Here is a 144,179-nt window from a genome sequence, read left to right on the forward strand (position 1 = left end):
CCGTGTGCTTTCTTTTCTAGAAAGTTTTCGCCTGCCGAGCGTAATTATGATGTCGGCAATCGGGAGTTATTGGCTATGAAGTGGGCATTTGAGGAGTGGCAACATTGGCTTGAGGGAGCCAAACATCGCGTGGTGGTCTTGACTGATCACAAGAATCTGACTTACCTCGAGTCCGCCAAGCGGTTGAACCCTAGACAGGCTCGATGGTCACTGTTTTTCTCCCGTTTCAATTTTGTGGTCTCATACCTTCCGGGATCTAAGAATGTGAAGGCTGATGCCCTTTCTAGGAGTTTTTTGCCTGATTCTCCGGGAGTCCCTGAGCCGGCTGGTATTCTTAAAGAGGGGGTGATTCTGTCTGCCATCTCCCCTGATTTGCGGCGGGTGCTGCAGGAGTTTCAGGCTGATAGACCTGACCGCTGCCCAGTGGAGAAACTGTTTGTCCCTGATAGATGGATGAGCAGGGTTATTTCTGAGGTTCATTGTTCAGTGTTGGCTGGTCATCCTGGCATTTTTGGTACTAGAGATTTGGTTGCCAGGTCCTTTTGGTGGCCTTCCTTGTCACGGGATGTGTGTTCTTTTGTGCAGTCCTGTGGGACTTGTGCTCGGGCCAAACCTTGCTGTTCTCGTGCCAGTGGGTTGCTTTTGCCTTTGCCTGTCCCGAAGAGGCCCTGGACACATATTTCCATGGATTTTATTTCTGATCTTCCTGTCTCTCAAAGGATGTCTGTCATCTGGGTGGTTTGTGATTGATTTTCTAAGATGGTCCATTTGGTACCCTTGCCTAAATTGCCTTCCTCCTCTGATTTGGTTCCATTATTTTTTCAGCATGTGGTTCGTTTGCATGGCATTCCGGAGAACATTGTGTCGGACAGAGGTTCCCAATTTGTTTCTAGGTTTTGGCGGTCCTTTTGTGCTAAGATGGGCATTGATTTGTCTTTTTCTTCAGCGTTCCATTCTCAGACAAATGGCCAAACCGAACGAACCAATCAGACCTTGGAAACCTATCTGAGATGCTTTGTTTCTGCTGATCAGGATGATTGGGTGACCTTCTTGCCATTGGCCGATTTCGCCCTTAATAATCGGGCTAGTTCTGCTACTTTGGTTTCGCCTTTTTTTTGTAATTCTGGTTTTCATCCTCGTTTTTCTTCAGGGCAGGTTGAGCCTTCTGACTGTCCTGGTGTGGATTCTGTGGTGGACAGGTTGCAACAAATTTGGACTCACGTGGTGGACAATTTGACGTTGTCTCAGGAGAAGGCGCAACGTTTTGCTAATCGCCGTCGCTGTGTTGGTCCCCGACTTCGTGTTGGGGATTTGGTTTGGTTGTCTTCTCATTATGTTCCTATGAAGGTTTCTTCTCCTAAGTTCAAGCCTCGTTTCATTGGTCCTTATAAGATTTCTGAAATTATCAATCCTGTGTCGTTTCGTTTGGCCCTTCCAGCTTCTTTTGCCATCCATAATGTGTTCCATAGGTCGTTGTTGCGGAGATATGTGGCACCTATGGTTCCTTCCGTTGATCCTCCTGCTCCAGTGTTGGTTGAGGGGGAGTTGGAGTATGTGGTGGAGAAGATTTTAGATTCTCGTATTTCAAGACGGAAGCTTCAGTACCTGGTTAAATGGAAGGGCTATGGTCAGGAGGATAATTCCTGGGTTGTTGCCTCCGATGTCCATACTGCCGATTTGGTTCATGCCTTTCATTTGGCTCGTCCTGATCGGCCTGGGGGCTCTGGTGAGGGTTCGGTGACCCCTCCTCAAGGGGGAGTACTGTTGTGAATTCTGTTCTCGGGCTCCCTCCTGTGGTCGTGAATGGTACTTTGGGGGGTTCTGTTCTTGGACACCCTCTGGTGGCTTTGAGTGGAACTGCTGATCTTTGTGGTTGGCTTTCTCAGCTGCCCTCGTTTATTGCTGCTGCTGGCTTCCCTATTTAACTCTGCCCAGGTCGTTAGTCCATGCCAGCTGTCAATGTCTCAGTACTGGTTCAGATCTCTCTTGGAATTCTCAGATGACCTGACTACTCCAGCAGAAGCTAAGTCCTTGCTAGTCATTTGCTGTTCATTGGTTTTTTGAATATATTTTTCAGTACATGCTATGTTTCAGTCCAGCCTGCTATTATGATATTTCCTTGCTGGCTGGAAGCTCTGGGGGTGCAGAGCTGCACCTCCACACCATGAGTCAGTGTGGAGGTCTTTTTGCACACTCTGCGTGGTTTTTGTAGTTTTTTATACTGACCGCATAGTTCCCTTTCCTATCCTCTCTCTTTCTAGAGAAGATTCGGCCTCCTTTGCTAAAATCTGTTTCATTTCTGTGTTTGTCACTTCCCTCTTAACTCACAGTTAATATTTGTGGGGGGCTACCTTTACTTTGGGGAATTTCTCTGAGGCAAGGTAGGCTGCTATTTCTATCTTTAGGGGTAGTTAGCTCTTAGGCTGTGAAGAGGCGTCTAGGGAGAGTAAGGTACGCTCCACGGCTATTTCTAGTGTGTGTGATAGGATTAGGGATTGCGGTCAGTAGAGTTACCACTTCCTCAGAGCTTGTCCCAGGTTTTCTGTTTTAACCATCAGGTCACTTCGGGTGCTCCTAACCACCAGGTCATAACAGATGTGAGAATGTCAACGCATACTGCAAAAACTCTCGCCCGTGGAATGGTGAGCACAAAGAGAGGGGGAATGTAAGAAAAAGACCCGGATCAGGCAAACCTACTCTGTGAGGGATCAAGAACTGTCAGAACTCTCACCCAGGTTGCTCAGGGGAAAGCATAAGGCCCTGGACCGACCTTTGCACTCTGGAATAGGGGGCGTGGCTAAGATAAAAGAGCTGCAGCATGCGGGAAATCAGTCAGTCTAAGCGGGAATGTGCAGCGCTCAGGAGGGCAGTGTCAGGGTTCCTACTGTAGAGCATCCAGACAGAGCAGGCCCAAGCCAGAAGGGTCTGGGAGCCACAACCAGAGACTGCCAACAAAGATGCATCCAGTCCCCACTGACATCGCTGACTGTGAGTGACAAGTCACGCAGTCAGGACATAGACACGAGAATCTGGGTCACCCACCGTGAGTGGTTTCCCATTATACCTGCTTTTCATCGTACCTTGTCTCTGGATTCTGACAAGGAAAAAGACTCAGTTCTGCCCTGCTCGTCATTTCTCATCCTGCCGATCATCCACCAGAACACGAGGAGTCACCGCCACCACCTGAATCCAGGAAGCCATCTTCTCCAGGACTACACCGGACCCCATATGCTCCATGGCCTTGGCGCCAACGCTCACATCCCAAAAAACGCATTCTGATGTCGTTGGGCTGATAAGTTTGCTATTCTTGAGCTTCCTACCCTATTCACTACCCCTGTTTTCCCTGATTTCCAAACCCCCTGTTGAACTATACTGTTTTCCCCATTTTCTCCCTGCGAGGAGTATACCTGTTAAAGTAAACCCCACCTTAACCCTTGCTCTGCCTTTGACCCGTTACAACATCTTGCAACCTGCTCACATGATCAGGTGATGTCACAAATGTGTTGGTGGAGGAGGCTGAACAGCATTTGAAATCTCTATTTGTGGTGGTGTCAAGTTCTACATGCTAGCATTTTGGGAATTGCCACATTGCTGGACGGCGAATCTTACGCAGTGTGCATGCTCTGCAAGAGGAAAATAAATTATGAAAACACAAACTCAAATAGAATAGGAACTTTGGCTATACAACGAGCTTTATAAATCATTAGGTGTAAAACATGTTGACTTCAGACCTCTCTCAGTTTCTAATTTTCCTATATAGTCTTGTAAACGAAAACAGTTATAGTTTCCTATGTGGCACAGATGTGTCTATTCCTGCATCACATAATATTGCATAAAAAACAAACTGTTTCAACACCAATGTAACCTGAATCTGGCTTTAATATTTATAGCTAGTGATAATAGATATCTTAAGTCAGAAACATACCTCTAAACATGCCATTGAAACAATGAGCTAACACCAACTTGTCATCATTGATAGCAACTTCCTTTCTACAGTGATGTAAGAAATGACTCCAGTTAAACATAGTTATTGTAGTTATTAAAGTTTTTCTGGTAAACAAAAATTCTGGCATCTAAATGTAATGATTTACTGTAATTCTCCTTTTTCCTACCTATGATATAAAATGGCATTAGTAAATTAAAATGCAATAAGCATTGAAATAATCATAATCTAATGTTTATGGAAAGTTAAACTTAAAGTTACTTCTAATAGGTGATAATGTTCTTTTGTCATTTACAGTAGTCATGAATACAACTTTTCTCATTAGTCTACAATGTATTACTTGTTAGTGGAAATGTTACTGCCATGGTTATGTCCATCGCTCTTCTGTGTGCCTATTTGATTAGAACTCAAGGGAAATATAGTCCTACATCAAGGCAGGAAAGTCTTCAAATTAAAAAATTGCATATCCTATACATCAGGTCAAATTATATGTGTGCAGACAGAATACATATAGTGCGCAAAATTTGACTTGTCACTTTATGTGGCAATAACTCTTGAAGGCTTCAACATATCCCAGTGATTTTGAGAATATTTTTTTTTCGTGACACATTGTACTTTATGTTAGTGGTAAATTTAGGTCAATATGTTTTGTGTTTATTTCTAAAAATATCAGAAATTGACAATTTTTTTTTTAAATTAAATTTTTAATGATTATCTTTTTAACCCAGTCATACCACACAAAATAGTTAATAAATTATTATTATTATTATTATTATTATTATTATTATTATTATTATTATTATTTATATAGCACCTTTAATTCCATGGTGCTGCACATGAGAAAGGGGTTAGGGACAGGGTTATAGCTATCATTTACAGTAAACAAATTTACAATGACAGACTGGTACAGAGGGGATAGGACCCTGTCCATGCGGACTTACATTCTATGGGTGAATAACATTTACATTATGTCTGTTTTACAGCACCATCTGTAAAATGCTCTTTTATTTTGTTAGTGTGTTAGAGGGCTTAAAATTGTAGCAGCAATTTTTAATTTTTTTCAAGGACAGTTACAAATCTTATTATTTTAGGGACATGTTCAGATTTCAAGTGACTTTGAGGGATATATATATATATATATATATATATATATATATATATATATGAAAAAAAATGAAACTGACACCATTTAAAAAAACGGTACCCATCAACATATCCAGAACTGCTGTCAATTATTTTATTAACCCTTCAGGTGCTCTTCAGGAATTAATGCAAAGTGGCATGCCAGGAATGAAAACGTTTATTTTTTCCACCTAAACGTTGCCAACTTCCGAACAAACCACTATAGCCGCAAACTCTACGACCGTTATTTGGCACTGAATTGCCATGGCAAACATCAGAACCACAAAATTATGATCTCAGGGAGCCAATGGGGTTAAAAACGGAGCCACCACACTAAGGGGTAAAACGACCATGTTCGGTGCCAACAAGGATCATAGCTGAAGCAGCAGGGTGTGAGCTGTAGTGTACCAGTCAGGGGAGGCTATTCTTTTAAATCTCAGGGCAGTAAAAGAGCCTTTTGGAGGTCATTTAAATTTACCCAGCTATATTTGTGGCTGATATGTTCTGCTTCTATAAGGTAGATTCAGTCACAAGTTGTTTTTTTTACGCCAAAAAAGTCACAAACGGGTTCGCTGAAAGCTAGCTGGAACTGTTATACGAAAATAGATTTTGGGGGGTTATTTGTTTCCACACTGTAACAAGTTCTTGGTAAGCATTTTTTCAGACATTTTATATAGATTTCTTTGTAAAAAACAGTGACACCAAAAAACCCTGTGAAGTTTATGTCAACGCAGATATTTTGCAAGATCGTTTGCTATGTTTGCTAAAAACATATAGAGGGACAAGACTACAAAAAAATAAAAAGGAGACATAAAGAGATACACATAAAGAAATATAAACCCATCTCAATTTTTATATAGAAGACATTGCTCTTCTGTACTTGTTTGGTCAGAGCACTCAATGTTCAGGTTTAGTGCCCTGATCATTATCCTGGGGAAGCAGCTACAACATGAGAATTTGCTTTTCCCAGGAGGGCATCTGGCCGCCGAGTGGGCATCTTAGCACTGCTGTCTGGAGCAAGCAAATGCCTTCTTCCACAGTTTCTGTTCTTCTCAGTGCAAGGCACAAGAGATGAAAGCAGCTGAAATAATATGGCTAATGGTGCTACGATTGAAAAAGGAGTAATGGATTTATCAACAAAAAAATGTAAGCATCTTTTAGCTACATGCATTGAAAAAACACTAAAGATTCACATCTAAGGGGAAGGGTAATTATGCTTTCCTCAAATCGCCTATAAAATGCCATCGTTTATTTTTTGGTATAAAAGCAAAATAAATAATATAATAAATCTTAGAGAAAAGAAATCAAAGTGAGTCAATCTATGTGAACTTTATGATCCATTCAGTAATGTTTCACTTGTTATTTGTAGCCTCTATTATTAAACAAAAAGCATTTTACTATGGCAAATTTATCAAAGTGGATTAAATGGGGATATTAAACTGGAGCAGGTCAAAGAGACTGCAGAAAAACACTTAATTTAGCCATCAAATTATTTGCCGAAATGCAAAGGTTCCTATAAATCTTTACGCTAGATGGATGATTTCAGAACATGATGCACATGCAGGAAAAAGAGAATACTTATACAATGATTTTTATCATCTTAATAACTAGACCTACATGAGCTTTAGCAAACAAACATATTTTTTATTATTTTGTTATTAATGCAGTCCAAAAGACTTACCTCTTTTTACATTTCCTTGTAATCTGTTTTTTGTGTGATGCATCAGCACAAAATAGTCTCAGTTGGTGAAGTGAAGTGAGAAAAATATAGGCATAAATTAAATTTATGGGATAAAATAACTAATAATTGGCATGCGCATTTGTATTTACCCCTTTTGCCATGAAGCCCATAAAGATTTCTGGTGCAAGCAATTACCTTCATAAATCCCATGCTTAGTGAAAGGAAGTCCAATTGTGTGCAATCTAAGTGTCACATGGTCTGTCAGTATACAGAGGCTGCAACACCATTAAGGAAGAGGCACCACTAATCAAACAACACTGAGAAGACCAAGAAGATCTCCAAACAAGTAACAGACAAAGTTATTAAGAAGTACGTCAGGGTTGGGTTATAAAAAATATCTCAATCTCTGATGATCGCCCAGAGCAATCACATCCCTTATCATCAAATGGAAAAAACATGGTGCCACAACAAACCTGCTAAGAGAGTACCGCCCACCAAAGCTCTCATCCCGGGCAAGGAGGGCATTAATCAGAGAGGCAGTACAGAAACTAAAGGTAATCCTGAATTAGCTGCAGAGTTCCCTAACTGAGACTGGAGTATCTGCTCATACGAACAGAATAAGCCATACACTCCATAGATGAGGACAGAAAGTCATAGTTCCTTATGGGTAACGGGATTTTTTGGAACCCATGACAGCAAGAAAAATAATTAAATGATAGTCCAAAATTAGTATTAATAGAAAACTTAAGCAAAAACTAATTTTTACAATATCTTGTTTTCAAAACTAGGATTAACAAACCAACACAACCCCTAAAAAAACCCTTTCTATATAAGACTGGGTTTACGAACTGGCCTGTATGTTCATGGGCAAAAGAGGTGGGATACCCAACTAGAATCTAATACCTACACGTCCCTAGGGTACCCCCTGCCTGTCTGCGGAGGTTGGCACCCTCTTGGACACAAAGTGGCACCCCCGCTCCTCGACGGCTGTCCCTAGATGCCCTACGGGTCCCTAATAAGTGGATAATGTGGACACAACACACTTGCCCACACCTAGGGCCCAACCTTGTGCGAACAAATCAATGCCAAATGATATTTCACCAGTTTAGGAGTTTAGGACCTTCGATGACGTTGCGGCTTGTGATTGGTCGCGTGACCGCTCATGTGACCGCTTACGCGACCAATCACAAGCCGCGACGTCATTGCAGGTCCTAAACTCCTCATTCTTAGGAACGGAGGCTGCCGGTTACATCGGTAAGGTCCAGGGGCCGCTGGAGGAGTGAGTATATCCATATTTTTTATTTTAATTCTTTATTTTTTACATGAATATGGATCCCAGGGCCTGAAGGAGAGTCTCCTCTCCTCCAGACCCTGGGAACCATACGCTGGGAACTTCCGATTCCGATTTCCGATATCACAAGAATATCGGAACTCGGTATCGGAATTCCGATACAGCAAATATCGGCCGATACCCGATACTTGTGGTATCGGAATGCTCAACACTATTGGTGACTAGGGTTGAGCGAAACGGGTCGTTCATTTTCATAAGTCGCCGACTTTTGGCAAAGTCGGCGTCTCATGAAACCCGATCCGATCCCAGTGTGGGTCGGCCACGTGGAACGCGAACTTGGCGCCAAAGTCGCGTTTCGAATGACGCCTTCCCCGCCATTTTTTTGAGCCAATTAATTGTGGGCAGCGTGATGACATAGGTTCCGGCTCCTGCGGCATCATAGTGCTATGTTACGTTTTCGGACGTAGTAATTTCCGGAGTCAAAAAATAACATATGCCTTGCACGGAGGAGAGAGAGAGAGAGAGAGAGAGAGAGAGAGAGAGAGAGAGAGAATAAAAAAAATTATTTCATTGACATACATTGGGTTTCGTGTTCCGGGTCCGGAACCCGACTTTACAGTAGAATCGGCCGATTCCATACGATCCGACATCCGAGAAGGTCGGGTTTCACAAAACCCACCTCGATCCTAAAAAAGCTAAGGTCGCTCAATTCTATTGGTGACTATGCCTTCATATACTGTATATATGAGTGAATTACTTTTCTGGCGGTGATGCCATCATTTATCTATATTGACAGATTATTTTACTTCTGGCGATGATGCCTATGTATTTATGGTGGTGATGCCATCACTTACATATGATTTCTGAATATGGGAATTATGGCTCTATTCTGGCGATGATGCCTATATGATTCTGGCAGTGATGCCAATGTTTTATGGGGCCTAAGCATCTCAGTTTTTGGTATTTTCACCACTATCAAGGTTTATGCCATCATGTGCATGCAACTACTGGAACATCATAATAATGGCTCTTTTCTGGCGATGATGCCCATATGATTCTGGCGGTGATGCCGATACTTGTTCTGATGATCAAACGTCTTAGGTTTGGTAATTTTACAAGGATGAGTGTATGTTTTCTATGCTACTAATATAAGTTGTGATCTCTGAACAGGTGATCATAGCCTCTATTTACTATTAAAGAAGGTGTACAGTATCAAAATGTGTCTCCTGTCTAAATGATAATATTTTTTCTATCGTTTTAGACAATTTGCTATTGACAGAGACATTAATCTTTCTCTATGATGATTCACTGCTGTATTTATTAATAATAACAATCTTTAGAAAGGGAGTAGTATTTTTTACATCCTCTAAATCACTCATCCTTCCAGACTTGATACCATTCAGAGTTCATATATTTCCTTAGATGGAATTGAACTAGGCTCACCAACGTCACTCTGCATTAACAGCCATTAGCAGCTACAGCACTTTAGTGTATTTATTTATTTTGTGTTTTTTGTGGTGTGTTTTGGGTGGTGGCTTTGGTAGGGATACCTTTTAGGGTTTTTAGGGTCAGTCTACATTGAGCGGGGGTGCCATATTGTATCCCAGGGTGCCAACCACCGCTGCAAGGAAGGGAATTCAGTAGGGTGAAGCACGTCTATCTTCCCTAGCCCTTTTCCTTTTAGTTATTATCTGTATTTAACTACTATCTGATCCTATTTTTGGGTTCCCTGCCATTGGTTGTTTGTAATGTGTGGTTTCTAGTTCTAATTTTAATTATTGTCATTAAAGAATATTTTTAGGTCTTTTTTTGTAAATTCATTGGTTTGTTCTCTTAATACTAGACCTAGGCCATCTTTTTTGGTTTTCTCTGGCTTCCCTAATCCACCTAGCAATTGTGTGCTTTGAGGCATTAAGCCCTTTCCTGGAACCCTGGAAGGACATGAACAGCGAACTATCCTTTCTCCAGTTTTCCGTAGCGGACAGGTATCTGACTAAACATCTTACAACATCCAAAGTATGAAGTCTTTCCTCCTTCTAGTTCCTTGGATTAGAACAAAAGGAAGGATGGACAACCTCCTGCAATCTGTGAAATCTTGTCACTTCTTCAGGTAGGTAGGCTGGATAGGGCATAAAAATTACTCTGTCAGCTAGAATTTGAGCAAAAAGTTGGAGCTATAGAAAGAGCCTAAATATCACTGACTTTTCCGGTGGATGTTAATGTTACCAAAATGACTGTTTTAAGTGAAAGAATCTTAAGTGGTGCAGATTCTATGGGCTTAATGGTTCGTCCGTCAAGGCTGCTCTGACCACATTCAAATCCCATGGGACTAATTTTTCTTTAGAAATGATCTTAATGATGCTTTAATAAACCATGACACTCAATAATTGATAGCTAAATCACAGCTGTACATAGCTCCAATTGCCACCACCTAGACTTTTAAGGTACTGGTGGATAGACCTAAACCGAGAACATTTTGCAAAAATTCCAATATACACCCCATACGCTCCATCCTCGACCCTAGACCCTGAAGAGGATAAGATCAGGAGAAAACCATCTTTTCTTTAACACCACCCTCTCAAATTCCACGCCGTCAAGTGGAGGTTGGCTGCTTGTGGATAGTAGTTTTTTCGAATTTTACGAAAGTGCTCTTTTGCTCATAGTCCAGATTCCCTGGACTAAATCCCCTCTAGATGAGCACCTAACCCCCTGGGGCATATATCTGTGGTAACAACCCACGCAACGTCACTAACCCAGAGAATCCCCCAGGACAGGTTTGATCTATCTTTCCACCATTGGAAGGATTGCACCATTTGTAGGGATGGAGTCACCCTGCCTTTCAGGTGCCCACTAAGGGATTTCTCGTTCTGTAGAATGTCCCATTGTAAGACCCTGTAATGGAACTGGGCCCACAGAGCTTCTGGAAAGGCCGAGGTTAAAGAACCCAGGAGGGACATTGCACTCCTAAGGGACATGGAGGGAATTTAAATGGCTCTCAACACTTGATGCTGGATTTTTTCTATTTTATCTACTGGTAGGTGACATTCCTGTACATCCAAGTTTAATAGGAGCCGTAGAAACTCTTCATTTTTTCTGGGCTCTAATCTGGACGTCTTTAGATTCAGTAGCCAGCCTAGGCTCTTTAGAGTAGTCATAACTTCCTCCAGTTGACTAGTACAATGGTGGATAGACTTGCCTACTACCAGGACTACATCTAGATCTAGATACAGGATGACTAACACATGCTTTTCCCGGAGATGATCCATCAACTCCGCAATCACCTTTATGAAGACACGAGGAGCTATAGCTAGCCCTATTGGGAGGGCCCTGAATTGAAAGTGCTTGACTACTCCATAAATTGCTATTGCTACCCTGAGGTACTTCTGATATTTCATGTGTAAGGGCATATGATAGTAAGCATCTTTCAAATCCTAGACTGCTATGAAACAGTGAAAGAGCATCTTTATTGCTAACTTAATGGATTCCATTTTTAAAGACTGAACTCTGAGGAAATTGTTCAAAGCCTTCAGATTTATTATAGTTCTGAAGGAACCGTCCAGCTTGTTTATTAGAAAGAGAGGGGAGTAGAACCCCTTACCCTTTTCAGAAAATGGGACTTACAGGAGGACAGCTTTCTGAACAAGGTCCAAGATTTCTGTCTCTATGGCCAACTGTTTTCTTCATGGGGGAATCAAAACAAACCTTCCTTGTGAGACTGACTGGAATTCTAACTTCAACCCATTTTTTTTTTCAGACTAGGAATCCAGCTACTGCCTGAAATTCCTTCCCAGGCAGGGAAAGAGGAAAGCCTTCCACCCACTTGGGACGGGTGTTATTGACCCAATTTCCTGGCATCTTGGGAAGAGGTTCTGACAATGAAGCCTGCAATCTTCCCATCTATCTTGCTCCCTGGGAGATATTCTTCCAAAACACTTCCTCTTTTGTAAGGATCATCTATAGGCAGGAATGGATAGACTAGGGAATCCCTTTTTAGCATCCCCTGCTTTCACCAGAATTTCATCTAAGGCTCGGCCAAACAGATACCCCCCTTGACATGGAATGGCACACAATCTTGTTCTGGCCAGAATGGCCCCTGGCCAGCACTTCAAATACATGGCCCTTTGGGTTGCATTGGATAGGGCAGCTAACCATGTCGCCAGCCATACACAGTCTGCAGAAGCATCTGATAAGAAAGCTGCTGCTTCCCACATAAGCGGAATAGTGGTCAAGATGTTGTCCCTTGCCACCCTGTCCTTTAACTAGGATTCCAGGTGGTACAGCCAGAACATTAATGACCTAGCAGTACTTGTTGCTGCTTACCGTTGGTGTCAGGGCCCCGGCTGATGTCTCATGTACCCGTAAGAAAGGTGTCCACTTTCCTATCGAGGAGATATCTCAATGCCCCTATATTATCAGAGAGCAATGGAGCTTTCTTATATTATCAGAGGGCAATGAAGCTTTCTTGGAGGCCTTTGTTAGTGCCACATCCAGTTTAGGGGTTTTCATGGAAAAGAAGGCTCGACAAAGGGATATTTCCTTTTAAAGGATGGGGGAATAGAGAGACTCTTTTCTGGCTTTTTCCACTCCTTCAGGACTAAAGCCTGGATTCTTTCATTTAACAGAAAGGATTTGTACTTTTTCTGATCTAAGTCCGGGAACATAATGCCCTACACTGATCTTTCTGGCTTACAGTCCACTATGCCCAGTGTGGATCTGACTGCTTTAGCTAGCTTACCCACTAGTGTTGAGCATTCCGATACCGCAAGTATCGGGTATCGGCCGATACTTGCCGTATCGGAATTCCGATACCGAGATCCGATACTTTTGTGGTATCGGTATCGGGATTAATATCAATGTGTAAAATGTACCCACTTCTTTAAGTCGAAAACAATGATGTCCTGAGCCACTGTCTGAAGAGGAAGCAGGAAGAATCAGTGGAGTCATCCTTGTAATCCAATTTATTGGAAGTATCTGACACAGGTTAAAACTTCCTAACCCCTTTATCCTTCTTCCCTTTATTCCGCTCTTTCTCAGAGAGGGATTTAATGGACCTTAAGTCAGTGGCAAATTTAGGGGTCTCCTATGCAACTCTGTCTGCTCTATGCAGGACTGGCAAAGCCTCTTATGATAGTTATCAGGCAATAACATCTTACGAAGTGCACATTCCTTGTACTTAGATTTATCCGCACATTTCTTTCCCTGGCAATAAATGACAAGAATGAAAAAAAAATACATTACGTGAGCTTTCACGAATATTACTTACCACCGTGATGCATTCTAACGGTACCGGTTTAAAGGGAGGTTACATCTCAGCTGGAAGATCATCTCTGGATGCTGCAGATTTGTCCACCTTGCTAAAGCCTCGCTGACTGGGTCTGCTATCTCTTGCAGAACTCTGTCTCTCCGTGGACCAGCTGCCGCTCCCATTGCCACAGGGATGATGCCACTCAGCCCTTTCCTGGGTTTCCCAGCAAGCTGCTGAGACTGCTGCTGCTGCACAACTTCTGTTGCTCCAAATTTGTCTACTTTCTCCTGAAGAGGACAGGGGAGCCTGGAAGTACCTGAACAGAGGTGCCAGCGTATTTGTATACTGGCCCGTGTGCATCTCACCGATACTGCTTGGAATTTCTAGGTGACGTGGCTCCTGCATCAACAACAGTGCACCCGTGTCATCTGTGCACACCTCGTCCCATTGACATACCTCTCAGCGTGCATCTCTGCATTGCGCCCATCCATCATCAGGGTGCACCTCCAGCTGCATCACTCAGGTTTGCCTCCCGCCTTGCATAATCACACATGCCCTGGAGCGTGCATCACTTCAGGCCCCTCCATCCTGATTTTGGCCACACCACATCCGACTTCTGAGCTGTGGGGAGGATATGACAGCAATGGAGCATGCGCACATCATAGACCGCCTGTGCAAGTCATCACCTTCCCAGGAATGCCGCACACCTGCTGGCTGGCCAGGCCTGGAAAAGGAATACTCCATCTTCTGACTCAGGCATGCCTGCACGAGGTTCCCCAGTCAAGGACAGGAAACCAACTGATTCGAGGGAGAGGTGCTGCCCTTTTATAGACTGTAGATTTCCTGTCCTTGGTGTTTCTCTCTCGTGGGGATGTCATTGGCGATTGATAAAAAAACCTTTACTCACACAACAATTATAAGGCTTCTTTTCAGCTTGTCAAAAGACATGAGGAAGACCTTCCAAATGTGTGGAAGAAGATGCTTTGGTCAGATGAGATCAAAATTGAACTTTTTTACCACCAAGATAAACGCCATATCTGGTGACAAACCTACACAGTTCATCACCTCAAGAAAACCATCCCCACAGTGAAACATGGAGGTGACAACATCATGCTGTTGGGACATACATGCAAAATACAGGGATATTCTTGAGCAAAATCTGTTTCAGTCTGTCAGTGATTTTAGACTGGGACAGAGGTTCACCTTCCAACAAGACAATGACCCAAAGCATACTGCTAAAGCAACACTCAAATGGTTTAAGGGGAAGAGTGTAAACTTTTTTTGGAGGGGCCTAATCAAAGCCCAGACCTTAATCCAATTGAGAATCTGTGGTCAGACTTGAAGATTGCTGTTCTCCAGAAGAAACCATCTAACTTGAAGGCACTGAAGCAGTTTTGCCTTAAGGAATTGGTACAAATCCCAGTGGCAAGATGTGGAAAGCTCACAGAGACCTATTCAAAGCAACTTGCAGCTATAATTACCGCAAAAGTAGGCTCTATAATATACTGACTTTAGGGGGGGTGAATATTATGCACACTGAAGTTTACAGTTATTTTGTCCTATTTGTTGTTTGCTTCATAATAAATAGAAAACCAAATGTTCACAGCTGTAGGCATGTTCTTTACATGAACCGTTGCAAACCCTCAAAAAACTAGTGAAATTCTAGTTTGTGAGGTAGCAAAACACGAAAAATGTCATGTGTGAATCCTTTCACAGGCCACTGTATATATATGCACATGCATACATATATTGGTTCATTGCAATATATACTGTATATACAGTGGGTATAGAAAGTATTCAGATCCTTTTAAATTTTTCACCCTTTGTTGCATTGCAGCCATTTGGTAAATTCAAAAAAGTTCATTTTTTTCTCATTAATGTACACTCTGCACCCCATCTTGACTGAAAAAATCAGAAATGTAGAAATGTTTGCAAATTTAATAAAAAGAAAAACTGAAATATCACATGGTCATAAGTATTCAGACCCTTTGCTCAGACACTCATATTTAAAGGGAACCTGTCACGGGGGCTGCCGCACGTGCGCAGATGGAGATCGCGGCGGCCATTTTCCTGAAGCCGAGATGCGAACTCTGCTTCAGGAAAATGGCCGCTGCGATCCCCATCTGTGAATGCGCGGCATCCCGTGGCCATTTTCCTGAAGCCCCGGGCAGCAGAGCGCTCCAACTGCGCACGCGCGGCCAAAGGAAGATGGCCGCCCCCAACAATCACCAGGGATATAGCGCAGAGCGCGCTGTTTTTCGTCACCTGCGCAGTCGCAAACCACTACGCCACCAACGGAAACCTAAGCAAGATCTGGGGGAAGAAACAGCTTTGTCACCACGCCCCTATGACCAGACCAGCATGATTGACAAGTGAAAACGGTGACTTTGGTAAGTAATTTCGGCAGCTTAGGTGGGGAATCAGGGTAGAAAAAACACACTTTTGTAAAGCACAGCTCATGCCCTATGTAGCGGTATTTTTATCTCCGAGTGAAAAACCGGGGTGACAGGTTCCCTTTAAGTCACATGCTGTCCATTTCCTTGTGATCCTCCTTGAGACATTTCTACTCCTTCATTGAAGTCCAGATGTGTTTAGTTAAACTGATATGACTTGATTTGGAAAGGCACACACCTGTCTATATAAGACCTCATAGCTCACAGTGCATGTCAGCCAAGTTTACAACAAAATTTCTGCAGTGCTCAAGGTTCCTAAGAGCACAGTGGCCTCCATAATCCTTAAATGGAAGAAGTTTTGGACCACCAGAAGTCTTCCTAGACCTGGCCGTCCAGCCAAACTGAGCAATCTTGGGAGAATGGGAGAATAGCCTTGATGAGAGAGGTAAAGAAGAACCTCAAGATAACTGTGGCTGAACTCCAGAGATGCAGTAGGGAGATGTGAGAAAGTTCCACAAAGTCAACTATCACTGCAGCCCTCCAACAGTCGGGCCTTTATGGCAGAGTGGCCCAACAGAAGCCTCTCCTCAGTGCAAGACATATGAAAGCTCGCACAGAGTTTGCTAAAAAAGACATGAAGAACTCCCAGACTATGAAAAATAAGATCCTCTGGTCTGATGAGACAAATACATACCTTTTTAGTGTTAATTCTAAGCGATATGTGTTGACAAAACCAGGCACTGCTCATCACCTGCTCAATACAATCATAAAAGTGAAACATGGTGGTGGCAGCATCATGATATGGGGGTGTTTTTCAGCTGCAGAGACAGGATGACTGTTTGTCATTGAAGGAAACATGAATGCAGCCAAATACGGAGATATCCTGGGTGAAAACCTCTTACAGAGTGCTCTGGATCTCAGACTTGGCTGAAGGTTCACCTTCCAACAATACAATGACCTTAAGCATGTAAGGAGGTGGCGGAGACCCTCACATGCCTTCTCTCTCCTATACACCGAGCACATGTGTCACATGCGGCACCCTGATGGTTCACAAATTTTTTTTTGTTATGTCATTTAGTAATGTCATTGTCATATGTTGTATACTAAATGTGCATGCACTTGTATATATTTAGTTTAGGGTCAGAATGAGTTAAACTGTTGGGATGAGTTAAAAGAGGGCTGGTGCAAAGCCTCTGAACTTAGGGAAGGCAGTTCCTGCTCTTAGAGTAGAGCCCGGGGAATGCTTGCGCAGTGCAGGACATGCACCACAACAAGGACAGAGGATCCCTGGTTAGGGGGATAGAAGCTGTCCTAGCTTGATGGGCAGCGTGGACAGACACTGGCTCAGCAGGATCAACCCCAGGAGAAGTATGGGGTTCGGGACAAGGATTTGAGCTGGTGTGTTGCAGTCTTTTGAATATGCAGAACAGATCAGAAAATATTGTCTTGTTTGCACTGTGTTCAGTAAAGTTTTTGCCGTTGGAATCAAACTTTTGCATGTGGTGTGTTCTGAGACCTTGTCCCCTGCAGCAGAAGAGAAAATGTGATGAAGGTAAATGACTGTATCTCAGAACTGGGACATCACCTGCCTTTTCATTTGTAATGTGCCAGGGTGTTCACTGACTGTGACTTAGTAAATTCGCCCACGACTACCACCCCGTGCCACCTTGTTACAAGAGCACAGCTAAAATAACAAAGGAGTGGCTTAACTCTGTTACCATTCTTCACTGGCCCAGCCAGAGCCCTGGCCTAAACCCACTTGAGCATCTCTGGAGAGACCTGAAAATGGCTGTCCACCAACACTCACCATCCTACCTGACGGAAATGGAGAGGATCTGCAAGGAAGAATGGTAGAGTATCCCCAAATCCAGGTGGGAAAAACTTGTTACATCATTCCCAAAAGACTCATGGCTGTACTAGCTCATAAGGGTGCTGCTTCTCAAAACTGAGCAAAGGGTCTGAATAATTATGATCATGTGATATTTCAGTTTATCTTTTTTAATAAATGTACAAAAATTACTACATTCCTCTTTTTCAGTCAAGATGGGGTGCAGAGTGTACATTAATGAGAAAAAAACGAACTTTTTTTAATTGACTAAATGGTTGCAATGAAACAAAGAGTGAAAAATGTATATATATATGTAATTAGATATTGCAATGCTTTAAAACTTTTAAGTGTTAAGAATCAGATAGCAGAACTGGAGGCATTGTTTGGCCACTATATCAGCTGAGAGCCTATCAGTAATGGAGAGTGACAACCATCTGTTAAGCACCTTAGATTCTGTGGTCAATATTGACCATGGCATATTTTGGGTAAAAGGTTAGATCATTCTGTTATGCCACAGGAAAGATATGTATCTTGGTACCGTGTTAGCCGTGTTATGCCAGTCATTTCAGCAAAATAGTTGGGCTCCTGTGGTTATCCCACAGGCATACAGGAGTTCCTGTTCTCATGCAATCGTACAGACAAAATGTACATGTACACTACATCAATCTGTCACTAGTACACCTCATTAGTATGGGCTGTCCTTTAACCCTATAATTATTTCCTTTTAAAAGATAATTATCTAATTGAAGAAGCACATAAGGTGAACAGTGACTGCTGAACCATTGTCAATGATATTTTTAGTACTATTGCATAAGCGGGCAATAGCTTGTATTAAAAGATTGTTTTTGGCGTTTGGATGTGTGCTTGACTTCACAGTCCAGGTGATTGTCAAGTTAAGTGTTGAACAGTAGCACAAAATTAATGTCAAGGATTTTGTAAGCTGCCTCACTGAATACTCTTATCTGGACCTCTATATTTAGCTTGTCCAACTCGCAGTGTATAAATAACAGAAAAGATTAGTAGAAAGTCCAGTAATGTCATGTACAATGACCTTGTCTCAATGTGATTTGATGATAAGCCACTAATGACCAATGTTTTGTCTGCTGTAAATCATTTACATAAGTAAGCAAAACAATATTATCTGCCATGATTTGTTTGCAGCTTTTTTAATAGGAACCAATCATTGGTTTCACAAGGCCCGAATCGCATGCAGCATGAATCTGAGCCTTAATCGGTAATTAAAGCCAGTTATATTGTTTTATTCTGATACGTTGCATCATTTCAGAGACAACATAGTATAAAAAGCCACTGAGAAATATAGGGACACCTGACTAGTCCGATGATGTCCCCAGCTGACTTCTCCTCGCCCTGCTCCATTTGATTGACAGATCTCTCCCATAACAGGTCTCTCAGAAAAAGACCTGTCATACATGTGCATGGGGTGGGAAAAAGCCAGCTGTGGCCATGTCAGACTAGTCAGGTCTTTACCTGTAGTCCCTGGTTGGCTATTCAACCCTTGTTTTCTCTGAAATGTCACAGTGCTTCGGAGTAAAATATACTTGGCTGTAATCGCACAGCCAGTGTGTTTTTTATGCTGCGCATTGCTTGAGCAACATTAATCTAATGGCAGGTTCCCTTTAATTGAAAGAAGTTGCATCTTGAAGACTACTGCTTTTGATATGACCTATTATTCCATATGTCGAGATAATCGAATCAATGCAATGCAAATTCAAGTAATACTTTATGAAATTTGCAGGTCAAATTTTAACATGTTGAGAAACTACAAAAAACTACCTGTCACTAGTTTACACATTGCAGAAGACACAGAAAGCTGACATAATCTCAGGCACAACCACACGGGCTTCCTTGAAATAGTTTGTAGCTATTACATGGTATAATGCAGCAGATGAGGAGGGACTAACATAGTCTGTCAGGCTGTATAAAAGCCTAAGTAAGGAATGTAGCAACCATTCTAGGGTGATTTTAAGGATAGCGACAGTTTGTCAGTTTTCACAGCTCTGCAATAGAGAGAGGAAGAAATCCCCTAAATGATTAGAGAAATACTCCAGACAGTGATATGTTGAATAACTGCACCCGTGAAGAAAATGAGAGTAGTAGTCTACAAATAATACAGATTCAGTTGATAGGTAGTGCCAATGTCATTAATCAGTGATATTGTAGAGCTAGAATCTGTCCTGTTACATTTTGATTACAAATACACATTTTTTTCATTAATAACGCACTAAAAACTAAAAGCAAGACAGCACAAAAGGTTTTATAAAAAAAATTAAATCAGTGTCAAATTATATGCATGCTTTTGTATTTCTTGAGCAATTTTGTTATGGTGAAGGAGGGAATTTTTTTTTTGTATACATAAAGTCCTTTTGCCCAAATACAGATTTTTAATTGTGGCTGTCTACCTCACAATTGTGTGCTGCTAACAATTTTTTGCACAAATGTTTTGCTAGTCAAATTTTACATCCATACACACCACTCTAAGGCCGGTTTCACACGTCAGTGGCTCCGGTACGTGAGGTGACAATTTCCTCACGTACCGGAGACACTGACACACGTAGACCCATTAAAATCGATGTATCTGTTCAGATGTCATTGATTTTTTGCGGACCGTGTCTCCGTGTGCCAAACACGGAGACATGTCAGTGTTCGTGGGAGCGCACGTATTACACGGACCCAATAGAGTCAATGGGTCCGTGTAAAACACGGACCTCACACGGACATTCTCCGTCTGGGGTCTGTGTGCGTGCAGGAGACAGCGCTACAGTAAGCGCTGTCCCCCCCACATGGTGCTGAAGCCGCGATTCATATGTTCCCTGCAGCAGCGTTTGCTGCAGAGAAAATATGAATAATAGTGTTTAAATGAAAGATCTATGTGTCCGCCGCCCCCCCCCCCTGTGCGCCCCCCGCTGTTCAGAAAATACTTACCCGCTTCCCTCGTTGGCCGTGGCAGCTTCCTGTCCCGGCCACGGCTTCCACTCACTTTATGCGGTCACGTGGGGCGGCCGATTACAGTCATGAATATGTGGCTCCACCTCCAATAGGGGCGAAGCCGACTATTCATGAGTGTAAATGAGCGGCCCCACGTGACCGCATACAGTGGAAGGAGCGGGGCAGAGAGGAAGGAGCGACAGCCAACGAGGGAGGCGGGTAAGTATTTTCTGACCAGCGGGGGGGCACACAGGGGGTGGGAGGGTGGCAGACACATAGATCTTTATTTTAAACACTATTATTCATATTTTCTCTGCAGCAACCGCTGCTGCAGGGAACATATGAATCACAGCTTCAGCACCGGATGCTGGTACGTGTGGTACCCAGCACGGTGCGTGTGGTACCCAGTGGGCACACGGGCGGCACACGTGTGCCGCAAGTGTGCCACACTGATGTACACAGGAAAAGTAGGGGCACACGGACACGGATAATTCCGGTACCGATTGTTTCCGGTACCGGAATTATCTGGACGTGTGGGACAGCCCTAATGCAGCATACTTTTGCAGACTTTTTGGTCACATACCTATGTAGTATTTCATGTTACATCATTTTCGTAAAGAGATTGAATTTTGTTTAAAAAAAAATTAGACATTTAACGGTGCATGTCTGTTTTTGTACACTTGACTTACTGTGACAATTGTACATACCACACCTACACTCTGACATTGTGTCTCATTTTGCCTGCTGTACATGTACATATCTACCTAGCATTTCTTATTATGGCTTTTTTTTTTTTTGCAAGGGTTGAATAATTGGGGTAAAATGATTGTCAAACAAAAAAAAGCCAAACCATGCCTAAGAAAGTGCAGGCAGCACAAGCACCACCACCACCACCACTGACACCAGCCATCCATGCAGAATATTACTAAGCACAGAACACATTTTGCCTCTTTTGTCTTCAGCAAGTGTATATATGGGGAAGAAGCAGAGAGCATTATCGAATCACATCATTCATCCCAGTTACAGCAGCATGATGTAAAGACTAACAGCGACTCTCTGGGTTTGAGTCATTATTCTGCACGGAACAGTATATCTGATCACAAATGACCAAGAGATCATTTTTTAACCTTTTTTATATTAAAATGCATAAAAAGTCTTTCAGTGCACTGTATTGTAAAATGAGTTGGTCACTTTCTAAGGCCGGTTTCACACGTCAGTGGCTCCGGTACGTGAGGTGACAGTTTCCTCACGTACCGGAGACACTGACACACGTTGACCCATTAAAATTAATGTATCTGTTCAGATGTCATTGATTTTTGCGGACCGTGTCTCCGTGTGCCAAACACGGAGACATGTCAGTGTTCGTGGGAGCGCGCGTATTACACGGACCCATTAAAGTCAATGGGTCCGTGTAAAACACGGACCTCACACGGACATTCTCCGTCTGGGGTCCGTGTGCGTGCAGGAGACAGCACTTCAGTAAGCGCTGTCCCCCCCACATGGTGCTGAAGCCGCAATTCATATGTTCCCTGCAGCAGCGTTTGCTGCAGAGAAAATATGAATAATAGTGTTTAAGTTAAAGATCTATGTGTCCGCCGCCCCCCCCCTGTGCACCCCCCGCTGTTCAGAAAATACTTACCCACTTCCCTCGTTGGCCGTGGCAGCTTCCTGTCCCGGCCACGGCTTCCACTCACTGTATGCGGTCACGTGGGGCGGCCGATTACAGTCATGAATATGTGGCTCCACCTCCAATAGGGGCGGAGCTGACTATTCATGAGTGTAAATGAGCGGCCCCACGTGACCGCATACAGTGGAAGGAGCGGGGCAGAGAGGAAGGAGCGACAGCCAACGAGGGAGGCGGGTAAGTATTTTCTGACCAGCGGGGAGGCGCACAGGGGGTGGGAGGGTGGCAGACACATAGATCTTTATTTTAAACACTATTATTCATATTTTCTCTGCAGCAACCGCTGCTGCAGGGAACATATGAATCACAGCTTCAGCACCGGATGCTGGTACGTGTGGTACCCAGCACGGTGCGTGTGGTACCCAGTGGGCACACGGGCGGCACACGTGTGCCGCAAGTGTGCCACACTGATGTACACAGGAAACGTAGGGGCACACGGACACGGATAATTCCGGTAACGATTGTTTCCGGTACCGGAATTATCTGGACGTGTGGAACAGCCCTAAGACTGTATGGATGTAAGAACAGACAGCTCACACTGTGATCCACCTTATATTTCCGAATTCTCAGTGGACATTATATGGTATAGATTTTCTTTAGGTCAAAGCAGCAGAGCTTCCGACTACAAATCCAGGAACCTGCCTGATAACATTCTAAGGCAGGTTTTATCAGTGTAGAAAGGCTATAGCCATTTTAATTCAAGTGATTACCTCGATAGACAAAACAAGTGTGATCTGCTAATTACGTTTATTTATATTGACATATCCTTTAGTTATTTTTTTTTTCTATTTCTGGAGAACAATGAAGCTTCCAACTAAATGCAAATATCTAAAAATCTGTAATTCATATGGAACATATATCAAAACATTTGACACATTTTCTTTGTGCAATGAATAACCCCCATTTAATGAATAATAATGCTTCTAAACTATATGCTGCTGAAGTAAAGTAAATGACTTCTATATGTAGGACAATCTATAGAGCATAAACAGCTGACAAGGAAAGTTGCATGCCTGCCATCTAAATGTAAATGCGTTATAGCAATGGATATTGCTTACAGTGGGCATACTTCTGAAAAAGGTCACACTGCTAACACATCATACATTATTAATACTCATCACTACAATTAACCCTAATCACCTGTTTAAATGGCATAATAATTTGAAAATAGGCTATACAGCCAAACCTTTGTGTTTTACAATTGGTTATTATTATGTATGAATAAATAGTGGCATGGGAAATAGCTCAAAATAATAGGATGGCTCAGAAAATCAAGATACTTTTTTGTGAACATTTGATTCATTAAATATATTATTATTATTTATTTTTATTATTATTATTATTATTATTATTATTATTATTAAAACCATCCTGAACAATAAGAATATTTTATTTGAAAAAAAAAAAAATAACACCAACTGCATATTTTCAAGCATACATAGCCAACAGCAATTGGTATGAAAAGGTCAAGGACTACTTCAGATAGTGATTCAGATTTATGAAAAATAAAGACAAAGAAATGTTTAAACTTCTGCAGGCTGCACTGTCTTAGGCTACTTTCACACTAGCGTTAACTGCAATACGTCGCAAATGCGTCGTTTTGCCGAAAATACGCATCCAGCAAAAGTTCTTGCTGGATACGTTTTTTCGTCATAGACTAACATTAGCGACGCATTAGCGACGCATTTGCGACGCATTGCCAAACGTCGCGTCCATTTTGCGACGCTTGGGCGTGTGTTAGCGGACCGTCGGGAGAAAAAAACCTTACATGTAACGTTTTTTGCTCCCGAAGGTCCGCTTTTTCCGACCGCGCATGCGCGGCCGGAACTCCGCCCCCACCTCCCCGCACTTCCCCGCACCTCACAATGGGGCAGCGGATGCGTTTGAAAAATACATCCGCTGCCCCCGTTGTGCGGCGGAGACCACGCTAGCGTCGGGAACGTCGGCCCGACGCACAGCGACGGGTCTTTCCCGACGCTAGTGTGAAAGTGGCCTTATCTGCACTTTCTGTACAAGGTCACTGCCTCTTGAGTGATATCTGTCCAGGTTTGAACCTGCTAAGTTTGTGACTACAATTTAAGGAACAATGACTGCCCTACTTTTAACTGCCCTACTGATTTTGCAGCGTTAAATGATTAATAAAACACAGAAGCGACACCCCAGTTCTAAAAAGAAATATTTTGAGACCATAAAAGATATATATATATATATATATATATATATATATATATATATATATATATATATATATATATATAAATATAAATATAAAAAACTTTTTTACCAGGAGGTCACCACATGTGCAAGCAATTAGTGTACCCACTAAAAAACGATTTAAAAGGACAGTACTCCAACCAGACCCAGAACCAGGACTGACACAGCAGGAAATATTTAAAATATATGTTTATTTATTCAGTGACAAAATAAAAACCTTTAAAATATACAGACATTATATTCCATTAATATGCGTATGTATATATATATGTATATATATATATATATATATATATAGAGAGAGAGAGAGAGAGAGAGAGAGAGAAGTAATGTGCACTTTTCAGGTCATTATATGGCAGGCCACTCCATCATAGTACTAAATAATTAATTAATGCCCCCAAGGACTCAATATTTTTTACAAGACCATATTGCACATATCAGAAAAAAGTGTGCTTCAAAAGTCACAAAAACTAATAAAAAGTGCATACAATGTGCCACTTAATCAACAAAGATCATCCGGACCCCAAAAGATCACAAGAAAGTGCATAATGTGCTTAAAATAAGGTGCTTAATTAAAGTGCAATATGCATGTGCTGTCTAGAGTCACTTACTTATAAAGATGGGGGAATTGTACTGGAACCGCCAAATGCCTGCTAGCGTGCACCCCTGCACTCTGTTGTCTAGTCTGCGGCGTCCTTGGGACCTTGGCAATGCCAGGAACTTACCCTGTGCGTCCGGTCTCGTGATGCTGCGGCTTGGATTTCCGGGTTGCTTGGGCGGCGCATGCGCCGATGATACTGGGGTCAGAGACATCGGTGCGAATACACATTGATATCGGTATATAAACCTATCGGTCACACATATTACACACCACCTGATGAAGGAACAGCACTTCCGAAACGCGCATCGGGGTGCACGCTAGCAGGCATTTGGTGGTCCCAGTACAATTCCCCCATCTTTATAAGTAAGTGACTCTAGACAGCACATGCATATTGCACTTTAATTAAGCACCTTATTTTAAGCACATTATGCACTTTCTTGTGATCTTTTGGGGTCCGGATGATCTTTGTTGATTAAGTGGCACATTGTATGCACTTTTTATTAGTTTTTGTGACTTTTGAAGCACACTTTTTTCTGATATGTGCAATATGGTCTTGTAAAAAATATTGAGTCCTTGGGGGCATTAATTAATTATTTAGTACTATGATGGAGTGACCTGCCATATAATGACCTGAAAAGTGCACATTACTTATATATATATATATATACATGCACATATTAATGGAATATAATGTCTGTATATTTTAAAGGTTTTTATTTTGTCACTGAATAAATAAACATATATTTTAAATATTTCCTGCTGTGTCGGACCTGGTTCTGGGTCTGGTTGGAGTACGGTCCTTTTAAATTGATTTTGCAGCGTGCAGTAATTAATTTTTTGTGGTCTGTGGGTATATGGTGCTAATATTTATTGACTGTGCACAGTATGGCAATAGATTTGTCACAAAGTACAATAAATGACTTGAGAGAGAAGTTCAAGGAAAATCACTCGTGTCAGCCATGAAGAAGGAATCAGGTGCCCATCCACATCTATGACTGTGGAGACCTGGGTGTCGTAACCAGTGCCTTCCCCCCTCCCATCAATCCCGTAATGAAACACACACAGTCCTAGGTGGGTTGAACAGGTCGGTCACAGTTTATTCATTAAATAAGCAGAGAAAGGCAATTACATATCGTAACGAGCGGCTCGCGCCGAGCTCCTGTCCGTGATCGACAGGGGAATTGGACCAACGAGCGGTTACGACCTTTGCCCTCCTCCGCTTCTTCCGCTGTGACTTAATAAAGGTTACTAGGGTTAGTTATATCACATACGTAAATACTTTTTTTTTTTTTTTTTTTTTTTATTACAATAGCATTCACAAATTTACATTGTCACGCAGGTTAGTCTCCTCATTAGCCTTTAAAAGGGAGGGAGGGTGGGACAAAAGCTTCCAGGTGTCCGCCGGGAGGAAAAGAGAAAGTTCCCGGCCGGACACCTGGATTTAACCCCTGTAGGAGTGGCCGTAGGACCCCTCCCCTCCAGTGACCACTGGCCGGCTGAGGGTCTTCCAATTAGTGCATCACTAAAGGGGAGTGATGCTAGGGGGGAACTGGCACTGACAACCTTCAATGCTGCTCTATCAGTGTGCTCCCCAGTCAGAGACGCGCACCTTATTCAGTACCGCGTCTGCCAGACTGTGGAGACCTGGGTGTCGTAACCAGTGCCTTCCCCCCTCCCATCAATCCCGTAATGAAACACACACAGTCCTAGGTGGGTTGAACAGGTCGGTCACAGTTTATTCATTAAATAAGCAGAGAAAGGCAATTACATATCGTAACGAGCGGCTCGCGCCGAGCTCCTGTCCGTGATCGACAGGGGAATTGGACCAACGAGCGGTTACGACCTTTGCCCTCCTCCGCTTCTTCCGCCACGGAGGATCCCGTGTATTACCTACGCGGGACTCCGACCCCACCCATCAATGTTAAGGCCTGTTCAACCCCATCCTGTAAACCAGACAGAAAAATATCGAGGCCAATGTCCTTTAGGTGAACTTCGACCGATCTTAATTGTAGCGTGTTATCTCCTTGTAGGTATTGGTGACAAATCACGATACCGCCTCTTCTTCTCACATATTTTCCCATCCGCGCGTTGAATTTGCTCCTTGTCCGCTCTATGGCTTTTTTATCTCTTGCTCCTCGCCAAACGGCCCGTGGTGTTATATCCGACCACACCAGTATTATGTTCCTGAACAGACAGCTGAACCGTTCCATATCCGTTGTCACCCATTTGTACAATTCGGCCACCTTTTGTTTGCCAAGGTCATTGCCACCCGCGTGTAACACCATTATCACAGGACGTTCCGTCTTCCTTGCTATGCCACCCACCATCTCCTTGAGCACCTGTTTGCCAACCATCTCCTTGAACACCTGATTGCTAACCATCTCCTTGAACACCTGATTGGTCTGTATGATTGAAGAAAATTATACCAGCGTGTCTTATTACGGCGTATCTTTTAACCATTTTTAGCAGGCAAGCTGGGCCATCTGTAGAGTTGACCACCATGTGCCCCTACTGGTGGGATCGCATTTGGATTTTCTAACCCTGATGCGCAGGGCGTCGCAGCATATTACTATGTCCTCATTGATTAAGCCTCCTTCCGACGCATTTTTGACCGCGGAAGCAATTCACTGGTACGCAGTGCTCTGAAAAAGACAGTCGCAAAAGCTGCCGATATGAGGGCCACCTGATATTGAGATGAGCAGACTGTCGGGGATATCGAAATCAGGTCCTGCAATCGTCTCAGAGGAATGGGGCGGCGACATTCTTGGCTTGGCTGAAGCCTTTTCCAACCTTTAATGGCTTGTCTTATGCAGAAGGACTTAGTTACGTCCGCCCAACCCAATAATTGAAAGAAAATGCTAGCCCCGACAATTTACATTGTGCCGAGAGCACGGTTACCGGGTTCCTTTTTTTTTTTTTTTTTGGTATGATGCTTACCGGTGATTCTAAAGGGGAGCGACTGGAAGGGGCCTCCTATTCTCCCCAATTGTACCTCCTTAGCTATTTTTTGTCTAAGAATTTTAGGGAATTCGCGAGCAGATTTTAGGTTATCGGACAGGGTTGGCGTTCTTGTAAACCTGAAAGGGATGAAAAACCCGTCGGAGAATCCCGCTTGCAGCTGCCGAGCCGCTTTCTTATTGGGGTAGCGATTTAGCCAGGGAGTCGCTTTCCTATTGGGGTAGAGATTTAGCCAGGGCCATCGCGGCTACGTTCACTGGGGTTCTGCCGTGTAGGCGCCCTCGTTGAATAACGACCACTGAGTTTTGACCTGCGGCCCCGGAGTAATTAGTGGTCGTGGCTGAAGAGGGGGGGGCTGTTTTTGGGACAGCATCAGTCGCAACCACACGTCTGTAGCTTTAACCCCCCAGCCTAGATCGGGCTGTAGGGCCAGACGTCTGCGGAACTCCTCGTCGTACTGACGCCAGGCAGACCCGCCGTGCAACTTGTACGAACTATATATCATGTCCTGATATATAAACAGTTCGGAGCAGCGTTCCGGATGTTTCTGGCCCATAATACAGCCCAATACTGCGAAGGCCTGGAGCCAATTATTCATTGTTAGTGCAATTTTTGGTCCCCCCCTATCGAAACCCCCATCGTTAGCTTCATCCACCGTTTGTTGATCCGCTGATAACAGCGACCATATGTCAATATACTCGTTGCTCCAGATTTTCAGTCTAGTTTCCTGATCTATATGGGCGCCTAGCGGGCTGATCCCGCAGAAGAAGGCGTCTTTGTGTAGATTAGCGGATTGTGGAGTTGTATTGTTCACCATTTTTCTGCTCGAATGTGATAGTTGTAGGATTAACTCCTTTACCGCTGAGGTTAGCCCCATTTCCTTTAAATTACCCCCGTAGCGTAACCTTTCCTCGCTACCCTTGGAACACTCACCGCTGTGTGGCTCTGGACGAGTGTACTCCGATCCTGGAGGAACCCCCGCAGATGTTGACGGGGTGATGTCGCAGGATGGGGAAACTCTGGCTCCCGCTACAGCGAGGGACTGGCCGATGTGCTGGCCGTTGCACTGAGTATCGTGCGTTGGAGCCCGATTACAACCACATAGTGGCGGATTAACGGCTCTGTCTTCAGCGACTGCCTGGCAGTAGTTGTGGCTGGAAGCCGCGGGGGATTGTTCTCCCCGGCTGAAAGCCCTAGATGGTGCCCGAGATTTAGAGGATTTGTCCCGTGCACGATGGCTCCTATCCGGGCTGAGCGATGCATCGGACCCCTCAGATGATGCCGAAGACAGCCATCCTGAGGCCCGGGATCTGCGTCGGCTCCTATGGGAGCCGAGTCTGCGACGGTGACGGGAGGGGCGTTTAGAGGGGTAGCGCGAATGGCGACGGGAGTTATCAGAGGAGGATTGGGAGGACGCTTGGCGTCTACGCCTTCGTCCGCCGTTACTTAGCGGTGTAATGGGGGGGTGCAAACATTATTACGAGGGGGATTATTGGCAGTATTCGGTCCTGTAGTGCTACTTAGAAGGGGGGGCGGAAGGAGGTAACTGTAGTCTTTTCCATTGCTGGGATGTGGCGGGGCAACAGTTAACGGGTAATTTTTATTAGGAATTTTGGCTGTGGGGGGAGGTGTAAAAGTGTCTATGTTTGGTGCGTTTACTGATCTTTCGCAGTGATTCCCGCTGTACAGCTGTTGAGCGCCTTGATCGGTCCTATTGGACCGAACAATGCGCTCTTCAGCTGCCCTGTGACCTGTCCCGACTGACCCCTGATACCCCCGTGCAGGCATCAGTGCTGTGTCTGCCGGGGGTAGACTGGAGATCAGGCGTGGTGGAAAATCAGCACGCTGCTCGGTCGGGTTTGACCGATCAGCGCGCACTGGGGGCTGTGAGGGGTTGATGCCAGCCTCCAGGTTACCCCCTGCGGGCGGCATATATGTGCCCGCAGGGAAGGTAATGGAGGGCTGGCCAGCGCTGTTTCCAGCGCAGAGCTGCGGTGACCGGAAGTGGGTGGGAGGTGACCGGAAGTTGGAGGGCGGAGCCTTCTCAGAGCGCCGGACCGAGCTCAAATGCGCATCCATGCAGCTGCGGGGCGGCGAGGCTGCCCCCTCCCCGACTTGAAGTCGCTCCACGGCGCGGGGTAGGCGGGCAGACCTCCTCCCACCCTGCGCCGATGGGAGATTCGCCAGAGCCGTCAGGGGAGGGGGCGATGCCTCGCGGCGCCTGGGGCGGCGAGCCTGCTCACCGCAGTTAACCGTAGCAGCGGGGGGAAGAGGCGACGCTGGCCGCTGCCTGCTGCGGCCCGACGCTTCGTCGCCTAGGGGGACTCCGATGTTTTTTCGGCGGGTGCGGCGCCCGTCCCCCCCTCGCCGCCCCCGGGAAGCTGCCTCACCGACCGTACCGCCTGCGGCTGGAAGACCCACGAACCGCCGCTCCCGCCCGGGGGGCTGCACTGCTCCAACCTCCGGACCACAAGGACGCAGCATGGAATGCCCCCCGGCCGGCGAGCTGGCCCGCGTCGGAGGCGAGCCAGCCACGAGGGGCCCCGGGGGAGCGGGAGTAAGGGAGGACGACTCAGCAGGACCAGATAAGGGGATTAAGAGCAGGGGGTCGGGAGAGGGCGCAGGAAGCTGAGCCCTGATATCGGTAAAGAGGGCCTGAAGCCAGTGCTCACCTTCCTGCGCCGTTCTCCTCTGTAAGGCCTCAAACAGGGGATCCGACATCACTACTGCAGGGACACAAAAGCTTCCAGGTGTCCGCCGGGAGGAAAAGAGAAAGTTCCCGGCCGGACACCTGGATTTAACCCCTGTAGGAGTGGCCGTAGGACCCCTCCCCTCCAGTGACCACTGGCCGGCTGGGGGTCTTCCAATTAGTGCATCACTAAAGGGGAGTGATGCTAGGGGGGAACTGGCACTGACAACCTTCAATGCTGCTCTATCAGTGTGCTCCCCAGTCAGAGACGCGCACCTTATTCAGTACCGCGTCTGCCAGACTGATGACAACCTTGAGCATGCACTCGACTGATTATATTGGTTATGTTACGAGTAGTGTTGAGCGATACCTTCCGATATCGGAAAGTATCGGTATCGGAAAGTATCGGCCGATACCGTCAAAGTATCGGATCTAATCCGATACCCGATCCCAATGCAAGTCAATGGGACGAAAATATCGGAATTAAAATAAACCCTTTCTTTCCTTGTAGGTTCATTCTACATGAAGGAAAACAACTAAGAATAATGTAGGATGTATTGGGGGAGGTGGCGGAGACATTAAAGGCACAGAGGTTTAGCCCAAACAAATAGAATAGCAGGTTTTTTTGTTTTTTTTTATGACGGTCGGCGTTAGAAAGATTTTGACTATTTTTTTTTTTTATTTTGTCAGATATTGATGTTTCACTACTTCCACGTCCTTCACCTTCTTTTTTACTTCTCCCACACTTTCTTCTTCATTATCCTCATCATCAGCTTCTTTGACATCAACTATCTTCACCTTATTCATCTTCTTCTACCTCTAATTTTTTTTTTTACATTGTTCATATTCTTTTTATTTAACTATTATCTTTTTCATATTCAACTTCTTCATCATATTCTTATTTGTGACAGGCATTCCCGTAGTTGTTATCTATAAAAGTTTGAAGATTACACCTTCCGTTCTGACTGTCACAAAAGAGTTACATTTGTCCGCGTTCAGTTTGGCCTGCAGCATCAGGCTTTATCCAGGGGCACCACGAGGAGGAATGGACTCACCCCCATACACTGCTTAGTCTTCTTCTGCTTATAATTTAGATAATATCTTTTGCTCTGATACTTAGTCTTATGCTTAATGTTCTTCTGCTCTTTGTTCTGCAGCCTCTTGTTCTTCTGCTTCTCGGTCTCCCATGTCGTCGTCGTCTCCAGGGTCGTCGTCTCCGGGGTCGTCGTCATCGGGGTCGTCGTCATCGGGGTCGTCTTCAGGGTCATCATCTCCAGGGTCGTCGTCATCTCGGTGGTTGTCGTCTCTGGTGTCATCATCATCTTAGGGGTGGTCTTCCGGGTCATCGTCTTTAGGGTCTTGAACTTGGAAATGTAGCAGAAGGTACAAGAAGGCTGAGAAAATGCCGAGAAACAGCTGATGGATCTGGAACTCGGATGGCTACCCGAAGGTCCAAGAGCCAATGGAACTACCGTGGACCAGCTGACGTTACTGGAACCCGGTTACTAAGCAGGAGGTACCCGTGCCTGAAAGCACTACCAAGGACCACCTGACGTTGGTGGAACTCGAATACCCAGAGGGAGGCACCTAAGCCAAAGGCTCTGCCTGGAACCAGCTGACGGTACTGGAACCAGGATGGGGAGCAGAAGGTACAAGAGCAAAAGACACTGCCGAGAACCAGCTGACGGTACTGGAACCTGGATGGGTAGCCGAAGGTCCAAGAGCCAATGGAACTACCGAGGACCAGCTGACGTTACTGGAACCCGGTTACTAAGCAGGAGGTACCCGTGCCTGAAAGCACTACCAAGGACCACCTGACGTTGGTGGAACTCGGATACCCAGAGGGAGGCACCTAAGCCAAAGGCTCTGCCCGGAACCAGCTGACGGTACTGGAACCAGGATGGGGAGCAGAAGGTACAAGAGCAAAAGACACTGCCGAGAACCAGCTGACGGTACTGGAACCCGGATGGGTAGCCGAAGGTCCAAGAGCCAATGGAACTACCGAGGACCAGCTGACGTTACTGGAACCCGGTTACTAAGCAGGAGGTACCCGTGCCTGAAAGCACTACCAAGGACCACCTGACGTTGGTGGAACTCGGATACCCAGAGGGAGGCACCTAAGCCAAAGGCTCTGCCCGGAACCAGCTGACGGTACTGGAACCAGGATGGGGACCTATTCAAGCTTGTCTTCCTAGAGCCCCAACTGGCGGTGTTAGAGCCCAGGGTCAGCAGAAGGAGGAGCAGGGGGAGGGGAGTGTAGGCCGAAGCCTGCACTGGCGGCAGCTTTGGGTCTGTTGTGCCTGCGTGGCAGTCGCAGGACACGTTGCCGGCTACACAGCAGGGGAACAGCTGGCGGTGCTGAACCCCACTGACACATTGGCGAGGTGTTTGGCTCTGTGCAGCCAGCACTTCCGGACAGCAACTAGCGTTGTTGGAGCCGGGGCTCTGCCGGTGGAGCAGAGTGTAGGCCGAAGCCTAATTGAACCGATTTCAAAGGTAACCTTTAACCCCCCCTCAGGGGTTACAAACTAGAAGAGCCACAGCTTATGCAGCAGTAGTGCCGCACAAGTCAAAGGTTGCTCTTTTAATTTTTCTCCTTGCACACGCCGAATGAAACACGTATAACATTTAGCCCTTTATACAGTCAAACTGTGTTGGAGGCGCGAGTTCCCTTCGTAATGAGACGCAGCACAGATGTCAAGAATCCCACCTTGGTGCTGGGTGCAGCCTCCTGAGCGTTGTTATTTGCTGTACAGGAGTCTGTGCTGTCGTGTTATCCCTTGGCCTTGCGCTGTTAGCGCTGCCCATCTTCTGACATCATTTAATGTCGGCTGTTGCGGTTCGCGATGACCATGAATCCCAGCCCCGCAGTGTCTTAACATTGTTAAAACACTGCGGGGCTGGGATTCATGGCCTGGCGCAGTACATATGTTCGCCTCTCGCACTCGGGTCCTTACACCCGCTTCAGACTGTGCGGCGTCAGCTGATCCCTTATCGCATGCCACGGCCATGAAGCCGCACAGTCTGAAGAAGGCGGAAGGAGATGAGTGACAACAGGCGAAGATATGCACTGCTCATGCCCATCAATCACACCCTCGCAGTCCCAATAAATAAGACACCGAGGGGCGTTGTGTGGGTCAGGGTGGCCGCAGAGGCGCAGGCAGCCAAACAATGATGCCAGAAGACGGGCAGCGCTACCAAGGGGGTTGCAGCGTGTCATTACAAAGGAAAGTCACACCACCGGGATGGTTAAATGGTCACACAGAGGACACATTTTAGACGTGTTTTCAGTTCCAAATGTGCGAGGAGAATACGTTTATGAGCCACCTTGCACACATGCAGCATTACCGCTGTATGAGGTGGCTGTAAAACGTACAAACGCCTGGGGGAGGGGGGACAGGTTCCCTTCAATTTCAGTTCTTGTGTCTGCGTGGCTTTTGCAGGACACGATGCCGGCTACACAGCAGGGGAACAGCTGGCGGTGCTGGACCCCACTGACACATTGGCTGGTGTTTTTCTCTGTGCAGCTAGCAGTACTGGGCCCCAACTGGCGGTGTTAGAGCCCAGGGTCAGCAGGAGGAGGAGCAGGAGGAGGAGCAGGGGGAGGGGAGTGTAGGCCGAAGCCTGCACTGGCGGCAGCTTTGGGTCTGTTGTGCCTGCGTGGCGGTCGCAGGACACGTTGCCGGCTACACAGCAGGGGAACAGCTGGCGGTGCTGAACCCCACTGACACTTTGGCTGGTGTTTTTCTCTGTGCAGCTAGCAGTACCGGGCCCCAACTGGCGGTGTTGGAGCCCGGGCTCTGCAGGGGGAGCAGAGTGTAGGCCGAAGCCAAATTGAACCAATTTTAAAGTAAACCTTTAACCCCCCCTCAGGGGTTACAAACTAGAAGAGCCACAGCTTATGCAGCAGTAGTGCCGCACAAGTCAAAGGTTGCTCTTTTAATTTTTCTCCTTGCACATGCTGAATGAAACACGTATAACATTTAGCCCTTTATACAGTCAAACTGTGTTGGAGGCGCGAGTTCCCTTCGTAATGAGACGCAGCACAGATGTCAAGAATCCCACCTTGGTGCTGGGTGCAGCCTCCTGAGCGTTGTTATTTGCTGTACAGGAGTCTGCGCTGTCGTGTTATCCCCTGGCCTAGCGCTGTTAGCGCTGCCCATCTTCTGACATCATGTAATGTCGGCCGGTGCGGTTCGCGATGACCATGAATCCCAGCCCCGCAGTGTCTTAACATTGTTAAAACACTGCGGGTCTGGGATTCATGGCCTGGCGCAGCACATATGTTCGCCTCTCACACTCGGGTCCTTACACCCGCTTCAGACTGTGCGGCGTCAGCTGATCCCTTATCGCATGCCACGGCCATGAAGCCGCACAGTCTGAAGAAGGCGGAAGGAGATGAGTGACAACAGGCGAAGATATGCACTGCTCATGCCCATCAATCACACCCTCGCAGTCCCAATAAATAAGACACCGAGGGGCGTTGTGTGGGTCAGGGCGGCCGCAGAGGCGCAGGCAGCCAAACAATGATGCCAGAAGATGGGCAGCGCTACCAAGGGGGTTGCAGCGTGTCATTACAAAGGAAAGTCACACCACCGGGACGGTTAAATGGTCACACAGAGGACACATTTTAGACGTGTTTTCAGTTCCACATGTGCGAGGAGAATACGTTTCCGAGCCACCTTGCACACATGCAGTATTACTGCTGTACAAGGTGGCTGTAAAACATAGAAACCCCTGGGGGAGGGGGGACAGGTTCCCTTCAATTTCAGTTCTTGTGTCTGCGTGGCTTTTGCAGGACACGATGCCGGCTACACAGCAGGGGAACAGCTGGCGGTGCTGGACCCCACTGACACATTGGCTGGTGTTTTTCTCTGTGCAGCTAGCAGTACCGGGCCCCAACTGGCGGTGTTAGAGCCCAGGGTCAGCAGGAGGAGGAGATGGAGCAGAGTGTAGGCCGAAGCCTGCACTGGCGGCAGCTTTGGGTCTGTTGTGCCTGCGTGGCTGTTGCAGGACACGTTGCCGGCTGCACAGCAGGGGAACAGCTGGCGGTGCTGAACCCCACTGACACATTGGCTGGTGTTTTTCTCTGTGCAGCTAGCAGTACCGGGCTCCAACTGGCGGTGTTGGAGCCCGGGCTCTGCAGGGGGAGCAGAGTGTAGGCCGAAGCCTAATTGAACCAATTTCAAAGGTAACCTTTAACCCCCCCTCAGGTGTTACAAAGTAGAAGAGCCACAGCTTATGCAGCAGTAATGCTGCACAAGTCAAAGGTTGCTCTATTAATTTTGCTCCTTGCACACGCTGAAAGGAACACGTATAACATTTAGGCCCTTACACAGTCAAACTGATTTTGAGGCGTGAGTTCCCTTCGTAAAGAGACGCAGTACAGCTGGCAAAAATGCCACCTTGGTGCTTGGCGCGGCCTCCTGAGCATCGTTATTTGTTGCACAGGAGTCTGCGCTGTCATGTTATCCCTTGGCCTTGCGCTGTTAGCGCTGCCCATCCTCTGACATCATGTAATGTCGGCCGTTGCGGTTTGCGATGACCATGAATCCCAGCCCCGCAGTGTCTTAACATTGTTAAAACACTGCGGGGCTGGGATTCATGGCCTGGTGCAGTACATATGTTCGCCTCTCGCTTGGGTTCTTACACCCGCTTCAGACTATGCGGCGTCAGCTGATCCCTTATCGCATGCCACGGCCATGAAGCCGCACAGTCCGAAGAAGGCGGAAGGAGATGAGGGACAGGCGAAGAAATGCACCGTTCATGCCCATCAATCACACCCTCGCAGTCCAAATAAATAAGACACCGAGGGGCGTTGTCTGGGGCAAGGCGGCCGCAGAGGCGCAGGCAGCCAAACAATGATGCCAGAAGACGGGCAGCGCTACCAAGGAGCTTGTTGCGTGTCAATACAAAGGAAAATCACACCTGAGGGACGTTTTAATGGTCGCAGAGGACTCATTTTAGACGTGTTCAGTTCAACATGGGCAAGGAGAATAAGTTTCTGAGCCACCTTGCACACATGCAGCATTACGGTCGTACAAGGTGGCTGTAAAACGTAGAAACACCTGGGGGAGGGGGGACAGGTTTCCTTCAATTCCAGTTCTTGTGTCTGCGTGGCTGTTGCAGGACACGTTGCTGGCTGCACAGCAGGGGAACAGCTGGCGGTGCTGAACCCCACTGACACATTGGCTGGTGTTTTTCTCTGTGCAGCTAGCACATCTGGGCCCCAACTGGCGGTGTTGGAGCCCAGGGTCAGCAGGAGGAGGAGAGGGAGCAGAGTGTAGGCCGAAGCCTGCACTGGAGCAAGTTGAAAGGGAAACTTTAACCCCCCCCCGGCGTTTGTAGCTGAAAGAGCCATCGTGTACAGCACTAATGCTGGAAAAGGTAAACTTAGCTCTTTTAATTATGGTCCTTGCACATGCTGAACCTAACACTTATGAAAAGTGTCCCCTCCTACCGTGATACCGTCCGGTAGGTGGAACTTTCCTTTGTGATGTGACGCAGCACAGCCGTCATTCTTACCCCCTTGGCGCCGTGCGCCGCCTCCTCAGCGTTGTTTGAATCAGTCCCGGAGCCTGCGCTGTTAGGTTAGCCCTTGGCCATGCACACATTTTGCGCTGCCCGTCTTCTGACATCATTTGGTGTCAGGCTGGCTGCGCCTGTGCGGCCGCGCTGGCCGAGATCCCGCCTCGTACTGTCTTCTGATTTAATCCCACTGGGGGCCTGAGATCCGTGGCCATGCGCAGTGCATATCCTCGCCTCTCACTCCCCTCCCTACGGCTTCTTCAGACTGTGCGGTGTCACAGCCGTGGCATGCTATTAGGGACCAGCTGACACCGCACAGTTTGAAGAAGCCGTAGGGAGATGAGTGAGAGGTGGAGGTTCAGATATGCACTGCGCATGTCCATGGATCTCAGTCCCCCAGTGGGATGAAATCAGAAGACAGTACGAGGCAGGATCTCGGCCAGCGCGGCCGCACAGGCGCAGCCAGCCTGACACCAAATGATGTCAGAAGACGGGCAGCGCAAAATGTGTGCATGGCCAAGGGCTAACCTAACAGCGCAGGCTCCGGGACTGATTCAAACAACGCTGAGGAGGCGGCGCACGGCGCCAAGGGGGTAGGAATGACGGCTGTGCTGCGTCACATCACAAAGGAAAGTTCCACCTACCGGACGGTATCACGGTAGGAGGGGACACTTTTCATAAGTGTTAGGTTCAGCATGTGCAAGGAGCACCACGAAAAGAGGCACTTTTTCCCTTTGCATCATTACTGCTGCACAAGGTGGCTCCTTCAGTAACAAACGCCTGGGGGGGGGACAGGTTCCCTTAAATTTAACTTGTTGTGCCTGCGTGGCAGTCGCAGTACACGTTGCCGTATACACAGCAGGGGAACAGCTGACGTTACTGAACCCCACTAACACATTGGCGAGGTGTTTGGCTCTGTGCGGACAGCACTTCTGGACGGCAACTAGCGGTGTTGGAGCCCAGGGACAGGTGGAGGAGGAGGAGGTGGAGGAGGTAGGAGGGATTGCCACACACACAGCAGGGGAACAGCTGACGTTACTGAACCCCAATAACAGAGGAGGGACTGTCGGGACTGCGCGTACAGCACTACCAGGCAACAACTAGCGGTGTTGGAGCCCAGGGACAGGTGGAGGAGGAGGAGGTGGAGGAGGTAGGAGGGATTGCCACACACACAGCAGGGGAACAGCTGACGTTACTGAACCCCAATAACAGAGGAGGGACTGTCGGGACTGCGTGTACAGCACTACCAGGCAACAACTAGCGGTGTTGGAGCCCAGGGACAGGTGGAGGAGGAGGAGGTGGAGGAGGTAGGAGGGATTGCCACACACACAGCAGGGGAACAGCTGACATTACTGAACCCCAATAACAGAGGAGGGACTGTCGGGACTGCGCGTACAGCACTACCAGGCAACAACTAGCGGTGTTGGAGCCCAGGGACAGGTGGAGGAGGAGGAGGTGGAGGAGATAGGAGGGATTGCCACACACACAGCAGGGGAACAGCTGACGTTACTGAACCCCAATAACAGAGGAGGGACTGTCGGGACTGCGCGTACAGCACTACCAGGCAACAACTAGCGGTGTTGGAGCCCAGGGACAGGTGGAGGAGGAGGAGGTGGAGGAGGTAGGAGGGATTGCCACACACACAGCAGGGGAACAGCTGACGTTACTGAACCCCAATAACAGAGGAGGGACTGTCGGGACTGCGCGTACAGCACTACCAGGCAACAACTAGCGGTGTTGGAGCCCAGGGACAGGTGGAGGAGGAGGAGGTGGAGGAGGTAGGAGGGATTGCCACACACACAGCAGGGGAACAGCTGACGTTACTGAACCCCAATAACAGAGGAGGGACTGTCGGGACTGCGCGTACAGCACTACCAGGCAACAACTAGCGGTGTTGGAGCCCAGGGACAGGTGGAGGAGGAGGAGGTGGAGGAGGTAGGAGGGATTGCCACACACACAGCAGGGGAACAGCTGACGTTACTGAACCCCAATAACAGAGGAGGGACTGTCGGGACTGCGCGTACAGCACTACCAGGCAACAACTAGCGGTGTTGGAGCCCAGGGACAGGTGGAGGAGGAGGAGGTGGAGGAGGTAGGAGGGATTGCCACACACACAGCAGGGGAACAGCTGACGTTACTGAACCCCAATAACAGAGGAGGGACTGTCGGGACTGCGCGTACAGCACTACCAGGCAACAACTAGCGGTGTTGGAGCCCAGGGACAGGTGGAGGAGGAGGAGGTGGAGGAGATAGGAGGGATTGCCACACACACAGCAGGGGAACAGCTGACGTTACTGAACCCCAATAACAGAGGAGGGACTGTCGGGACTGCGCGTACAGCACTACCAGGCAACAACTAGCGGTGTTGGAGCCCAGGGACAGGTGGAGGAGGAGGAGGTGGAGGAGGTAGGAGGGATTGCCACACACACAGCAGGGGAACAGCTGACGTTACTGAACCCCAATAACAGAGGGACTGTCGGGACTGCGCGTACAGCACTACCAGGCAACAACTAGCGGTGTTGGAGCCCAGGGACAGGTGGAGGAGGAGGAGGTGGAGGAGATAGGAGGGATTGCCACACACACAGCAGGGGAACAGCTGACGTTACTGAACCCCAATAACAGAGGAGGGACTGTTGACTGTGCGTACAGCACTACCAGGCAACAACTAGCGGTGTTGGAGCCCAGGGACAGGAGGAGAAGCAGAGGAACACAATGTAGGCCGAAGCCTGATTGGAGAAAGTCGAAAGGGAACCTTTAACCCCCCCCAAGGCGTTTGTAGCTGAAAGAGCCAGCTTGTGCAGCAAAAAAGATGCAAAAGGAAAAGGTGGCTCTTTTCATGATGCTCCTTGCAAACACAGAACTAAACACTTACAAAATGTGTCCCCTGATACCGTGTGACCGTCCCGGAGGTGGGACTTTCCTTCGTAATATGACGCAGCACAGCCGTCATTCCTACCCCCTTGGCGCCGTGCCCCGGCTCCTCAGCGTTGTTTGATTCCGTCCCGGAGCCTGCGCTGTTATGTTATCCCTTGGCCAGGCACACTTAGCGCTGCCCATCTTCTGACATCATTTGGTGTCAGGCTGGCTGCGCCTGTGAGGCCGCGCTGGCCGAGAGCCCGCCTCGCAGTGTCGTCTAATGTAATCCCACCGCGGGCCTGGGATCTGTGGCCATGCGCAGTGCATATCCTCGCCTCTCACTCCCCTCCCTACGGCTTCTTAAGACTGTGCGGTGTCACGGCCGTGGCATGCTATTAGGGACCAGCTGACACCGCACAGTCTGAAGAAGCCGTAGGGAGATGAGTGAGAGGTGGAGGTTCAGATATGCACTGCGCATGTCCATGGATCTCAGGCCCCCAGTGGGATGAAATCAGAAGACACTGCGAGGCGGGCTCTCGGCCAGCGCGGCCGCACAGGCGCAGCCATCCTGACACCAAATGATGTCAGAAGACGGGCAGCGCTAAGTGTGCCTGGCCAAGGGATAACATAACAGCGCAGGCTCCGGGACGGAATCAAACAACGCTGAGGAGCCGGGGCACGGCGCCAAGGGGGTAGGAATGACGGCTGTGCTGCGTCATATTACGAAGGAAAGTCCCACCTCCGGGACGGTTTTACGGTATCAGTGGACACATTTTATAAGTGTTAAGTTCTGCGTGTGCAAGGAGCTAAACAAAAATAGCTACCTTTTCCTTGTGCAGCATTACTGCTGTACAAGGTGGCTCTTTCAGTAACAAACGCCTTGGGGGGGGGGGGACAGGTTCCCTTACATTTCAGTTGTTGTGTCAGCGTGGCGGTCGCAGGACACATTGCCGGCTACACAGCTGGGGATCAGCTGACGTTACTGAAACCCAATAACACTGGGTCGTATGTTTTGACTGTGCAGACGGCACTTCTGAGCCTCAACTGGCGGTGTTGGAGCCCAGGAATTTAAGTTCAGGTGGTAGAAAGATGAACACAACAGGAGACCTGGATACTGTAGACAGTCACCTAATTATTTAATCAGGAAGAGGAGTGGCAAATTCCTGCGAGATCCAGGCCTTGTTCATTTTCAGGAAAGTAAGCCGGTCAACGTTATCGGAGGATAGTCGCATGCGACGGTCAGTTAGTACACCACCTGCAGCACTAAAGACATGTTCCGATAATACACTGGCCGCAGGGCAAGACAGCACCTCCAATGCATACTGGCTTAGCTATGGCCATGTATCCAGCTTTGAGACCCAAAACTTGAAAGGGGAAGAGCCGTCTGGGAGTACAGCAAGAGGGCAAGACATGTAGTCTGTCACCATCTGACGGAACCGTTGCCTCCTGCTGACTGGAGCCGTCTGTGATGGTGTAGACTTTTGTGGCGGGCACAGAAAACTGTGCCACAGTTGGGCCATACTGGTCTTGCCTTGGGCAGAGGCACTGCTTCTGCTCCCTCTTTGTGCAGAGCCTCCACCACTGCCTGGACGCACTGAGCTGCTTTGGAATGCACTAGCAGCACTTCTCTCACTTGGAATGGAGAAGATGATGGAATTGACCAGTGTGTCTTGGTACTCCCGCATTTTTCGCTCCCGGTTCAAAGGTGTGATGAGGCTTTCTACGTTGTCCCGGTAGCGAGGATCGAGGAGGGTGAACACCCAATAATCAGACATGTTGAGAATGTGGGCGATGCGGCGGTCGTTTCTCAGGCACTGCAGCATGTAATCCACCATGTGCTGCAGACTGCCAACTGCCCAAGAAACGCTGTCCCCTGCTGGAGGCGTGATCTCTGCCCGCTCGTCATCACCCCACCCTCGCTGTACACACTGACTACTGGACAATTGTGTAACTCCCTCCTCTGGACGGATGTCTTCCTCCTCCATTGACTCCTCCTCATCCTCCTCACAAACTGTCCCCTGCCTACGCGTTTGTGAGGAACCACGTGGCGCTGACTGTCCAGAAGATGATGGAAATGCTGAATGCTCATCCTCCACCTCTTCCACAACATCATCCCTTAGCGCTTGCAGTGATTTTTCAAGCAGGCAGATAAGGGGGACAGTCATGCTGACTAGTGCATCATCTGCACTCGCCATCCGCGTGGAATAATCAAAGGGACGCAAAACCTGGCAGACGTCATTCATAGTGGCCCACTCTGTGGTTGTGAAGTCTGTACGGCGCTGAGTGCGACTTCTTTGCGCCTGAAGCAGCTGGTACTCCATTACAGCTTGCTGCTGCTCACACAACCGCTCCAACATATGTAACGTGGAATTCCACCTGGTAGGTAGGTCACATATGATGCGATGTTCCGGCAGGCGGTGTCGGCGCTGCAGAGCCGCAATGCGCGCTTTTGCCGTGCTGGAACGCCGCAAGTGAGCACACTCTAGGCGGACCTTGTGCAGCAGTGCATCAAGATCCGGATAGTCCATCAGAAAACTCTGCACGACCAAATTGAGCACATGTGCCAGACATGGGATGTGAGTGAGGTTGCCGAGGCCCAGAGCTGCCACCAGATTTCGGCCATTATCACACACTACCATGCCTGGCTGGAGATTCGCTGGCACAAACCACACATCGCTCTCCTGCTTGATGGCATTCCAGAGCTCCTGCGCTGTGTGGCTTCGATTCCCCAAATAAATTAATTTCAAGACGGCCTGTTGACGTTTGGCCACGGCTGTGCTCATGTCGGTCGTAACAGGTACACGTTCATCACGGGTCCATGTGGAGGTGGACTGTGACGGCTCCTGCAGCGATGATTCTGAGGAACTGGTGTAGGAGGAGGAGTCAATGCGTACAGAATGGATTCCTGCAATCCTTGGAGTGGGCAGGACACGTCCTGCGCCACTCGCACGGTCTGTACCCGGCTCAACGACATTAACCCAATGGGCAGTGAGGGAAAGGTATCGCCCCTGTCCATGTTGACTGGTCCACGCATCGGTGGTGAGGTGGACCTTGCTACTGACGGCGTTCAGTAGCGCGTGTTTTATGTGTCCCTCCACATGCTTGTGCAGGGCAGGGACGGCTTGCCTGCTGAAGTAAAAGCGGCTGGGCACATTGTACTGGGGGACTGCCAATGACATCAAGTCACGGAAGCTGTCAGTCTCCACCAGCCTGAATGACAGCATTTCCAGTGACAGAAGTTTGGCAATGCCTGCAGTCAGAGCCTGTGCTCGTGGGTGGTTTGACGAGAAAGGCCGCCTTTTCTCCCATGCCTGTACTACCGATGGCTGTAGACTGGGCTGGGAGTGTGTGGATGACTGGGAAAGTGGTGCTGCGGGTGGAATTACAGCGGGTCTCTGGACAACAGAGCCAGAGGTTCTTCCACGGCGATCCTGGGAGGAAGCCGAACCAGCTGCATGTGAGCTGGAGGAAGAGGCAACACGAGCTGAAGAGGTGGTAGCTGCCGCTGTTGGTTGGCCTAGCTCTTCAGTGTGTTTTTCTAACAACGCCGCGTGCCTGTTGCGCACATGTTTCCACATGTTGGAGGTATTGAGGCTGCTGACATTTCGACCTCTTTTGACTTTCTGATGACACACCTTGCATTTGACATAGCAAATGTCATCTGCAACTGTGTCAAAAAAGGCCCAGGCACTGCAAGTCTTGGGAACGCCCTTTTTGGCTTTTGGAAGAGACATGCTCCTAACGGGTGCCAAAGCGGAGGCTGCAGGATCCGCAGTCTTCCCCCTCCCTCTCCCTCTTTGGGCCGTACGGGGAATCTCTTCCTCAGAGCTGCTCCCACCACCTTCCTGTCCCTCACGCCAAGATGGGTCAAGGACCTCATCATCTACACTACCCTCTGCCCCCAACTGCTCCTCCTGGGTAGTCTCAGCAGCAGAGCACGCACCAGTAAGTGGCACCTGAGTGTCATCATCAGCGGATGCGGCCTGCGATGTGGTGACCGGAGCCACTGGCCCACCCGCCTCTTCAGACTCAGAGAGAAAAAGCTGTTGGGCATCACTGCACCCTGCCTCTTCTTCCATTTCTCCAATGCTGCTTGGCTGGCCCCCTGTTTCCGAGCCAAGAGATTCAGAGAACAGAAGTAGAGACGGCTCCTGTCCTGGGCTCTCTGTCTGCCTGGGCAATTTGGCAGGTGGTGAAGAGACAGATGGCTGCTCTCCAGTGCTCTGTGTCTGAGAGGATGTGGCACTAATTGAAGTTGATGCATTAGCTGCCATCCATCCGACAACGGCTTCAATTTGGTCTTCACGCAGCAGCGGTGTACGGCGCTCTGCGACAAAGCTGCGCATGAATGACTGTTCCCTTGTGAAAGTGGGTGCTGATGAGTCACCGGTGCCCGCAGCGGGTACAGAATCCCCACGTCCCCTCCCTGCTCCGCGCCCACGCCCACGTGCCTTACTCACTGCCTTCTTCATCTTGGGTGACTGATAAAGATAAGCAGAAAAGTACTAACGGCTTTGTGTGCTTATTCCTGAACAACTCCTCCTAACAGGTATAAGAAACACTAATTTTCTAAAGTGTGGACTAGACTTTAATATGAGCTAATGTGGCCTACAGAAATGTAAAGTGGTGTCACTGGTGTGTTTGGTGAACTTTATTATTTATTTATTTTTTTGGGGCTGAACTGACAACAGAGAGAGCTGCAGTCACACGGAGACCGTGCAGACAGCCGTAAACGGCGCTGCAAGGCCCAAAAACCCTCCTCTACGTTATCCTATGTAGTGTTTTTCCACAAGTTAGCTGGAGACGGGTGGAAAGACACTAATAGGAATTTTTTTAAAAAATGTGCAGCAGCCTGCACTACTTAAAACAAAATGAAAATTGATTTTGCGGTATGACGCAGTGAACAACCCTGAGCTGGAGACAACCAGGCTATGGCTGCTCACAGACTACAGGGCGAGCTGCAGTCACACGGAGACCGTGCAGACAGCCGTAAATGGCGCTGCAAGGCCCAAAAACCCTCCTCTACGTTATCCTATGTAGTGTTTTTCCACAAATTAGCTGGAGACGGGTGGAAAGACACTAATAGGATTTTTTGTTAAAACTTAGCAGCAGACTACACTACTTGGAAAAAAAAAAAAAAAAAGAACAGTATGAGGCAATGAACCACCCTCCCTGAACTGAATACAACCAGCAATGGATGGCCTATGTGGCTGCACTCAGACTAGAGAGTGGGCTGCACTCACACACACACACACACACAGACCTTGCAGATCGCTGTGAAAACAGCGCTACAAGGCAAAAGCAAGGTGAATAGTAGGTGAACACAGCAGTTGCTAAATTAGCCTTTGGAAAGCACAAAGAAGCAAATCGCTATCTCTAAACTGGCCCTCAGTCAGCAAACAGCGTCCTGTCACTAACTGAATTCACAGCAGAGTGATCGCAAAATGGCGCCAGCGACTTTTAAACTGCATCATGACATCATTTCAGCAGCCAATCACAGCCATGCCAGTAGTTTCATGCCCTCCATGCTGAACAGGATGTGCCCACACTTGAAATCATTCTCATTGGCTGAATTTGTGCATTTTGAATCTGGGAACTTCCGATTCCGGTATCCGATACGCGGCAAGTATCGGAATCCCGGTATCGGAATTCTGATACCGCAAGTATCGGCCGATACCCGATACTTGCGGTATCGGAATGCTCAACACTAGTTACGAGTAACAGTAAATTATTAAAGTGACAGTAGCCTTACGAGAACTCACACTAACGTCTGATGAAGAGTTGAAGACAGTGGTGCATTTGTGGCTTGGAGACCAGCCAAAAATCTTTTTTAGGAGGTGTGGGAATGTTATTCACTTGGTTGCGTGGTGAGGTAACACAGGAACCGTTTCCATTTAAATGTCCAGGCTGGTTTACTCGTGTTTAATAAACCATGCCACAAGGAAAATAAGCTGCCTTTCAGTGGAGGCAAAAGAAAGAAAACATTTCAAACAAAGTCACTTTAGAGACACACAGGCTGGACAGCATCCAGTATACTGGCTCAGTCTGAAGACATCACACAGAAGGTCTTTTTACCTGCACACATAGACCATGTGTCAATCAAGCTGACTCCATTTTAACATGTGAGCCACACCAAAAGGTAGGTGGTGTATGTGAGCAGACAAAAGCACACATCTATCAGGCTACCTGTCATGATTCCAGTGCAGGTTTTTACCTGCACGCCAGGGGTTAATGTTTTGATCACAGTGCAGGCTCTGACCTGCACACCTGTGGTTTATTATTGTGGCCTCTCCTTGGTTCGGGGAGAGCTTCTTATAGCCCTGGGAAGCTCCAATCTCCATCAGTTATACTTTTGCTATTGGCTGAGTGTGTTGACCCCTGTGTGCCTGTGCCTTGTGCCTGTGTTTTAGCTTGCTTGTATGGTTCTGACGTGGTTCTGTTCCTCGGTGTGGTTTTGCCTTTTGATTCTGTACTGTATATCTGCTTCTCTGGTTTTCTGACTCCTGCTACGTCCTTGACTATTCTTTATTAGCCTGCTCCTTGTGTACCGCGTTACCTCACTCGTTTACTGACCTCGGCTTGTCTTGGATTGCATCTCCCTCTGGTGCTCCATCCTTTCTCTGGTGTCCGCTTACCCTCTTTCCCTTCTCCTCTACTCAGTGTTCCTGTTGTATCCTGCATTCTCCAGCAACAGGATGCTAAGCCCTGCCCCCTGTGGTTATGTGATCACAGGTCCTGTCAGTACACTCACCACTTGGCGTTCTGCTCACTCCAGCTCTGCGGTTTTGGTGTTTTCTTGCCAAGCTCTCGGGCGCTGTGAGTACAGCAACCACAGGCCATCTGAGGCTCCAGGCTCTCCCTGTCAGGGTAGCATAACCCGCTGGGAAGTGCCCAACTGGTGGTTTCTCCTGATAGTTTCCCTTGATACTACTAGTAAATATGACCCAGGTACATAAAACAAGTCTTTTAGTGCTATGTGCACTAAAGCATTACTCCAGGTTTACACCACAGAAGGCAACCACCTCCATGGTACATGACTCCCATCTAATATGTGTCTGGTAGCCACCTAAAATACTCCCCCTCCCTCTGACTAAAGTTGTGGAGAATAGCATGCTATTCTCGAGAGGGCATTGGCATTTCCATGTAGCTTTCTGGCTCTATGTTCCACATGGAAGCTGAAATCCTGCAGAGCTAGAACCCAGTGGGTAACTCAAGCATTTTTCCTCTTTTTCTCCATTATTCACTTGAGTGGGGCATGGTCTGATGCTAATTTAAATAGTCAACGTAACAGATAGTATCATCATATGTCCACTGCCCTCTTTATGGCCAAGCATTCCTTTTCTACGATGGAATCATTCTTCTCACATGTTGACAGCTTCCTGCTCAGAACAGGGTGTATTTTCCTGAGTAAGGACTGCTCCTAAACTGACTTCTGAGGTTTCTGTCTGGAAAACAAATTCCTTCTTAAAGTTTGGGGTAACCAGAACTGGCTGCTTACAAAGAGCTACTTTCAGTTCTTGGAAGGCCGTCACCGCCTCCACAGTCCATTTGGCCATAGCTGATTTTGTTCCATTAAGGAGGTTGGTCAGGGGTGCCGCCATCAAGGCAAAGCTTGGAAGGAACCTCCTGTAGTACCCCATCATTTCCAGACAGGCTCTAACTTGCTTTCTTGAGAGTGGTCTCAGGCAGTTTTTAATTGTGTCCACTTTAGTGATCTAGGGTTTGATCTAACCTCTACCTACTACATAGCCTAGGTATTTGGCCTCTTCTTTCCCCTTGGCACATTTTTTTTTGATTTGCAGAAAACACTGACTTCTTGAGAACATCAGATACCTCTGGACCTTTCGCACAGGACTTCCCTAATCTGAACTGAAGATTACAATATCGTCTAGGGTACGAGGATCCGGTACATGGCCCTCTGGAAGGTGGCCAAGGCTCCCTGCAGTCTGAAAGGCATCAGCACGTATTGGAACCATTCTTGTGACATGGAGATTTTCCAGTATTCCTTCGTTAAATCCAAGGTAGTTATGTACCTTGCAGGCCAAGTCTCTTGACCTGCTCACCGATTCCTCGAATATGTGTCGAACTTGGAGACCTCATTCAGTTTCCTATAATTGTTAAAGAACCTTCATTCGCCATAAGCTTTTGGAACCAGGACAATTGGGTTAGACTCTGAGATTCAGCATACTGTATGCTTTACTTCCTTGGAGATCAGCTCTCACTTGGCCTCAGGAATTCGATAAGGCTTCAAGTTCACTCAAACATGGTATTCCATCAGAATCTTGTGTTCTATGACCTTTGTACACCTCAGCAAATCTGAAAACAGGTCTCTGTTCTGTTGCTGCAACTCCTGACAGCTTTTTTGGGGCCTTTGACAATGTCTCTGCTATTGTGACTCCTTCAACATCTGCTTCTGACTTTACCATCAAACATGGAGTTTTGCCTCAGCTTGATAATATTGATGTGGTACACATATGGTTTTCATCTTCCTCATTGATGAACCTTGTAGTTTGCTTCAGCAAACTTCTCCACCCCCTCTTAGAAGCCTGGCCATTAGGCCAAAAACGTACTCTCCACTGGGAATTAGTAAGAGGACTTAATCCTCAGGGTTGAACTGCTCACTATATCACATGTTGTAGAGGAACCACTGTGCCATGGACATATGAGATCCTGGAAAGGCGTGACTAGGAGAAGAGCTGACTCATTGCTAGAGCCTCTGATGGTGTGGTTAGACTTGGCTCCAGAAGGACACTAGGTGCTACTCCAGGACATACCTCAGACACATGGCAGCTGTCTCCCAAAGGGGTATGAAGCTGGAATGGCTCGGAATGGGTAAGCATGGCAAGAACAGGCAGTTACAGACAGGTACGGGCAGGAAGAGGTGGGTCCAAGAATAGGGGACCTGACAACTAGCAAGCTTGTTAAAACTGTCAAAACACATTGCTTAGGCACCTCGCAACATTTGGAGAAGCCCTAAATAATAAGTGTCTCCCAACCATTGGCTGGGGAAACTTTAGGACAATGAGTGCTTTCTCTTTAATAGACCGAGAGCATATGTGCAGCCTAGGCGCAGTTTTCAGGGATCTGCCAGATATGCGCAGACCCCGGGAGACTGCAGAAGCAAAAGGAAGCATGGGTCGAGGGCCATGGCGGTGAGTGAGTCAGTGTGCCTGCCAAAGGAGAGGAGGATGGGAATCATGCAAGGACATCCCAACTGCTGCACTCAAAAACCCCTCTAACCTTATTAATATCCCATGCATACCTTCTACTTCTTTCAATTGTGCCCTTTGGAATTCTCGCTCTGTGTGTAATAAACTTCCTTTCATCCGTGATTTCTCCCATTCTAATTCTCTTAACCTCCTGGCTCTTACTGAAACCTGGATCTAGCAGTCAGACACCACCACTGCTGCTCTTTCATATGGTGGACTACACTTTTCTCATACCCCAAGATAGGACAACAGAGCAGGTGGAGGTGTTGGTCTGCTCCTATCAACCAAATGTACCTTCCAAGTTATCCCCCAAATACCCTCACTTGTCTTCCCATCTTTTGAGGTCCATGCTGTCAGACTCTACATCCCCTTCTCCATGTGAGTAGTGGTGGTGTGTCATCCTCCCGGCCCCTCTCATCAGTTCCTGGATCACTTCACTTGGCTTACACACTTTCTATCCTGTGACATCCCCACCCTCATCATGGGTGATTTTAACATCCCCATTGGTTGGTTCCCCTCTCCCCATCTGCTTCTCACCTTTTATCTCTAACCTCCTCTTTTGGCCTCTCACAGCATACTAACTCTCCAATGCAAGAAGACGGACACACCCTCGACTTGGTCTTCTCCCGCCTTTGCTCGTTGGACAATTTCACAAACTCACCTCTCCCACTCTCTGACCACAACCTTCTTTCATTATCTGTCAAGAACTGTCATCCCACTCAGGTCACCTCCACTTTCCACATTTATAGAAACATACAGGCCATTAACACCCAGAAACTTATGAAGAACTTACAGTCATAATTGTCCCCTATCTCCTCCATCTCATGTCCTGATTCTGCACTGAAGTATTACAATGAAAACCTGCAAAGTGCCCTGGACGAAATTGCACCTCCAATACATAGAACAACTCGGCACAGACGGCGACAACCGTGGCACACGCTGCAGACACGTTTCCTGCAGTGGTGCACCAGGTGCTCTGAATGTCTGTGGAGAAAATCTAATCTACCCGAAGATTTCATCCATTATAAGTTCATGCTTAAAACATGCAACTCTGCCCTTTACCTCTCTAAACTAACCTATTTTAACACCCTCATCACCTCACTGTTCAATAACCCCAAATGACATGGCCAGAGCTAAGCCACTATGCATAGTGCTGCAGGTGGTGTACTAACAGACCGTCGCATGCGACTATCCTCCGATAACATTGGCCGGCTTACTTTTCTGAAAATGAACCAGGCCTGGATCTCGCAGGAATTTGCCACTCCTCTTCCTGATTAAATAATTGGGTGTCTACAGTATCCAGGTCTCCTGTTGTGTTCATCTTTCTACCAACTGAACTGTAATTCCTGGGCTCCAACTGCTAACTGCGCATGACCGAGGTTGAACATAACAGCGCCGGATCGGTGACAGATTCCAACAACGCTGAGGATGCGGCGCATGCCGCCAAAGGGGTAGGAATAACGTCTGTGCTGCGCCCCACCATGAAGGAAAGTCCCACCTCCGGGACGATTTCACTGTATCAGGGGACACATTTATAAGTGTTTAGTTCGGCGTTTGCAAGGAGCATAATTAAAAGAGCCACCTTTTCCTTTTGCAGCATTTGTGATGCACAAGTTGGCTCTTTCAGCAACAAACGCCTGGGGGGGTTAAAGGTTCCCTCTCAACTTGCTCCAAGTAGGCCTCAGCTTACACTCGGCTCCTCCTGCTGTCCATGGGCTCTAACACCGCCAGTTGGTGCTCGGAAGTGCTGGCTGCACAGAGAAAAACACCAGCCAATGTGTCAGTGGGGTTCAGTAACGCCTGCTGTTCCCCTGCTAGCCGGCATCGTGTCCTGCAAACGCCACGCAGACACAACAACTGAAATTAAAGGGAACCTGTCCCCCCCCAGGCGTTTGTATGTATAACAGCCACCTTGTACAGCAGTAATGCTGCATTTGTACAAGGTGGCTCATTAAGTTATTCTCCTTGCACACGTCGAACTCAACACGTATAAAAGGTGTCCCCTGATACCATTAAGCCGTCCCTGAGGTGTGACTTTCCTTTGTAATGACACGCAGCAACCCCCTTGGCGCCATGCGCCACCTCGTCATCAGCGTTGTTTGAATCTGCCACGGACCCTGCGCTGCTATGTTCAACCTTGCCCATGAGCAGGTAGCGCTGCCCGTCTTCTGACATCATTGGTTGGCAGGCTGGCCCCTCAGTGTCTTATTTATTTTGACTGCGAGGGTGTGATTTCTGGGCATGAGCAGTGCATATATTCGCCTGTCACTCATCTCCTTCTGTCTTCTTCAGACTGTGCAGCTTCATGGCCGTGGCATGCGATAAGGGATCAGCTGAAGCCGCACAGTCTGAAGCAGGTGTAAGGACATGAGTGAGAGGCGAACATATTTACTGCGCAAGGCCATGAATCCCAGCCCCGCAGTGTGAATAAATGAAAAGACACTGCGGGGCTGGGATTCATGGTCATCGTGACCGCACCGGCTGACATCAAATGATGTCAGAAGACGGGCAGCGCTGACAGTACATGGCCAAGGGATAACACAACAGAGCAGACTCCTGGACAGCAAAAAGCGACGCTCAGGAGGCTGCGCCCAGCACCAAAGTGGTATTTTTGACAGCTGTGCTGCGTCTCATTAAGAAGGAAAGTCCCACCTCCAAGACAGTTTGTGTTGTGAATTAGACTTTTTGGCTCCCTCTTGTGGTCACTAGTGGTATGACTCTGGGATTGTCTTTTTTCTGTTTGGCACTCACCTGGGTCGTTAGTCCAGGGGTGTCGCTATATTAACTTCCTGCCTGGCATCATTGTAATCAGATCCTTCTGTTGCTCCTGTCTGCTGGTCCTGGCTCTTGCAAAATTAAGCTAAGTCTTGCTTCTTTGTTTTTTACTTGCTTTGCTACTATTTTTGTCCAGCTTGTACTAAATGTGATTTCTGACCTTGCTGGAAGCTCTAGGGGGCTGGTGTTCTCCCCCCGGCTGTTAGACGGTTCGGGGGTTCTTCCAGCGTGGATATTTTAATAGGGTTTTTGCTGACCATATAAGTCATCTTACTATATTCTGCTATTAGCTAGTGGGCCTCTCTTTGCTAAATACCTAGCTCATTCTTATGTTTGTCTTTTCCTCTTACCTCACCGTTATTATTTGTTGGGGGCTTGTATCCAACTTTTGGGGTCTTTTCTCTGGAGGCAAGAAAGGTCTTTCTTTTCCCTTCTAGGGTTAGTTAGTTCTCCGGCTGGCGCGAGACGTCTAGAACCAACGTAGGCACGTTCCCCGGCTACTTCTATTTGTGGTGCTAGGATTAGATATATGGTCAGCCCAGTTACCACTGCCCTATGAGCTGGTTTTTTGTGTTTGCAGACTTGGTATTGATTCCTGAGACCCTCTGCCATTGGGGTCATAACAGTATGCCAGGCCTACATTGAATGTTTAATGCATTGCAGAAGTGGGATATAAGAAAGGAAATTCTGAATTTTTTTTTTCCTCTCTTCCTCCCCTTTACCTCTGAGTGGCTTGAGCTTGCTGCAGACATGAATGTCCAGACCTTGATTACAAGTGTGGACCAGCTTGCTGCTTGTGTGCAAAGCATACAAGATTTTGTTACCAGTAGTCCTATGTCTGAACCTAAAATACCTATTTCTGAACTATTTTCTGGAGACCGATTTAAGTTTAGGAATTTCAGGGATAATTGTAAATTGTTTCTATCTCTGAGACCCCGTTCATCTGGAGACTCAGTTCAGCAAGTTAAAATTGTTATCTCTTTTTTACGGGGCGACCCTCAGGATTGGGCTTTCTCGCTAGCGCCAGGAGATCCGGCATTGGCAAATATTGATGCGTTTTTTCTGGCGCTCGGATTGCTTTACGAGGAACCCAATCTTGAGGTTCAGGCAGAAAAAGCCTTGCTGGCTATTTCTCAGGGCCAGGATGAAGCTGAAGTGTATTGCCAAAAATTTCGGAAATGGTCCGTGCTTACTCAGTGGAATGAGTGTGCTCTGGCCGCAAACTTCAGAAATGGCCTTTCTGAAGCCATTAAGAATGTGATGGTGGGTTTCTCCATTCCTACAAGTCTGAATGATTCCATGGCGCTGGCTATTCAAATTGACCGGCGTTTGCGGGAGCGCAAAACCGCTAATCCTCTGGTGGTGTTGTCTAAACAAACACCTGATTTGATGCAATGTGATAGAATTCAGACCAGAAATGAGCGGAAAAATCATAGACGTCAGAATGGGTTGTGTTTTTACTGTGGTGATTCTACACATGTTATATCAGCATGCTCTAAACGCCTAACAAGGGTTGTTAGTCCTGTCGCCATTGGTAATTTGCAACCTAAATTTATTTTGTCTGTGACTTTAATTTGCTCATTGTCCTCTTACCCTGTTATGGCGTTTGTGGATTCAGGTGCTGCCCTGAGTCTTATGGATCTGTCATTTGCCAAGCGCTGTGGTTTTGTTCTTGAGCCGTTGGTTAATCCTATCCCTCTGAGGGGTATTGATGCTACGCCATTGGCGGAAAATAAACCGCAGTTTTGGACACAGGTAACCATGTGCATGACTCCTGAACATCGGGAGGTGATTTGTTTTCTTGTTCTGCATAAAATGCATGATTTGGTCGTTTTGGGTTTGCCATGGTTACAGACTCATAATCCAGTCTTGGATTGGAAGGCAATGTCTGTGTCAAGTTGGGGCTGTCAGGGTATTCATGGTGATTCCCCGCCGGTGTCTATTGCTTCCTCTACTCCTTCGGAAGTTCCTGAGTATTTGTCTGATTTTCAGGATGTATTCAGCGAGTCCAGGTCCAGTGTTCTGCCTCCTCATAGGGACTGTGACTGTGCCATAGATTTGATTCCAGGTAGCAAATTTCCTAAGGGAAGACTATTTAATCTGTCTGTACCTGAGCATACCGCAATGCGTTCGTATATCAAGGAATCTCTGGAGAAGGGGCATATCCGTCCTTCCTCTTCCCCTCTTGGTGCGGGATTCTTTTTTGTGGCCAAGAAGGACGGATCTTTGAGACCTTGTATTGACTATCGGCTTTTGAATAAAATCACTGTTAAATTTCAGTATCCTTTGCCTCTGTTGTCAGACTTGTTTGCCCGAATTAAAGGTGCCAAGTGGTTCACCAAGATAGATCTTCGTGGTGCGTACAACCTTGTGCGCATTAAGCAAGGAGATGAATGGAAAACCGCGTTTAATACGCCCGAAGGTCATTTTGAGTACTTGGTGATGCCTTTTGGGCTCTCTATTGCTCCTTCAGTGTTTCAGTCCTTTATGCATGATATTTTCCGGAAGTGTCTGGATAAATTTATGATCGTTTATCTGGATGATATTCTGTTTTTTTCTGATGACTGGGACTCGCATGTAGAGCAGGTCAGGATGGTGTTTCAGGTTTTGCGTGAGAATGCTTTATTTGTTAAGGATTCAAAGTGTCTCTTTGGAGTACAGAAGGTTCCCTTTTTGGGGTTTATTTTTTCCCCTTCTGCGGTGGAGATGGACCCAGTCAAGGTCCGTGCTATTCATGATTGGACTCAACCCACGTCAGTTAAGAGTCTTCAGAAGTTCTTGGGTTTTGCTAACTTCTACCGTCGTTTTATTGCTAATTTTTCTAGCATTGCTAAACCTTTGACGGATATGACCAAGAAAGGTTCTGATGTTGCTAACTGGGCTCCTGCAGCCGTGGAGGCTTTCCAGGAGTTGAAGCACCGGTTTACTTTGGCGCCTGTTTTGTGCCAGCCTGATGTCTCACTTCCCTTTCAGGTTGAAGTGGATGCTTCTGAGATTGGGGCAGGGGCCGTTTTGTCGCAGAGAGGCCCTGGTTGCTCTGTGATGAGACCTTGTGCCTTTTTCTCGAGGAAGTTTTCGCCTGCTGAGCGGAATTATGATGTTGGCAATCGGGAGTTGTTGGCCATGAAGTGGGCATTTGAGGAGTGGCGTCATTGGCTCGAGGGTGCTAAGCATCGTGTGGTGGTCTTGACTGATCACAAAAATTTGATGTATCTCGAGTCTGCTAAACGCCTGAATCCTAGACAGGCCTGCTGGTCATTGTTTTTCTCCCGTTTTGACTTTGTGGTCTCGTATTTACCAGGTTCAAAGAATGTGAAGGCTGATGCTCTTTCAAGGAGCTTTGTGCCTGACTCTCCGGGAGTCGCAGAACCAGTTGGTATTCTTAAAGAGGGAGTTATCTTGTCAGCCATTTCTCCGGATTTGCGACGTGTGTTGCAGAGATTTCAGGCTGGTAGACCTGACTCTTGTCCACCTGACAGACTGTTTGTTCCTGATAAGTGGACCAGCAGAGTCATTTCCGAGGTTCATTCCTCGGTGTTGGCAGGGCATCCGGGAATTTTTGGCACCAGAGATCTGGTGGCTAGGTCCTTTTGGTGGCCTTCCTTGTCACGGGATGTGCGGTCGTTTGTGCAGTCCTGTGGGACTTGTGCTCGAGCTAAGCCTTGCTGTTCGCGTGCCAGCGGGTTGCTCTTGCCCTTGCCTGTCCCGAAGAGGCCTTGGACACACATTTCCATGGATTTCATTTCAGATCTCCTGGTGTCTCAGGGCATGTCTGTCATCTGGGTGGTATGTGATCGCTTTTCTAAGATGGTCCATTTGGTACCTTTGCCTAAGCTGCCTTCCTCTTCCGATCTGGTTCCTGTGTTCTTTCAGAATGTGGTTCGTTTACACGGCATTCCTGAGAATATTGTGTCTGACAGAGGATCCCAGTTTGTTTCCAGGTTCTGGCGAACCTTTTGTGCTAGGATGGGCATTGAGTTGTCGTTTTCGTCTGCCTTTCATCCTCAGACTAATGGACAAACGGAGCGAACTAATCAGACTCTGGAGGCTTATTTGAGGTGTTTTGTTTCTGCGGATCAGGATGATTGGGTGACCTTCTTGCCGTTGGCTGAGTTTGCCCTTAATAATCGGGCTAGTTCCACTACATTGGTTTCGCCATTTTTCTGCAACTCTGGTTTCCATCCTCGTTTTTCCTCGGGACATGTGGAGCCTTCTGACTGTCCTAGGGTAGATTCTGTGGTGGATAGGTTGCAGCAGATCTGGAATCTTGTGGTGGACAACTTAAAGTTGTCACAAGAGAAGGCTCAGCGTTTTGCCAACCGCCACCGCGGTGTGGGTCCCCGACTTCGTGTTGGGGATTTGGTATGGCTGTCTTCTCGATTTGTTCCTATGAAGGTCTCCTCTCCTAAATTTAAGCCTCGCTTCATCGGTCCTTACAAGATATTGGAAATCCTTAATCCTGTGTCCTTTCGCTTGGATCTTCCTGTGTCGTTTGCCATTCACAACGTGTTCCATAGGTCTTTGTTGCGGCGGTACGTTGTACCTGTGGTTCCTTCTGTTGAGCCTCCTGCTCCGGTGTTGGTTGAGGGCGAGTTGGAGTACGTGGTGGAGAAGATCTTGGATTCTCGTCTCTCCAGGCGGAGGCTTCAGTATCTGGTCAAGTGGAAGGGCTATGGTCAGGAGGATAATTCCTGGGTGGTTGCCTCTGATGTGCATGCGGCCGATTTAGTTCGTGCCTTTCACGCTGCTCATCCTGATCGCCCTGGTGGTCTTGGTGAGGGTTCGGTGACCCCTCCTTAAGGGGAGGGTACTGTTGTGAATTAGACTTTTTGGCTCCCTCTTGTGGTCACTAGTGGTATGACTCTGGGATTGTCTTTTTTCTGTTTGGCACTCACCTGGGTCGTTAGTCCAGGGGTGTCGCTATATTAACTTCCTGGATCCTTAGTCCAGTGCCTGGCATCGTTGTAATCAGATCCTTCTGTTGCTCCTGTCTGCTGGTCCTGGCTCTTGCAAAATTAAGCTAAGTCTTGCTTCTTTGTTTTTTGAGTTACTTGCTTTGCTACTATTTTTGTCCAGCTTGTACTAAATGTGATTTCTGACCTTGCTGGAAGCTCTAGGGGGCTGATGTTCTCCCCCCGGCCGTTAGACGGTTCGGGGGTTCTTAAATATCCAGCGTGGATATTTTAATAGGGTTTTTGCTGACCATATAAGTCATCTTACTATATTCTGCTATTAGCTAGTGGGCCTCTCTTTGCTAAATACCTAGCTCATTCTTATGTTTGTCTTTTCCTCTTACCTCACCGTTATTATTTGTTGGGGGCTTGTATCCAACTTTTGGGGTCTTTTCTCTGGAGGCAAGAAAGGTCTTTCTTTTCCCTTCTAGGGTTAGTTAGTTCTCCGGCTGGCGCGAGACGTCTAGAACCAACGTAGGCACGTTCCCCGGCTACTTCTATTTGTGGTGCTAGGATTAGATATATGGTCAGCCCAGTTACCACTGCCATATGAGCTGGTTTTTTGTGTTTGCAGACTTGGTATTGATTCCTGAGACCCTCTGCCATTGGGGTCATAACAAGTTTGACTGTAAAAGGGGCTAAATTTTATACGTGTTTCATTCAGCGTGTGCAAGGAACAAAATTAAAAGAGCAATTTTTTACTTGTGCAGCATTACTGCTGCACAATGTGGCTCTTTTAGTTTGTAACACCTGAGGGGGGTTTAAAGTTTCCCTTTCAATTTGCTCCAATTAGGCTTTGGCCTACACTCTGCTCCTCCTGCTGTCCCTGGGCTCTAACACCGCCAGTTGGTGCCCGGAAGTGCTGGCTGCACAGAGAAAAACACCCGTCAATGTGTCAGTGGGGTTCAGTAACGCCAGCTGTTCCACTGCTGTGTAGCCGGCAACATGTACTGCAAACGCCACGCAGACACAAAGCTGCTTCCAGTGCAGGCTTCGGCCTACACTCTGCTCCTCTGCTCCTCCTGCTGACCCTGGGCTCTAACACCGCCAGTTGGTGCCTGGAAGTGCTGGCTGCACAGAGAAAAACACCCGCCAATGTGTCAGTGGGGTTCAGCAACTCCAGCTGTTCCCCTGCTGTGTATCCGGCATCGTGTCCTGCAAACGCCACACAGACACAACAGACCTCCAAATGCCTCCAGTGCAGGCTTCGGCCTACACTCTGCTCCCCCTGCTGACCCTTTGCTCCAACACCGCTAGTTGGGGCTCTAGGAAGACAATCTTGAATAGGTCCCCATCGGCCTTCGGCTACCCATCCGGGTTCCAGTACCGTCAGCTGGTTCTTGGCAGTGTCTTTTGCTCTTGTACCTTCTGCTCCCCATCCTGGTTCCAGTACCGTCAGCTGGTTCCGGGCAGAGCCTTTGGCTTAGGTGCCTCCTTCTGGGTATCCGAGTTCCACCAACGTCAGGTGGTCCTTGGTAGTGCTTTCTGGCACGGGTACCTCCTGCTTAGTTACCGGGATCCAGTAACGTCAGCTGGTCCTCGGTAGTTCCATTGGCTCTTGGACCTTCAGGTAGCCATCCGAGCTCCAGTTCCATCAGCTGGTTCTCTGCATTTTCTCAGCCTTCTTGTACCTTCTGCTACATTTCCAAGTTAAAGACCCTAAAGACGACGACCCGGAAGACCACCCCTAAGATGACGACGACACCAGAGACAACAACCACTGAGATGACGACCCTGGAGACGATGACCCTGAAGACCACCCGGATGACGACGATGACGACGACCCCGGAGACGACGACCCCGGAGACAACGACATGGAAGACCGAGAAGCAGAAGAACAAGAGGCTGCAGAACAAAGAGCAGAAGAACATTAAGCATAAGACTAAACATCAGAGCAAAAGATATTATCTAAATTATAAGCAGAAAAAGACTAAGCAGTGTATGGGGGTGAGTCCGTTCCTCCTCGTGGTGCCCCTGGATAAAGCCTGCTGCTGCAGGCCAAACTGATCGCGGACAAATCCTGTTGTAACTCTTTTGTGACAGGCAGAACGGAAGGTGTAATCTTCAAACTTTTATAGATAACAACTACAGGAATGCCTGTCACAAATAAGAATATGATGAAGTAGAATATGAAGAATAATAGTTGAATAAAAAGAATATGAAGAATGTAACAAAAAAAAAATAATAGGTAGAAGATGAAGAAGAAGATGAATAGGTGAAGAAAAAGTTGATGAGGATGATGAAGAAAGTGTGGGAGAAGTAAAAAAGAAGGTGAAGGGCATGGAAGTAGTGAAACATCAATATCTGACAAAATAAAAAAAATCTTAACATAGTCAATATCTTTGTAACTCCGAACGTCTTAAAAAAATAAAATAAAATTCCTGCTATTCTATTTGATTGGGCTAAACCTCTATGCCTTTAATGTCTCCGCCACCTCCCCCAATACATTCTACATTATTGTTAGTTGTTTTCCTTCATGTAGAATTACTGCCAATGAAAAGTCATTTTCTCAGTAAATTAGAAAACTTTATAACACTAGCTGGAAAAATTATTATAATATCCGAAAATGTTGGCCTACTGAATGTATGTTTAGTAGTGTTGAGCATTCCGATACCGCAAGTATCGGGTATCGGCCGATACTTGCGGTATCGGAATTCCGATACCGGGATTCCGATACTTGCCGCGTATCGGATACCGGAATCGGAAGTTCCAAGATTCAAAATGCAGAAATTCAGCCAATGAGAATGATTCCAAGTGTGGGCACATCCTGTTTAGCATGGAGGGCATGAAACTACTGGCAAGGCTGTGATTGGCTGCTGAAATGATGTCATGATGCAGTTTAAAAGTCGCTGGCGCCATTTTGCGATCACTCTGCTGTGAATTCAGTTAGTGACAGGACGCTGTTTGCTGACTGAGGGACAGTTTAGAGATAGCGATTTGCTTCTTTGTGCTTTCCAAAGGCTAATTTAGCAACCGCTGTGTTCACCTACTATTCACCTTGCTTTTGCCTTGTAGCGCTGTTTTCACAGCGATCTGCAAGGTCTGTGTGTGTGTGTGTGTGAGTGCAGCCCACTCTCTAGTCTGAGTGCAGCCACATAGGCCATCCATAGCTGGTTGTATTCAGTTCAGGGAGGGTGGTTCATTGCCTCATACTGTTCTTTTTTTTTTTTTTTTTTTCAAGTAGTGTAGTCTGCTGCTAATTTATTCAAAAAAATCCTATTAGTGTCTTTCCACCCGTCTCCAGCTAATTTGTGGAAAAACACTACATAGGATAACGTAGAGGAGGGTTTTTGGGCCTTGCTGCGCCGTTTACGGCTGTCTGCACGGTCTCCGTGTGACTGCAGCTCGCCCTGTAGTCTGTGAGCAGCCATAGCCTGGTTGTCTCCAGCTCAGGGTTGTTCACTGCGTCATACCGCCAAATCAATTTTCATTTTGTTTTAAGTAGTGCAGGCTGCTGCACATTTTTTCAAAAAATTCCTATTAGTGTCTTTCCACCCGTCTCCAGCTAACTTGTGGAAAAACACTACATGGGATAACGTAGAGGAGGGTTTTGGGGCCTTGTAGCGCCGTTTACGGCTGTCTGCACGGTCTCCGTGTGACTGCAGCTCTATCCGTTGTCAGTTCAGCCCCCAAAAAATAAATAAATAATAAAGTTCACCAAACACACCAGTTACACCACTTTACATTTGTGTAGGCCACATTAGCTCATATTAAAGTCTAGTCCACACTTTAGAAAATTAGTGTTTCTTATACCTGTTAGGAGGAGTTGCTCAGGAATAAGCACACAAAGCCGTTAGTACTTTTCTGCTTATCTTTATCAGTCAACCAAGATGAAGAAGGCAGTGAGTAAGGCACGTGGGCGTGGGCGCGGAGCAGGGAGGGGACGTGGGGATTCTGTGCCTGCTGCGGGCACCGGTGACTCATCAGCACCCACATTCACCAGGCAACAGTCGTTCATGCGCAGCTTTGTGTCAGAGCGCCGTACACCGCTGCTGCGTGAAGAACAAATTGAAGCCGTTGTCGGATGGATGGCAGCTAATGCATCAACTTCAATTAGTGCCACATCCTCTCAGACACAGAGCACTGGAGAGCAGCCATCTGTCTCTTTACCACCTGCCAAATTGCCCAGGCAGACAGAGAGCCCAGGACAGGAGCCGTCTCTACTTCTGTTCTCTGAATCTCTTGGCTTGGAAACAGGGGGCCAGCCAAGCAGCATTGGAGAAATGGAAGAAGAGGCAGGGTGCAGTGATGCCCAACAGCTTTTTCTCTCTTCCTCTGAAGAGGCGGGTGGGCCAGTGGCTCCGGTCACCACATCGCAGGCCGCATCAGCTGATGATGACACTCAGGTGCCACTTACTGGTGCGTGCTCTGCTGCTGAGACTACCCAGGAGGAGCAGTTGGGGGCAGAGGGTAGTGTAGATGATGAGGTCCTTGACCCATCTTGGCGTGAGGGACAGGAAGGTGGTGGGAGCAGCTCTGAGGAAGAGATTCCCCGTACGGCCCAAAGAGGGAGAGGGAGGGGGAAGACTGCGGATCCTGCAGCCTCCGCTTTGGCACCCGTTAGGAGCATGTCTCTTCCAAAAGCCAAAAAGGGCGCTCCCAAGACTTGCAGTGCCTGGTCCTTTTTTGACACAGTTGCAGATGACATTTGCTATGTCAGATGCAAGGTGTGTCATCAAAAAGTCAAAAGAGGGAAAAATGTCAGCAACCTCAATACCTCCAACATGTGGAAACATGTGCGCAACAGGCACCCGGCGGAGTTAGAAAAACACACTGAAGAGCTAGGCCAACCAACAGCGGCAGCTACCACCTCTTCAGCTCGTGTTGCCTCTTCCTCTAGCTCACACGCAGCTGGTTCGGCTTCCTCCCAGGATCGCCGTGGAAGAACCTCTGGCCCTGTTGTCCAGAGACCCGCTGTAATTCCACCCGCAGCACCACTTTCCCAGTCATCCACACACTCCCAGCCCACTCTACAGCCATCGGTAGTACAGGCATGGGAGAAAAGGCGGCCTTTCTCGTCAAACCACCCACGAGCACAGGCTCTGACTGCAGGCATTGCCAAACTTCTTTCACTAGAAATGCTGTCATTCAGGCTGGTGGAGACTGACAGCTTCCGTGACTTGATGTCATTGGCAGTCCCACAGTACAATGTGCCCAGCCGCTTTTACTTCAGCAGGCAAGCCGTCCCTGCCCTGCACAAGCATGTGGAGGGACACATAAAACACGTGCTACTGAACGCCGTCAGTAGCAAGGTCCACCTCACCACCGATGCGTGGACCAGTCAACATGGACAGGGGCGATACCTTTCCCTCACTGCCCATTGGGTTAATGTCGTTGAGCCGGGTACAGACCGTGCGAGTGGCGCAGGACGTGTCCTGCCCACTCCAAGGATTGCAGGAATCCATTCTGTATGCATTGACTCCTCCTCTTACACCAGTTCCTCAGAATCATCGCTGCAGGAGCCGTCACAGTCCACCTCCACATGGACCCGTGATGAACGTGTACCTGTTACGACCGACATGAGCACAGCCATGGCCAAACGTCAACAGGCCGTGTTGAAATTAATTTTTTGGGGGAATCGTAGCCACACAGCGCAGGAGCTCTGGAATGCCATCAAGCAGGAGAGCGATGTGTGGTTTGTGCCAGCGAATCTCCAGCCAGGCATGGTAGTGTGTGATAATGGCCGAAATCTGGTGGCAGCTCTGGGCCTCGGCAACCTCACTCACATCCCATGTCTGGCACATGTGCTCAATTTGGTCGTGCAGAGCTTTTTGAGGGACTATCCGGATCTTGATGCACTGCTGCACAAGGTCCGCCTAGAGTGTGCTCACTTGCGGCGTTCCAGCACGGCAAAAGCGCGCATTGCGGCTCTGCAGCGCCGACACCGCCTGCCGGAACATCGCATCATATGTGACCTACCTACCAGGTGGAATTCCACGTTACATATGTTGGAGCGGTTGTGTGAGCAGCAGCAAGCTGTAATGGAGTACCAGCTGCTTCAGGCGCAAAGAAGTCGCAGTCAGCGCCGTACAGACTTCACAACCACAGAGTGGGCCACTATGAATGACGTCTGCCAGGTTTTGTGTCCCTTTGATTATTCCACGCGGATGGCGAGTGCAGATGATGCACTAGTCAGCATGACTGTCCCCCTTATCTGCCTGCTTGAAAAATCACTGCAAGCGCTAAGGGATGATGTTGTGGAAGAGGTGAGGATGAGGATTCACCATTTCCATCATCTTCTGGACAGTCAGCGCCACGTGGTTCCTCACAAACGCGTAGGCAGGGGACAGTTTGTGAGGAGGATGAGGAGGAGTCAATGGAGGAGGAAGACATCCGTCCAGAGGAGGGAGTTACCGAATTGTCCAGTACTCAGTGTGTACAGCGAGGGTGGGGTGATGACGAGCGGGCAGAGACCACGTCTCCAGCAGGGGACAGCGTTTCTTGGGCAGTTGGCAGTCTGCAGCACATGGTGGATTACATGCTGCAGTGCCTGAGAAACGACCGCCGCGTCGCCCACATTCTCAACATGTCTGATTATTGGGTGTTCACCCTCCTCGATCCTCGCTACCGGGACAACGTAGAAAGCCTCATCACACCGTTGAACCGGGAGCGAAAAATGCGGGAGTACCAAGACACACTGGTCAATTCCATCATCTTCTCCATTCCAACTGAGAGAAGTGCTGCTAGTGCATTCCAAAGCAGCTCAGTGCGTCCAGGCAGTGGTGGAGGCTCTGCACAAAGAGGGAGCAGAAGCAGTGCCTCTGCCCAAGGCAAGACCAGTATGGCCCAACTGTGGCACAGTTTTCTGTGCCCCCCACAAAAGTCTACACCATCACAGATGGCTCCAGTCAGCAGGAGGCAACGGTTCCGTCAGATGGTGACAGACTACATGTCTTGCCCTCTTGCTGTACTCCCAGACGGCTCTTCCCCTTTCAAGTTTTGGGTCTCAAAGCTGGATACATGGCCAGAGCTAAGCCAGTATGCATTGGAGGTGCTGTCTTGCCCTGCGGCCAGTGTATTATCGGAACGTGTCTTTAGTGCTGCAGGTGGTGTACTAACTGACCGTCGCATGCGACTATCCTCCGATAACGTTGACCGGCTTACTTTCCTGAAAATGAACAAGGCCTGGATCTCGCAGGAATTTGCCACTCCTCCTCCTGATTAAATAATTAGGTCACTGTATACGTTATCCAGGTCTCCTGTTGTGTTCATCTTTCTACCACCTGAACTTAAATTCCTGGGCTCCAACACCGCCAGTTGAGGCTCAGAAGTGCCGTCTGCACAGTCAAAACATACGACCCAGTGTTATTGGGTTTCAGTAACGTCAGCTGATCCCCAGCTGTGTAGCCGGCAATGTGTCATGCGACCGCCACGCTGACACAACAACTGAAATGTAAGGGAATCTGTCCCCCCCCCCCCAAGGCGTTTGTTACTGAAAGAGCCACCTTGTGCAGCAGTAATGCTGCACAAGGAAAAGGTAGCTATTTTGGTTTAGCTCCTTGCACACGCAGAACTTAACACTTATAAAATGTGTCCACTGATACCGTAAAACCGTCCCGGAGGTGGGACTTTCCTTCGTAATATGAGGCAGCACAGCCGTCATTCCTACCCCCCCGGCGCTGCGCCCCGGCTCCTCAGCGTTGTTTGATTCCGTCCCGGAGCCTGCGCTGTTATGTTATCCCGTGGCCAGGCACACTTAGCGCTGCCCGTCTTCTGGCATCATTTGGTGTCAGGATGGCTGCGCCTGTGCGGCCGCGCTGGCCGAGAGCCCGCCTCGCAGTGTCTTCTGATTTAATCCCACTGGGGGCCTGGGATCCATGGACATGCGCAGTGCATATCTGAACCTCCACCTCTCACTCATCTCCCTATGGCTTCTTCAGACTGTTCGGTGTCAGCTGGTCCCTAATAGCATGCCACGGCCGTGACACCGCACAGTCTTAAGAAGCCGTAGGGAGGGGAGTGAGAGGCGAGGATATGCACTGCGCATGGCCATGGATCCCAGGCCCCCAGTGGGATAAAATCAGAAGACACTGCGAGGCGGGCTCTCGGCCAGCGCGGCCGCACAGGCGCAGCCAGCCTGACACCAAATGATGCCAGAAGACGGGCAGCGCTAAGTGTGCCTGGCCACGGGATAACATAACAGCGCAGGCTCCGGGACGGAATCAAACAACGCTGAGGAGCCGGGGCGCGGCGCCGGGGGGGTAGGAATGACGGCTGTGCTGCGTCATATTACGAAGGAAAGTCCCACCTCCGGGACGGTTTCACGGTTTCAGGGGACACATTTTATAAGTGTTTAGTTCTGTGTTTGCAAGGAGCGTGATGAAAAGAGCCACCTTTTCCTTTTGCATCTTTTGTGCTGCACAAGCTGGCTCTTTCAGCTACAAACGCCTTGGGGGGGGGTTAAAGGTTCCCTTTCGACTTTCTCAGGCTTCGGCCTACATTGTGTTCCTCTGCTTTTCCACCTGTCCCTGGGCTCCAACACCGCCAGTTGCCGTCCAGAAGTGCTGTCTGCACAGTCCCAACAGTCGCTCCTCTGTTATTGGGGTTCAGTAACGTCAGCTGTTCCCCTGCTGTGTGTGTGGCAATCCCTCCTACCTCCTCCTCCTCCACCTGTCCCTGGGCTCCAACACCGCCAGTTGCCGTCCAGAAGTGCTGTACGCACAGTCAACAGTCCCTCCTCTGTTATTGGGGTTCAGTAACGTCAGCTGTTCCCCTGCTGTGTGTGTGGCAATCCCTCCTACCTCCTCCTACCTCCTCCTCCTCCACCTGTCCCTGGGCTCCAACACCGCCAGTTGCCGTCCAGAAGTGCTGTACGCACAGTCAACAGTCCCTCCTCTGTTATTGGGGTTCAGTAACGTCAGCTGTTCCCCTGCTGTGTGTGTGGCAATCCCTACTACCTCCTCCTCCTCCACCTGTCCCTGGGCTCCAACACCGCCAGTTGCTGTCCAGAAGTGCTGTACGCACAGTCAACAGTCCCTCCTCTGTTATTGGGGTTCAGTAACGTCAGCTGTTCCCCTGCTGTGTGTGTGGCAATCCCTCCTACCTCCTCCTACCTCCTCCTCCTCCACCTGTCCCTGGGCTCCAACACCGCCAGTTGCCGTCCAGAAGTGCTGTACGCACAGTCAACAGTCCCTCCTCTGTTATTGGGGTTCAGTAACGTCAGCTGTTCCCCTGCTGTGTGTGTGGCAATCCCTCCTACCTCCTCCTCCTCCACCTGTCCCTGGGCTCCAACACCACCAGTTGCCGTCCAGAAGTGCTGTACGCACAGTCAACAGTCCCTCCTCTGTTATTGGGGTTCAGTAACGTCAGCTGTTCCCCTGCTGTGTGTGTGGCAATCCCTCCTACCTCCTCCTACCTCCTCCTCCTCCACCTGTCCCTGGGCTCCAACACCGCCAGTTGCCGTCCAGAAGTGCTGTACGCACAGTCAACAGTCCCTCCTCTGTTATTGGGGTTCAGTAACGTCAGCTGTTCCCCTGCTGTGTGTGTGGCAATCCCTCCTACCTCCTCCTCCTCCACCTGTCCCTGGGCTCCAACACCGCCAGTTGCTGTCCAGAAGTGCTGTACGCACAGTCAACAGTCCCTCCTCTGTTATTGGGGTTCAGTAACGTCAGCTGTTCCCCTGCTGTGTGTGTGGCAATCCCTCCTACCTCCTCCTACCTCCTCCTCCTCCACCTGTCCCTGGGCTCCAACACCGCCAGTTGCCGTCCAGAAGTGCTGTACGCACAGTCAACAGTCCCTCCTCTGTTATTGGGGTTCAGTTACGTCAGCTGTTCCCCTGCTGTGTGTGTGGCAATCCCTCCTACCTCCTCCTCCTCCACCTGTCCCTGGGCTCCAACACCGCCAGTTGCTGTCCAGAAGTGCTGTACGCACAGTCAACAGTCCCTCCTCTGTTATTGGGGTTCAGTAACGTCAGCTGTTCCCCTGCTGTGTGTGTGGCAATCCCTCCTACCTCCTCCTCCTCCACCTGTCCCTGGGCTCCAACACCGCCAGTTGCCGTCCAGAAGTGCTGTACGCACAGTCAACAGTCCCTCCTCTGTTATTGGGGTTCAGTAACGTCAGCTGTTCCCCTGCTGTGTGTGTGGCAATCCCTCCTACCTCCTCCTACCTCCTCCTCCTCCACCTGTCCCTGGGCTCCAACACCGCTAGTTGCCGTCCAGAAGTGCTGTACGCACAGTCAACAGTCCCTCCTCTGTTATTGGGGTTCAGTAACGTCAGCTGTTCCCCTGCTGTGTGTGTGGCAATCCCTCCTACCTCCTCCTCCTCCACCTGTCCCTGGGCTCCAACACCGCCAGTTGCCGTCCAGAAGTGCTGTACGCACAGTCAACAGTCCCTCCTCTGTTATTGGGGTTCAGTAACGTCAGCTGTTCCCCTGCTGTGTGTGTGGCAATCCCTCCTACCTCCTCCTCCTCCACCTGTCCCTGGGCTCCAACACCGCCAGTTGCCGTCCAGAAGTGCTGTACGCACAGTCAACAGTCCCTCCTCTGTTATTGGGGTTCAGTAACGTCAGCTGTTCCCCTGCTGTGTGTGTGACAATCCCTCCTACCTCCTCCTCCTCCATCTGTCCCTGGGCTCCAACACCGCCAGTTGCCGTCCAGAAGTGCTGTACGCACAGTCAACAGTCCCTCCTCTGTTATTGGGGTTCAGTAACGTCAGCTGTTCCCCTGCTGTGTGTGTGGCAATCCCTCCTCCTCCTCCACCTGTCCCTGGGCTCCAACACCGCCAGTTGCCGTCCAGAAGTGCTGTACGCACAGTCAACAGTCCCTCCTCTGTTATTGGGGTTCAGTAACGTCAGCTGTTCCCCTGCTGTGTGTGTGGCAATCCCTCCTACCTCCTCCTACCTCCTCCTCCTCCACCTGTCCCTGGGCTCCAACACCGCCAGTTGCCGTCCAGAAGTGCTGTACGCACAGTCAACAGTCCCTCCTCTGTTATTGGGGTTCAGTAACGTCAGCTGTTCCCCTGCTGTGTGTGTGGCAATCCCTCCTACCTCCTCCTCCTCCACCTGTCCCTGGGCTCCAACACTGCCAGTTGCTGTCCAGAAGTGCTGTACGCACAGTCAACAGTCCCTCCTCTGTTATTGGGGTTCAGTAACGTCAGCTGTTCCCCTGCTGTGTGTGTGGCAATCCCTCCTACCTCCTCCTACCTCCTCCTACCTCCTCCTCCTCCACCTGTCCCTGGGCTCCAACACCGCCAGTTGCCATCCAGAAGTGCTGTACGCACAGTCAACAGTCCCTCCTCTGTTATTGGGGTTCAGTAACGTCAGCTGTTCCCCTGCTGTGTGTGTGGCAATCCCTCCTACCTCCTCCTCCTCCACCTGTCCCTGGGCTCCAACACCACCAGTTGCTGTCCAGAAGTGCTGTACGCACAGCCAACAGTCCCTCCTCTGTTATTGGGGTTCAGTAACGTCAGCTGTTCCCCTGCTGTGTGTGTGGCAATCCCTCCTACCTCCTCCTCCTCCACCTGTCCCTGGGCTCCAACACCGCCAGTTGCCGTCCAGAAGTGCTGTACGCACAGTCAACAGTCCCTCCTCTGTTATTGGGGTTCAGTAACGTCAGCTGTTCCCCTGCTGTGTGTGTGGCAATCCCTCCTACCTCCTCCTACCTCCTCCTCCTCCACCTGTCCCTGGGCTCCAACACCGCCAGTTGCCGTCCAGAAGTGCTGTACGCACAGTCAACAGTCCCTCCTCTGTTATTGGGGTTCAGTAACGTCAGCTGTTCCCCTGCTGTGTGTGTGGCAATCCCTCCTACCTCCTCCTCCTCCACCTGTCCCTGGGCTCCAACACCGCCAGTTGCTGTCCAGAAGTGCTGTACGCACAGTCAACAGTCCCTCCTCTGTTATTGGGGTTCAGTAACGTCAGCTGTTCCCCTGCTGTGTGTGTGGCAATCCCTCCTACCTCCTCCTCCTCCACCTGTCCCTGGGCTCCAACACCGCCAGTTGCCGTCCAGAAGTGCTGTACGCACAGTCAACAGTCCCTCCTCTGTTATTGGGGTTCAGTAACGTCAGCTGTTCCCCTGCTGTGTGTGTGGCAATCCCTCCTACCTCCTCCTCCTCCACCTGTCCCTGGGCTCCAACACCGCCAGTTGCCGTCCAGAAGTGCTGTACGCACAGTCAACAGTCCCTCCTCTGTTATTGGGGTTCAGTAACGTCAGCTGTTCCCCTGCTGTGTGTGTGGCAATCCCTCCTACCTCCTCCTACCTCCTCCTCCTCCACCTGTCCCTGGGCTCCAACACCGCCAGTTGCCGTGCAGAAGTGCTGTACGCACAGTCAACAGTCCCTCCTCTGTTATTGGGGTTCAGTAACGTCAGCTGTTCCCCTGCTGTGTGTGTGGCAATCCCTCCTACCTCCTCCTCCTCCACTTGTCCCTGGGCTCCAACACCGCCAGTTGCCGTCCAGAAGTGCTGTACGCACAGTCAACAGTCCCTCCTCTGTTATTGGGGTTCAGTAACGTCAGCTGTTCCCCTGCTGTGTGTGTGGCAATCCCTCCTACCTCCTCCTCCTCCACCTGTCCCTGGGCTCCAACACCGCCAGTTGCCGTCCAGAAGTGCTGTACGCACAGAGCCAAACACCTCGCCAATGTGTTAGTTGGGTTCAGCACCGCCAGCTGTTCCCTTGCTGTGCAGCCGGCAACGTGTACTGCGACCGCCACGCAGGCACAACAAGTTAAATTTAAGGGAAGCTGTCCCCCCCCCCCCAGGCGTTTGTTACTGAAGGAGCCACCTTGTGCAGCAGTAATGATGCAAAGGGAAAAAGTGCCTCTTTTCGTGGTGCTCCTTGCACATGCTGATCCTAACACTTATGAAAAGTGTCCCCTCCTACCGTGATACCGTCCGGTAGGTGGAACTTTCCTTTGTGATGTGACGCAGCACAGCCGTCATTCTTACCCCCTTGGCGCCGTGCGCCGCCTCCTCAGCGTTGTTTGAATCAGTCCCGGAGCCTGCGCTGTTAGGTTAGCCCTTGGCCATGCACACATTTTGCGCTGCCCGTCTTCTGACATCATTTGGTGTCAGGCTGGCTGCGCCTGTGCGGCCGCGCTGGCCGAGAGCCCGCCTCGTACTGTCTTCTGATTTTATCCCACTGGGGGCCAGAGATCCATGGACATGCGCAGTGCATATCTGAACCTCCACCTCTCACTCATCTCCCTACGGCTTATTCAAACTGTGCGGTGTCAGCTGGTCCCTAATAGCATGCCACGGCCGTGACACCGCACAGTCAGAAGAAGCCGTAGGGAGATGAGTGAGAGGTGGAGGTTCAGATATGCACTGCGCATGTCCATGGATCTCAGGCCCCCAGTGGGATTAAATCAGAAGACAGTACGAGGCGGGCTCTCGGCCAGCGCGGCCGCACAGGCGCAGCCAGCCTGACACCAAATGATGTCAGAAGACGGGCAGCGCAAAATGTGTGCATGGCCAAGGGCTAACCTAACAGCGCAGGCTCCGGGACTGATTCAAACAACGCTGAGGAGGCGGCGCACGGCGCCAAGGGGGTAAGAATGACGGCTGTGCTGCGTCACATCACAAAGGAAAGTTCCACCTACCGGACGGTATCACGGTAGGAGGGGACACTTTTTATAAGTGTTAGGTTCAGCATGTGCAAGGACCATAATTAAAAGAGCTAAGTTTACCTTTTCCAGCATTAGTGCTGTACACGATGGCTCTTTCAGCTACAAACGCCTGGGGGGGGGGTTAAAGTTTCCCTTTCAACTTGCTCCAGTGCAGGCTTCGGCCTACACTCTGCTCCCTCTCCTCCTCCTGCTGACCCTGGGCTCTAACACCGCCAGTTGGGGCCCAGATTTGCTAGCTGCACAGAGCCAAACACCAGCCAATGTGTCAGTGGGGTTCAGCACCGCCAGCTGTTCCCCTGCTGTGTAGCCGGCAACGTGTCCTGCAACAGCCACGCAGACACAAGAACTGAAATTGAAGGAAACCTGTCCCCCCTCCCCCAGGCGTTTTTACGTTTTACAGCCACCTTGTACGACAGTAATGCTGCATGTGTGCAAGGTGGCTCAGAAACTTAATCTCCTTGCCCATGTTGAAGTGAACACGTCTAAAAATGAGTCCTCTGCGACCATTAAAACGTCCCTCAGGTGTGATTTTCATTTGTATTGACACGCAACAAGCTCCTTGGTAGCGCTGCCCGTCTTCTGATATCATTGTTTGGCTGCCTGCGCCTCTGCGGCCGCCTTGCCCCACACAACGCCCCTCGGTGTCTTATTTATTTGGACTGCGAGGGTGTGATTGATGGGCATGAACGGTGCATTTCTTCGCCTGTCCCTCATCTCCTTCCGCCTTCCTCAGACTGTGCGGCTTCATGGCCGCGGCATGCGATAAGGGATCAGCTGACGCCGCACAGTCTGAAGCGGGTGTAAGGACCCGAGTGTGAGAGGCGAACATATGTACTGCGCCAGGCCATGAATCCCAGCCCCGCAGTGTTTTAACTATGTCAAGACACTGCGGGGCTGGGATTCATGGGCATCGCGAACCGCACCGGCCGACATCAAATGATGTCAGAGGACGGGCAGCACTAACAGCGCAAGGCCAAGGGATAACACGACAGCGCAGACTCCTGTGCAACAAATAACGATGCTCAGGAGGCCGCGCAAAGCACCAAGGTGGCATTTTTGCCAGCTGTACTGCGTCTCTTTACGAAGGGAACTCACGCCTCAAAATCAGTTTGACTGTGTAAGGGCCTAAATGTTATACGTGTTCCTTTCAGCGTGTGCAAGGAGCAAAATTAAAAGAGCAACCTTTGACTTGTGCAGCACTACTGCTGCATAAGCTGTGGCTCTTCTACTTTGTAACCCCTGAGGGGGGGTTAAAGGTTACCTTTGAAATTGGTTCAAGTAGGCTTCGGCCTACACTCTGCTCCCCCTGCAGAGCCCGGGCTCCAACACCGCCAGTTGGGGCCCGGTACTGCTAGCTGCACAGAGCCAAATACCAGCCAATGTGTCAGTGGGGTTCAGCACCGCCAGCTGTTCCCCTGCTGTGCAGCCGGCAACGTGTCCTGCAACAGCCACGCAGGCACAACAGACCCAAAGCTGCCGCCAGTGCAGGCTTCGGCCTACACTCTGCTCCATCTCCTCCTCCTGCTGACCCCGGGCTCTAACACCGCCAGTTGGGGCCCGATACTGCTAGCTGCACAGAGAAAAACACCAGCCAATGTGTCAGTGGGGTTCAGCACCGCCAGCTGTTCCCCTGCTGTGCAGCCGGCATCGTGTCCTGCAAAAGCCACGCAGACACAAGAACTGAAATTGAAGGGAACCTGTCCCCCCTCCCCCAGGCGTTTGTACGTTTTTAAGGCCACCTTGTACAGCGGTAATGCTGCATGTGTGCAAGGTGGCTCATAAACGTATTCTCCTCGCACATGTGGAACTGAAAACACGTCTGAAATGTGTCCTCTGTGTGACCATTTAACCATCCCGGGGGTGTGACTTTCCTTTGTAATGACACGCTGCAACCCCCTTGGTAGCGCTGCCCGTCTTCTGGCATCATTGTTTGGCTGCCTGCGCCTCTGCGGCCGCCCTGAACCACACAACGCCCCTCGGTGTCTTATTTCTTGGGACTGCGAGGGTGTGATTGATGGGCATGAGCAGTGCATCAGTTCGCCTGTCCCTCATCTCCTTCCGCCTTCTTCAGACTGTGCGGCTTCATGGCCGTGGCATGCGATAAGGGATCAGCTGACGCCGCACAGTCTGCAGCGGGTGTAAGGACCCGAGTGCGAGAGGCGAACATATGTGCTGCGCCAGGCCATGAATCACAGCCCCGCAGTGTTTTAACAATGTTAAGACACCGCGGGGCTGGAATTCATGGTCATCGCGAACCGCAGCGGCCGACATTAAATGAGGTCAGAAGATGGGCAGCGCTAACAGCGCTAGGCCAGGGGATAACACGACAGCGCAGACTCCTGTACAGCAAATAACAACGCTCAGGAGGCTGCACCCAGCACCAAGGTGGGATTCTTGACATCTGTGCTGCGTCTCATTACAAAGGGAACTCGCGCCTCCAACACAGTTTGACTGTATAAAGGGCTAAATGTTATACATGTTTCATTCAGCGTGTGCAAGGAGCAAAATTAAAAGAGCAACCTTTGACTTGTGCAGCACTACTGCTGCATAAGCTGTGGCTCTTCTACTTTGTAACCCCTGAGGGGGGGTTAAAGGTTACCTTTGAAATTGGTTCAAGTAGGCTTCGGCCTACACTCTGCTCCCCCTGCAGAGCCCGGGCTCCAACACCGCCAGTTGGGGCCCGGTACTGCTAGCTGCACAGAGCCAAACACCAGCCAATGTGTCAGTGGGGTTCAGCACCGCCAGCTGTTCCCCTGCTGTGCAGCCGGCAACGTGTCCTGCAACAGCCACGCAGGCACAACAGACCCAAAGCTGCCGCCAGTGCAGGCTTCGGCCTACACTCTGCTCCATCTCCTCCTCCTGCTGACCCCGGGCTCTAACACCGCCAGTTGGGGCCCGATACTGCTAGCTGCACAGAGAAAAACACCAGCCAATGTGTCAGTGGGGTTCAGCACCGCCAGCTGTTCCCCTGCTGTGCAGCCGGCATCGTGTCCTGCAAAAGCCACGCAGACACAAGAACTGAAATTGAAGGGAACCTGTCCCCCCTCCCCCAGGCGTTTGTACGTTTTTAAGGCCACCTTGTACAGCGGTAATGCTGCATGTGTGCAAGGTGGCTCATAAACGTATTCTCCTCGCACATGTGGAACTGAAAACACGTCTGAAATGTGTCCTCTGTGTGACCATTTAACCATCCCGGGGGTGTGACTTTCCTTTGTAATGACACGCTGCAACCCCCTTGGTAGCGCTGCCCGTCTTCTGGCATCATTGTTTGGCTGCCTGCGCCTCTGCGGCCGCCCTGACCCACACAACGCCCCTCGGTGTCTTATTTCTTGGGACTGCGAGGGTGTGATTGATGGGCATGAGCAGTGCATCAGTTCGCCTGTCCCTCATCTCCTTCCGCCTTCTTCAGACTGTGCGGCTTCATGGCCGTGGCATGCGATAAGGGATCAGCTGACACCGCACAGTCTGCAGCGGGTGTAAGGACCCGAGTGCGAGAGGTGAACATATGTGCTGCGCCAGGCCATGAATCACAGCCCCGCAGTGTTTTAACAATGTTAAGACACCGCGGGGCTGGGATTCATGGTCATCGCGAACCGCAGCGGCCGACATTAAATGAGGTCAGAAGATGGGCAGCGCTAACAGCGCTAGGCCAGGGGATAACACGACAGTGCAGACTCCTGTACAGCAAATAACAACGCTCAGGAGGCTGCACCCAGCACCAAGGTGGGATTCTTGACATCTGTGCTGCGTCTCATTACAAAGGGAACTCACGCCTCAAATTCAGTTTGACTGTGTAAAGGCCCCGTCTCACATAGCGAGATCGCTAGCGAGATCGCTGCTGAGTCACAAGTTTTGTGACGCAACAGCGACCTCCATAGCGATCTCGCTATGTGTGACACGTACCAGCGATCAGGCCCCTGCTGCGAGATCGCTGGTCGTGTCGGAATGGCCTGGACCTTTTTTTGGTCGTTGAGGCCCCGCTGACATCGCTGAATCGGTGTGTGTGACACCGATCCAGCGATGTCTTCACTGGTAACCAGGGTAAACATCGGGTTACTAAGCGCAGGGCCGCGCTTAGTAACCCGATGTTTACCCTGGTTACCAAAAAAAACAAACAGTACATACTCGCCTTTCGGTGTCCAGGTCCCTTGCCGTCTGCTTCCTGCTCTGACTGAGCCGCCGTACAGTGAGAAGTGAGAGCACAGCGGTGACGTCACTGCTGCTCTCACTTCTCACTGTACGGCCGGATCTCAGTCAGAGCAGGAAGCAGACGGCAAGGGACCTGGACACCGAAAGGCGAGTATGTACTTGTCACGATATGGTATGAAATATCATAAGTTAGTTTTCTTGCTAGCATGCGGGGGCTAAAACCCCCCCCCCCCTCTCTCTGGTTCTCTTTCCTTCCCTGTGTTTCTATCTGTCTGTGTAGAAGAGCTTGCCTTGTGGGGGAGTTTTATTGACGAAAGGCATTTACGACCCCCAGTTCCTGTAGTAGTAAGTGCTCAGCTTTAACAGTTAGAGAAACTTCTAGAACCATGCGGTCCTTTGTTCGGTTATTGTGAGATATTAGACAAACTATTTAGGATAGTGGAATGATAAATACATATTCTTTATCTCCGTCGAAGCATCTACCCATCACTCTAAACACAGTCGCCTAACTCCATCGGGGGAAGAAGTAGGGATTGCTCTGTAAATAATAGGACATATTTGATCTCCTTAGAAAGCTCATGTTAATACAAGCTCTATGCTGGGTGTGATATGACTCTGATATGTACTGGGACGGAGTTATAAGCATTAGACCAATTTGTATCCAAGTTACTCAGACTGAAAGGTAGGAGGATCTGGAAAAGCCAGCCCTTTCTGTGAGGTCACAGACTGTAGATTATAAAGTTGTGGCCAGATCTCCCGGCTCAGGCTTCTTCTTCTCTTTTCCTGTGAGCCCTGAGCAGCACATCCAATGAGCTGGGATGTCTGGCTGACTGCCATGCAATGATCTGAGAAATGTGAGTGTTATCGTTTCTTCCTTTAATCCTTTTATTTTCATAATTACCTTGTACATATTTGCAATTGTCTCATTTGTAACATCTTTGTAAAATATCTTTTATAAACACTGCCTAAAAATCGTTTATGGGGTATAATATTCAATACTAGTTCGTTCTTCCTGCCCTAAACCGTACCCTGTCTCTGAAGGGAATTACGCTACTGTTTTTTTGGGGTTTGCTCCAGACCCGTTCAATTGGAGCTGGTGGCAGCGACCGTGTGCCGGCTTTTGGGGGTCCCTGTAGCGACTGCGGCTTGATAATTATTGTTCCTGCCTGAGTGGGAGTAGTTATCGCATCGCTGCAGTGCACCCAATAGCCAGTACATAGCAGGCAGCGTTTCTGGCGACTAATTACCCCAGGTGCAGTACCTAATCTGACCTGAGAGTAAGGGGGGCGCCAGAGAGCTGCAAGTGTTAAGTGGAACTGTAAGCGGGATAGACCCAAATCCCTGCAGTTGATGGTATATTGAAGAGCAGTGGGATACCTAAAATAAGCCCCTGCTGTAAACTAAGAGGTCAATAACCTCGTGTGTGTGTTTTTTCATCACATTGTGGCAGTGGAGGGATAACTAGGATAACCCCCCTGCACATGTGATAGCCGTCTGTTGGTCTAAAGTCACCCCAATCCGTGACATATTGTAGGCAGCGGCTAAGGGATCTTGACAATTGGTGACAGTCACGGTGTGAATCGTGACATATTGGTGGCAAGGCGGTGGGATATTAGAGCATTAGTGATTTGGTTTGAGCAATCATTCCTCTCACTAAAAACTTGCAGAAAGTTCTTGCGAGAACTCTGCGCAAATAAGTTTGGAGAACGAACTCAGTGTTTATTAGTTGTGAGACAATTGTGTACTGGTAATTATCCCTTCCCTTTCTCTTCGTTTTTCTATTCTATCTTTTATTTGGCAACCATGGCTGCGAAAGGAGAAGCCTGGTACAACCAGCAGAAGAAAGACACTCTTGCTGGGATATGCATGTACCATGGCCTGAACCCCCAGAACAAGACCAAGACTCAAATGGTCGCTGAACTGGTGCAATGGGAAGCCGCTCTAGACCACTCGCAGAGCCCAGAGGCCGCAGATGCCAGCACCAGCGAACGTGGTGCTGCAGCAGAGGTCCAACCGCTGAATACGGGCCCTACTGGCAACCAGGGGGGCGCAGACTTCCGCCTGCAGTTGGCTCTGCAACAATGCTCCGCAGATGACCTAGAGAGACGTCTGCAGCTGATCCAGCAATACCAGGAGCGAGCCGAGCGAGAGGCTGAGAGAGCCGAGCGAGAGGCCCAGGCCCAGCGAGCCGAGCGCCAAGCCCAGCGAGAACATGAACTGGAGATGCTCCGGCGGGGGGGGACGCCTTCCACTGCCCAGAGCCGTGAGCCCAGCAGCGCTCAGATACCAAAGCCCCGGCCCGACCACTTTCCTGTTATGGAAAAGGATGGGGACTTGGACACTTTTCTGCGGGCCTTTGAGAAAGCCTGCAGACAGTACCAGCTGCCTACACAAGAATGGGCACGATACCTGACACCAGGACTGAGAGGAAAAGCTCTGGAGGCGTTTGCTGCCCTCCCTCAAGAACAAGATGGTGACTATGAGGCCATCAAGCAGGCTCTCATAGCTAAGTACCAGCTTACACCCGAGGTGTACCGTAAAAAGTTTCGGACCCTCCTACGTGGCCCACACGACAGTTACAGTGATGTGGTGCATAGACTGGGGACCCACTTTGACCAGTGGACCCAAGGACTGTCAGTGACCACCTTTACACAGCTGCGAGACCTGATGATCAAAGACCAGTTCTTCCGTCTTTGCCCAACTGAAGTGCGACAGTTCGTGATGGACAGAGAACCCAACGATGTGACAAAAGCAGTGCAGATTGCCGATGCCTATGAGGCCAACCGTAGATCGGAAGTGCGGAAGCCAGTCACCACCAGCTGGAGAGGGGGTAAGCCTGCAGCCAACGCCAGTACCCCTGTCAGCCAACACACCAGAGGTCCTGTCCCCGTGGCCAACAGCACCAGACCTACCACCGAACTTCGCCAGTGTTACCACTGCAGGCAGACTGGACACCTCAGTCACCAATGTCTAGCCAAGCAGAAGAACCCCTCATCCCAGGCCCCAGGGCCTAATGCAGCAGTTCTTTTGGTGGGTGGTGTGGTTGGGAGGGTGTGTGACAACGTACAGCCCGTCACTGTGGGAGGTCGTGTTGCTACAGGCCTCAAGGACACCGGGGCTGAACGAACCCTCATCCGACCCGAACTGGCGGCCCCTGAAGAAATCATTCCGGGGAAAACCCTAACTGTCACTGGGATTGGGGGCATCAGCTGTCCCTTACCGATGGCCCGGGTTTTTATTGATTGGGGTGCCGGGAGCGGGGTGAAAGAAGTGGGGCTGTCTGATAATTTGCCCACTGATGTTTTGTTGGGGACTGATTTGGGGAGGTTGGTTGCATACTTCGTGGATGACCCTCCTCCCCAATCTACTAATGAGGGTAACGTTAACCCTGACAATGATGATGATGATGAGGGGAAATCGCATGTGTTACCTGACCATGCTTTATCTTGTAGTGATGCATCTGCTAACCATTTTTTCCCTAGGATTGATGGTGAAAATGCTGTACCTGTGCCAACTGTATCTGATAATGATGTTTCTGTGAAAGTTGATGTGTCCATAGGTACAGGAGTGCTCAGCCACGTTGCTCTGCGGAGTGAGACGGCTGAGGAACCCCTAGCAGGGGCAAGTGTCGGTGCTACCGGAAATGGGGAAATACATGGGAACCGTGAGGAAGGTGATGCCATGCAATTGACCAGTGCCACCGAGGAAGGTAACTGGCCCATAAGTAGCAATGCTCCTGAGGTAATGAGGGTGGATGGGGAGGTAGAGCCCATAGCAGCGTCGGCTGTTGGGTCTGTAGAAATCCCCGGGGAGACAACCTACATAGCTGCTGTCACCCGCAGTCAGAGTGCCCGGAACGCAGATACCTGTCTGCCTTCCGGACCCTCCTCAGTCATCAGTGTGACTGAACCAGAGGTGGACCCAGTGCAGGTCCCAGAGGGCTCCCGTGGGGAAGGGACCCTGACATCGCTTTTGGCTTCCCCTAGCCAGGAGTTTCAGGCCGCTCTGCACACAGATGCGAGCCTAGAGAGTTTGAGACAACTCGCCGGGACGCGCTTCTCCGAGACTGATAAGGAGAAGGTGTTCTGGGAAGGAGGAAGGTTGTACCGGGAGACAGTACCCGGAGAATCACAAAAGGAGTGGTTGAGGGAAAGACAGCTGGTCGTCCCACAGCAATTCCGGGGTGAGTTGTTGCGGATTGCCCATGAGATCCCGCTAGCTGGACACTTGGGGATCAGCAAAACTAAGGCCCGGCTGTCTCAACACTTCTATTGGCCTAAGATGGGGACAGATGTGTCAAACTACTGCCGCTCCTGTGTCACCTGTCAAAGAGTGGGGAAGGCGGGGCCTGCTCTTAAGGCTCCCCTGATCCCTTTGCCAGTGATAGAGGAGCCTTTCCAGAGGATTGCGGTGGACATTGTGGGCCCGCTGGCCGTCCCCAGCAGCTCTGGAAAGCAATATATTCTTACTGTGGTAGACTACGCTACCCGGTACCCAGAGGCAGTAGCTCTGTCGTCAATTAGGGCAGATAAGGTGGCGGATGCCCTGTTGGCCATCTTTTCACGTGTAGGATTTCCCAGGGAAATGCTTACTGATCGAGGGACCCAATTTATGTCTCACCTAATGGAGGCTCTCTGTAAGAAAATGCAGGTGAAGCACCTGGTATCGAGTGCGTATCACCCACAGACCAATGGCTTGTGTGAACGCTTCAATGGTACCCTCAAACAGATGCTACGCATGCTGGTTGAGACACAAGGGCGCGACTGGGAGCGGTACCTCCCACACCTGCTATTTGCTTACCGAGAGGTTCCGCAGGCCTCGACGGGGTTCTCCCCCTTCGAGCTCCTGTACGGCAGGCGAGTCCGGGGACCCCTTGGGTTGATAAGAGAATCCTGGGAAGAGGAGCCGAACCCTTCTGAAGTGTCCATAGTGGAGTATGTCATGCGCTTCCGTGACAAGATGCAGACCTTGACGCAGTTGGTGCATGACAACATGACGCAGGCTCAGGCTGATCAGAAGCACTGGTACGACCAGAACGCCCGGGAGCGGACCTACCACGTGGGTCAAAAGGTGTGGGTGCTGGTTCCTGTACCAACGGATAAGCTTCAGGCAGCCTGGGAGGGCCCGTACGTCGTCCACCAACAGCTCAACCCGGTCACCTATGTGGTCACGCTTGACCACACTCGGGGTAGGCGAAAGGCCTTTCACGTCAACATGATGAAGGCTCATCACGAACGTGAACCTTTCGTCCTACCGGTCTGCAGCGCACCCGAAGACGGGGAGGAAGACGCCCTCCTGGACATGCTGGCCCAAGCCAAGGCCCGTGGGTCCATTGAGGACGTGGAGGTAAGCGCCTCGCTAGATGAACCACAGCGGTTGCAGTTGCAAACCATGCTGGAACCCTTCCGGGTCGTGTTCTCCAACCGGCCTGGACGGACTGAGTTAGCCGTCCACGAGGTGGACACCGGGAATCACGCCCCACTACGGCGAACACCCTATCGAATCTCTGACCAGGTGCAGCAGATTATGCGCCAGGAGATCGATGAGATGTTACAGCTGGGGGTGATTCGACGGTCAAAGAGCGCGTGGGCCTCACCTGTAGTTCTCGTGCCAAAGAAGGACCGGACCACCCGGTTCTGCGTGGACTACAGGGGGCTCAACGCCATTACAGCCTCTGACGCGCACCCAATGCCGCGCATCGAGGAGCTGCTTGAGAAGTTAGCTGGCGCAGAATACCTGACAATAATGGATCTGAGTCGCGGATACTGGCAGATTCCCCTGAGCCCCGAGGCGCAGGAGAAGTCTGCCTTTATCACACCTTTTGGACTGTACGAGTCCACGGTCATGCCCTTCGGCATGAAGAATGCCCCTGCCACTTTCCAGCGGATGGTCAATCTCCTGCTTCAGGGACTGGAGAAGTACGCTGTGGCGTACTTAGATGACATTGCCATCTTCAGTCCCTCCTGGGAAGAACACCTGCAGCATCTTGAGGAGGTGCTCGGGCGAATTCACCGAGCAGGACTGACTATCAAGCCGGGAAAGTGCCAGATGGGCATGAGGGAGGTTCACTACCTGGGACACCGGGTAGGCGGAGGCACCCTGAAACCGGAGCCTGACAAAGTGGGCGTGATCGTGAACTGGCCCACTCCCAGGAACAAGAAACAGGTGATGTCCTTCCTGGGCACTGCAGGGTACTATAGGCGCTTCGTGCAGCACTATAGTGGCCTGGCAAAACCTTTGACGGACCTCACCAGGAAGAAGCTACCCCACATCGTCAACTGGACAGATGGCTGTGAGGGGGCCTTCCAGGCGTTGAAAACAGCACTGTGCAACACCCCTGTGTTGAAAGCAGTCGACAGCAGTCGACCGTTCTTGGTACAGACCGACGCCAGCGAGTTTGGCCTTGGTGCTGTGCTCAGCCAGGTTGACTCGGAGGACCAAGAGCACCCCGTGTTGTACCTGAGCCGGAAACTTTTGCCGAGGGAAGTGGCCTACTCCACCATTGAGAAGGAGTGCCTGGCCATAGTCTGGGCCCTGCAGCGCTTGCAGCCCTACTTGTACGGTCACACCTTCACCGTGGTGACCGACCACAACCCTCTGCGCTGGCTAAGCACCATGTGTGGAACCAACGGCAGGTTGCTACGCTGGAGCCTTGCCCTTCAGCAATTTGACTTCACCGTTAAACACAAAGCGGGCAAAGAGCATGGTAATGCAGATGGACTCTCCCGCCAGGGTGAACCCACGGAGGTGCGCATGGAGGCATACCGAGAGGTCCTGCCGCCGTAGCGCACGCCAAAAGGGGGAGGTGTCACGATATGGTATGAAATATCATAAGTTAGTTTTCTTGCTAGCATGCGGGGGCTAAACCCCCCCCCCCCCCTCTCTCTGGTTCTCTTTCCTTCCCTGTGTTTCTATCTGTCTGTGTAGAAGAGCTTGCCTTGTGGGGGAGTTTTATTGACGAAAGGCATTTACGACCCCCAGTTCCTGTAGTAGTAAGTGCTCAGCTTTAACAGTTAGAGAAACTTCTAGAACCATGCGGTCCTTTGTTCGGTTATTGTGAGATATTAGACAAACTATTTAGGATAGTGGAATGATAAATACATATTCTTTATCTCCGTCGAAGCATCTACCCATCACTCTAAACACAGTCGCCTAACTCCATCGGGGGAAGAAGTAGGGATTGCTCTGTAAATAATAGGACATATTTGATCTCCTTAGAAAGCTCATGTTAATACAAGCTCTATGCTGGGTGTGATATGACTCTGATATGTACTGGGACGGAGTTATAAGCATTAGACCAATTTGTATCCAAGTTACTCAGACTGAAAGGTAGGAGGATCTGGAAAAGCCAGCCCTTTCTGTGAGGTCACAGACTGTAGATTATAAAGTTGTGGCCAGATCTCCCGGCTCAGGCTTCTTCTTCTCTTTTCCTGTGAGCCCTGAGCAGCACATCCAATGAGCTGGGATGTCTGGCTGACTGCCATGCAATGATCTGAGAAATGTGAGTGTTATCGTTTCTTCCTTTAATCCTTTTATTTTCATAATTACCTTGTACATATTTGCAATTGTCTCATTTGTAACATCTTTGTAAAATATCTTTTATAAACACTGCCTAAAAATCGTTTATGGGGTATAATATTCAATACTAGTTCGTTCTTCCTGCCCTAAACCGTACCCTGTCTCTGAAGGGAATTACGCTACTGTTTTTTTGGGGTTTGCTCCAGACCCGTTCAATTGGAGCTGGTGGCAGCGACCGTGTGCCGGCTTTTGGGGGTCCCTGTAGCGACTGCGGCTTGATAATTATTGTTCCTGCCTGAGTGGGAGTAGTTATCGCATCGCTGCAGTGCACCCAATAGCCAGTACATAGCAGGCAGCGTTTCTGGCGACTAATTACCCCAGGTGCAGTACCTAATCTGACCTGAGAGTAAGGGGGGCGCCAGAGAGCTGCAAGTGTTAAGTGGAACTGTAAGCGGGATAGACCCAAATCCCTGCAGTTCATGGTATATTGAAGAGCAGTGGGATACCTAAAATAAGCCCCTGCTGTAAACTAAGAGGTCAATAACCTCGTGTGTGTGTTTTTTCATCACATTGTGGCAGTGGAGGGATAACTAGGATAACCCCCCTGCACATGTGATAGCCGTCTGTTGGTCTAAAGTCACCCCAATCCGTGACATATTGTAGGCAGCGGCTAAGGGATCTTGACAATTGGTGACAGTCACGGTGTGAATCGTGACAGTACTGTTTGTTTTTTTTGGTAACCAGGGTAAACATCGGGTTACTAAGCGCGGCCCTGCGCTTAGTAACCCGATGTTTACCCTGGTTACCCGGGTGCTGCGGGGGGACTTCGGCATCGTTGAAGACAGTTTCAACGATGCCGAAGTCGTTCCCCTGATCGTTGGTCGCTGGAGAGAGCTGTCTGTGTGACAGCTCCCCAGCGACCACACAACGACTTACCAACGATCACGGCCAGGTCGTATCGCTGGTCGTGATCGTTGGTAAATCGCTTAGTGAGACGGGGCCTTAAGGGCCTAAATGTTATACGTGTTTCATTCAGCGTGTGCAAGGAGCAAAATTAAAAGAGCAACCTTTGACTTGTGCAGCACTACTGCTGCATAAGCTGTGGCTCTTCTACTTTGTAACCCCTGAGGGGGGGTTAAAGGTTAACTTTGAAAATGGTTCAAGTAGGCTTCGGCCTACACTCTGCTCCCCCTGCAGAGCCCGGGCTCCAACACCGCCAGTTGGGGCCCGGTACTGCTAGCTGCACAGAGCCAAACACCAGCCAATGTGTCAGTGGGGTTCAGCACCGCCAGCTGTTCCCCTGCTGTGCAGCCGGCAACGTGTCCTGCAACAGCCACGCAGGCACAACAGACCCAAAGCTGCCGCCAGTGCAGGCTTCGGCCTACACTCTGCTCCATCTCCTCCTCCTGCTGACCCCGGGCTCTAACACCGCCAGTTGGGGCCCGGTACTGCTAGCTGCACAGAGAAAAACACCAGCCAATGTGTCAGTGGGGTTCAGCACCGCCAGCTGTTCCCCTGCTGTGCAGCCGGCATCGTGTCCTGCAAAAGCCACGCAGACACAAGAACTGAAATTGAAGGGAACCTGTCCCCCCTCCCCCAGGCGTTTGTACGTTTTTAAGGCCACCTTGTACAGCGGTAATGCTGCATGTGTGCAAGGTGGCTCATAAACGTATTCTCCTCGCACATGTGGAACTGAAAACACGTCTGAAATGTGTCCTCTGTGTGACCATTTAACCGTCCCGGGGGTGTGACTTTCCTTTGTAATGACATGCTGCAACCCCCTTGGTAGCGCTGCCCGTCTTCTGGCATCATTGTTTGGCTGCCTGCGCCTCTGCGGCCGCCCTGACCCACACAACGCCCCTCGGTGTCTTATTTCTTGGGACTGCGAGGGTGTGATTGATGGGCATGAGCAGTGCATCAGTTCGCCTGTCCCTCATCTCCTTCCGCCTTCTTCAGACTGTGCGGCTTCATGGCCATGGCATGCGATAAGGGATCAGCTGACGCCGCACAGTCTGCAGCGGGTGTAAGGACCCGAGTGCGAGAGGCGAACATATGTGCTGCGCCAGGCCATGAATCACAGCCCCGCAGTGTTTTAACAATGTTAAGACACCGCGGGGCTGGGATTCATGGTCATCGCGAACCGCAGCGGCCGACATTAAATGAGGTCAGAAGATGGGCAGCGCTAACAGCGCTAGGCCAGGGGATAACACGACAGCGCAGACTCCTGTACAGCAAATAACAACGCTCAGGAGGCTGCACCCAGCACCAAGGTGGGATTCTTGACATCTGTGCTGCGTCTCATTACAAAGGGAACTCGCGCCTCCAACACAGTTTGACTGTATAAAGGGCTAAATGTTATACGTGTTTCATTCAGCGTGTGCAAGGAGCAAAATTAAAAGAGCAACCTTTGACTTGTGCAGCACTACTGCTGCATAAGCTGTTGGTCTTCTACTTTGTAACCCCTGAGGGGGGGTTAAAGGTTACCTTTGAAATTGGTTCAAGTAGGCTTCGGCCTACACTCTGCTCCCCCTGCAGAGCCCGGGCTCCAACACCGCCAGTTGGGGCCCGGTACTGCTAGCTGCACAGAGCCAAACACCAGCCAATGTGTCAGTGGGGTTCAGCACCGCCAGCTGTTCCCCTGCTGTGCAGCCGGCAACGTGTCCTGCAACAGCCACGCAGGCACAACAGACCCAAAGCTGCCGCCAGTGTAGGCTTCGGCCTACACTCTGCTCCATCTCCTCCTCCTGCTGACCCCGGGCTCTAACACCGCCAGTTGGGGCCCGGTACTGCTAGCTGCACAGAGAAAAACACCAGCCAATGTGTCAGTGGGGTTCAGCACCGCCAGCTGTTCCCCTGCTGTGCAGCCGGCATCGTGTCCTGCAAAAGCCACGCAGACACAAGAACTGAAATTGAAGGGAACCTGTCCCCCCTCCCCCAGGCGTTTGTACGTTTTTAAGGCCACCTTGTACAGCGGTAATGCTGCATGTGTGCAAGGTGGCTCATAAACGTATTCTCCTCGCACATGTGGAACTGAAAACACGTCTGAAATGTGTCCTCTGTGTGACCATTTAACCGTCCCGGGGGTGTGACTTTCCTTTGTAATGACATGCTGCAACCCCCTTGGTAGCGCTGCCCGTCTTCTGGCATCATTGTTTGGCTGCCTGCGCCTCTGCGGCCGCCCTGACCCACACAACGCCCCTCGGTGTCTTATTTCTTGGGACTGCGAGGGTGTGATTGATGGGCATGAGCAGTGCATCAGTTCGCCTGTCCCTCATCTCCTTCCGCCTTCTTCAGACTGTGCGGCTTCATGGCCGTGGCATGCGATAAGGGATCAGCTGACGCCGCACAGTCTGCAGCGGGTGTAAGGACCCGAGTGCGAGAGGCGAACATATGTGCTGCGCCAGGCCATGAATCACAGCCCCGCAGTGTTTTAACAATGTTAAGACACCGCGGGGCTGGGATTCATGGTCATCGCGAACCGCAGCGGCCGACATTAAATGAGGTCAGAAGATGGGCAGCGCTAACAGCGCTAGGCCAGGGGATAACACGACAGCGCAGACTCCTGTACAGCAAATAACAACGCTCAGGAGGCTGCACCCAGCACCAAGGTGGGATTCTTGACATCTGTGCTGCGTCTCATTACAAAGGGAACTCGCGCCTCCAACACAGTTTGACTGTATAAAGGGCTAAATGTTATACGTGTTTCATTCAGCGTGTGCAAGGAGCAAAATTAAAAGAGCAACCTTTGACTTGTGCAGCACTACTGCTGCATAAGCTGTGGCTCTTCTACTTTGTAACCCCTGAGGGGGGGTTAAAGGTTACCTTTGAAATTGGTTCAAGTAGGCTTCGGCCTACACTCTGCTCCCCCTGCAGAGCCCGGGCTCCAACACCGCCAGTTGGGGCCCGGTACTGCTAGCTGCACAGAGCCAAACACCAGCCAATGTGTCAGTGGGGTTCAGCACCGCCAGCTGTTCCCCTGCTGTGCAGCCGGCAACGTGTCCTGCAACAGCCACGCAGGCACAACAGACCCAAAGCTGCCGCCAGTGCAGGCTTCGGCCTACACTCTGCTCCATCTCTTCCTCCTGCTGACCCCGGGCTCTAACACCGCCAGTTGGGGCCCGGTACTGCTAGCTGCACAGAGAAAAACACCAGCCAATGTGTCAGTGGGGTTCAGCACCGCCAGCTGTTCCCCTGCTGTGCAGCCGGCATCGTGTCCTGCAAAAGCCACGCAGACACAAGAACTGAAATTGAAGGGAACCTGTCCCCCCTCCCCCAGGCGTTTGTACGTTTTTAAGGCCACCTTGTACAGCGGTAATGCTGCATGTGTGCAAGGTGGCTCATAAACGTATTCTCCTTGCACATGTGGAACTGAAAACACGTCTGAAATGTGTCCTCTGTGTGACCATTTAACCGTCCCGGGGGTGTGACTTTCCTTTGTAATGACACGCTGCAACCCCCTTGGTAGCGCTGCCCGTCTTCTGGCATCATTGTTTGGCTGCCTGCGCCTCTGCGGCCGCCCTGACCCACACAACGCCCCTCGGTGTCTTATTTCTTGGGACTGCGAGGGTGTGATTGATGGGCATGAGCAGTGCATCAGTTCGCCTGTCCCTCATCTCCTTCCGCCTTCTTCAGACTGTGCGGCTTCATGGCCGTGGCATGCGATAAGGGATCAGCTGACGCCGCACAGTCTGCAGCGGGTGTAAGGACCCGAGTGCGAGAGGCGAACATATGTGCTGCGCCAGGCCATGAATCACAGCCCCGCAGTGTTTTAACAATGTTAAGACACCGCGGGGCTGGGATTCATGGTCATCGCGAACCGCAGCGGCCGACATTAAATGAGGTCAGAAGATGGGCAGCGCTAACAGCGCTAGGCCAGGGGATAACACGACAGCGCAGACTCCTGTACAGCAAATAACAATGCTCAGGAGGCTGCACCCAGCACCAAGGTGGGATTCTTGACATCTGTGCTGCGTCTCATTACAAAGGGAACTCGCGCCTCCAACACAGTTTGACTGTATAAAGGGCTAAATGTTATACGTGTTTCATTCAGCGTGTGCAAGGAGCAAAATTAAAAGAGCAACCTTTGACTTGTGCAGCACTACTGCTGCATAAGCTGTGGCTCTTCTACTTTGTAACCCCTGAGGGGGGGTTAAAGGTTACCTTTGAAATTGGTTCAAGTAGGCTTCGGCCTACACTCTGCTCCCCCTGCAGAGCCCGGGCTCCAACACCGCCAGTTGGGGCCCGGTACTGCTAGCTGCACAGAGCCAAACACCAGCCAATGTGTCAGTGGGGTTCAGCACCGCCAGCTGTTCCCCTGCTGTGCAGCCGGCATCGTGTCCTGCAAAAGCCACGCAGACACTTGCTCTTGTACCTTCTGCTCCCCATCCTGGTTCCAGTACCGTCAGCTGGTTCCGGGCAGAGCCTTTGGCTTAGGTGCCTCCCTCTGGGTATCCGAGTTCCACCAACGTCAGGTGGTCCTTGGTAGTGCTTTCAGGCACGGGTACCTCCTGCTTAGTAACCAGGTTCCAGTAACGTCAGCTCGTCTTCGGTAGTTCCATTGGCTCTTGGACCTTCGGCTACCCATCCGGGTTCCAGCACCGTCAGCTGGTTCTCGGCAGTGTCTTTTGCTCTTGTACCTTCTGCTCCCCATCCTGGTTCCAGTACCGTCAGCTGGTTCCGGGCAGAGCCTTTGGCTTAGGTGCCTCCCTCTGGGTATCCGAGTTCCACCAACGTCAGGTGGTCCTTGGTAGTGTTTTCAGGCACGGGTACCTCCTGCTTAGTAACCGGGTTCCAGTAACGTCAGCTGGTCCTCGGTAGTTCCATTGGCTCTTGGACCTTCGGGTAGCCATCCGAGTTCCAGTTCCATCAGCTGGTTCTCGGCATTTTCTCAGCCTTCTTGTACCTTCTGCTACATTTCCAAGTTCAAGAGACTAAACACGATGACCCGGAAGACCACCCCTAAGATGACGACGACACCAGAGACGACAACCACCGTGATGACGACGACCCTGGAGACGATGACCCCGAAGACCACCCCGATGACGACGACCCCGGAGACGACGACCCTGAAGACCACCCCGATGTCGACGACCCCGGAGACGACGACCCTGGAGACGACGACGACCTGGAAGACCGAGAAGCAGAAGAACAAGAGGCTGCAGAACAAAGAGCAGAAGAACATTAAGCATAACACTAAATATCAGAGCAAAAAATATTATCTAAATTATAAGCAGAAGAAGACTAAGCAGTGTATGGGGGTGAGTCCGTTCCTCCTCGTGGTGCCCCTGGATAAAGCCTGATGCTGCAGGCCAAACTGAACGCGGACAAATGTAACTCTTTTGTGACAGGCAGAACGGAAGGTGTAATCTTCAAACTTTTATAGATAACAACTACGGGAATGCCTGTCACAAATAAGAATATGATGAAGAAGTAGAATATGATGAAGATAATAGTAAAATAAAAAGAATATGAACAATGTAAGAAAAAAAATAATAGGTAGAAGATGAAGAAGAAGATGAATAAGGTGAAGAAAAAGTTGATGAGGATGATGAAGAAAGTGTGGGAGAAGTAAAAAAGAAGGTGAAGGGCGTGGAAGTAGTGAAACATCAATATCTGACAAAATAAAAAAAAATTAACATAGTCAAAATTTTTCTACCGCCGAACGTCATAAAAAAAAAACAAAAAACTGAGATTCTATTACATTGGGCTAAACCTCTGTGCCTTTAATGTCTCCGCCACGTCCCCCAATACATCCTACATTATTCTTAGTTGTTTTCCTTCATGTAGAATGAACCTACAAGTTTATAAAGGGTTTATTTTAATTCCGATATTTTCGTCCCATTGACTTGCATTGGGATCGGGTATCGGTATCGGATTAGATCCGATATTTTGACGGTATCGGCCGATACTTTCCGATACCGATACTTTCCGATATCGGAAAGTATCGCTCAACACTAATGTTCAGTAAATTCACTTCAGTAAATGCACTCAATATTTGGTTGGGGCTCCTTTTGCATCAATTACTGCATCAGTGTGGCATGACATGGAAGCGATCATACTGTGGCACTGCTGAGGTGTTATTGAAGCCCAGGTTCCTTTGATAGCAACCTTCAGCTCATCTGCATTATTGAGTCTAGTGTCTCTTATCTTCCTCTTGACAATACCCCATAGATTATAAGGACAGGCGAGTTTGCTGGCCAATCAAGCACAGTGATACTGTTGTTTTTAAACCATGTATTGGTACTTTTGGCAGTGTGGACAGGTGCCCAGTCCTGCTGGAGAATGAAAGTTCCATCTCCAAAAAGCTTGTTGGTAGAGGGAAGCATGAAGTGCTCTAAAATTTCCTTTTAGATGGCTGCACTGACTTTGGTCTTGATAAAACACAGTGGACCTACATTAGCAGATGACATGGCTCCCCAAACCATCACTGATTGTGGATACTTTACACTAGACCTCAAGCAGCTTGGATTGTGGCCTCTCCACTCTTTCTCCAGACTCTGAGACCTTGATTTCCAAATGAAATGCAACATTTATTTTGATCTGAAAACAACACCTGGGACCACTGAGCAATAGTGATGAGCGAGTATACTTGTTACTCGGGTTTCCCAGAGCATGCTTGGGTGTTCTCCGAGTATTTTGGCCTGCTCTGAAATTTAGTTTTCATCTCCGCAGCTGCATGATATGCGACTGCTAGACAGCCTGAATACAAGTGGGAGTTGCCTGTTAGGAAATTCCCACATGTATTCAGCCTGCCTAGCAGCCACAAATCATGCAGCCGCAGTGATAAAAACTAAATCTCCAAGCACGCCAAAATACTCATAGACCACCGGAGCATGCTTGCGGAAACCCGTGTAATGAGTATACTCGCTCATCACTACTGAGCAACAGTCCAGTTCTTTTTCTCCTTGGCCCAGGTAAAATGTTTCTTGTGTTGCCTATTAGTCATTAGTGGCTTGACACAAGGAATGCGACATTTGTAGACCATGTCCTGGATATACCTGTGTCTGGGGGGCTCTTGAAGCAATGACTCCAGCAGCAGTCTACTCCTTGTGAATCTCCCCCAAATTGTTGGTTGGCCTTTTCTTAATAATCCTGTCAAGGCTGTGGATATGCCGGTTGCTTGTGTACCTTTTCCTACCACACTTTTTCCTTCCACTTAACTTTTTCATTATTATGCTTGGATACAGCACTCTGTGAGCAGCCAGCTTCTTTAGCAATGAACTTTTGTGGCTTACCTTCCTTGTGGAGTGTGTCATTGACTGCCTTCTGGACAACTGTCAAGTCAACAGTCTTCCCCATGATTGTGGAGCCAACTGAAACTGAATAAGGGACCTTTTAAATGCTTAGGAAACCTTTGTAGGTGTTTTTAGTTAATTATTCTAATTTACTGAGGTAATGACTGTTGGGTTTTCATTTGCTGTAAGCCATAATCATCAACATTAACAGAAATAAACACTTGAAATAGATCACTCTGTTTGTAATGACTCTATAAAATGTATGTGTTTCACCTTTTGTATTGAAGAAGTTAAATAAAGTAGCTTTTTGATGATATTCTAATATTGTGAGAAGTACCTGTATATGGTTGCCGAACATGTTGCAATACAGCCATATGAATGCAACATAACGCAGATTTTACATGAGCTCATTATCGCTCTGTGCAAGTGCTGTATATTTACAGCAACTGATATGATTAGATCCTGCCCTATGAGATCAGGTAAGCCCTATACTCAAAATGTATGGTTCCTGCACTGAGCCTTAATACGTTGGTGTAAAACTGGATTTAGACAAAAACGATTCATCTAATATTATATCCAAATCAATTCTGCCTTCACTCGCCACCTGCAGAAGATGATAATTGTAAGGATTTACCATCTAATCCTCTGAAATCCAAACAGGCAAAAACATTAATTACCCTTTACATACAACAGGGAGAAAGCGATGATCCTGCAGACCCACCACCTGCTGAAGCAAGAAGATGTCTATTTATTAAAGTGCATCTTTATGCCCATGGTCATATTACAGTAAATATTGGTTGGAGTCTGGAGACCATAATAATGCACCCATAAAATTATGTGATTCCTGTTAGGTTCATATGGAATTATGGCATACTTCATCTGATGTTGTATTACTGGAATCAGGTGCTAATGTGTTCTGTAAAAGACTAAACTAATCTTATATCTGTTGCTGTATTGTTTATAGTCATAACTACTTGGTCTCACATGCTGTTGAATGCATTCCTTGCAAAACAAAAAGGAAAAGGAAAAGGTTATATTATTTAGTAAAAACATCAATTTAGTCTGAATGAAAAATTAAATTAAAAATAAAAAAATACTGTTTAAAGTCAATTGAATTAGTCCAAGTAAATGTCAATGTGTAAAAATAAGTCACTCAATTCTCAACATGATGTGAAAGCAGAAATGTTCATTTAAGCATGGTTCCTGGGCTGTGAAGCTATGAGGATAACTTATCCACTTTATTATTAAAAGATAGGCTATTTACAGTAGATATATTGTGCCATATGTCAGGAGTAGGGTTGAGCGAAACGGATCGTTCATTTTCATAAGTCACCGACTTTTGGCAAAGTCGGCGTCTCATGAAACCGATCCGATCCCTGTGTGGGGTCGGCCATGCGGTACACGACTGTCGCGCCAAAGTCGCATTTCAAAGACGCTAAAAGCGCCATTTCTCAGCCAATGAAGGTGGACGCAGAGTGTGGGCAGCGTGATGACATAGATCTCAGTCCCCACCATCTTAGAGAAGGGCATTGCAGTGATTGGCTTGCTTTCTGCGGCGTCACAGGGGCTTTAAAGGGGCGTTCCCACCGGCCGCCATCTTACTGCTGCTGATGTGAGCATAGGGAGAGGTTGCTGCCGCTTCTTCAGAAGCAGGGATAGTGATAGGCAGGATACATAAAGCTACAAACCGCTTGTGTTGTAGCGATTTCCACTGTCCAACACCACCTTTTGTTTGCAGGGACAGTGGAAGATACGTTTTTTTTTCCTCAGCGCTGTCGCTCATTGGGCTGCCCTAGAAGGCTCCCTGACCCTGATAGCTGCGTTGCTGTGCCTGTGTGTGTACGACGCTGTGCAAACCAACTGCTTTTTTCAAAGCACAAATCCTGTATTTCCTTCCTTTCTGCACAGCTATCTTGTGTGTTTGTCCACACTTTTGTGTGCAGCAGTCCTTTTTATAGCTGCCTGCCATACTTTTCTGAGATAACTGCAGGGAGATAAATATTGGCAAGTCTGCCTCCGTGCCAGTCCTGTGTGTGGCATCTGTCTCTCATTGTGTTTGGCACGGAAAACCACTGTGTAATACTTGGCCATTTTTTTTTTTTTTGGCTAAATTCTCCCTTTTCAAAAAAAATAAAATAGTGGGAGATAAATATTGGCAAGTCTGCATCCGTGCCATTGCTGTGGGTGGCATCTGTGTCTCATTGTGTGGCACCGAAAACCACTGTGTAATACTTGGCCATTTTTTTTTTTTTGGGTACATTCTCCCTTTTCAAAAAAAAAAAAATTAGTGGGAGATAAATATTGGCAAGTCTGCCTCCGTGCCATTGCTGTGGGTGGCATCTGTGTCTCATTGTGTGCCACCGAAAACCACTGTGTAATACTTGCCCATTTTTTTGGGGGGGGGTACATTCTCCCTTTTCAAAAAAAAATAATTAGTGGGAGATAAATATTGGCAAGTCTGCCTCTGTGCCATTGCTGTGGGTGGCATCTGTGTCTCATTGTGTGCCACCGAAAACCACTGTGTAATACTTGGCCATTTTTTTTTTTTTGGGGTACATTCTCCCTTTTCAAAAAAAAAAAATTAGTGGGAGATAAATATTGGCAAGTCTGCCTCCGTGCCATTGCTGTGTGTGGCATCTGTCTCTCATTGTGTGGCACTGAAAACCACTGTGTAATACTTGGCCATTTTTTTTTTTTTGGGGTACATTCTCCCTTTTCAAAAAAAATAAATTAGTGGGAGATAAATATTGGCAAGTCTGCCTCCGTGCCATTGCTGTGGGTGGCATCTGTGTCTCATTGTGTGCCACCGAAAACCACTGTGTAATACTTGCCCATTTTTTTGGGGGGGGGGTACATTCTCCCTTTTCAAAAAAAAATAATTAGTGGGAGATAAATATTGGCAAGTCTGCCTCTGTGCCATTGCTGTGGGTGGCATCTGTGTCTCATTGTGTGCCACCGAAAACCACTGTGTAATACTTGGCCATTTTTTTTTTTGGGGTACATTCTCCCTTTTCAAAAAAAAAAATTAGTGGGAGATAAATATTGGCAAGTCTGCCTCCGTGCCATTGCTGTGTGTGGCATCTGTCTCTCATTGTGTGGCACTGAAAACCACTGTGTAATACTTGGCCATTTTTTTTTTTTGGGGGTACATTCTCCCTTTTCAAAAAAAATAAATTAGTGGGAGATAAATATTGGCAAGTCTGCCTCCGTGCCATTGCTGTGGGTGGCATCTGTGTCTCATTGTGTGGCACCCAAAACCACTGTGTAATACTTGGCCATTTTTTTGGGGGGGGTACATTCTCCCTTTTCAAAAAAAAATAATTAGTGGGAGATAAATATTGGCAAGTCTGCCTCCGTGCCATTGCTGTGGGTGGCATCTGTGTCTCATTGTGTGGCACCGAAAACCACTGTGTAATACTTGGCCATTTTTTTGGGGGGGGTACATTCTCCCTTTTCAAAAAAAAAAAAAAAATAGTGGGAGATTAAGATTGGCATTTCTGCTTGAGTGCTGGTCCTGTGTGTGCCATCTGTCTCAAATTATTGGGGCACAGAAAACCTAGTGTGTAACATTGGGCCTGAATTTCCTTTCAGTGTCAAGCACCTATAAAGGTATATATAAATCCAACAGAAGTTTGAGTTCACCTTAGAAGTTGTTTTACAGTAACAAATAGCGTTACTTTGGTTACGTTTTGCAAACAATGAGGAAGTCTAGTGGAAGAGGTCGTGGCCGTGGGCGGTCATTGTCAGCTGGTAATGATGGTAGTGGTGGTGGAGCATCAGGTGGTCGTGGTAAAAGCAGTACAGCACCTAAGTCTCGAGTTGTTGAGCCAGGTTCGTTGTCTGGCTACACAAGGCCTCAAACGCTCTCTTTTCTGGGAGTAGGAAAACCACTTTTGAAGCCGGAGCAGGAGGAACAAGTATTGGCTTTCATTGCTCACTCTGCCTCTAGCTCTTTCGCCTCCTCCTCGGAAAGTGCCAAATGTCAGAGCAGTGCATCATCAGTGGATGCTCCCGGTCAGGAAAAAGTCGCTTCCTTGTGTCCTTCACCCAGAACAACAGTGAGGGATGCGTCAATCGACACAACAGGTTACTCCATGGAGCTCTTTACACATACCGTTCCTGGGTTAGACAGTGAAACAGTTAACAGGCCATGCCCATTAGAAGTTGAATTGGACATAGAGTGCACAGATGCACAGCCACATCCAGATTACTATGCTGTTCCTTTCACTCAGACCAGAACATTGCCCTCGCAGTGTACTGAGGCAGAATCAAACCCAGCGGAGACTATGGTGCCCCGTCACGAACGCTATACCACCGGCTTACACGGTGACACAGACGAAGTTGCACACGACATAGAAGAGGAGGTCATAGATGACCCAGTTGTTGACCCCGATTGGCAGCCATTGGGGGAACAGGGTGCAGGCGGCAGTAGTTCTGAAGCGGAGGAGGAGGAGCCACAGCAGGCATCAATATCACAACAGGCTCTATCTGCCGGGCCAAAAACGCGTGGCAAAACCAAAACCAGTTGGAGGACAGCGTGGCCATCCGGTTAAAGAAGCTCAGTCTGCAATGCCTGAAAAGGTATCCGATAGTAGAAAGAGTGCAGTCTGGCATTTTTTTAAACAACATCCAAATGATCAGCGCAAAGTCATCTGTCAAAAATGTTCAACTACCTTAAGCAGAGGTCAGAATCTTAAAAGTCTAAATACAAGTTGCATGCATAGACATTTATCCACCATGCATTTGCAAGCCTGGACTAACTACCAAACGTCCCTAAAGGTTGCAGCACCCTCGGCCAATGAAGCTAGTCAGCAACGCTACATCCCTTCCCTCACTGTAAACCCACCATTTCCCGCACCACCTGCAGTATCTGTGCAGCTTTCGTCGCTAGGCCAAAGCAGTCAGGGAATCACCAGGTTTGCAGTAGGAAACACTGCATGTAGGGCACTGGAAAGAATACCATCTCCAACCCTTTCTCACTCACCCATGTCCACCGGCACCACCGCTAGTTCCACGATCTCCAGCTCTCCAGTCCAGCTCACCCTACATGAGACTCTTGTTAAGAAAAGGAAGTACTCATCCTCGCATCCGCGTACACAGGGTTTGAACGCCCACATTGCTAGACTAATCTCATTAGAGATGATGCCCTACCGGTTAGTTGAAAGCGAAGCTTTCAAAGCGCTGATGGACTACGCTGTACCACGCTACGAGCTACCCAGTCGGCACTTATTTTCTAGAAAAGCCATCCCAGCACTCCAACAGCATGTTAAAGACCGCATCGTCCATGCACTCAGGCAGTCTGTGGCTACAAAGGTGCACCTGACAACAGATGCATGGACCAGTAGGCATGGCCAGGGACGTTACGTGTCCATCACGGCACACTGGGTGAATGTGGTGGATGCAGGGTCCACAGGGGACAGCAATATTGGGACAGTTCTGCCTAGCCCACGGTCAAGGAAAGAGTTGGCTGTAGGCGCTCGCCCCCCCTCCTCCTCTTCCTCGTCCTCCTGCAGAAGCGAGAGCTCGTCCACAGACCGCAGTCGCACATCCACTCCATCCGCAGCTGCCACTGTTGCACACCAGGTGTGCCATTATGGGACCGCTAGTGGCAAGCGTCAGCAGGCTGTATTGGCAATGAAGTGTTTGGGCGACAACAGACACACCGCGGAAGTTCTGTCCGAGTTCTTGCAGAATGAAACTCAGTCATGGCTGGGCACTGTACATCTTGAGGCAGGCAAGGTAGTGAGTGATAACGGAAGGAATTTCATGGCTGCCATAGCCCTTTCCCAACTGAAACACATTCCTTGCCTGGCTCACACCTTAAACCTGGTGGTGCAGTGCTTCCTGAAAAGTTACCCGGGGTTACCCGACCTGCTCCTCAAAGTGCGCAGACTTTGCTCGCATATCCGCCGTTCGCCCGTACACTCCAGCCGTATGCAGAACTATCAGCGGTCTTTGAACCTTCCCCAGCATCGCCTAATCATCGACGTTGCAACAAGGTGGAACTCCACACTGCACATGCTTCAGAGACTGTGCGAACAGAGGCGTGCTGTTATATTTTTGTGGGAGGATACACATACACGGGCAGGCAGTTGGATGGCAGACATGGAGTTGTCAAGTGTGCAGTGGTCGAAGCTAAAAGACCTGTGTCAAGTCCTTCAGTGTTTTGAGGAATGCACACGGTTGGTTAGTGCAGACAACGCCATAATAAGCATGAGCATCCCCCTAATGCGTCTGCTGATGCAAAGTTTGACGCACATAAAGGAGCAGGCGTCTGCAGCCGAGGAAGAAGAAAGCCTTGATGAGAGTCAGCCATTGTCTGGTCAGGGCCATGTAGAGGACGCTGTAGCGGGCGAAGAGGAGGAGGAGGACGAGGAGGATGATGGGGATGAGTACTTTTTGAATGAGGAAGCTTCTCCTGGGCCAACAGAAATTAGTGGTTTTGCAAGGCCGGGTTCTGTTTTTTTAAGGGAGACAAGTGACGTAGATTTGCCTGTAACTGCCCCTCCAACCAGCACAACCGCAGATTTGACAACTGGAACTTTGGCCCACATGGCGGATTATGCCTTACGTATCCTCAAAAGGGACACAGGCATTATTAAAATGATGAGCGATGACGATTACTGGTTGGCCTGCATCCTTGACCTTCGCTATAAAGGCAAATTGCAAAATATTATGCCACATGAGAACCTCGAACAAATCTTAGCAACCAAACAAGCTACTCTTGTAGACCGCTTGATTCAGGCATTCCCAGCACACAGCGCCAGTGATGGTTCTCACACAAGCTGCAGGGGGCTACATGGCAGAGGTGTTAGAGGTGCACAGATCAGAAGTGGTGTTGGACAGAGGGGTTTTCTGACCAGGTTGTGGAGTGATTTCGCAATGACCGCAGACAGGACAGGTACTGCAGCATCTATTCAAAGTGACAGGAGACAACATTTGTCCAGTATGGTTACTAACTATTTTTCATCCCTTATCGATGTTCTCCCTCAACCGTCATTCCCATTTGATTACTGGGCATCCAAATTAGACACCTGGCCAGAATTGGCAGAATATGCATTGCAGGAGCTTGCTTGCCCAGCAGCTAGTGTGCTATCAGAAAGAGTATTCAGTGCTGCTGGTTCAATATTAACCGAAAAAAGGACTCGTCTGGCTACCCAAAATGTGGATGATCTCACCTTCATTAAAATGAACCACTCCTTGATTTCACATTATTTTGCCCCACCTTTCCCGGCTGACACCTAGCTTTCCTATAAAAAGGTCTTGCTTGTGGACTGGTCTTACTGAGTGTTCCAATCTCTTAATTTGCAGCAGCTGTTTGACCAGCATACGACATGTTTACACCTCCCCCAATGGGAAAACTCCCCCCACGGGGCCGTGGTCTCGACACTTGGCACAAGCACCCGTTAGTTACAGTGCTGTTTGTCAGAAGAGGTGGGTGTGCTCGCTTTTGGTCGACGGCACTGCCACTGGGTCCCTCATAGTACAATGTAGTGTCTATGGTAGTGGTGGTGCGCACCCAACGTCAGACACACCGTTGTAACATGAGGGGCCCTGGGGCGGTACCGCCGGCCACAAGAGAGTTCCCCCCCCAGCTCAAACTGTGCTCTACCACGTGCAAAATTATCTCGCACAGCTCCACCAATGTTTAGTCTATGCACTGACATCATTCAATGCCTGGCACTGACAAACAATACCAATTTGTTTGCATCTATGATGCTAGTTAAAGTAGTCTGGGTCAGTGTCCTATATTGACACCAGTAAATACTAATTTACTGCCAAATTACTTTGTCATAAACTCTGCAGATGAGCCCACCCCTGTACCTAAGCATGCCACCCTTTTCTTATTTATAGTTGTTTTGCGAGACATTAACATCTATTTATTTTTTTGGAGTACTAACTGTGTCAGACACTCCTTGCAATAATCCTCCACTGACCACAATGCTGCCTGCATGGGTATCCATGTAACCGATTTAAAACTGCCATGAGCCTATTGTTTGTTATTTTAGGCCTTTGTTAGCCTGTCTGCGGTCCCTACTTGCAATACTCCTCCACTGACCACAATGCTGCCTGTGCATCCATGTATTTGATGTAAAACTGCCATGAGCCTATTGTTTGTTATTTTAGGCCTTTGTTAGCCTGTCTGCGGTCCCTACTTGCAATACTCCTCCACTGACCACAATGCTGCCTGTGTATTCATGTAACCGATGTAAAACTGCCATGAGCCTATTGTTTGTTATTTTAGGCCTTTGTTAGCCTGTCTGTGGTCCCTACTTGCAATACTCCTCCACTGACCACAATGCTGCCTGTGTATCCATGTAACCGATGTAAAACTGCCATGAGCCTATTGTTTGTTATTTTAGGCCTTTGTTAGCCTGTCTGCGGACCCTACTTGCAATACTCCTCCACTGACCACAATGCTGCCTGCCTGTGTATCCATGTAACCGATGTAAAACTGCCATGAGCCTATTGTTTGTTATTTTAGGCCTTTGTTAGCCTGTCTGCGGTCCCTACTTGCAATACTCCTCCACTGACCACAATGCTGCCTGCCTGTGTATCCATGTAACCGATTTAAAACTGCCATGAGCCTATTGTTTGTTATTTTAGGCCTTTGTTAGCCTGTCTGCGGTCCCTACTTGCAATACTCCTCCACTGACCACAATTCTGCCTGCCTGTGTATCCATGTAACCGATGTAAAACTGCCATGAGCCTATTGTTTGTTATTTTAGGCCTTTGTTAGCCTGTCTGCGGTCCCTACTTGCAATACTCCTCCACTGACCACAATGCTGCCTGCCTGTGTATCCATGTAACCGAAGTAAAACTGCCATGAGCCTATTGTTTGTTATTTTAGGCCTTTGTTAGCCTGTCTGCGGTCCCTACTTGCAATACTCTTCCACTGACCACAATGCTGCCTGCCTGTGTATCCATGTAACCGATTTAAAATTGCCATGAGCCTATTGTTTGTTATTTTAGGCCTTTGTTAGCCTGTCTGTGGTCCCTACTTGCAATACTCCTCCACTGACCACAATGCTGCCTGCCTGTGTATCCATGTAACCGATGTAAAACTGCCATGAGCCTATTGTTTGTTATTTTAGGCCTTTGATAGCCTGTCTGCGGTCCCTACTTGCAATACTCCTCCACTGACCACAATGCTGCCTGCTAGTGTATCCATGTAACCGATTTAAAACTGCCATGAGCCTATTGTTTGTTATTTTAGGCCTTTGTTAGCCTGTCTGCGGTCCCTACTTGCAATACTCCTCCACTGACCACAATGCTGCCTGTGTATCCATGTAACTGATGTAAAACTGCCATGAGCCTATTGTTTGTTATTTTAGGCCTTTGTTAGCCTGTCTGCAGTCCCTACTTGCAATACTCCTCCACTGACCACAATGCTGCCTGCCTGTGTATCCATGTAACCGATTTAAAACTGCCATGAGCTATTGTTTGTTATTTTAGGCCTTTGTTAGCCTGTCTGCGGTCCCTACTTGCAATACTCCTCCACTGACCACAATGCTGCCTGCCTGTGTATCCATGTAACCGATTTTAAACTGTCATGAGCCTATTGTTTGTTATTTTAGGCCTTTGATAGCCTGTCTGCAGTCCCTACTTGCAATACTCCTCCACTGACCACAATGCTGCCTGCTAGTGTATCCATGTAACCGATTTAAAACTGCCATGAGCCTATTGTTTGTTATTTTAGGCCTTTGTTAGCCTGTCTGCGGTCCCTACTTGCAATACTCCTCCACTGACCACAATGCTGCCTGTGTATCCATGTAACCGATTTAAAACTGCCATGAGCCTATTGTTTGTTATTTTAGGCCTTTGTTAGCCTGTCTGCGGTCCCTACTTGCAATACTCCTCCACTGACCACAATGCTGCCTGCCTGTGTATCCATGTAACCGATTTAAAACTGCCATGAGCCTATTGTTTGTTATTTTAGGCCTTTGATAGCCTGTCTGCGGTCCCTACTTGCAATACTCCTCCACTGACCACACCAATGCTGTTGTGAACTATACTTCTTGGCTCCCTCTTGTGGTCACTAGTGGTTTGGCACTTGGATTGTCTTTTCCCAGGTTGGTACTCACCTGCTTCGTTAGGCCTGGGGTGTTGCTATTTAAACTTCCTGGATTCTCAGTCCAGTGCCTGGCATCGTTGTAATCAGTTCATTTCTGTTTGCTCCTGTCTTCAGGTCCTGGTTCTTTGCAAGATAAGCTAAGTCCTGCTTTCTTATTTTTGTTTATTTGCATTGTTCATATTTTTGTCCAGCTTGTACAAGATGTGATTCCTGATATCGCTGGAAGCTCTAGGGGGCTGATATTCTCCCCCCTCACCGTTAGTCGGTTTGGGGGTTCTTGGATATTCAGCGTGGATATTTTGCAGGGTTTTTTGCTGACCATATAAGTCATCTTACTATCTTCTGCTATTAGTCAGTGGGCCTCTCTTTGCTAAAATCTAGTTCATTCTTACGTTTGTCTTTTCTTCTTACCTCACCGTTATTATTTGTTGGGGGCTTGTATTATAACTTTGGGGTCTTTTCTCTGGAGGCAAGAGAGGTCTTATTTTCCCTGACAGGGTTAGTTAGTTCTCCGGCTGGCGCGAGACGTCTAGGATCAACGTAGGCACGTTCCCCGGCTACTGTTAGTTGTTTGTGCTAGGATCAGGTATATAGTCAGCCTAGTTACCACTTCCCTATGAGCTGGTATTTATGTTTGCAGACTTTGCTGTAATCTCTGCGATCCTTTGCCATTGGGATCATAACAGTATGCCAGGCCGAGTGAATAGTTAATGCATTGCTGAAGTGGGATTAAAAGAAAAGAAGTTCTGAGTTTTTTTGTTTTTTTTTTCTTCCTTCCCCTTTATCTCTGAGTGGCTAAGCTCTGCTGCAGACATGAATGTTCAGACCTTAATTACTAGTGTGGATCAGCTTGCTGCACGAGTGCAGGGCATTCAGGATTTTGTTGTTAGCAGTCCTATGTCAGAGCCTAAGATACCTATTCCTGAGCTGTTCTCTGGAGATCAATTTAAATTTAGGAATTTTAGGAATAATTGTAAATTGTTTCTATCTTTGAAACCTCGTTCGTCTGGAGATTCAGCTCAGCAAGTTAAAATTGTTATCTCCTTCTTGCGTGGTGACCCTCAGGATTGGGCTTTCTCGTTGGCGTCAGGAGATCCGGCATTGGCGGATGTTGATGCGTTTTTTCTGGTGCTCGGATTGCTTTATGAGGAGCCTAATCTTGAAATTCAGGCAGAAAAAGCTCTACTGGCTATCTCTCAGGGCCAGGATGAAGCTGAGGTGTACTGCCAAAAATTTCGGAAATGGTCCGTGCTTACTCAATGGAATGAATGTGCTCTGGCCGCAAATTTCAGAAATGGCCTTTCTGAAGCCATTAAGAATGTGATGGTGGGTTTCACAATTCCTACAAGTCTGAATGATTCTATGGCGCTGGCTATTCAGATTGATCGGCGTTTGCGGGAGCGCAAATCCGCTAATCCTCTCGCGGTGTTGTCTGAACGGACACCTGTCTCAATGCAATGTGATAGAATCCTGACTAGAACCGAACGACAAAATCATAGACGTCAGAATGGGCTGTGTTTTTACTGTGGTGATTCTACACATGTTATATCAGCATGCTCTAAACGCCTAACCAAGGTTGTCAGTCCTGTCACCATTGGTAATTTACAGCCTAAATTTATTTTGTCTGTGACTTTAATTTGCTCATTGTCTTCCTACCCTGTTATGGCGTTTGTGGATTCAGGTGCTGCCCTGAGTCTTATGGACTTGTCGTTTGCCAAGCGCTGTGGTTTTGTCCTGGAGCCTTTAAACGTTCCTATTCCTCTCAGAGGAATTGATGCTACGCCACTGGCGGAAAATAAACCGCAGTATTGGACACAGGTGACCATGTGCATGACTCCTGAACATCGGGAGGTGATTCGTTTTCTTGTCCTGCATAAAATGAATGATTTGGTCGTTTTGGGTCTGCCATGGTTACAGACCCATAATCCAGTTTTGGGTTGGAATGCTATGTCTGTGTCGAGTTGGGGTTGTCAGGGAATTCATTGCGAGTCTCCGCCGGTGTCTATTGCTTCTTCTGCTCCTTCAGAAGTTCCGGAGTATTTGTGTGACTATCAGGATGTATTCAGTGAGTCCAGGTCCAGTGCTCTTCCTCCTCATAGGGACTGTGACTGCGCTATAGATTTGATTCCTGGCAGTAAATTTCCTAAGGGACGATTATTTAATTTGTCTGTACCCGAGCATGCCGCAATGCGTTCTTATGTCAAGGAGTCTTTGGAGAAGGGGCATATTCGTCCATCCTCTTCCCCTCTTGGTGCGGGATTCTTTTTTGTGGCCAAGAAAGACGGGTCTTTGAGACCTTGTATAGACTATCGGCTTCTGAATAAAATCACTGTTAAGTTTCAGTATCCTTTGCTACTATTGTCAGACTTGTTTGCTCGGATTAAGGGTGCCAAGTGGTTCACCAAGATAGATCTTCGTGGTGCGTACAACCTTGTGCGCATTAGGCAGGGAGATGAATGGAAAACTGCATTTAATACGCCCGAAGGTCATTTTGAGTACTTGGTGATGCCCTTTGGCTCTCTAATGCTCCCTCAGTGTTTCAGTCCTTTATGCATGATATCTTCCGGAAGTATCTAGATAAATTTATGATTGTTTATCTTTATGATATTCTGTTTTTTTCTGATGATTGGGATTCTCATGTAAAGCAGGTCAGGATGGTGTTTCAGGTTTTGCGTGATAACGCTTTGTTTGTGAAGGGCTCAAAGTGTCTCTTTGGAGTGCAGAAGGTTTCCTTTTTGGGTTTTATTTTCTCCCCTTCTACTGTGGAGATGGACCCAGTCAAGGTCCGAGCTATTCATGATTGGACTCAACCCACGTCTGTTAAGAGTCTTCAGAAGTTCTTGGGGTTTGCTAATTTCTACCGTCGCTTTATCGCTAACTTTTCTAGCATTGTTAAACCTTTGACGGATATGACCAAGAAAGGTTCTGATGTGGCTAATTGGGCTCCTGCAGCCGTGGAGGCCTTCCAGGAGCTGAAGCGCTGGTTTACTTCGGCGCCTGTTTTGTGCCAGCCTGATGTCGCACTTCCCTTTCAGGTTGAAGTGGATGCTTCTGAGATCGGTGCTGGGGCTGTTTTGTCACAGAGAGGCTCTGGTTGCTCTGTGATGAGACCATGTGCTTTTTTCTCTAGGAAGTTTTCGCCTGCTGAGCGGAACTATGATGTTGGTAATCGGGAGTTGTTGGCCATGAAGTGGGCATTTGAGGAGTGGCGTCATTGGCTCGAGGGTGCTAAGCATCGTGTGGTGGTCTTGACTGATCACAAAAATCTGATGTATCTCGAGTCTGCTAAGCGCCTGAATCCTAGACAGGCTCGTTGGTCATTGTTTTTCTCTCGTTTTGACTTTGTGGTCTCGTACCTGCCTGGTTCGAAGAATGTTAAGGCTGATGCTCTTTCTAGGAGCTTTGTGCCTGACTCTCCTGGAGTCTCGGAGCCAGCTGGTATTCTTAAAGAGGGAGTAATCGTGTCGGCCATATCTCCTGATTTGCGACGTGTGTTGCAGAGATTTCAGGCTGGTAGACCTGACTCTTGTAAACCCGACAGACTGTTCGTTCCTGTTGAATGGACCAGCAAAGTCATTTCCGAGGTTCATTCCTCGGTGTTGACAGGGCATCCGGGAATTTTTGGTACCCGAGATTTGGTGGCTAGGTCCTTTTGGTGGCCTTCCTTGTCACGGGATGTGCGGTCATTTGTGCAGTCCTGTGGGACTTGTGCTCGGGCTAAGCCTTGTTGTTCTCATGCTAGCAGGTTGCTTTTGCCCTTGCCCGTCCCGAAGAGGCCTTGGACACACATTTCCATGGATTTCATTTCTGATCTTCCGGTGTCTCAAGGAATGTCTGTCATCTGGCTGGTGTGTGATCGTTTTTCCAAGATGGTCCATTTGGTACCCTTGTCTAAGTTGCCTTCCTCTTCCGATCTGGTTCCTTTGTTTTTTCAGAATGTGGTTCGTTTACACGGCATTCCGGAGAATATCGTGTCCGATAGAGGATCCCAGTTTGTGTCCAGATTCTGGCGATCTTTTTGTGCTAAAATGGGCATTGATTTGTCGTTTTCATCTGCCTTTCATCCTCAGACTAATGGTCAAACGGAGCGAACTAATCAGACACTGGAGGCTTATTTGAGATGTTTTGTTTCTGCGGACCAGGATGATTGGGTGACCTTCTTGCCATTGGCTGAGTTTGCCCTTAATAATCGGGCTAGTTCCGCTACTTTGGTGTCGCCATTCTTCTGCAACTCTGGTTTTCATCCTCGTTTCTCCTCGGGTCATGTTGAGGTTTCTGACTGTCCTGGGGTGAATTCCGTGGTGGATAGGTTGCAGCGGATTTGGAATCATGTGGTGGACAACTTGAAGTTGTCACAGGAGAAGGCTCAGCGTTTTGCCAACCGCCGCCGCGGTGTGGGCCCCCGACTTCGTGTTGGGGAATTGGTTTGGTTGTCTTCTCGGTATGTCCCTCTGAAGGTTTCCTCTCCTAAGTTTAAGCCTCGCTTTATTGGTCCTTATAAAATTTTGGAAGTTCTTAACCCGGTTTCTTTTCGTTTGGATCTTCCGGTGTCGTTTGCCATTCACAACGTGTTCCATAGGTCTTTGTTGCGGCGGTACATTGTGCCTGTGGTTCCTGCTGTTGAGCCTCCTGCTCCGGTGTTGGTTGAGGGCGAGTTGGAGTACGTGGTGGAGAAGATCTTGGATTCTCGTCTCTCTAGACGGAGGCTTCAGTATTTGGTCAAATGGAAGGGCTATGGTCAGGAGGATAATTCCTGGGTGGTCGCCTCTGATGTTCATGCGGCCGATTTGGTTCGTGCCTTCCACGCTCTCTCATCCTGATCGCCCTGGTGGTCTTGGTGAGGGTTCGGTGACCCCTCCTTAAAGGGGGGTACTGTTGTGAACTATACTTCTTGGCTCCCTCTTGTGGTCACTAGTGGTTTGGCACTTGGATTGTCTTTTCCCAGGTTGGTACTCACCTGCTTCGTTAGGCCTGGGGTGTTGGTATTTAAACTTCCTGGATTCTCAGTCCAGTGCCTGGCATCGTTGTAATCAGTTCATTTCTGTTTGCTCCTGTCTTCAGGTCCTGGTTCTTTGCAAGATAAGCTAAGTCCTGCTTTCTTATTTTTGTTTATTTGCATTGTTCATATTTTTGTCCAGCTTGTACAAGATGTGATTCCTGATATCGCTGGAAGCTCTAGGGGGCTGATATTCTCCCCCCTCACCGTTAGTCGGTTTGGGGGTTCTTGGATATTCAGCGTGGATATTTTGCAGGGTTTTTTGCTGACCATATAAGTCATCTTACTATCTTCTGCTATTAGTCAGTGGGCCTCTCTTTGCTAAAATCTAGTTCATTCTTACGTTTGTCTTTTCTTCTTACCTCACCGTTATTATTTGTTGGGGGCTTGTATTATAACTTTGGGGTCTTTTCTCTGGAGGCAAGAGAGGTCTTATTTTCCCTGACAGGGTTAGTTAGTTCTCCGGCTGGCGCGAGACGTCTAGGATCAACGTAGGCACGTTCCCCGGCTACTGTTAGTTGTTTGTGCTAGGATCAGGTATATGGTCAGCCTAGTTACCACTTCCCTATGAGCTGGTATTTATGTTTGCAGACTTTGCTGTAATCTCTGCGATCCTTTGCCATTGGGATCATAACACAATGCTGCCCGTCTACCCCTGGAACCTATTTAAAAGTTCATAGAGCCTAGTTATATATTTTATTTACTATTAATAAGGCCATGATGGACTACGCTGTACCACGCTACAAGATAACCAGTCGACACTTCTTTTGCGAGAAAAGCCATCCCAACCAGTCATCTTCCTGGAGCAGAACAATATTGTATCATACAATTATTAGGTTCTGTAGAAGGACGTAGATCTGGGGATTTATTATGATGGAATATAGGCTGAACTGGATGGACAAATGTCTTTTTTCGGCCTTACTAACTATGTAACTATGTAACTATGTAACCCTCCACCAGCATGTAAAAGACCGCATTGTCCATGCACTCTGGCAATCTGTGAGTACAAAGGTGCACCTGACAACAGACGCATGGACCTGTAGGCATGGCCACGGAAGATTACGTGTCCATTACGGCGCAATGGGTTAATGTGGTGGATGCATGGTCCACAGGGGACAGTCTACTAAGTCTGTCTGCAGTCCCTAATTCAAATTGTCCTCCACTGTCTAAATCAGAGCTTCAACATTCTGGCTTCAGGCCTATAGTATCAGATATTAAACTGCATTTGGCCTTCAACTTTGGTTACGGCCTACTAACGGTGTCTGCCCCTCCCTGGTGTTGACCTCAACTGAATACAGCTGAGCTTCAACCTTCTGGCTCTCATTAAGTGCTGTGTTTTTAAAAATTGGTGGTTACGGGCCTACTAACGGTGTCTGCCCCTCCCTGGTGTTGACCTCAACTGAATACAGCTGAGCTTCAACCTTCTGGCTCTAATATATATACCGTATTTTCTGGTGTATAAGACGACTGGGCGTATAAGACGACCCCCAACTTTTCCATATAAAATATGGAATTTGGGATATGCCCGCTGTATAAGACTGGGGTTATCTTATACGCCCAGTCATCTTATACAGCGTGTGGTTCCCAGGGTCTGAAGGAGAGGAGACTCTCCTTCAGGCCCTGGGATCCATATTCATGTTAAAAATAAAGAATAAAAATAAAAAATATGTATATACTCACCCTTCCGAGAAGCCTAGCTCTCACCGGTGTAAGCGTCTGCCTCCGTTCCTAAGAATTGCAGCATGAAGGACCCTCGATGATGTCACGGTCAGGTGACTGGCCTGTGATTGGTCCGTGACCGCTCATGTGACCAGTCACCTGACCGTGACGTCATCGAAGGTCCTTCACGCTCTGCAATTCTTAGGAACGGAGGCAGACTCTTACACCGGTGAGAGCCAGGCTTCTCGGAGGGGTGAGTATATACATATTTTTTATTTTTATTCTTTATTTTTAACATGAATATGGATCCCAGGGCCTGAAGGAGAGTCTCCTCTCCTTCAGACCCTGGGAACATCTAGGATCGCTCCCTGCACACGCCGTACCCGGCGTATAAGACGACCCCCGACTTTTGGGACAATTTTTAGGGGTTAAAAAGTCGTCTTATACGCCGGAAAATACGGTATATATATATATATATATATATTTTTTTTTTTAAGTGCTGGTTGGGGCCTAATAGCTCTGTTTGCTGCTCCCTGGTGTTGACCTCAACTGAATACAGCTGAGCTTCAACCTTCTGGCTCTCATTAAGTGCTGTGTTTTTAAAAATTGGTGGTTACGGGCCTACTAACGGTGTCTGCCCCTCCCTGGTGTTTGCCCTCAACTGAATACAGCTGAGCTTCAACCTTCTGGCTTTCGGCCTATAGTATCAGATATTAAACTGCATTTGGCCTTCAACTTTGGTTACGGCCTACTAACGGTGTCTGCCCCTCCCTGGTGTTGACCTCAACTGAATACAGCTGAGCTTCAACTTTCTGGCTCTCATTAAGTGCTGTGTTTTTAAAAATTGGTGGTTACGGGCCTACTAACGGTGTCTGCCCCTCCCTGGTGTTGACCTCAACTGAATACAGCTGAGCTTCAACCTTCTGGCTCTAATATATATATATATATATATATATATATATATATATATATTTATTTTTTTTTTAAGTGCTGGTTGGGGCCTAATAGCTCTGTTTGCTGCTCCCTGGTGTTGACCTCAACTGAATACAGCTGAGCTTCAACCTTCTGGCTCTCATTAAGTGCTGTGTTTTTAAAAATTGGTGGTTACGGGCCTACTAACGGTGTCTGCCCCTCCCTGGTGTTGACCTCAACTGAATACAGCTGAGCTTCAACCTTCTGGCTCTCATTAAGTGCTGTGTTTTTAAAAATTGGTGGTTACGGGCCTACTAACGGTGTCTGCCCCTCCCTGGTGTTGACCTCAACTGAATACAGCTGAGCTTCAACCTTCTGGCTTTCGGCCTATAAAATCAGATATTAAACTGCATTTGGCCTTCAACTTTGGTTACGGCCTACTAACGGTGTCTGCCCCTCCCTGCTGTTGACCTCAACTGAATACAGCTGAGATTCAACCTTCTGGCTTTTGGCCTACAGTAGCAGATATTAAACTGCATTTGGCCTTCAACTTTGGTTATGGCCTACTAACGGTGTCTGCCCCTCCCTGGTGTTGTCCTCAACTGAATAAAGCTGAGCTTCAACCTTCTGGCTTTTGGCCTACAGTAGCAGATATAAAACTTCATTTGGCCTACTAGTGTGGTTGGGCCCTTAAAATAGTGTCTGCTGCTCTTGGGTTTGCTACTCCACTGAACAAAGCAATGCCGCCTGTTTAGTCCTGTTACCAATTTTGAACTGCATTTAGCCTACTTTATTCTTTGGCCCTATATCTGTTTCCTCCTCATCCTGCCCATTGCCCAGCCACTGCTAGATGAGTCTGCTGGTACATTGACCTAGACCACTACATTCCCCTTGCACTCTACACAGCCAGAATCTGACCCTGCTGAAAGTAAGGTTCCCCTTCCCGCATGTTATACCACCTTACACAGGGACAAAGAGGAAGGTGCAGATGAAAGTGCAGGTTCCTTCATCAGGTGTGGGGGGCATACTCGTTGGCGACGTCACTGGCACAGGGCCCCTCAGAGTACGCAAAAGTGTCGCTTCTGGTGGGAGGCGCCCCCGCCGTGCAAACACACCGCTGTACTTTGAGGGCCCCTGTGCCAGTGCCAATGCGAACGAGTGGGCCACCCCTGCTTGCTCAGGATCACAGCACTTGCAACGTTGAAATACTTACCTCTCCCTGCTCCACCGCCGTGACGTAGTCCACGATTCCTGGGCCCACTAAAACCTTAAACCAGCCCTACCCGCCACAACTTTTGCCAAATGACCCCCAAGTTCCAATGAACAACTATTATTATAAAGTTAATTAAGATTGACAAGCTTCAGAAACAAGAATGGATGTTTTTGGCATTAAAATGGGCACTGTAGGTGTTTTCCTGGCCTCCACTCACTGCCGACTATGCTTCCCCATTGACTTGCATTGAGTTTCGTGTTTCGGTCGATCCCCGACTTTTAGCGATAATCGGCCGACTGCACTCGACTCGACTCTGGACAAAGTCGGGTTTCACAAAACATAAAAAAATGAAAGTCGCGCAACCCTAGTCAGGAGTAGTGTTGAGCATTCCGATACCGCAAGTATCGGGTATCGGACGATATTTGCTGTATCGGAATTCCGATACCGAGATCCGATACTTTTGTGATATCGGGAATCGGTATCGGGATCGATATTAATGTGTAAAATAAAGAATAAAAATTAAAAATATTGATATACTCACCTCTCCGACGCAGCCTGGACCTTACCGATGTAACCGGCAACTTCCGTTCCTAAGAATGAGCGCTTGAAAGACCTTAGATGACGTCGCGGCCTGTGATTGGTCGCGTGAGCGGTCACGTGACCGGCACGTGACCAATCACAAGCTGCGACGTCATCTAAGGTCTTTCAAGCGCTCATTCTTAGGAACGGAAGCTGCCGGTTACATCAGTAAGATCCAGGCTGCGTCGGAGAGGTGAGTATATCAATATTTTTTATTTTTATTCTTTATTTTACACATTAATATGGATCCCAGGGCCTGAAGGAGAGTTTCCTCTCCTTCAGACCCTGGGAACCATACAGGATACCTTCCGATACTTGGTGTCCCATTGACTTGTATTGGTATCGGGTATCGGTATCGGCGATATCCGATACTTTTCGGGTATCGGCCGATACTATCCGATACCGATACTTTCAAGTATCGGATGGTATCGCTCAACAATAGTCAGGAGACATATCCAGGCACAGCATATTATCTTTGAATTACATGCCATAGTACCTGCCAGTGGGAAGATGCATACTGTACATTAATGTAATGACTTCATGGTTCATTGAAACTCACAGGTTCACTGCAATATTGATAGTCGGGCAGAATTCAGGAGGAAAGTAGGGTTTATTTACAATGGGCACAAAGCTTATTGGTTCACACTGAGAGTATCAATATACTGTACAGTCATGGATGAAAGTGCTTGCACCATTGAAATTTTTCCATAAAATGAAGTATTTCTCCCAGAAAATTATTGCAATGTTTTGTTACATACACGTTTATTTCCAATGTGTGTAATGAAACAACCACAAAAAACTGAGAAAAAAAGTCAAATTAGAAATATTTCACACAAAACCCTAAAAATGGGCAGGACAAATTTGTTGGCACCCTAAGCTTAATATTTGGTTGCACAACATTTGGAATAAATAACTGTAATCAGTCACTTCCTATAACCACTAACAAGCTTCTTACACTTCTAAACTGGAATTTTGGACCACTCTTCTTTTGCAAGATGCTGCAGATCTCTTATATTTAAAGAATGCCTTCTCCCAACAGCAGTTTTAAGATCTCTCCACAGGTGTTCAATGGGACTTAGATCCGGACTCATTGCTGGCCTCTTCTGAACTCTCAAGTGCTTTGTTTCCATCCATTTCTGGGTGCTTCTTGGAGTTATTGTCCTTCTGAAAGACCAATAAACTAAGATGCAAACCCAGCTTTCTGACACTAGACACTACATTGCAATCCAAAATCCTTTTATAAGCTTCAGATTTTATGATGCCTTGCACACAGTCAGGGCACATAGTGCCAGAGACAGAAAAACAACCCCAAAACATCTATGAACCTCAACCATATTTGACTGTAGGTTCTGTGTTCTTTTCTTTGTATGCCTCATTTTTGGTAAACAGTAGAATGATGTGCTTTACCAAAAAGCTCTATCTTGGGGTATCTGCCGACAAGACACTTTCCAAGAAGGATTTTAGCTTACTCACGAATAGTGATGGCTGAATCCAAATGGTAAAGTTTGCTGTCTGACTTCTCAGGAAAGTCCATGTTACTGTTCTAGTTCAAAGCGTGTTGAAAGACTGCAGTGCAGCCAATCAACAATCTTTTCTGATGTGGGCACTTCTGGCCCTATCACAGCCATGCCAAGTATTGGCATGGCTGTAATTGACCGGCTCAGCATGTAAAAATAAAATTTAAAGAAAAAAGACATTGGGCCCCGTCTATTTCATATAACATGAGTTTAATTCTAAAAAAGTGCACAGACATAGGCTTTATAGTTGACACCCGTTCAGTGGCAGGCAAGGAAATCTCTCATGATTGTGACTGTGAGTAATCCTATTGAGCCTCGTTCTCAGAGCGAGGCTCAGTAGTCTTACTCGCAGGCAGTGGCAGGCACAAGCGTTTGAATTTCAGTGCCAGCTGCGGACCACGAGTTAACTATGAAGCCTTGTTCTTAGAACTTTCTCATAACAAGACTCCATAGGATTCAATGGGCATCATGGGACATTTCACCATTGAATTACCGTCAGAACTTCCTGAATTTATTTTAAAAAAATAAATTGGTAAACGAAGAAGTGTGGGGGAGCTTTAATTCAAATAAAGTTTTTTTTTTCATGTGTGTGTTTTTTTAACTACTCACTTGCCGTGTTAGTAATGGTGATGTCTCATAGATGCTTCCCCATAACTATCCTCTGGACTTGATGTCAGTGGACATTAAACAGCTGAAATCAACACCAAAATATTACTCCACATGCCAACGCATTAAGGCAAGTGGAAAGAGCCAGAATTGATGCATCTTACGGTTGCATCATTTCTGGGGTGGCATCAGGCTGCTATTAATAGGATGAGGAGGGCCATGTAACCTTAGTGACGTCACCTCAGCTCACAGCAGCCAGTGCTCACGAGGGCCATACTAAAGAGTGCCAGAGTGCCGCATGCCGGACTCGGAGACGCTCATTAGTCCAGCACTTATGAGAATTGGCCACTGTGAACTTAGATAACTTTACTGACATCATCTCAGCTCACAGCAGCGGGGTCTCGCAGTCACAGTTCGAGACCCGGCAGTGGCTGCTGCTCCAGTCTATAATGCTGTGTTCCTTGAACAGAGCTCCATAGACTGGATGAAAAAGACTGAAATCATCATGGCACCTTCATATTATGGCTTATGGAGGACCCTTTGGATTATTTTATTTTTGTTATTTTGTTATTTTTGCTATTTTTAATAAATGGGGAAAGAGAGAAATTGTTGGAGTTTAAATACAGATTTTTTTTAATGTGTTTTCTTCGCTTTTTACTAACTGGAATAGTCTGATAGATGCCTCTCCATTACTAACCTGTGGTATTGATGTTTGTGGACGTTACACAGCTGACATCAACCCACAATCCCATTACTCCGATTGCCACTGCACCAGGGCAATCGGGAAGTGCCAAGGCTAAGCACCACAATGGGTGTATCTAATGGATGCATCATTTCTGCGGATGCTGAGTGCTGGTCTTATTAGGCATGGAAGGGGACAAAATTCATTGACCTTTCCAGCCTATTAATATCAGCCCCATCTGTCTGTCTGCCTTAGCTGGTTATTCAAAATAAGAGGGATTAATAATAACCAGCAAATGCAAAGCAAGCAGCTGGGGGATGATAGTAATAGGTTGGGAAGGTCAATGTATATTGGCCTCTTCCCAGAATAATAATACCAGCTCACAGATGTCTGCTTTCCCTTGGCTGGTTATCAAAAATAACCCCTATTTTTAATAACCAGCCAAGGGAAAACATACAGCTGCTACATGATTATTTATTGTTTAGTATTTTTCATTTATCTATTTATTAGTATTACATAAATAAATTAAAAAACGGCATGTGATCTCCTTTATTTTTAATAACCAGCTAAGGGATAGCAGACAGCTGTGGACTGATAATGGGGTTGTCAGTCAGACACCCTCAACCAAGTAGTAAAAATAAACACACACAGAAAAAAATCTTTATTTGAATAAAGATTCTCCCACACTTGCCCTCGTTCTCCAATTTATTAATAAAATTATCCCACAAAGTTATTTACGTTCATCTTCTTCTATGTCTCCGGTGCCTTTGGATGGCAGTAAAGCTACCACTATGCACAGGCCCCAGCTGATGAATACCTTCATAAGCGTCAACTGCTTTCACTGCTATCAGCAAGAGACGCTCAAGACAGTAGTAGTCATCAGCCAAAGTCTGTGCATAGCGTAGCTTTACTGCCTTCCACAGGCACCGGAGACATAGAAGAAGATGAACATGGATTACTTTGCAGGATCGTTTTATTATCAATCTTGCCAATGCTGGTCACAGCTGCTGGTTCACACGCTCTGTGTGGCAGCGTGGGAACCATGGTACCCAGTAGCTGTCACTGGCAATGATTTCAGTAAGGTTACCACCGATCAGAACAACTGTTTCCCACGCTGTCACACAGAGCACAGAGTTGGAACTGCCGGATGTTCAGGCCCCCCATTCACTTGAATGGGATTTGGGCTCGGGATCAAGTTTAGGTACCGTTCTGGTACCCAAACCAAACCTTTTTTAAAGTTTGTCTGCACCCAATGGACCTGAACATCCACAGGTTCGCCCATCCCTACTCACGTATTTGACACCCCAGGGTCATGGTTGTCACAGTGGTATTGCTTTCCTCATGGGGAGAGTTATGTCATGCTTGGAAGTGAAAGAAGATCTCTTTCACCAGGTAAACACAAGCATATAATATGTTCACACTCCAGGCCAGAAGAGGGAGTGCAGCGCCCCAGAGTCCTGGTCGTTGCAGTACTGATGCTCCGCCGCTAAGGGGAGTGATGGTACGTCTGATGGCACTGAAGAAGTTCACCTGACCAGGTATCACAGACACCAATACACTTCACAGTCTGGCCTCCAGGGGGAGCTAAGGGTGCTATGTATTAGGCCACTCCTCACAATCTGGTAAAACTGGGGGTTAGGTAGGAAGTTAGTTAGAAGCTGACTGGGTTGGAACCAGGCAACATCCTGTGGCAGAGGGTGTTGCAGGGGAAGATTCAGGGGGGTCCCTGTCAGGGGTGGGATCCTGACAGAGGCCTAGCGAACAGAGAGAACATTACGGGACCGCGCCTGCACTTCATCGCGGCGGTACCCCAAGAAAGGACAAGAAGTGAGGTTTATTGTGCTGAGTGAGAAACAAGATCAATGCAACAAGGAGAAACACCAGTAGGAGTTGTGCTGTAAGACGAGGCAACATCCTACTGAGGCGCGTAGCCGGTGGCCGGAACGCCGAGGGAGTATTGAGCTCCAGGCCTTATTTCAAACCTACGGCAGGACAGTCAGTTATAGGTGGGCTGTCTCACTCAAATCACCTAAGAAGACATAGGGGGCAACAGTTGGAGAGGGGCGACACTAGGGTCCCGGAAGACCTCCGAGCTTACCCGTCACACGGGTGCGTCCTAGCCATATCATCTGGGGGGACGAAGAAGAACATCAAAATCGAGTTGTGTGGGAATTTCAGAAACAGACACAACAGTTGTGGGGACTATCCCGTAAGCACAGCAGGGGAGGACCACAACACACAAGCGCTAGAAGGTAGGCACAGATTTCCAACTGCAAAGGGAACTTTGGAGATGCCATCGGACCGGCCGGACTTGCGCAGCCTGGTTAACCGTATTCCGGACTGAGGATCCTGAAGCCTTCAGTAAAGAGGTAAAGAGACTGCAACCTGGTGTCCTCGTTATTTACTGCGACCGGCACCACACCACAACATCCTCACCATACCTCCACCTTCATTGTACGCCCCTCAGCAGGGTCACGGACCGGGTCTAGCCACCGTGACAACCCCAGAACAGAGACTCGGAGGCCCGGTACCGGATACCCCTCGGCCCTGCGGCAGTGGGGGCGCTACAACTTGGCGTCATGAACAGGATCTACTTAAGCCTGAAGAATCAGGTCATGTGTGCCTTGGAACTGTGATTTATTATACTTGGTCTGTGACTTATTGCAAAGACTGTGGATTGCCATTTGCCGCCAAAACCAGCCGCCATACAGCGCTGAGGAGAGCGCAGGAGGAGAAGAGGGGCGTGGAGTAGGCGTGGACCAGCTGAAGAGCGCGAAAGACAATGGCCGCCCAGTCTAAACATTTTTGCATCCTGAGGACGTGTCCGTCAGCAGCCGAGGTCCGCCTTCTCATCCTCTTTGGAGGGTGGAGACCATGGAGACGGGGCCGCCCACGAAAGAGACCGCGGGAAGAAGACACTGGAGAGGAAGCAAAGATGGCGACTCCGGGAGTACCATGTGGGGACGACCCGACCCAGCATGAGGCTGCACCCCCCGACACAGCCCCAGATGCACCATCGTTGCAGGGACTGGCCCTTACGGAGTTACCGACGGGCAGACCCAACTGGCCGCCATCTGAGGAGTGTGTGGCCGCAGCCGAGGCCCGGCAGATAGCACGCCGCCGGGAGGCCGACGCCCGTGTGACCGCTCGGCTGGGCCAGCCTACGGAAGTCCGCCTAACTCCGGTGTCCCCTGCTTCCTCCATCCCGGCCGCGGCAGAGTGTGAGCTACAGGCACAATGCCTGAGGATCCTGCCGGAGGCAGAACATCTGCGGCACCTGATGACGGCGTGGAGGAATAGACCCCAACCTGCGGTCCAGATTGACCTGACGGATGCTGAGGACGTTCCCCCGTCACACTGGGGTGTGGTGGTGTTCTTCAACTCCCGGGAAGGACGGGGAGTTATACAAGAAATTGGAGAGCCACTGTGGGTCCGTGTGGATCGGGAAGAGGTGGAACCCTGCGGGGGAAGGTACAGTCACGACCTGGAGCCCGGAGACTCGGTAACTTACACCCGGTGGAGGAGGGAGGTTGGCTGGATAGCTCGGGGTGTCCAGCGGTGCATCGCACACCAGGCCGCTGCCGGGACGTTGGAGAACGAGCCTCCTGCAGGGAAGATGCCGGAACCTGCCCCCGCGGAACCCCAGGGAATCCAGGCCCACCGTGTAGCTACGGGTCGTGCTCACCCACGAGCGAGGAGGGTGTCCCGATGAGGAATCCTGTCGTTGCTGAATCCAGGACCGGTCCTTGTCACGCCACCACGACCCGTCTGCCAGGTGAGGCCCAGAAGGAGGCAGCCTCCTGCTCAGCCAGAAACTGAGTAAGCAAGAATGCTTCATCAATTGTATATAGTTAACTGTCCATTCTTCTATGTGTCTTCTTGCTGCTACAACCCGACTAGGGTTAACTCTTAAAGGGATCCCTTTGTTTACCCGGGATCCCTTCTTCTGCTTTTCTTTTTGTTTTTCTCGTCTTATCATTGCTGAAAAGAACTGCTGGATCATGAACACTGCATGATTACAAACTCATTGTAAATAGTTTGCACCTTCTTAAAGGTGCCCTCTACTGGTTTTACAAAGAAAAGGACTCTGCAAAGAAACTGTTCCTGGAAGCAGTACCAGAGTCCTTGCTGCATGCGGACTTGCAGCTTGAGAAGTTGCACTAACTCATAGAGACTTGGTCCCTTCTTAAAGGGAACGTTCATCCATAGCACTTGCTGAATGATGATGCTTTGAAAGGAAGTTCTAATAATGCTTACATATGAGAGTTATATGTAGTGAGCTAGTTAATTGTGAGAAATGTTTAATGATGTTGCTAGAAGAATGAGGACAGGAAGTGAACCCAGATGGGGTTAGTCGGTGAGTCCTCGTAGGAGCCATACAGAGATGGCTCGGTGATTCTGAACTGAGAGAAGGAAGATAAGTTCTATACTGTGTATAGTAGCAGAAAGGCAGTAGGCCCGGGCGGAAAGGGGCGGTCCTGCAACAGAACGAGAGGCAGTAGGCCTGGGGCAGATAGACAGGCGGTCCTGCAGATGTAAAGATGGAAAATGAAGAAAAGTTGATTAGCCTTATAGTGTTTTATAAGAAGGTCTTTAGTGGATTCAGCATGTACGTCCTTAAAGGCAACGTTAAATTATTGTTCAAAAATTTGCACTTAGTAGAATACCCGGTTGGGTAAGAAAAGTTATTTATAGTATGTTATTTAAAGTATTTAACCATGTTTGTAACGTTCAAGTGTCCTCACCTCCCATAAAGGGAAGCTCTGTTCAAATCTGCTTATTGTTATTGCATTTCAAAATTGTATGTCTTTTTGCTGACATGTATTGTTGTTTTCTTCCCAGTCCAGGAGTACTGGATTTAACCGGGTAGGAGTGCAGCGCCCTAGAGTCCTGGTCGTTGCAGTACTGATGCTCCGCCGCTAAGGGGAGCTATGGTATGTCTGATGGCACTGAAGGAGTTCACCTGACCAGGTATCACAGACACCAATACACTTCACAGTCTGGCCTCCAGGGGGAGCTAAGGGTGCTATGTATTAGGCCACTCCTCACAATCTGGTAAAACTGGGGGTTAGGTAGGAAGTTAGTTAGAAGCTGACTGGTTTGGAACCAGGCAACATCCTGTGGCAGAGGGTGTTGCAGGGGAAGATTCAGGGGGGTCCCTGTCAGGGGTGGGATCCTGACAAAGGCCTAGCGAACAGAGAGAACGTTACGGGACCGCGCCTGCACTTCATATCGGCGGTACCCCAAGAAAGGACAAGAAGCGAGGTTTATTGTGCTGAGTGAGAAACGAGATCAACGCAACAAGGAGAAACACCAGTAGGAGTCGTTCTGTAAGACGAGGCAACATCCTACTGAGGCGCGTAGCCGGTGGCCGCAACGCCGAGGAAGTATTGAGCTCCAGGCCTTACTTCAAACCTAAGGCAGGACAGTCAGTTTTAGGCGGGCTGTCTCACTCAAATCACCTAAGAAGACATAGGGGGCAACAGTTGGAGAGGGGAGACACTAGGGTCCCGGAAGACCTCCGAGCCTACCCGTCACACGGGTGCATCCTAGCCATATCATCTGGGGGGACGAAGAAGAACATCAAAATCGAGTTGTGAGGGAACTTTAGAAACAGACACAACAGTTGTGGGGACTATCCCGTAAGCACAGCAGGGGAGGACCACAACACACAAGCGCTAGAAGGTAGGCACAGATTTCCAACTGCAAAGGGAACTCTGGAGGTGCCATCGGACCGGCCGGACTTGCGCAGCCTGGTTAACCATACTCCGGACTGAGGATCCTGAAGCCTTCAGTAAAGAGGTAAAGAGACTGCAACCTGGTGTCCTCGTTATTTACTGCGACCGGCACCACACCACAACATCCTCACCATACCTCCACCTTCATTGTACACCACTCAGCAGGGTCACAGACCGGGTCTAGCCACCGTGACAACCCCAGAACAGAGACTCGGAGGCCCGGTACCGGGTACCCCTCGGCCCTGCGGCAGTGGGGGCGCTACAGGAGCTCTGATCCAGCTTGTGGGTGACTCCCCTAGATATATACATTCTGGTTTGGAGGGAAAGTCAGTCAGTGAGTCAGAGGAAGCCAGAGAGGAGCTTGTCATGGAACTTCAGCTAGGTGGAGCTGGTAAGAGAGGAGTATAACTGAGCAGATGTGGGAGTCTGCAGCTCCTGGCAGAAAGAGAGTTAAAGGACTGAGGGGCCGTGCAGCCACGAGAAAGAGCTGCAGCTTCTGGACAGAGATTACACAGAAAGACTAACAGATTTGTAGAGAGCATGCAGGAGAGCGAAGCACAGGTGAGTAACACCAGGGGAGAACAGCTGCAAATAAGCTACCTCCCTGAAAAGCGCAGATACTGGTAGCCGGAAGACTGAGGTTGTGAGGGACCCCAAGACTTACAGCAGAAACCGACAGGACAGCTGGACTACATGTCACCTGTCCGTCCTAACACCTGGAGATACAGTGGCGCATAGAGTCCGGGCGTGATAGAGACCCTGTAAAAAGGCTCGAGCCACCTGTCATACGGGTTTGTGTCCCACCTTTAAGGAGGACAGAGAAAACTGAGAGGACCTTGCCAGAAGCCATAGGCAGTAAGTAACTACAACACCACAATGCTAGTAGGAAGTCTACTAACTCCAACTGGTAAAGGGGACTCTGAACTCAATTCCAAGCCAGCCGGACCCTGCCTGTACCTGTAATCTGGTGCCCTGGACTGTGGCTGCCTGAAGTCTTCAGTAAACCAGGTAAAGAGACTGCAAACCTGTGTCCTCTGTTCTTTACCGTACCACTCACCATCATCCATACACCAGGAGCCCTGGGGACCTACTTCACCTGTGGGAAGTTATACCATTTAGCTGCCATAACATCACCCCAGTGGACCCCTTTAAACAGCGTCAGTCCCTCTGACCGAATACCACAGGTGGTGTCACAAACACAAAGTTTATTACAAAAGGGGTTTGTAATAAACTTTGTGTTTGTGACACCACAAGTAAGTATAGAAAAGTAGGAGACAAAAAAAGCGCAAATAGGGTCTTATCCCCAGGATTGGTTCTAATCAATTATGAGAGAACTGCTCACCTGGTGGTACACAGTAAAGGCGTGTAGTTTGTCAGCTGCTGCCGATCCACAGGTCGGCGCTGCGACCTCTTAGAGACGTTATAATAGATGAATGTGGATAAAATCCGCGCTGCTGTGACAAATAATGGATCCAGATATAGTTGTAAGGTGTTCGGGTGGTTTATTCAACGCGTTTCAAAGCTCATGGCTTCTTCTTCAGGAAGTTTCCACACAAAGATATCAAATATCATCAAATATATCTTTGTGTGGAAACTTCCTGAAGAAGAAGCCATGAGCTTCGAAACGCGTTGAATAAACCACCCGAACACCTTACAACTATATCTGGATCCATTGTTTGTCACAGCAGCGCGGATTTTATCCACATTCATCTATTATAAAAACCCCTTTAAGGACATTCCCTTTTACATGGGCACTCAGGGTCATGGACTGGGTCGCCACCACCATGATATTCCCCTTTAAGTACAAGACCCGGTACAGAGTACCCCACGGACCTGGCGGGCGACTCACGCACATTTTGGCAAACTGTAGTCAAGGTTTTTTATGTATATGTCAGCAGTGAGGTCCTCCTGGGTCTCCGGCTACAGTGTTTCATTTCATTCAAATGTTGACGGATAGTTCTTGCTGACAATTATGCACCCTGAGACTACAAGACAGTTTGAATTTCTTTGGAACTTGGTTGGAGGTGCCTATCCACTATCTGGACTATCCTGCATTGCAGCCTTTCATTAATTTTTCTTGGCCGTCCATGTCCAGGGAGATTATCTACAGGGCCATGGGTTGTAAACTTGATTATGTTGAGCACCGTAGACAAAGAAAAACCAAGATTATTGGAGATGGTCTTGTAACCTTGCGATTGTTCATTTTTTTAAACATTTTGGATTCTCAATTCTTTAGACTGCTCTCTTCTCCTCTTTCTGTTCTCCATACTTAGTGTGCCACACACAGACACACAATGCAAGGATTGCATCAAATTCTACCCTTTTTAACTGGTTTCAGGTGTTATTTTCTGTTACTTGCCACAGGTGCGTTTACGTGGTTTACGTAGGGCAAACGTCGCAGGAATTGCGCAAGAGGTCACAGAAACACATGTCCACCATACGCCTGGCGGCCACGGACCAAGTCAGAGGTAAAGTTCTTACTCCCGTGGCGGCGCATTTTCTGTCAGTGCACAGAGGTTCCCCTACCAACCTTCAAGTTGTGGGGCTGCAGAAGGTCCCCTATGATGGGAGGGGTGGCGATATGCGTAACCACCTCTTGCGTGCAGAGTCTAGGTGGATTTTTGATCTCCAGACGGTTGCACCAATGGGCCTAAATGAAGAGTTACTCTTCACGGGATTTTTGGGATAAAGCACTGCGTTAGTGTGGTGCGAGCCTGATCTCCTGGGCTCGTGTATCATGGTTATGACCTATCCTCTATTATTTTTTAGGACAGCTGACGACAAATACAATGGAAATGAGGTGGACGGCAATGAATATCCATAAAACCTGAGAACCACCGGTTGGCTTGGACGCTAAAGGAGGTCCATTCAACCCCAGAACATGGGATGGGAGAGGAACCTACGAAGGGTGGATGTATATGGATCCACTGAAGTAGCAGGAAGGTTACCGGATGTGGATGTTAACTTGTCTTCAACAATGATATTGTGGTCCATACAGCAATGCATATATACAATTGGACACATGGACACAGTGGAGATCATGTAATCTCTCATGAGGGAACATTGGAGGGGACATTGGATGATGGCTGAGTTGGAAGAGTTTATAAAAAACAGTCCCCCCTTTTCTCATATCTTATCCTAACCAGTCTCCTTTGGACTACAACATTGTATGGAGATGTCTGCACAGTAACATGTGTACACGGATATAAAAGGATATGACTTATATGTATTAACCGAATATGTATGGCTTGATCCGGTGCACTACCTTGGGTTCCACAAGGTTTCCGCTGTGGTCTATTATCTTAGTTTGATAGACCTAGCATGTTACATAGATATATATCACTGTCTATATTGTGCTTATTAACCTACGATTTCCTTCCTTCAGTGGTACATTATATGCCTACAAGCCGACAATTCCCCTTATTTTTCCATTTTTCCATTCTATAGGCTTCAGCCGCTATGGTTTTGGTATCCAATCCTATCCTTTCCCCTTGTTTTTGCTCTCTCCCACCCCCGTATACCGCTATGCTCACGCCTTCCTATTTGGTCTCCGGCTACGGCTTGGCCTCTACGTTCCTCATATGACATATATGGGTCTTGCCGGCTGGTACTGCGCACGCGCAACGCGGTCCTATCTGGTACCGCGGTGTGCGCATGCGCATGTTACCTCTCAGACTCCATATTATTCTGGCCGCCCGGCGGCTATTATGACGCGATGTGCGCCTTTCGCCATCTGCTCCTGGGCCCCACATGACGCTCCACACAGTGGTAGGCAATTCTCTTCATTTGGCCAGCTATTTATACTTTGCTATGCGCGCCTTTCACCACTTCCCCTGACGAAGCTGCTGCGGCAGCGATACGCGTTGGGTTAGCTCCTGCCATACCCACCCGCATTTTTGGGCTATTCGGCCCGTTTGGCTCCCTGGTTCATGGGGATGCCAGTTTTGCCGTGAAAACCCTCTGCTACCAATCCCTGCTACGTGCCGCGGGCTTTATTGGACTGATTACAGGTTGCATTCACTGCCATTGTGCAGCTTTATGGTTAGTTCCTTTCACCTAGGGACAGTCCATAGCATGGTCACCTTCTCTGGGTGCTTCAGTCTCTAGCTGCACGGTTCAGGTATATATATATATTGGTCACGTGACTTTAGCCCAAATAGACACTTTATGCAGGGTTATGGATTTCGTGCAGATAGGGCTATGAATATGTCTATTAGACACTGTCGGCATTATTTATGAAACTGTATGGACTATGGGGTATGATATGTGGATTGATTTGGATATCATGTTTTAAATGTTTGTAATGTGTTTTCTTGAGGTGTTGAATAAAGGTGCTTTTTCATATTTATAAATGCATATAGCTTGTCTCAATAATTGTGGGAGTGCATACCATATTAGTCCTTCTTTTCTTGGTTGACATGGCTTCATATATGGACTAGGTTTTTTTGCACCCCTATATGATAATTCAGACATGACGTTGGTGCACCCCTTTTCTCCTTAGTTCCCAGGTGCGTTTGAACAAACATCACACGCTTGAAGCAAAGTTGTTTACCCACATTTTTGGAAAAGTGCTAATAATTTTGTCCAATTTGCCCTTTTTCAGTTTTATTGTGTTGTTCCAATAAGCACAAAGGAACTAAGCATGGGTATAACCAAACATGCGTAATTGTAATAATTTTCTGGGAGAAATAATTTTGTGAAACAATTTCAATTTCAACGCTTTCGGCCATGATTGTTTAGTCAAGAGCAATCCATGTTAGAATCGACAACCTGGCAGAAATACAGGGAAGTCCTTTAGCCAGTTAGAACCTGTTCAAATTTATTGTCTCCTCAAGGGTCCTCAAGGGTCACTAGTCTGGCATAAAACAAATGAATTTGCATTAGCTACTGATCAATGAGTCTTGGTGATGGCTTTCCACCATTCTGTTGTACCAGATGGCTGTGTGGTCTCTTGTGCACATTACTGGCTCATTACAGTTTCTACAATGATTTTCTCTTCTCACAAGACCTTGGTTAGACTTTGTCTTTCTCTAACTATTTAGATGGTAACAAATTGCTCACATATTTATGCACAACATAGCACAGAAAAAAAACCCAAAAACCATGGATAAGACAGGTGACATGAAGCAGAATTACCATGAGTGATAAACAGTTATGTTCATAAATATTGGACCAGTTCTTAGATAAGGAATGTTTTATTGTCCTCTGATTGGGGTCTGGTTCTGTTGTGATGACCCCTCATAGTCTGAGGGCAAGTTCCTTAGTTGATGTAAAAAGACATAAATCCATGTGACACATTCATTCCTGCACTAAGACTGTCAAAGGTCGTCATCAATTTGTATTCCCATACTCTTCTGTCTCTCTTAGATTTGAAGTTACCTTTTAACACAAGTAAATGTCCATAATGTTATGATTTGGGAGACAAAATGTATTGCCACAGGTAGATCCATTCTTTTTTCTCTTATTGTGTGGCGGTGAGAATTCATTCTTGTTCTAAGCTTTTGCCCTGTCTCCCCTACATACAGACCCCCAGTTGGACATTTAGTACAAATAATTAGGTACACCAAATTAGAAGTGTCGCAGCTGAAAGTACCTGGTATCTTGTAGTTCTGATGTGAATTGGGGATCTTGGTTTCTGTTCCAGCACATATTTTCTTTCTACTGCTTCACATAATTTATCTCTATTCCTACATAAACCCATGCATGCAATATGCTTCTACCCAACCACCCTATTGGTGTGAATTTAACTCTCTTGGCAAAGTCATTTACTACATGTTCTATTAACACTGTGACACATCACTAGTATGTCGGCACATTTGAAGATTGTCATCATAGCGTTCTCAGCTAATGTAATCTGTGCCTGACAAACCTCCTGGCAAATGGTGGAAAGGACTTCTGTTCTTTCCATCACGCCTCCACTTACAAATAGGAGATTGCTCCTAAAGTACTTTTCCCCAGGCTAATCCATGTCCTTCGGACAATCACAGCCACTACACTATGCAAACCTAATGAAGAACAGTGTAGCAATACAGTCATCCTAATCATGTGCAACATTCTTGAATGCACAGCAAATCAATGGAACAGAATAAATATAAACTTTGCAGATATCAAAAATATATGAATAGTCATTTGGACATACTGTAGAAGGCCTACATTATTTTCTATGAGTGTTGTGCTTGAATTTCTCAGGCAGTCCCATAGATAATAAATGAAATGGAGATTACACACCACTGCTCCATTCAATATGATACTGTGCAATGACTGGTTCCTAGGTTTCATAACCATATTCTTGGGATTCCTGGATGTCCCAATTTTTGGTACCTCTTCTCTCAGTTTCTTTCATATAATAATAATAATAATAATAATAATAATAATCCCTTGATTATTTAAAGACACTCTCTCATCTTATGTTGTAATGACATATCAATGGGTTGGAATAGGAATATGGTCAGCACACATGGTGAGCTTCTTGGGCTTCGTGTGTTTGGGGTGCCAGGGCCACATAGCAACCATCTCTTCCCTTCATCACAAGATGTAAGTGTTGCATTTAGTGTAAATCGCATGACGCTTTTGCATTGTCCACAGGGACACACATTTTGGCACTGGGATATATAGTATACAATTTACAAATTTTCCTACACATTGCTTTTGTGGTCCTCCATTCGGTTTCTCTACCATTTATTTAATTGTTGTTAATTATTTACCAAAGTCACTATAATAAAATATGTAATTTATAAGACTTTTGTGCACTATTCTATAAGCCGGAATTATTAGTTCTCAGGTGGTTAGTGACCATATCTTATTATCTGCTCAGATCCTTGTTGGTCTTAATGAGCTTCTTGCGCTGAAGACTAGGATATAGTTATCCAATGAATATAGAGTAGACAACTACAGCACTCAATATGTAATAGGGAAAATGGAATCTCATGAAGCAGCCACTTTTTCGACATGTCCTTCTTCCATTTGTCTGTTGTGATATTTGCATTTGTGAAAAATATGTGGCCATTCTAGTGAAGATGCAGAATCGCTGCTTCAACATGATGAGCCTCTGTTGCAGGAAGATGGGCGATAAGAACAGCGATGATCCTGCCATTGTCACACATACGGGTGGCGCACGTGGTTCATGGACCTACTGTGCCAAAGGGCCGGGCTTACTTAGGATGGGCATAGTTAAAGGGCTACCTGGTTTTTACTGGAGCTCCTGATGATGCATTCATGCTTGAGCTGCAGGTAGCCACCAGGTACCACTACTAGGCAGTCTCCGGCAGGGCTATCACCAGGAATTTCGTGGCACCACACTGGCAAATGTTTTGACCCCCTTGAGACTCCAACAAGGCTCCACCCCAGCTCCGCCTCTAACCTCTCACAGTCCCAACGCCCACAATTAGACATCTGCACAACATCCTCACTAATCACACATTATCAGTCCCCATCTAACACCAGATCACATACACAACCATTTGTTTTTGGCCAAAAGATTATTTTAACCTGCCACCACGACTAGGTAGTATCTTTTTGCTCTACTCTACTTTAACCTATTAAATATTTGTTAAAATATCCTATACTCTTTTTAGGCATATTTTTGTTTATGTTTCTTTAAGAGAATGTGCCACATACAATTTTTAAAATGAACAATAACACTATATACTAGGGACAAATTTTGTCACACCATAACCAGTCCACATTATGAGCACATAGTGACCGAATAATACCACATACAAGGCAAAAATACTGCCACACCATGGCTGGACAACATATTACCACCACGTATTGGCCTATTATACCACATTCAAGAGACAAGTACCACCACACTATGATCAGACCACATATTACTACCACATAGTGACGGAATAATACCACATACAAGGGACAAATATGGCCACACGCTGGCTGGACGACATATTACAACCACATAGTGACCAAATACTACAATACTGATCATTAATAAAAAAACACAAATTTTACCATAAGCGCCATTATACACAGGAGCTTTGTATATAGTACAGTGTTTAGTGTCAGCATACATGTAATACAGTGATCACCGGTGATATACACGGAAGCTCTGCATATAGTGTAAGTGTACAAGTAATACAGTGATCACCAGTGACATTATACACAGGAACTCTGCATTTTATTGTCAGTGTACAGGAAATACAGCAATCACCAGTGATATTATACACAGGAGCTCTGTGTATAGTATACAGTATATAGTGTCAGTGTACAGGTAAGGCCGGGGTCACACTACCGTAGAATACGGATGAGTGCTAGGCGAGAAAACATCACCTAGCACTCGGACTAGTGTTAATCTATGAGACAGCTCACATCACTGTATTTTTTCTCAGGCGTATTCAACATGCATGTAAGCGTATATCGTCTGAGACTCACCAATGCATGCCTATGCGTGCGAGAAAAACTCAGACACCACACGGACCATCTGTGTGACTTGCGGCAAAAATGCACATATTTTCCTCATTTCAGCCCATTGAGCCAATAAATTCAATGGGGAAAAGCAGTGAGAAATGTAAAGCCATACACATGTCATACAGATGTCATACGGATGCATAGGTGCGAGAAAATTGCATAATCTGATTGCAAATGCATTACACATGGATGGCCATACAGAGAAAACTTATGTGACTCTCAGCAGGGAGACTCGGACTGATTTTCCATACGTTAAGTATAATCCCGGCCTAACACAATGACTCACCAGTGATGTCTCTAGTTGAAGTCCTTCATCTTTGCTTTTCATCTTCATCCAGCGCACACCACCATCACTTTCTCCAGCCAGGACTCGTCTCTGCAGAAAATGACACAGTTATCTAGAGAACATTCCCCAATTTTTCCCCAACTATACTACGCCAGATGAAGAAAAAAAGCGACCATGTCACCCTGCACAGTAACACAACCTCTCCTCCCCCACACTGAAAGCAGTATACTCAAAAATAACATCCTTTAACTAATAATATTCCACATTCTGGACCCCACATATCCTCCCATTCTGGACCTCATGAATCCTCCCATTCTGCCTCATGTCTCTCCATACTTCTCCCATGTCTCTCCATATTGACCCCATCGTCATCTATAATAGTATAATGTAACCTATAGTCATATGTAGCAGTATAATGCACCGCCATAGTAGTATAATGTACTCCATGGTCATATATAGTATAATACACCCCCGTAGTAGTATAATGCACCCCCATAGCAATATAATGCACCCACATAGCAGTATAATGCACTCCCAGTCATATATAGTATAATTCAGCCCCTTACATATATAGTACAATGCAGTTCCATGCCAGTATAATGCACCCCCATAGTATAATGCACCCTCATAGCAGTATAATGCACTCCTATAATATTGTAATACACCTCATACCAGTATAATGCACTCCTATAATATTGTAATGCAGCTCCATAGCCGTATAATGCACCCCCATAGTGGTTTAATTCAGCTCCATAGTCGTATAATACAGCCCCATAGTGGTATAATGCAGCCCCATAATGGTATAATTCAGCCCCTTGGTAGTATAATGCACCCTCAATGTGGTATATTGCACTTCCACGGTGGTAAATGTACCACATGGTGGTATAATGCACTCCCATGATGGTATAATGCACCCCATAGTCATATATAGTAGAATGCACCCCCATAGTGGTATAATGCATCCCCATTGTAGTGTAATGCAGCCCCATAGTAGTATAATGCACCCCATGGTGGTATAATGCACCCCCATAGTAGTATAATGCAGTCCCATAGTTGTATAATGCTGCCCTTAAGGAATATAATGCAGCCCCATTGCAGTATAATGCAGCCCCATGGTAGTATAATGCACCTCCATGGTGGTATAATGCACCCCCATATTGGAGGAAAAATACACCCTCATAGTAGTATACTGCACCCTATAGTAGTATAATGCACCTCATAGTAGTATAATGCAGCCTCATAGTAGTATAATGTAGCCCCAAAGTGGTAAAATGCACCCCATAATAGTATAATGCACCCTACTGAAGTGTAATGCACCCCATAGTAGTAGTATAATGCACCTCCTAGTGTAATACACCCCCATAGTATATTGCACCCCCTTGTCTTATACTGTATATCATAATGCACTTCAATTGTATAATGCACTGCATTGTCATATATAATATAATGCACCCACATAGTATGCACCCCTTGTCATATATAGTATAATTCACCCCATGGTGGTATAATGCACCCCCATAGTAGTATAATGCGCCCCTATAGTGGTATAATGCAATCCCATAGCGGTATATTGCACCATATAGCATTATAATGCACCCCATAGTAGTATAATGCAGCTCCATAGTAGTATAATGCACCCCATAGTAGTATAATGCAGCCTCATAGTGGTATAATGTAACTCGGTAGTAATATAATGCACCCTATAGTAGTACAATGCAACATCTAAGTATAATGCACCCCATAGTAGTATAACGCATAACATAGTATAATGCATCTCCATGTCATATGTAGTATAAGGCACCCCCACAGTGGTATAATACATCCCCATTGTGGTATAATGCACCCCCATGGTGATATAATGCACCCCATAGTAGTATAATGCAGTCAAATAGTTGTATAATGCAGCCCTTAAGGAGTATAATGCAGCACCATGGTAGTATAATGCACCTCCATGGTGGTATAATGCACCCCATGGCGGTATAATTTACCCCCCATATTGGGGGAAAATGCACCCTTATAGTAGTATAATGTACCCTATAGTAGTATAATGCACCCTATAGTAGTGTAATGCACCCCATAGTAGTGTAATGCACCCCATAGTAGTAGTGTAATGAACCTCCTAGTAAAATGCACCCCCATAGTATATTGCACCCCTTGACATATATATAGTATAATGCACTCCAATTGTATAATACACTGCATTGTCATATAGTATAATGCACCCCTTGTTATATATAGTATAATTCACCCCATAGTTGTATAATGCATCCCTATAGTGGTATAATGCAACCCCATAGCGGTATAATGCACCCTATAGTATTATAATGCACCCCATAGTAGTATAATGCAGCTCCATAGTACTACTGCTGGTGCGGCTTTTGGGGATTCAGGTACTGCCCCTTCAGACTACAGGGACAGGTTTCAGGTTTGGGCCCTGACCACACAAGACCCAGAGTGTTGTGAATTTGCTTTTTGCTCCCTCTAGTGGTTACTAGTTTTTTGACTCTGGTTTTTCTGTCATTCCTTTTATCCGCACCTGGGTCGTTAGTTAGGGGTGTTGCTATATAAGCTCCCTGGACCTTCAGTTCAATGCCTGGCAACGTAGTTATCAGAGCTAGTCTGCTGTGCTCTTGTCTACTGATCCTGGTTCCAGTTATATCAGCTAAGTCTGCCTTTTGCTTTTTGCTATTTGTTTTGGTTTTGTATTTTTGTCCAGCTTGTTCCAAATCTATATCCTGACCTTTGCTGGAAGCTCTAGGGGGCTGGTGTTCTCCCCCCGGACCGTTAGACGGTTCGGGGGTTCTTGAATTTCCAGTGTGGATTTTGATAGGGTTTTTGTTGACCATATAAGTTACCTTTCTTTATTCTGCTATCAGTAAGCGGGCCTCTCTGTGCTAAACCTGGTTCATTTCTGTGTTTGTCATTTCCTCTTACCTCACCGTCATTATTTGTGGGGGGCTTCTATCCAGCTTTGGGGTCCCCTTCTCTGGAGGCAAGAAAGGTCTTTGTTTTCCTCTACTAGGGGTAGCTAGATTCTCCGGCTGGCGCGTGTCATCTAGAATCAACGTAGGAATGATCCCCGGCTACTTCTAGTGTTGGCGTTAGGAGTAGATATATGGTCAACCCAGTTACCACTGCCCTATGAGCTGGATTTTTGTATTCTGCAGACTTCCACGTTCCTCTGAGACCCTCGCCATTGGGGTCATAACAGTTTGCCAGGCCAGTATTAAATGTTTAATGCATTGCAGAAGAGGGATTATAAGAAAGAAGATTCTGAGTTTTTTTTTTTCTCCTTCCCCTTTACCTCAGAGTGGCTATGCTTGCTGCAGACATGAATGTCCAGACCTTGATTACAAGTGTGGACCAGCTGGCTACTCGTGTGCAGGGCATACAAGACTATGTTATCAGAAATCCTAGGTCAGAACCTAAAATACCGATTCCTGAACTGTTTTCCGGAGACAGGTTTAAGTTTAGGAATTTCGTGAATAATTGTAAATTGTTTTTGTCCCTGAGACCCTGTTCATCAGGAGATTCTGCTCAGCAAGTAAAAATTGTTATTTCGTTCTTACGGGGCGACCCTCAGGATTGGGCTTTTTCGCTGGCGCCAGGAGATCCGGCATTGGCTGATCTTGATGCGTTTTTTCTGGCGCTCGGTTTACTTTATGAGGAACCCAATCTTGAGATTCAGGCAGAAAAGGCCTTGCTGTCTATGTCTCAGGGGCAGGACGAGGCTGAAGTGTATTGCCAAAAATTTCGGAAATGGTCCGTGCTGACACATTGGAACGAGTGTGCACTGGCCGCTAATTTTAGAAATGGCCTTTCTGAAGCCATTAAGAATGTTATGGTGGGTTTTCCCATTCCCACAGGTCTGAATGATACTATGGCACTGGCTATTCAAATTGACCGGCGGTTGCGGGAGCGCAAAACCGCAAATTCCCTCATGGTGTTGTCTGAACAGACACCTAATTCGGTGCAATGTGATAGAAAAACCGCAAATTCCCTCATGGTGTTGTCTGAACAGACACCTGATTTAATGCAATGTGATAGAATCCTGACTAGAAATGAGCGGAAAATTCATAGACGCCGGAATGGCTTGTGCTACTACTGTGGTGATTCTACACATGTTATCTCAGCATGCTCTAAACGTATAGCTAAGGTTGTTAGTCCTGTCACCGTTGGTAATTTGCAACCTAAATTTATTCTGTCTGTAACTTTGATTTGCTCACTGTCATCTTATCCTGTCATGGCGTTTGTAGATTCAGGTGCTGCCCTGAGTCTCATGGATCTCTCATTTGCTAAGCGCTGTGGATTTACTCTTGAACCATTAGAAAATCCTATTCCTCTTAGGGGTATTGATGCTACACCATTGGCAGCAAATAAACCGCAGTATTGGACTCAGGTTACCATGTGCATGACTCCTGAACACCGCGAGGTGATACGTTTCCTGGTTTTACATAAAATGCATGATTTGGTCGTTTTAGGGCTGCCATGGTTACAGACCCATAATCCAGTCCTGGACTGGAAGGCTATGTCAGTCTCAAGTTGGGGCTGTCGTGGTATTCATGAGGATTCCCTGCCTGTGTCTATTGCTTCTTCTACGCCTTCGGAAGTTCCGGAGTATTTGTCTGATTATCAGGATGTCTTCAGTGAGTCTGAGTCCAGTGCACTGCCTCCTCATAGGGACTGTGACTGTGCTATAGATTTGATCCCAGGCAGTAAATTTCCTAAGGGAAGACTGTTTAATCTGTCGGTACCTGAACATACCGCTATGCGTTCATATATCAAGGAGTCTCTGGAAAAAGGACATATTCGTCCGTCTTCTTCCCCTCTTGGTGCGGGATTCTTTTTTGTGGCAAAAAAGGACGGATCTTTGAGACCTTGTATTGATTATCGGCTTTTAAATAAGATCACTGTCAAATTTCAGTATCCTTTACCGCTGTTGTCTGACTTGTTTGCCCGGATTAAGGGTGCCAAGTGGTTCACCAAGATAGACCTTCGTGGTGCGTACAACCTTGTGCGCATTAAGCAAGGTGATGAATGGAAAACCGCATTCAATACGCCCGAAGGTCATTTTGAGTACTTGGTGATGCCTTTTGGGCTCTCCAATGCGCCTTCAGTTTTTCAGTCCTTTATGCATGACATTTTCCGGAAGTATCTGGATAAATTTTTGATTGTTTATCTGGATGATATTTTGGTTTTTTCTGATAATTGGGATTCGCATGTGGAGCAGGTCAGGTTGGTCTTTAAAATTTTGCGTGAAAATTCTTTGTTTGTCAAGGGCTCAAAGTGTCTCTTTGGTGTACAGAAGGTTCCCTTTTTGGGGTTCATTTTTTCCCCTTCTGCTGTGGAGATGGACCCAGTCAAGGTCCGAGCTATTCTTGATTGGACTCAGCCCTCGTCAGTTAAGAGTCTTCAGAAGTTCTTGGGCTTCGCTAACTTCTACCGTCGTTTTATCGCTAATTTTTCTAGCATTGTGAAACCTTTGACGGATATGACCAAGAAGGGCTCCGATGTAGCTAACTGGGCTCCTGCTGCCGTGGAGGCTTTCCAGGAGTTGAAACGCCGGTTTACTTCGGCGCCTGTTTTGTGCCAGCCTGACGTCTCACTTCCCTTTCAGGTTGAGGTGGATGCTTCGGAGATTGGGGCAGGGGCCGTTTTGTCGCAGAGAGGCCCTGGTTGCTCTGTTATGAAGCCTTGTGCCTTTTTCTCTAGGAAATTTTCGCCTGCCGAGCGAAATTATGATGTGGGCAATCGGGAGTTGTTGGCCATGAAATGGGCATTTGAGGAGTGGCGTCATTGGCTCGAGGGTGCTAAGCATCGTGTGGTGGTCTTGACTGATCACAAAAATCTGATGTATCTCGAGTCTGCTAAACGCCTTAATCCGAGACAGGCCCGCTGGTCATTGTTTTTCTCCCACTTTGATTTTGTTGTCTCGTATTTACCAGGTTCAAAGAATGTGAAGGCCGATGCTCTTTCTAGGAGCTTTGTGCCTGATGCTCCTGGAGTCGCTGATCCTGTTGGTATTCTTAAAGATGGAGTTATCTTGTCAGCTATTTCTCCGGATCTGCGACGTGTGTTGCAGAGATTTCAGGCTGATAGGCCTGAGTCTTGTCCACCTGACAGACTGTTTGTCCCGGATAAGTGGACCAGCAGAGTCATTTCCGAGGTTCATTCCTCGGTGTTGGCAGGTCACCCGGGAATTTTTGGCACCAGAGATCTGGTGGCCAGGTCCTTTTGGTGGCCTTCCTTGTCAAGGGATGTGCGGTCATTTGTGCAGTCCTGTGGGACTTGTGCTCGAGCTAAGCCTTGCTGTTCTCGTGCCAGCGGTTTGCTCTTGCCCTTGCCTGTCCCGAAGAGACCTTGGACACATATCTCCATGGATTTCATTTCTGATCTTCCGCTATCTCAGGGCATGTCCGTTATCTGGGTGATATGTGATCGCTTCTCCAAGATGGTCCATTTGGTTCCTTTGCCTAAGCTGCCTTCCTCTTCCGATCTGGTTCCTGTGTTTTTCCAGAACGTGGTTCGTTTGCACGGCATCCCTGAGAATATTGTGTCAGACAGAGGATCCCAGTTCGTTTCCAGGTTCTGGCGATCCTTTTGTAGTAGTATGGGCATTGATTTGTCGTTTTCGTCTGCTTTCCATCCTCAGACTAATGGACAGACGGAGCGAACCAATCAGACTTTGGAGGCTTATTTGAGGTGTTTTGTCTCTGCTGATCAGGACGATTGGGTGACATTCTTGCCGTTGGCTGAGTTTGCCCTTAATAATCGGGCTAGTTCCGCCACCTTGGTTTCGCCTTTTTTCTGCAACTCTGGTTTCCATCCTCGCTTTTCTTCGGGTCATGTGGAGCCTTCTGACTGTCCTGGGGTGGATTCTGTGGTGGATAGGTTGCAGCAGATCTGGAATCATGTGGTGGACAACTTGAAGTTGTCACAGGAGAAGGCTCAGCGCTTTGCCAACCGCCGCCGCGGTGTGGGTCCCCGACTACGCGTTGGGGATTTGGTGTGGCTTTCTTCCCGCTTTGTTCCTATGAAGGTCTCCTCTCCCAAATTTAAACCTCGTTTTATTGGGCCTTACAAGATATTGGAAATCCTTAATCCTGTATCTTTTCGTCTGGATCTTCCTGTGTCGTTTGCTATTCACAATGTATTTCATAGGTCCTTGTTGCGGCGGTACATTGTGCCTGTAGTTCCTTCTGCTGAGCCTCCTGCTCCGGTGTTGGTTGAGGGCGAGTTGGAGTACGTGGTGGAGAAGATCTTGGATTCTCGCCTCTCCAGGCGGAGGCTTCAGTACCTGGTCAAGTGGAAGGGCTATGGTCAGGAGGATAATTCCTGGGTGGTCGCCTCTGATGTTCATGCGGCCGATTTAGTTCGTGCCTTTCATGCCGCTCATCCTGATCGCCCTGGTGGTCGTGGTGAGGGTTCGGTGACCCCTCACTAAGGGGGGGGTACTGTTGTGAATTTGCTTTTTGCTCCCTCTAGTGGTTACTAGTTTTTTGACTCTGGTTTTTCTGTCATTCCTTTTATCCGCACCTGGGTCGTTAGTTAGGGGTGTTGCTATATAAGCTCCCTGGACCTTCAGTTCAATGCCTGGCAACGTAGTTATCAGAGCTAGTCTGCTGTGCTCTTGTCTACTGATCCTGGTTCCAGTTATATCAGCTAAGTCTGCCTTTTGCTTTTTGCTATTTGTTTTGGTTTTGTATTTTTGTCCAGCTTGTTCCAAATCTATATCCTGACCTTTGCTGGAAGCTCTAGGGGGCTGGTGTTCTCCCCCCGGACCGTTAGACGGTTCGGGGGTTCTTGAATTTCCAGTGTGGATTTTGATAGGGTTTTTGTTGACCATATAAGTTACCTTTCTTTATTCTGCTATCAGTAAGCGGGCCTCTCTGTGCTAAACCTGGTTCATTTCTGTGTTTGTCATTTCCTCTTACCTCACCGTCATTATTTGTGGGGGGCTTCTATCCAGCTTTGGGGTCCCCTTCTCTGGAGGCAAGAAAGGTCTTTGTTTTCCTCTACTAGGGGTAGCTAGATTCTCCGGCTGGCGCGTGTCATCTAGAATCAACGTAGGAATGATCCCCGGCTACTTCTAGTGTTGGCGTTAGGAGTAGATATATGGTCAACCCAGTTACCACTGCCCTATGAGCTGGATTTTTGTATTCTGCAGACTTCCACGTTCCTCTGAGACCCTCGCCATTGGGGTCATAACACCAGAGGTTCAGGCTCTGGCCACACAAGAACCAGGGGTTCAGGTTCTGGCTCACTACACAGGATACAACGAGGACAAGGCACCTGGTTTCTGGTATCATATATATATATATATATATATATATATATATATATATATATATATATATATATATATATGTATACCAGGTATATAGGATGAGGTACCTGGCAATGTACAGTTGCACACAACCACTACTCAAGGAACTATAGAGGTTGCTTAGGCACTTCCTTATCGGGGAGGGTATCATTCATACAAGATGCCTGCACCTATTATAATCTACAGTGCTATTCACATGACTGTGTTTTTTCATGGACTGTATGTATCTGTGCAAAAGTAATGGAGACATCTCCATTTATTTCTGTTATCACGGACAAAAAGTGCCCATGCAAATCTAAGGGTCCGTGAAAAAGAAAAAGAGCAGGGATGGCATCTGTGGGCTGTCATATTAAACATTACAAAGGATAGGAGAAGCTTTGTCATTTATTCATCAGTCCGTGACAAACATTGATGACCAGAGGCATAGCTGGAGTTTTGGTTTGGGGGGCCAAGCTTCTGAGTGGGTCCCTAACCAGGTATCCTTGATTACAACTCAGTGACACCCTCTAATAGTGGAGCAGAACCTCAGCAGATGACCGGGCTGTTACTGAAGATAATCTCTATATAAAGACCAACATGGATATTACCACCATATGGTCAGTGGTAGATACTGTCCTACGGAACATATAAGAGATCACAGCACAGTTATAGAGGGTGACATACCATTGACGTTCTTTCTGATGGAATAATTTTTCCCGTCTTTTATCATCTGGCCCAGATTGACATGACAACTTCTTCCACCCAGCACTCGGCTTCAGAGAATACAACAAAGACACGTTTCATTTCTCACATTCCAGCCATCACCATCTATTCCCAACCTGTACAAACTCCTCATCCTACTGATATCCCAAAACTGAGCCGCTGCTGCCGTATGTGTCCCTATTACTGCACCTGCTATGTGGTTCTCTGTGCATTCTAAATTCTAAAGCACCCCTCTATAACATAGTAATGCCGGGCGCATGTGCCCTAGAAAACACTGCCCATATTTTGCCCCCTAGAAAGTAATAATGCCTTGTGTGCCCCTTTGACAGTCACAGTAACCTGCGTTCCCCTATATCAATAAGTGCCCACTTTACATTTAATAAAGTCCGAGTCTGCCCCTCTGTAAAGCTCCCATATACACAGCATAATGCCACCTCACTTTATAGTACCACCCACACAGTATACTGACCTCTTAGTAGCCTCCAAACTGTTTGATGGCTCCAGCACTGTATGATGGCCCCTTCACTGTAATCCCCACACTGTATGATGGCCCCATAGATAGCATCCATATAGTATAATGTGCCAGATAGTCCTCAATATAGCACAAGGCAGCACCCCCATAGGCAGACCCTGTAGTATGAGGCAGCACCCCATAGGCAGACCCTGTAGTATAAGACAGTACTCCCATAGGCAGAACCTGTAGTATAAGGCAGCACCCATAAAACAACAAATAAATACTCACCTCTCTTCCTCCTTCTTCCCACGATGTTCCCTGCTGCCACTCATCCCCTCACAGGGGGATGATGGGAGAAGGAGCGTAATGCTCCTTCCCTCATCAATGCGATGAGCTGTATCGGCTAGATGCCGATACAGCTGACCTTGCAATGACAGGCGGGGGACCCACTGATGGCACCGGAGCCCCCACCTGCTCAGGGGCCCCATAGTGGCAGACCAGGGAGATCGATTCTCCCTGCTCTGCCGAAAAAATGTAACTGTAACTGCTTTCACCCTTTACCCCCCCCCCCCCAGTAGCTGCGCTACTGTTGATGACACTCTGATGGTAAAAATGGGCACACGGACCAAACACTGATCCAAAACACTGATGGATTTTTTCAGGTACGTATGTATTTAAACATGCACGTGTGAATGAAACATAAAACTGCAAAAATAATTTCCTACAAGCAAGAAAAGGATTTAATCAGCATTAAAAGGCCTTTACATACATATACATGTCAATAGTTTGGGATATAAAATCCTGATGGCAGCTTCTCTTTAATATGTAATTTTCCAAAATAAACATGTAAAGAAGCTAATTCTGCAGTGGTATATGATCAGTTTATATGACCCCAAAAGTGTTCTGCTTGATCAGTCCTGCTGAATCGTGTTGTAGCCAATTTTTATTCCACATTTACTAGTACTGTATTAACCCCTTTCCAACTTCAGATGTATATGTACGTCTAAGGTCACGTCCCCCATTTGCTGCATTCTCCGGTGGTGGGCCCGCAACTTTTCAGGCACGTCAGCTGATTAAATTATCAGACATGTGTCCCTAACAGCCACAGATGGAATCGCCATCCACCCGTGGCTGTTAACATTGTAAATGCCGCTGTCAATCTTTGACAGCGACATTTAACATGCCGGAAGCACGTCACGAACCCCCGTCGTGTTTATGCCCGCGGGTCGCGGATGACTTGGCATGACAACCCAGGGTAAGCATGAGACCCCTGTGGTTGTCATTGCTGTATAGCTATGAGCGCTGCCCAGCAGGTGAACAATTTTAGCTATACACAGCAGGGCTGCACCCCTTGCCGACACGCTGTAAATTCTGCTGTCAGACATAAACAACAGCATTTAACAGCATTACAGCTCCACTGGATCTGCGGCTGTTAGAGGCAGCTTATGGCTGACTATCACAGCCATCTTCTGCTGGGAAAGATGTAGGCTCGCCGTCTGAGCCTGTATCAAAGTCAGGGAACTGTGATAAAATGTAACTGTATGCCCTATAGTGGCAAGGAGTTAAAGCAAAATGTCAACTTTGCTGTCATTTATTTTAATTTTTCTTAGCAAGCTAAATTAAATGATTTTTCCTGGGAATTCCCCTGGAATGTCTTGGAGACTCTAAAAAATAGAGAAAATCCCTCAGAAAATGCATCAAAACTTTTGGGTTCCAGCAGCAAGACTTTCTTTACCAACTGAAGGAATGTTATAGGCAGTGGTGCAGGGAGAGGCACAACAAGAAGGTGCTTCTTCTAATTCAGGAAAACTAGCTTCTGCAAATGACACTAGCTGTACTCAGTACAAGGTGTGGCTGACTATAGCACAGTGTTCCCCAACTTCGGTCCTCAAGAGCCACACACAGGTCATGTTTACAGGATTTGCTCATTATTTCCCAGGTGAAAATTGTATCACCTGGGCAGCCAAAAATTGCATCACTTCAATACTAAGAAAATCCTGAAAACATGACCTGTGTGTGGCTCTTGAGACCCCAACTCCGGTCCTCAAGAGCCACACACAGGTCATATTTTCAGGATTTCCTCAGTATTTCCCAGGTGAAAATTGTATCACCTGGACAGCCAAAAATTGCATCACTTCAATACTAAGGAAATTCTGAAAACATGACCTATGTGTGGCTCTTGAGGACCGGAGTTGGGGACCACTGCTATAGCAGAAGACATGTTTAGGGAAAAGTTTTTGTATGCAACACACAGCAACCAGACTCACATGAACAACCCAGACATAACCTCTGCTCTTTCTTATGTTCATCCAGATATGGGGAAAAGATGGGTAAGAACAGCTACTTTTGAATCCTCCATGCAGACATTTTGTAATCTGCTCATAAACTTTCACTTAAAAGGAAAGGAGCTCAGCTCCTGAACTAGCATTAAAATACTGACTGTGAAACCCTTTAAAAAGTAGGTATGCAGCCATATTCACTCTTATTGATAGAAGTCATTGGTGTCAGTGTACGGAGGTGGGAGGTCCCCTCAGTTGCACCCTCTCCTTCTCAGTGTGGCCCCCGTGCATGATATATAAATATGTTGCATACCGTATTGTAAAATGTCTGTGTATTGTCATGTATAATGCTATGTAACATTTAATTTAGTTGATAGTCAAATTGTGGGCTGAGCCAGCAGCAGGAAAGGTGGCAGGAAGCTGCTGTCCCCAGTCAGAAGCTCGGGTACATTAGCCCTGAGCAGATGTATTGTAACAGCCGGGGCATTGCCAAACTCCCAGATGGGGAGAGATCTGTTGCCCCAGGCTCAAAGGACTCAGAGGAGTGTGAAAGGACACGAGAGGACTCAAGAGGGGTACCAAAGACTAAAAAGGACTAAAGACCACAACACGGGCCCCAGGACTCTGGAAGTGCCCCCGCTGAATGGGGTTTTAAGCATCCAGATTCCAGCGTGTGGACAACTGAACATCTTTGGCCGCTGCAGTTGCTGTGGGTACGGCTGTAGAGAGTGCAGGGAGAGATCAGGAAATTCAGTATTGTACTCTTTTCATTTTATTCCATCCCTGTTCATTAAACGTTATTCCCTGTTGGACAACAGTTACCTTATTGGACTCTATTTTGCCTGGACTACCATGGCTGGAGAGAGAACAAGGTAAACTGTCGGAAAAGATGTGTCGGTACCGTCTATTTATGTAAAAGGCACCTAGGGTGTTCGGTAACCGTTTGCTCAGTGGACTCTGTGAACTGTGTCTTTAAATAACTCGGCTATAACAACCCTCTTGGTTGCCCTTGCTACACTTGGCGTAGCGCAGCAGGATGGACCTGAACAGCCTTGCAACTCGGGGACTGATGTAAAACTTAAGACTTGTGATTTTGGAATGCTGTCTGCCGTAGAAGAAATAAAGATGGCGGCTGACCGTGACTGTGAGCTTGAAGTTTGTGATGTGCTACCCATACTGGAAGAAATGGAGCAAATCCTGAGATTTGTGACTGTGAATTTGGGACTTATGTTTTCACTTGCAGGTGGCTGACAGAGACTTTGAGCAGTGGACTGCTTTAAAAGAAGTGAAGATGGTGGATGTTGCTGATTTAAAAATGGTGTTGACCGCTACATAAAGATGGCGGCCATTGGCGCGAAAAGTAAGGATGAGGCTGTTTGTCATGGGCATCAACTAAGCAGTCTGGCACCAAAAGAAGAAAGCCACGTCCCATGGTGAAGTGTATCAGCCCTAAATGGGTGCGGGAGATGAAGAAGGTGTTAGAATCTGTTTTGTTTTTTGACCATCTGCCATCTTGTTGTGGTTTTCTGGCTGCTGGTCTTTTTCCCCTGGTGCTGGGTTGTCTTAGGTCAGGTGATTGTATCACCCTTTATTACCCAGCACCTGCCTCCCATTCCTTGCTGGACAGCAGTGTTTATCCGCTAGAGTTCTGGCTAGGTGCTTTGATAGCTTTCTGTGTTTGATATTGTGCAGTTCTGGGATCTCTGGTTCTGCTATCCTTGATTTCTGCAACCATCTCTGTGTTTTCTATTAGGAGGTGACCTGTTTTTATACCCAGTCCTTAGATCTTTCAGGGACCTCCTTCCCCCTGTCTATAGGTCTTTGCTTGAGTTTAACCTAGGATCGTCGATGGGTCTGTTCGCTAGGAATGGGTCGCCCACTCCATCGTAGGGAATCAGCCTAGACTCAGTGCAGGGTCAGTTTCCCCCCTTCTATTCTAGTTCTGTGTTAGTTCTGTAACAGTTTGTCCAGCCACACATATAAAAAAAATATATATATTTTTTAATATATAAAAGATAAAATAGATACACACTGGCGCTACACCAACTTTAAAAAGGGGGAAGCAGGGGTTAAAACTAAAAATAAAGCTGCTGGTGATGCAACAGGGTCTGTGTAAAGCCCCATTTATAATTAGAACATGAATACATATATATAAATTGTCACCTGCGCTGCAAAGATACGTTGGCGAGTGAAGGGTGAAGATGGACACATGGAGATTTAATGCCCGCACTGAGGGAAAAAGAAAAGGTATACAGCTCCAGTAATCAGGGAGCAATATAATGGCATCAGTTACAATTTGATCCTTCGCTACACTTTGAATAAAAGGACAGTTTGCATTCATGCACTTACTGCGTTCATCTGAGATGATACCTTAGAGTAGCTAGGTCTTTTCCCGATGAATGATAGGACTGTGGGGCTGGGAGATAGTGTGAGAGCGTTCTCCCCTGCTATATTTCCTCCTCGCTGGTCACAGGGAGCTAGGCTAAACCGCCAGTTTCAGGCGAGCCCCAGCCGGAAGTGATGCCGAAGCGGTGGCGGAGTGTAAAAGGGGCGTGGAAAAAATGTGACGTCACACAGCTGGGTGGACGGGCGCATGAAAGTACAAAGCAAACCAACGCGTTTCGAAGGATACGATCCTTCTTCTTCAGGGCCCTGTTTTTTGCCTGGTTTCATTTATCCGTAACATATATCCCTGGGACGAAGGATGTTAAAGCGGATGCTTTGTCTCGTAGTTTCTCTCCAGCAGTAAATACTGAGAAAGAGGAATGTATTTTGCAGAGAGGGGTGGTGGTGGCAACATTGGTTTCTGAGTTGGAGAGTAGCATCCAAGAGGCCCAGAATGCTGCACCAAATAACACTCCGTATGGTAAATTATTTGTGCCTAGAGCCTTGCGGAGAGCTTTGTTTGCTGAATGTCATGAGTCTCGGTTGGCGGGTCATCAAGGGATTTCAGAAACTAAAAAGTAGGTCGGTCGAAATTTCTGGTGGCCAGGGTGGCAAAGAGAAATCATCAAGTGGGTGCATCAGTGTACTGTGCGTGCTAGGTCTAAGGCCTTACATGCCCCGGCTGCAGGGTTGCTGTGCCCTTTGGAGGTTCCTAGTTCGCCATGGTCACCTCTTGCTATGGATTTTATCACCGATCTGCCGGTCTCTGAGGGTTTTTCTGTCATCTGGGTTGTGGACCGATTTAGTAAGATGTGTCATCTGGTCCCGGTCAATAAATTACCCTGCACCAAGACTCGAGCTAAGGCATTTGTGAAAGAGATTGTCAGGCTCCATGGAGTTCCCACTGACATTGTCTCGGATAGAGGACCACAGTTTGTGGCTCACTTTTGGCGTGCTATTTGTGAAAGATTAAAGGTTAATTTGTCGTTTTTGTCAGGTTATCATCCGGAGTCCAATGCACAGACCGAAAAGAAGAACCAGGACGTCGAGCAGTTTCTGAGATGTTTTGCAGCAGACAATCAGGGGATGTTGTTGGAATATCTACCACTAGCTGAGTTTGCTCTTAATAATCATACGTCTTTCTCGGCTTGGTGTTCTCCCTTTTTTGCTGTACAGGGAGGCATCCATCTTTCGGTCCATTTTCAAAGATTGGAAGTTTGGGGCAGCGGTGCCTGAGGAGGAGAGTTTTTCTGGAAATTTGACAGAGTTTGAACCAATGTACGCCATAATCTGAAAGAGGCAAATAGGAGATCAAAGAAAAATTTTGACAAGAAAAGAAGGGAGGCGTTGTTTGCTGTTGGGGACATGGTCTAGTTGTCCTCTAGGAATCTGCGTTTTAAGATCCCTTCTAAAAAACTGGGGCCTAAGTTTGTAGTATGCAGTGTGACAATTTCCAGAAGGTGTCATCTTTCAACAGGACGGCGCTCCTCCACACTACGCCACCATTGTTTGTGAGTTTCTGGATAGAACATTCCCCCTGTGGTGGATAGGCAGGCATTCTGTCAAGCCATGGCCACCACGATCCCCAGATCTGACGCCCTTAGACTTTTACTTTTGGGGTTATGTGAAGCAACATGTATACATTGAACGTATCAACGACATTAATCACTTAAAACAGAGAATCACAGACGTTATTTCACTCTGTTAAACCAGACGTCCTTACCCATGTGTGGCAAGAATTTCATTATCGTTTGGATGTGTGTAGGGCAACAAATGGAGCCCATATGGAACTGCACTGAATACGTATGAAACTGGGAGAGTTTTTCTTTTATTTGGAGCAGATTTCACATTTCTATCGTTTTTTGTTGCTTTTCAGTGACTGGTCAAAAGTGCACCATGACTTTATGGACACGCTGTAATAATATTTTACTTGTATTATTATTAAAGTCACAAGGATTTTTTTTTATTATTAGTTATTAATATTTTGAAATTAGTCATTTTAGTTTATCTATAAAATATGTTGTGAGTGGTTTGTTTGAATATTTTTTTCCCTTTATTTTTGTTTTTCTCAGAGAGAAAATTTCTCATTTTTAATGGACGTGATAAAAATTGGAGTTTTCATGAACTAGGCAGAGTTATATTTTTCTTACTATTTTATTAAAAATTTATGCCTGTCATTTTTTTCTCCTTGTGTGCTTTGAGACAGATGGATTATTATTTAAGGAGTTAAGTCTGCAAGGTATAAGACACATTAATTTACTCACTGGAAGGCATGTCATCAATCTGCAACATGATACTTGGCTTCTATGAGGGGTCACAAATGACGTCAATCTCCAGGCGTTAAGTCTAGTTGTGATATCCATCCAACCCAGCTCCCACTAAAAACACAGTGCCAAGCTTCCAAGAGGGTGATCAAATCTCATTTAGATATTTTGGCTCCTCTGTGTATAGTATTTACTGTGTACCAATAGAATGTATTTGCCACTTATTGGAAAATGTAGCTCCACTGATACACAACAAGACTGATACACACAAAGTCCTTTGTATTTGGCCATGGAACTAGGACACTTAGATATGTTAAGGTTCAATAGTAGCTGTAAATCTGATTTAAAACCAGAAGCAGGGAAGCTGTTTTGTATATACATATCATGTCTTTGTGACCTTTGGCAATTTACTTTATGACCTACTGACTCACTGGCTAAATACTGATCTAGACAGTAAACTATCATGAACCAGACCGGGTGTTGAGTCCTGTCTTCCCTTTTCCCGATCTGATCATGTCAGGGGTTAAGTTTTCTCAAAAAAGAAAAGAATGTCCAGCTTCACCGAATCCGTAAAAAAGAGTTTTCTTTATTCACAAACTTTTAAGCATAGAGGATACAGACTTCGGCACGAGCCATATGGGTAAGAATCTCAATGCGTTTCTGGAGACTAAGCTCCCTTAATCATGACATAAGGTGTATCCTGGCGTGTAT

This window comes from Ranitomeya variabilis, chromosome 5, assembly GCF_051348905.1.
Source record: "Ranitomeya variabilis isolate aRanVar5 chromosome 5, aRanVar5.hap1, whole genome shotgun sequence".
Lineage (NCBI taxonomy): Eukaryota > Metazoa > Chordata > Amphibia > Anura > Dendrobatidae > Ranitomeya > Ranitomeya variabilis.